The sequence below is a fragment of the Neomonachus schauinslandi genome, chromosome 2 (genome assembly GCF_002201575.2).
Source record: "Neomonachus schauinslandi chromosome 2, ASM220157v2, whole genome shotgun sequence".
Classification (NCBI taxonomy): Eukaryota; Metazoa; Chordata; class Mammalia; order Carnivora; family Phocidae; genus Neomonachus; species Neomonachus schauinslandi.
The window spans coordinates 145,171,008-145,315,186 of record NC_058404.1 but is presented as its reverse complement, the minus strand read 5'-3'; the positions used below and the strand labels follow the sequence as shown (position 1 = coordinate 145,315,186).

At 38.2% G+C, this 144,179-nt stretch overlaps 3 protein-coding genes across 3 annotated transcripts; all 3 read left to right on the top strand.

Moving 5' to 3' along the window:
- The first annotated feature begins 47,810 nt into the window (after positions 1–47,810).
- On the top strand, positions 47,811–64,765 carry ALB (albumin). Its single transcript, XM_021702352.2, has 15 exons — positions 47,811–47,924; positions 48,827–48,884; positions 49,756–49,888; positions 51,401–51,612; positions 52,179–52,311; positions 52,824–52,921; positions 54,282–54,411; positions 55,326–55,540; positions 56,719–56,851; positions 58,226–58,323; positions 59,364–59,502; positions 60,089–60,312; positions 61,747–61,879; positions 62,504–62,570; positions 63,995–64,765. Exons 1-14 carry the CDS (start codon positions 47,846–47,848, stop codon positions 62,543–62,545), a joined length of 1,827 nt encoding a protein of 608 aa, XP_021558027.1. The 5' UTR covers positions 47,811–47,845; the 3' UTR covers positions 62,546–62,570; positions 63,995–64,765.
- A 13,116-nt stretch (positions 64,766–77,881) lies between these two features.
- Positions 77,882–98,609, top strand: LOC110591488 (alpha-fetoprotein). Its single transcript, XM_021702411.1, has 15 exons — positions 77,882–78,064; positions 79,066–79,117; positions 80,257–80,389; positions 82,433–82,644; positions 83,767–83,899; positions 84,809–84,906; positions 87,123–87,252; positions 89,376–89,590; positions 91,187–91,319; positions 91,837–91,934; positions 92,536–92,674; positions 95,068–95,291; positions 96,433–96,565; positions 97,841–97,895; positions 98,457–98,609. Exons 1-14 carry the CDS (start codon positions 77,929–77,931, stop codon positions 97,883–97,885), a joined length of 1,881 nt encoding a protein of 626 aa, XP_021558086.1. The 5' UTR covers positions 77,882–77,928; the 3' UTR covers positions 97,886–97,895; positions 98,457–98,609.
- A 13,587-nt stretch (positions 98,610–112,196) lies between these two features.
- Positions 112,197–137,562, top strand: AFM (afamin). Its single transcript, XM_021702283.2, has 14 exons — positions 112,197–112,407; positions 116,172–116,220; positions 116,529–116,661; positions 117,556–117,767; positions 118,592–118,724; positions 119,315–119,412; positions 120,191–120,320; positions 121,816–122,030; positions 125,971–126,103; positions 128,231–128,328; positions 129,361–129,493; positions 130,466–130,689; positions 131,519–131,651; positions 137,539–137,562. The coding sequence occupies exons 1-14, from the start codon at positions 112,320–112,322 to the stop codon at positions 137,560–137,562; spliced, it is 1,803 nt and encodes a 600-aa protein (XP_021557958.2). The 5' UTR covers positions 112,197–112,319.
- The last annotated feature ends 6,617 nt before the right edge of the window (positions 137,563–144,179 follow it).

The window sequence follows — 144,179 nt, the reverse complement described above, 5'->3', positions numbered from 1 at the left end:
TGTATTAGACATTTAAATAATTGTCTTCAAGAAGCAGCAGCAATTCTCCTGGGCCCTTAGCCCCTATTGAACTGGGTAGCTTTCTTTGTACAAGCCTATATACTAAGCAGCAAAGATGTGTGTAATTAGTTCAGTTTCTTTCCACAAAGGTGATCTCAGCACTTAGAACAGGCCAAAGAGCCTTGCAGACAGGACTGGCATCCATGGGCACGGACTGATGGACAAAGACAGCAGAGTTCACCAGTCTAAACCACCATCAGGTGGTATCAGTTTAGTAAAGGGGAGACATTCTGAGCAAACACAATTTACGAATAATTAATATACACATTTTTTGTTAATTAAAGCTAATGTTTCTGAAAGATTCCATCCTTTTCTTTTGAGCACTCTGTGGTATTTTCCAACTTATTTTCTCCTTCTTATCCCTTCATCGCTAACCATCCTGTTTTTCTCTCAAAACTCTGATTTACATTAAGCTTGTAGAACTCAATTAGGCCTCTTGAGGATGGCTGCTAATCAGACACTTTCCATCATTACCTTTTCAGTCGCCTTTGGATTGTAATTCACAACCAATAATGTTAAAATAACGATAATGTTCTCTAACTTTGTCTGCCTGCTAGCACTCTGATGTGAGAGAGGCCGATAAGCTTTAGGCTTTACAGACGGGGACTGAGGCCCAGATGGGTTAGAAAACTCATGAAATTGCAGAGCATTTGGAGCAGGTCAGAGATCGGAACTCAGGTTCCCTAACTCCCTGTTCAGTCTCCTTTGTATACTCAACAGAATTTTCGCACCATGTGAATAGTAGTACAGAGCCTTTTCACATACCCTCGAGGGCAAATAAGAGATTTAAGTATTTTAAAGTGTTTGGTCTCCCTGTCAAAATATATTTGCATCATTTATCTTTTGAAATTTTTCATGAAGTGTGTTCAATAGAAACAGGAATGCCTTAATTTTGTTGTAAAAAGCCACCTGGAGCTCTTGGTATACATTGCATAACTGGGTAAACATTGGAAATAATTTGTAATTTGGTGAGACATCAGATGAAGTGAAAAACAAAGGGATTAGGGAATTACATCAAGAAAGTCCTTAGAAACTATATTTTTTCTATTTAAAAAATAGTATTTCTCTATAGAAGTGCTATAGCTACATTATAGAATCTATGGAAAATTCAATGGGAGGAAAAATTCTGCCTCAATTCAAGAAATGTTATCACATCACTCTTTTGTCTTCTAGTTTACGCACACTTTTCCTCTATATATCTATTTTTTAAAAAATACAATTATACTCACAGGACACAGAAAATTTCCATTCTGAATTTCCTTTACTTAGTATCATAACATAATGAGCATTATACTTTCCTTTTTTTTTTTTTAAAGATTTTATTTATTTATTTGAGAGAGAGAGAAAGTGAGAGAGAGCACGAGTGGGGTGAGGGGCAGAGAGAGAAGTAGACTCCCCACTGAGCAGGGAGCCCAATGTGGGCCTCGATCACAGGACTCCAGGATCATGACCTGAGCTGAAGGCAGAGCCTTCACTGACTGAGCCACCCAGGCGCCCCGAGCATTATACTTCCAAATGAAAAAATTCAAAAGGGAAAATTATATTTTCAGATAATTTTTGTTTAAGTGTGAGTCAATTACAAATTGGTCACTGAAAGGATGATAAGGCTTTAAATATGAAAGACTTTTAAGTGACACTTGTTAGGTCCAAGTGAGAAAATTATTACAAAATAGTGTTGACTAGTAAAAATGAAATAAAAAGTATTTTTTATGTAAAGCACTTAACAATGAAAACCATGGGTCTTTTGGTGATTCTCCAATTTGCCAGCAAAGTTTTTTCTCTTGCATTTCCATGCTCAAAATTTTTATCCTAGATAGCCCAAAGCACCTAACTGTTATTTTTTGGGACTTTTAATAGAATTTGGACTTATGGAAGGAATGTAAAGGAAAAGAAAATTAATATGATATCTGGAGTTTGTTTCAAATAGCCCAGAAGAAAAAGGTGAGTTATTGGTGAAACATCAGCACAAAATGTTGATAATTTCTGAACCTGGGTGGTGCATACATTTAATACCGCTACATTGGTATACATATATGGCAATTATTCCAAGTCATGTGAAATGGTTTACCAAACAAGTAAACTAGTCTCTAACTTAGCTTCTAGGCCTAGATAACAACTATATTTCAAGCCAATCTTGGGACTGGGTTTGTCTATGTAATGACACCCTGGCCAACGGGATATAAGTAAAATATGACCTATGCCTTTTCTGGGTATGCCTTTAAAATGAAAGGAGCTACTTCCCTTTAGCTCTTTCCCCTCTTCCCACAGCTGGAGAGTGGAAAGATTGGAATGACTACTTTGAGTTCATGTCAAGGATGGCTACCCTATCACTCCCAGACTGCTTATATCTTACAGATTTATCTGTAAGCTTACTTACAGATAAATAAAGTTAATATGTTATTTAAGCCCCTGTATTTTGAGGCCCTTTTGTTACAGAAGATTAGTATTCTAAATAATATTATACATATCTATCTTTTAAAAAAAAAACAAACAGAAGCACACTCTTACACTATTCTATATCTTTAGTTTTTAAATTATTAATACACTTTAAAAATCTTTTCATATTTCTTTTCTATTATTATTCTATCCAGTGTCTCCAGAAAATTCTATACATCCCATTTATTCATCTGATAAATGTTTATTGGGAGCCTATTATGTGTTGCATCCTTAAGTACCTGCTGTGACTGCTTATGAGGACTGTCCAGGTATTCATGTTCCCAGAAACAATCTTCATTCAATGAGGGATAAAGATGATGACAATTCTGAAGTGTTTTACATTCAGTCTCTCAAGGAGTCTCCAGTGAGACTGAGCCTGATGTCCCCACAGTAGCAACCTACCCATCCATATCCTTCATTAGCTTTCCTCTCTTTCTGGTCTTACTTTCCAATTTTCTCACTCTGCCTTCAGAGATCACCTTCCAAATAAACACTTTGCATCCAGTCCTTGTCCCTGAGTCTGTTTGGGGTAAATCAAAGTCAGACAGTGGTCCAGGAGAATTTATTTCTCAGGAGGAGACTTTTGAATAGAAGCCTCATTATTGTGAGCAAGCCTTTGGAGTATCTGAAGGAAGAGGAATGAGCAGACCTAAAAGGCCAGTGGTGGGAACATGCTTGGAAATTTGAAGAATAGCGAGAAGACCATCTGGCTGGAGTGGGGCATGTGAAGGGAGAGTGATAGGAGATGCCTTTGGAGGGTTAGGCTGGTGCTAATCTTTGATAAGGATTTTGGATTTTATTATAAGTGTAATGGGAAGTCTTTGGATAGTGTGAGCTGGGTCATGATGTAATATGATTTAAGTTTCAAGAAGATTATTCTGGATATTCTTGTTATATGTAACATTGAACACACACACTTATCTGTACTCCCCATCAAAATAATAAAAAAAAATAACAAAAACATAAACTTACAAGGCCAAAGAGAACTGAAAAGTAAGTGACAGCACTGAAGAAATATGTAACGAAATTCTGAGATCTGGAAAGTGGACAGAAAAGATGTAACATTTAACTGGAGAAAGCAGAAACCTACGAGACATGGGGAGAGAAGCTGTTATAGGTTGAATTGTGTCCTCCAAAGGAAGACATATTGAAGTCCAAACTTCTATCACCTCAGACTGTGATCTTATTTGGAAATAGCGTCTTTGCAGATTTAACCAAATTAAGATGAATGAGGTCATTAGTATAGGCCTTAATCCAACATGACTGTTGTCCTTATAAAAAAGGGAGATTTGGACACAGAGGCAGGCACACACAAAGGGAAGGAGTTGGGAGAACATACAGGGACAGTGTCATGTGAAGACATGGAATGATACATCTGCAAGCCAAAGAATGCCTGAGGCTACCAGAAACTAGGAGAGAACCGATCTTTCCCTACTGTCTTTGTAGAGAAGCTGGCCCTACTAATACATTGATTTTAGACTTCTGGCTTTATTCTTGAGACAATACATTTCAGTTGTTTTAAGCCACCTAGTTTTTAGTACTTTTTATGACAGCCCTAGAAAACTAATGTAAAGGTCAATGAAAATCAAGTTGATATATGCCACAGAATTTAGGCTATCATTATAAATGGGAGACTACAATGATAGTCTCAGTGGAGTCATGTGGCTATCAGCCTGATTGAAGCATAGAAGAGAGAAGTGGGAAGCAGGGCTGAGGAAGTAGAGGTGGAATAGTAAGTAAAAACAACTTTTTTTTGGTGAATTTTTCTATAAAGGGGAGGAGATAAATGAGGCTGTAGCTGGAAGAAGTCTTGGGCCAAGTGAGTACTTTCAAAGATGGTGGTGACATTTATATTCTGATGGGAATAATCCAAAAGAAAAAGCAAAAACTGATGATACAGGAGAAAGGAGTTAATAAAGAAGAAAATTATTGAATAGACCAGATGACATGGGATCCAACATGCAAGCTGAAGAATAGGCTTTAGACTGGAGCCAGAATAGTTCAATCACTGAACAAGAGAAAGTAAAGTTTAAGGATAGGGGCATGCGGGCTCATAGTTCCTGAGTTGAAAAGATGAGGTAGTTCTGTTCTGATTGTGTCTATATCCTGAGAGAAGTAAGAATCGCAGTCATAGCTTAGAAGTATGTCAACCATGACCCTCAACTTATCAAAACCAACGGCCAAATTTCAGACCTCATTTTCCTCAAACTTTCAAGAGGGTATGGCATGGTGGATCACTTCTTTATCCTTAATCTTTTATAGGATATCACACTCTCCTAATTTTCATCCTACTTCACTGGCCACTTCTCTTTTATTTGGACTCCTCCCTTATATCTGGGCTTGAACTAGTAGTATAAATCCAGAGCTCAGTCCTTGGTCTTCTTCTATTCTGCCCCCTGTCAGCACAGAGCAAAGAGGCAAAAATAACTGCCTCCCAATTTTTCCCTCAAAGAGGTCTGCATACTTCCTTAGCCACTGCATGAGAGTCTGACTTCCAATCAGCCTGTATCTAGTTGACGGCTGAGATCCTCCTGGGATCCTGAAAGAGCATGTGGGCACTATTTCTGCCTTCTCCATCGGCTCACTCCAACAATTAAACCCAGTCACCAGCTTCTTCCTGAAAGGAGTCTGTCCACACATCTACTGTCCCAACTCTATGGCTACCATCAGAGGAAAGGGCTCCAAAATCGTTTAGCTCTGATAGCCAATGCGGCTTCACACTCGTAAGTCCCACAGGACTATAGCAATCAAATAAGCAGTTTTTCAGTGGCATGCAAGCATTTTCTGTGGGAGTGTGTTCATGAATGGGAAGAATTGGTATTGTTAAAATGTCCATATTTCCTAAAGTAATGTACAGATTCAGTGCAATGCTTATCCAAATTTCAATGGTACTTTTCGCAGAAATAGAAAAAACAATCCTAAAATTTGTATGGAACCACAAAAGACCCTGGATAACTAAAGCAATCTGGAACAAGAAGAACAAATCTGGAGGCCTCACACTTCCTGATTTTAAACTATATTACAAGCTGTAATATATGACATTGGCAGAAAAACAGACACACAGATCAATGGAACGGAATAGACAGCCCAGAAATAAACCCACACGTATATGATCAATTAATTTACAATGAAGGAGCTAAGGATATACAATGGGGAAAGGACAGTTTCTTTAATAAATGATGCTGGGAAAATTGGATAACCACATACAGGAAACAGGTTAGACCCCTGTCTTACACAATACACAAAAATTAACTCAGAATGGATTGAAGATGTGAATATAAGACCTGAAACTATAGAATTCTTAGAAGAAAACACAGGGGGTAAGTCTCATGATATTGGTTTTGGCAATGATTTTTTGGATTTGACAACAAAAGCAAAGGGCGAAGGACCTGGATATACATTTTTCCAAGAAAACATACAAATGACCAACGGGTGTGTGAAAAGGTGCTCAAAATCACTAAGCCTGAGGAAAAAGCAAATAAAAACCACAGTGGGATATCACTTCACATGTGTTAGGATAGCTATTATTTAAAAAGATGAGATAAATACTGGCAAGGATGTAGCAAAAAAGGAACACTTGTACACTGTTGGTGGAAATGTAAACTGGTTCAGCCACTAAAGTGTGGATGTTGCTCAAGAAATTAAAGATAGAAATACTGTATGATCCAGCAATCCCACTTCTGGGTATATATCCAAAGGAAATGAAATCTTTATCTTGTATTAACAATAGCCAAACTATGGAAAAAGCCCAAATTTCCATCGACTGACAAATAGATAAAGAAGATGTGGTATATATACACAATGGAATATTACTCAGCCATTGAAAAGAATGAAATCTTGCCATTTGCAATGAGATGAATGGAGATAGAGGATATTATGCTCAGCAAAATAAATCAGTCAGAGAAAGTCAAATACCATATGATCTGACTTGTATGTGGAATTTAAGAAACAAAACAGATGAACATATGAGAAGTTTAAAAAAAAAGAGAGGGAAGAAAATCATAAGAGACTCTTAACAATAGAGAACAAACTGAGGGTTGCTGGAGGGGAGGTGGGTGGGGGGTTGGGCTAAATGGTGATCGGTGTTAAGGAGAGCACTTGTGTTAAGCACTGGGTGTTATATGTAAGTGATGAATCACTGAATTCTACTCCTGAAACCAATATTACACTATATGTTAACTAACTAGAATTTAAATAAAAATTTGAAACAACAACAACAACAAAATGACACATTAAATAAAAAGAAATCATTATCTTGAAGAGATATCTATATTTCAATATTCATTACATCTTTATTTGCAACAGCCAAAACATAGATAAGTATCCACAGATGGATGAATGGATAAAGAAAATGTGATATATATATGTATAAATATATAAAAATATAATGATAATAAAATATACGTATAACATACTATTATTCAGCCTTAAAAAAGAAGAAATTACTACCATTTGTAGTAAAATGGATAAATCTGGAAAGCATTATGTTAAGTGAGATAAGCCAAACAGAGAAAGACAAATACTGCCTGGTATCACTTACAAGTGGAATCTCAAAAAAAAAAAACCCCCCCCAAAAAAACCAAAAACCCCAAAAAACTGAATTCACAGAAACAATGAGAATAGAATAGTGATTGTAAGTAGCAGGTAGGGGTGTGTGTGGGGAAAATGAGGACAGGCTGGTAAAAGAGTACAAACTTTCAGTTATAAGATGAATAAATTTGGAGGATCTACTGTATAGCATGATGATTATAATACTGATGGCAGTTGATAACACTATATTGTATAATTTAAATTTGCTAAGAGAATAAATCTTAGGCATTCTCACCAATAAAAGAAAAAAGGTAACTATATGAGGTGATGGATGTATTAACTTTTTGCAGGAATCTTTCATAATGTACACATATGTCAAATCATCACATTATACATTTTAAATTTATTACCATTTTGCTAATTATACCTTGATAAACCTGGAGAAAAAGAAAAATAGTGGCAAATGGCAATAGTTAAAAATAAAACAAAAAGGGCATACCTGGGTGGCTCAGTCAGTTAAGCCACTTGATTTTGGCTCTGATCACAGCTGTTTAAGATTCGCTCTCTCCCTCTCCCTCTGCCCACCCATCTCTCTCTTTTTCTCTAAAAGAAAATAAGACAAAAGGAAAAATAAAGTTTTCAATTTCAAAGTAAATATCATTAATAAGAAGAGCAATAATTTTATTTCATAGCTATTTCACCAACAATATTTAGTAATCATTTACATTATTTATCATAAATGTCATACAAGAACCAACCAAATTTACAGTGAGTGATAAAACTATGATACTCTCAAAATGCTCCGTGCTAGATGTTCACTGGTCTTTGCACATGTGATTATTACTATTTGAGAGAAGTAGGTAATAGGCCGATATACATAAAGAATGATTGACATTTACTTGGCACGTGCGTTTCTAAGTATTAATTTGTATCTTCTTTCATCCCAAATTTGTCAACCAGGGCTCACAAAATTTTTTCACTCATAACCTAAGGATATTTTCCTTTTTGCTAGTGCACTATTATTGGGGGGAGGGGAGTGAGGTGCAGAATATAGAAAAATTTGGGTAACTGAAGAGTAAACTTCTTTATCTTTAAGAGAAGAAATACAGCTAGAGAAGAGGGAAGAGAAGGAATGATATACACTACCCACTCCCATCAACCAGCCAAAGCAGTGCCCTTTATCACATGTTCCAGCATCAGGAAGCTGCACAGAACTTGGGTAGTTCTATCTTGTTCTTATTAATGTCACATGGTCTGTTCTCCACATTTTCCAGTTTGGAATGACATCCTCTGTACCTTAAGGTTCTGTTCAGCCACCAATCAGATAATCTTCTGCCTGAAAGTGGCCCAGGACACTTGCAAATACACAGTCTCAAAAAAGGTGAAGACTTTAGCCATCTTTGGGAGTGATGCTGGCTTGAAGCCATATCTTCTTCTTGATCCAGGAGGGACTAGATAGAATCAGTTTGAAATTGCTTACTCAGCTGGGAGAGCAGAAGAGCAAAACAAATCCTTTACATAGAATTTTATATACTAGGATATGTTCAGTTCCAAATTTTAGAAAAATACTATTACAGAGTTTCAACCTTCCTAAGCATTGATGTTTTCAAGAAGTTCAAATAGATGCAAAGAGAAGATTTTTCCTTGATTTGTATAAAAATGAGCTGCCTTACCATAAAAGTTAATTTTTCATTGTCTCCCAAGTCTCTAATTTGGATATAAAACATGTTTACATATATATGTTTATATCTGAAATTCTGTATGTGTAAAACTATATATATCTTAAAAGAAGTAAGCCAAATCAAGTATTTGCAAAATGTCTGAAACACCCCAGGGTTCCATAGAACAGAACTTGAAAATTACTGTTCTGGGTACTGGGTAAACTGGGATGAATAAGAGGTGGTAAGTACCTGAGAAAACCATACAGTCCTAGAGGGCTGCTCAATAAAGTGCCCATCCATATAGCCTGAAGGCTAGTTTCCAACTAGAGTGAAAGTGTACATTTTCTGTTTTGTTTTTCCTCACGCTCTTAAACATCATTTTTATCATCCTTCAGTGCTTATAAAATTAAAAAAAAAAATCATGTGCCATGATTGCGATTTAATTGTTGAATTTAATTTCTGAAAGCTGTTCCTGAAGTTTCTCCTACTTCCCAGTCCCTATAACCAGGGTAACAAAAGGACAATGTGTGGACCAAACCCACTGGCAGTTTTTGTCAAAAGTAGGAGACCAGAATTTTTTTCTATCAACCATATGAGAAGCTATCCGAAATATGTGATTTCAGACATCATCCATACTTTCCTAGGACTAATGTGATGGTGGGAGAAAATTTGCCAGTTCTTAAGATTTGTAAGGCTACTTTATGACAAATATTTATTTAATTTTAGTTTCAATCTTTTTTTTTGTCTTAAATATTTGCTCAATTTCAGTTTCAGGTATTTTCAAATGGACAATACATTAATATAATTCAAGTTTTTAGAAAGTCATAAATGAGTATTCAATGAAAAGTATCCATTCCATAGCTGTTCCATAGTCATCTAGCTCCTCCCCAAGGAGTCAGTGTTACCATTTTGTTGCATATCCTTCCACAGATTGCTTTATCATGAACTAGTCAGTATTTGTAAGTCTGTCCCTCCCAACATGCCCCCCCTTTTAACCTAAGTGGTAGAATGTTATACACTGCTCTTATTTTATATATATCTCTCCCCCTTTTTAATATCTGTCCTTATTTCATCATACATATTTTTTTTTCTGAATGATATACCTTAGATATTATTTCATACATTTTAACAAGGATTTTCTTTCTTTGTACAAGGCATGATATTCCACTGAATTGAATAACTATTACCTTTAGATATGGGCAATCATTTTTTTTTTTATTTTACTTTTTAAAATTTTATTATGTTATGTTAGTCACCATACAATACATCATTAGTTTTTGATGTGGCGATCCACGATCCATTGTTTTCGTATAACACCCAGTGCTCCATGCAGTACTTGCCCTCCTTAATACCCATCACCAGGCTAACCAATCCCCCCCCCTTCCCCTCTAAAACCCTGTTTGTTTCTCAGAGTCCATAGTCTCTCATGGTTCATCTCTCCCTCCAATTCCGCTCCCCCTCATTTTTCCCTTCCTTCTCCTAGTGTCCTCCATGCTATTCCTTATGTTCCACAAATAAGTGAAACCATATGATAATTGACTTTCTCTGCTTGACTTATTTCACTTAGCATAATCTCCTCCAGTCCCATCCATGTTGATGTAAAAGTTGGGTATTCATCCTTTCTGATGGCTGAGTAATATTCCATTGTATATATGGACCACATTCTTTATCCATTCATCTGTTGAAGGACATCTCGGCTCCTGCCACAGTTTGGCTATTGCGGACATTGCTGCTATGAATATTGGGGTGCATGTGGCCCTTCTTTTCACTACATCTGTGTCTTTGGGGTAAATACCCAGTAGTGCAATTGCTGGGTCATAGGGTAGCTCTATTTTTAAATTTTTGAGGAAACTCCACACTGATTTCCAGAGTGGCTGTACCAACTTGCATTCCCACCAATGGTGTGAGAGGGTTCCCCTTTCTCCACAACCTCTCCAACATTTGCTGTTTCTTTCCCTATCCATTTTTGCCATTCTAACTGGTGTAAGGTGGTATCTCAATGTGGTTTTGATTTGAATTTCCCTGATGGCTAATGATGATGAAAATTTTTTCATGTGTCTGTTAGCCATTTGTATGTCTTCTTCAGAGAAGTGTCTTTTCATATCTTCTGCCCACTTTTTGACTTGATTATTTGTTTTTTGTGTGTTGAGTTTGAGAAATTCTTTATAGATGTTGGATACCAGCCCTTCATCTGTAGTGTCATTTGCAAATATCTTCTCCTATTCTGGGGGTTGCCTCTTTGTTTTGTTGACTGTTTCCTTTGCTGTGCAGAAGCTTTTTATCTTGATGAAGTCCGAAAAGTTCATTTTTGCTTTTGTTTCACTAGCTTTTGGAGATGTATCTTGAAAGAAGTTGATGTGGGCGATGTCAAAGAGGTTACTGCCTATGTTCTCCTCTAGGATTTTGATGGATTCCTGTCTCACATTGAGGTCTTTCATCCATTTTGAGTTTATCTTTGTGAATGGTGTTAGAGAATGGTCGAGTTTCATTCTTCTGCATGTGGCTGTCCAATTTTCCCAGCACCATTTATTGAAGAGACTGTCTTTTTTCCATTGCATGTTTTTTCCTGCTTTGTCAAAGATTATTTGACCATAGAGTTGAGGGTCCATATCTGGGTTCTCTATTCTGTTCCATTGGTCTATATGTCTGTTTTTGTGCCAGTACCATGCTGTCTTGGTGATCACAGCTTTGTAATATAGCTTGAAATCGGGCAACGTGATGCCCCCAGCTTTGTTTTTCTTTTTCAACCTTTCCTTGGAGATTCGGGGTCTTTTCTGATTCCATACAAATTTTAGGATTGTTTGTTCCAGCACTTTGAAAAATGTCATTGGAATTTTGATCGGGATGGCGTTGAAGGTATAGATTGCTCTGGGTAGCATAGACATTTTAATAATGTTTCTTCTTCCAATCCATGAGCATGGAATGTTTTTCCATCTTTTTGTGTCTTCTTCAGTTTCTTTCATGAGTGTTTTGTAGTTCCTAGAGTATAGATCATTTACCTCATAACCAGGAATAAACCTGGTTAGGTTTATTCCGAGGTATCTTATGGTTTTTGGTGCTATTATAAATGGAATCGTTTCTCTAATTTCTCTTTCTACAGTTGCATTGTTAGTGTATAAGAAAGCAACTGATTTCTGTGCATTGATTTTGTATCCTGCCACATGACTGAATTGCTGTATGAGTTCTAGTAATTTGGGGGTGGAGTCTTTTAGGTTTTCCACATAAAGTATCATGTCATCTGCAAAAAGAGAGAGTTTGACTTCTTCTTTGCCAATTTGAATACCTTTTATTTCTTTTTGTTGTCTGATTGCTGTTGCTAGGACTTCTAGTACTATGTTGAACAATAGTGGCGAGAGTGGGCATCCTTGACGTGTTCCTGATCTTAAGGGAAAGGCTCTCAGCTTTTCCCCATTGAAGATGATATTCGCTGTGGGTTTTTCATAGATGAATTTTATGAACTTGAGGAATGTTCCCTCTATCCCTATACTCTGAAGAGTTTTAATCAGGAAAGAATGTTGTATTTTGTCAAATGCTTTTTCTGCATCAATTGAGAGGACCATATGGTTCTTCTCCCTCCTCTTATTAATGTGTTCTATCACATTGATTGATTTGTGAATGTTGAACCACCCTTGCATCCCGGGGATAAATCCCACTTGGTCGTGGTGGGTGATCCTTTTAATGTATTGTTGGATCCTATTAGCTAGGATTTTGTTGAGGATTTTGGAATCCATATTCATCAGGGATATCCATCTGAAATTCTCCTTTTTGATGGGGTCTTTGCCTGGTTTGGGGATTAAGGTAGTGCTGGCCTCATAGAATGAGTTTGGAAGTTTTCCTTCTGTTTCTGTTTTTTGAAACAACTTCAGTAGAATAGGTATTATTTCTTCTTTGAATGTTTGGTAGAATTCCCCAGGGAATCCATCAGGCCCTGGACTCTGTTTTTTGGGAGGTTTTTGATCACTGCTTCAATCTCGTTACTGGTTATTGGCCTATTCAGGTTGTTAATTTCTTCCTGTTTCAGTCTTGGCAGCTTATAGGTTTCCAGGAAGGCCTCCATTTCATCCAGATTGCTCAGTTTATTGGCATATAGTTGTTGATAATAATTTCTAATAATTGTTTCTATTTCCTTGGTGGTAGTCGTGATCTCTCCCCTTTCATTCATAATTTTATTAATTTGGGTCCTTTCTCTTTTCTTTTGGATAAGTCTGGCCAGCGGTTTATCGATCTTATTAATTCTTTCAAAGAACCAACTTCTAGTTTCGTTGATCTGATCTACTGTTTTTCTGGTTTCTCATTCATTGATCTCTGCTCTAATCTTAATTATTTCTCTTCTAATGCATGGCTTAGGCATCGTTTGTTGCTTTTTCTCTAGTTCTTTAAGGTGTAGAGTTAGTTGGTGAATTCGGGATTTTTCTGAGTGAAGCTTGGATGGCTATGTATTTCCCCCTTAGGACCGCCTTTGCAGTATCCCATAGGTTTTGGACCGATGTGTTTTCATTCTCATTGATTTCCATGAATTGTTTAAGTTCTTCTTTGATTTCCTGGTTGACCCAAACATTCTTGAGCAAAGTGGTCTTTAGCTTCCAAGTGTTTGAAATTCTGCCAAATTTTTTCTTGTGATTGAGTTCCAGTTTTAAAGCATTGTGGTCTGAGAATATGCAGGGAATAATCTCAATCTTTCGGTATCGGTTGAGACCTGATTTGTGACCCAGTATGTGGTCTTTTCTGGAGAAAGTTCCATGTGCGCTCGAGAAGAATGAGTATTCTGTTGTTTTAGGGTGGAATGTTCTGTAAATATCTATGAGGTCCATCTGGTCCAATGTATCATTCAAAGCTCTTGTTTCCTTGTTGATTTTCTGCTTAGATGATCTGTCCATTGCTGAGAGTGGAGTATTGAGGTCTTCTACAATTAACATATTGTTATCAATATGACTTTTTATTTTGGTTAACAGTTGGCTTATGTAGATGGCTGCTCCCATGTTGGGGGCATAGATATTTACAATTGTTAGATCTTCTTGTTGGATAGACCCTTTAAGAATGATATAGTGTCCTTCTGTGTCTCTAATTACAGACTTTAGTTTAAAATCTAATTTGTCTGATATAAGAATTGCTACCCCAGCTTTCTTTTGAGGTCCGCTGGCATGGAAGATGGATCTCCATCCCTTCACTTTCAGTCTGGATGTATCTTTAGGTTCAAAATGAGTCTCTTGTAGGCAGCATATGGATGGGTCCTGTCTTTTTATCCAATCTGAAACCCTGTGCTGTTTTATGGGAGCATTTAGGCCATTCACGTTGAGAGTGATTATTGAAAGATATGAATTGGGGCACCTGGGTGGCTCAGTCGTTAAGCGTCTGCCTTCGGCTCAGGTCATGATCCCAGGGTCCTGGGATCGAGCCCCGCATCGGGCTCCCTGCTCCGTGGGAAGCCTGCTTCTCTCTCTCTCCCACCCCCCCGCTTGTGTTCCCTCTCTCGCTGTGTCTCTCTCTGTCAAATAAATAAATAAAATCTTTAAAAAAAAAAGAAAGATATGAATTAATTGTCATCATGTAGCCTGTGAAGACGTTGTTTTTATAGATTGTCCCTGTAAATTTCTGTTGTATATCACTCTTGGGGTCTTTCTCCTTTTATAGAACCCCCCTTAATATTTCTTGCAGGGCCGGCTTAGTAGTCACATATTCTTTCAGTTTCTGCCGGTCGTGGAAACTCTGCATCTCTCCATCCATTCTAAATGAAAGCCTTGCCGGATAAAGTATTCTTGGCTGCATGTTCTTCTCATTTAGTACCCTGAATATGTCTTGCCAGGCCTTTCTGGCTTGCTAGGTCTCTGTGGACAGGTCTGACGTTATTCTGATGTCCCTCCCTCTGTACGTAAGGAATCTCTTCCCCCTAACTGCCCTTAAGATGATTTCCTTGGTTCTAAGATTTGCAAGTTTTACTATTACATGCCGGGGTGTTGGCCTGTTTTCCTTGATCTTGAGAGGGGTCCTCTCTGCCTCTAGGATACGAATGTTTGTTTCATTCCCCAGATTAGGGAAGTTCTCAGCTACGATTTGCTCAAATACATCTTCTAGTCCTCTCTCTCTCCAATCCCTCCGGGATTCCAATTATTCTGACATTGGAACACTTCATGGTGTCACTTAGTTCTCTGATTCCATTTTCATGGATTCTGAGTTGTTTTTCCCTGGCCTCCTCTTTTCCCTTTTTATCTATTATATTGTCTTCCAGGTCACTTATTCGTTCTTCTGCCTCAGTTACCCTAGCTGTTAGATTATCTAGATTGGATTGGATCTCATTGATAGCATTTTTAAGTTCTGCCAATTCAGCTTTCACTTCTGCCCTTAGAGACTCTATGTTGCCATTAATTGATTTCTCCATTCTAGCCATTGTCTTCACAATTGCTAGCCTGAATTCCATCTCCGACATCTTGGTTATATCTGCATCCATTTGTAAATCTGCAGCATAAGTCATAATCTCTGAGTCTTTTCTGTTTTGGGGGCTCCTCCTCCTAGTCATTCTGTTGATGGGTGTTTGAGGGAATGTATAGAGTCCAAATTATTGACCAGAACCCAAGCAAGATGCACCTGTTTTCTTGGGACCTTAGGGTAGCTGGCCTCTTGTTTTCCCAGCCTGTCTTCTGGGGGAGGGGCCTGCCGTGCTGTTACTTAGGCAACCCTGTTTTGGCAGAGTAGCTCTGCCCCCCTGTGGCGGATGGGCTCAGGGGGAATCAGTTTTGGGGGCTTTTGTTCTCTGGCGCCTTTCCCTGGCAGCTTTCCGCGTCTTTTCCGCGAGTCAGAGCAGAAGAGACCATTTCCAACCCTCTGCCTCAGAGCAGAGAGACCTCAGTCTGTTCTTCAGTGAGCTCTCCAGGCCACACCGTCTCTGTTTCTGTCCGTGCAGCTATAAACTGCAGCGTCCTGGGTTGTGCGCCCCTCCGTAGCGCCCCCAGTCCTGCCTCCAGGTCGGGGCCCATCTCTGCCCTTTGTGCTTCTAAAACCGCCAGCCGCCCCCAGATTGTAGGCGCGACCCCGCTGCTCAGGGTTTCTGCCCTGGGGGCTGCCCTAAAGTCCTTTCCCCGCCGCTACCAGTCTGCAAGTCTGTGCCCTGTCTGCAGCACACGAGGCTGTCGCTCACCGGTGGTGTAGGATCCCCATGGCCAGGCACCCTCCCTCTGCCGATTATCGTCCGATATCTGCCGGCGGAATCACGGCTCCCCACTTGGTACCTCAAAACCAACGGCCTGCGATATTCTGTTTGTAGAGATCCAGATCTTCTTACATCTCAGGTTGGTTTTGTGGGTGCTCGGAGTGGTCTGGTAGATATCCAGCTCAATTCCTGGGACCAGTTGAAATAGGGTCCCCTACTCCTCTGCCATCTTTCCTCTCCTCCTGGGCAATCATTTTAAAATCAGGAATAAATAATTATTAGTGTAGAATATTGCTGGAAAAATATGATTTGCTAAGAGAAGACTTATCACCCCATTGATGATTTTAAGCACGTGAAAAATTGAGACCTATTCCTTAAAATGGTAGTGGGATCACACATGGATTGCTTTAGTTCACTTTTATCTGGTGGCTTGAGAATGGTAAATGCTATTGGTTATTTCCCATTTATATTCTCTCCTGCGTGGCCAGATATTTTAAAATCCCATTGAATACAATTTAGAAGTAAAAAAAAGGTCAGAGAGAGGAAATTCTCTCCATGCAAGTGAGAATAGGAAAAGTTAATTTTTAGTATATTTTTAATATATGAATAAAGTATATTTTACTCATATTAAAAAAAACAAGGAAAGCTAGTAATTCTTGTAGGTTGTCTAGAAGTAAATACCAAAGATCTGTTTAAAATAAAGGAGATATGGCATTTTGTTCAGAGTGATGAGAAAATATTGGCAATAAGAGTGGGAAAAGTAGAAGAAAGAGATGCCTGTCCCAGGTGGTTTTCTTTTTTCTTTTCTTTCCTTTTCTTTCTTTTCTTTGTTTCTTTGTTTCTTTGTTTCTTTCTCTTTCTTTCTTTCTTTGTTTCTTTCTTTGTTTCTTTCTTTCTTCTTTCTTTCTTTCTCTCTCTCTTTCTTTCTTTGTGTTCAGAGCAGGGTGGGAGGGTGGAGGTGAGTGAGCTCTACCTGGAGGTAGTATGTGACCTCTAACCCCGTGGTTAGTATTTCATGACCAGGGTCAACAGGCTATCTGTAGGAGTAGTAAAATTTTGTGGTAGAACACATAGTAGACAAACGTGTGGGTGAGTTCTCTGCAATAAGACACATTGTGAATGTTCTCTATTTTCCATGTGACATTGGACTTAGTGACTAAACTGTTGCCAAAGGGACTATTACTCTCTAGTGGTTTGGGCTACTCTGCTTGAGACCTGCCCAGAACAACATGTTCTTATCACAAGGCAGTTCTAGAAGGTCAGTATTGATGATCAGAATGATGGTGACTGTTCAGAACTTCATTGCTTTTTGATTTGGTACTAACTTAAAGGAATAATTAATTAGGATTTAGCTTCCCAAATGTTATTGCTGTAGACTTCTTTTTAGTCTTTTCTCTAGTATTCCTGAATTTACTTGTCCTATTCCACAAGATTCTACAGTGTGCTGTCCACACAGGGCAAAAAATGCTAAATTCAACCTTATGTACTTAGGATAAAGCTCTGTGAGGGCCATATTTGGCTACATTCAGATACAGTAACAGATGAATTAACCAAATAGGGTTGCCCTACCCCAACTTCAAACCCATGAGATAGGCATATAAGCTTACAGTACATACTTCATTTATTCATGTAAAATGTAATTATAAATTAACAGAACAATGTTGTAGATCACATAAAAAGAACTCTGTCATTATGCTGTTGTGTTAACTTCTGCTCTGCAAGGGCATCCTCATGTTGGCCCAGGTGAACACCCTCTCTCCTAAGAGTTCAAATGGGAAGCAGTAGAAACTGTTTTGGGCTTTCTCCTCAACTTAGCTGTGTTTCTATTTTCATCTTATTACCCTTACTGGGGAAAATAGGTCTCCAAGTGACATTAGTTATGTATTCATCCTAATTCATTCCTTTTGAATTTCCCTTTTGCTCCTTCTCTTCTTCCCCTGGAAAGCGGCTCCACATTTTCTTGCTAGATAGAATGGAATGTCCCTTATTCACACTCAGAGTTCTCTCTATCTAAAGCCTGTAAAGGAAGAAGAAGAAGAAGAAGAAAAAAAGACAATGTAGGTTGAGACCATTCAAGTTTTGCTTTTGATATTTGGATGAACAAAACTAAAGTAAATCTTTTCTCTGAACAAAAATCTCTCAAGATTATTGTGTCACTTGAAAATCTAATAATGATAGATGAATATTAACACTTCTTTCTCTTTGCACCCTTGCTATCACAGTTTTAATCCTCCCCAAGGCATTGAATAGGGATATCATATACAAGGAAGCCAAAAACAAAAATATTTAAAAAAATCATCCTGTTAAATATGTATATATATTAATGATTGTGTCTATTTATCTTGTCTCTGCTTTCTTGCCTTCAGTAAATTGGCTTTATTCCTTAACATTTGCTTCAGAAATAATTGTATGCTCTCACTTGAAGGTTCTCCTCTCCCTGTCTCTGTGAGATACTTGTGGATTACTGTTGAGATCCAGATCTTTATGGATATTACTACTTTTACCTTCATCTAGCTCATGCTGTTTCTAAGTACACTGTTTCCTCTTATCTACCCCCCCCTTTTTTTAATCTGTCACATTGGATCCTCCACCTATCCCAAGCGTATTTCTTATATCTTCTATATACTTTCTTCCCCTAATTGAAACCTGGCTCTCCGGTTCATGGACGAGCATTCATTGAACACCAATTATGTACAATCTTCTCTTTTTGGCATGTTGTATGTCACCAATCCATTGGCTTTCACTGCCTTGAAAGAGGCATTTTTATCCCTGTTGATTGAGTGATTCAGATTCTGAAAGGCTCTCATTTCTGGGCTAAAGAGAAGCAGCTTTTCTTTGTGCACCAAACACAGGGTTCCGTGCATTATTAGTTTGGATTTTATTTTACAGGCAATGGAGAGTCAATACAAATGTTTGAGCCGAGGGAGAGTAATGATAACACATGACATTCTGGGAAGATATTTGTGGGGGCAATGTGCAGAATTCCTTGTGGTTTGAAGTATGTACATCCATTAATACATTACAACAGCAAAACAGAAATGAGAGTGAACAAGAGACTGAAAGCAGAAAGAGCTAAATGATTTCTGACTGATTCAGCAGAAGACAAAGAAGCCCTTGGTTGGAAAATAAAAAGGAGAACTGTTACCATATAAGAAAGAGAACAGTTGGTTCAAGAAGATGAGGAACTAGAATAAATGGTGTTTCATGGGGGTCAACATAATAGAGGCAAATCAAATGCCACTGACTGAGTCCTTTCATTGGTATGAAACACGTAGCAAAAACTTTCCTACTGGAGGTGAACCCTTGGCATGAGATGCAATTTCCCAGCAGTGGTGGAGACAGGAACCACTTGGAGGGAATTAAAGGGGAAATGAGTAGTTGTCATATAGCCATCATTAGCAGATAATTGTGTGTGCAGGATCCATGGCTATGACACACTTTTCTTTTGGTCGGATCTTACTTCAAGTTGAGCTGAAAATTCCTGTTAAGAACTGAGCCCTATGTGTTGATTCATGTGCCTTGAAGGACTTCCCATTTTGATAATCTGTCACCTTTAGGGAAGCCTGCCTCTGCTGCTGTCCAGGCATCTTGTACTCCCAGGATTCCTTTTCCAGAGCAGGAGTGAGGTTTGCAAAGCTCCAGGTGCCCTGAGACTCCCCTTGTTGATTGTGGCTACATATATATATATATATATTTTTAATTGGGGCAATTAAAAAATTATAAATGTTTCTAGATTTTTAAACAATCAATTTCTTCTTACTTGTCACGATAAAGGAGAATCTTCCTGAGGTTGTCTTTGCTCTGATGGAATACGAGTCAGTTTAACATAAGAGTTGGAAAGTCAACTGTCTACCAAGACCAGGCAGATGTGGCCCGAATGTCTGAATTAGGCTAGATGTAAGATTATTGGGATTGGCCATCCAGTAGTAAATTGGATAAGGGAAGCCTCACCCAATGGTGTACAAATTAAAATGCTTTTAAAATACTCTTTACTATAAACAACATGAAAATATAAGCATTTGAACAACATGTTTTAATACTGCTTGTGTTGGATTGAAGTGTAGAGGGAAGGACTTCCCACTGAATTTCTGCTACTGTGACATTATGGGCTAGTTGTAAAATATGCCCTATATGGATATTCAGGTTGGACCTCAGCTTTTTTTTTTTTTAAAGATTTATTTATTTATTTATTTATTTATTTATTTATTTATTTAAGAAAGAGAGAGAGAGAGAGTGAGCAGGGGGAGAGGGGCAGAGGGAAAGGAAGACAAATCCTCAAGCAAACTCCCCACTGAGCATGGAGGCCAACCCAGCCTGATCCCAGGATCCCAAGATCATGACCTGAGCCTAAATGAAGAGTCCGATGCTTAACTGACTGAGCCACCCAGGCTCCCTGTGACTTCAGCTTTTATATCACATCTTAGCTTGTGATTGAGTTAAAAGTTTAGGAAATGAAAAAGCAATAAAAATCATTCATTGAAGTGTCGCTATGATTAGCCACAGTGTTATGCTAGGGCTTGGGATAGGTTAATTTTTACATTGTTAATACTTGAATTCATTCTAACCTCCATCTTTGTCTAGCCTAGTCTGAAGCAGTAGAAAAACCTACACAAAAAGTAAAAGCAAATGTATTTAAAACCTCAATGGAAGACAAAAATATAAATGAATACCGTTAAAGTTTAACATGGCTGTTTATTTTCTCTTTAGTATTTTTATTCCAAGCTGTTGTAATTATAAGCCAATAATGCTATTAACATTCTGAACATTATTGTCAATGTTTATGGGAAATTAATTTCTTTTATTTAATTAAATAATTCAAATTTTATTTGTTATAGAATTAAATGTGGCTTTAGTTTTTCAAGGGGTTATATTTTTTCCTATAAAAATTTGCCTATGATTTTTCATGAAATCCAATAGAAAAATGGAATTACACTACCAGAAGTTTACTTAGGAAACACCTCTGTATTTGAATAAAAGATATTGCAAAGCAAAAATAATGAAGTTTTATGATATTTATGATATTGTAGTAAGATATTTTAACATTAATTTTAAATAGGTATAACTCCAGATCATCCAAGATCATTCTCTTGAAGAATAGCAGAAAGGTAGAGATGTCTTTTCAAATGAAGTGTAGGTGAGAGAAAAGACAGGAAATGTATTTTTTTTTTCTTCAGTTTGGGACTATTACGTTTGGTTTGTACTATTTCATTCAATTCCTTACCAGTGAAATTTTCCATTTGTAGGGGACAATCTCATTAAACAGCATGTGTGTATGTCCAAGGGTTTGTTTAACTTAAGGAGATACAGTATCTACAAGTTTTCCAAACAAAAATGGCCAGTTCAAAGTTCTATGACCAGTGGCATGTAAGCTGAAGCAATCAGTGCAAGACTGGTGATGTTCTGTTAAAATTTCAAAGGTTACTATGCGTGGGCTTTAGAATTTGTTCAGAGAAGCAGTGATAACCTTGACTCTCTTTCAGTGAAAGTACAAATTTATTCATCTGAGACCCATCATCCACAATTTAATCATTAATGTTTACCTCAAGAGTCAGGTAATCATATTCTGCTATGGCTTATGTGGTTCTTAGAGCTGGGTGACTATATTTTGTGTTTGCTTTGTCTCGTGCCCTGCCACTTTAAGTTGTTCTTTTTCAAGTTTAATTTTAATGCCATTTATTCAACTCAATGTCAGGTGGCCTAAAATAGTTAATAGGGGTCTTCAACAGTCTCTGTGCAGACAATAGGATTAGGCTTGCAACGTAATTGCTGAACTCAAGTTTAGGCTTTCTGGTGTTTAGTTTCTTAGTTGCTGAAAGATAAATAAAACTTGATTTTATTCTATAAACTGGATATCTCACTTTTAAATGAAGAGATCTTTTGCTCATTGGTTAACAAAGACTGATCTTTCAATGAAAACATACCAACAATAATTGGTTTGGGTTGAATTTGCCATCAAAACTCATTTAATAGATGCTTAGTATGCAAGCACATTTAGTTACTCATTGAGTACCTCCTAAAGCTCATTCAAGTTTCCCTTTTCCCAGTTTTAATGTGATAGGTTCTGAGTTTTCTTTAAATTTCCCAGAAGAACAAACTTGCCTTTCTACTCTACAATGCATAACCAAACCACAATTATCTTCTGATTTCATCCGTTCACATGACACAAAAATAAATCTTTTTTTTCAAATGTTGCTCTTAAGGTATTTTATTTGACATATATATTTAAAATATATATTTCTTGGATATTTGGATAGTAGTTGGTAAATCTTCCTATTGAAGGGATTCAGAACAAGAATCCCCAAAATGTATGACTCTGGCATGTGAACTATTTTGAGCTGAAGGCTCAATTGAGAGACCCTGTGGGCGCAAGAGAAACTTTTGCCTATCTGTTAACTACATAGAAGCATCTAAACTGGGGATCTTTCTGAGAATAAGAGTTATTACTAGAGAAGTTTTATCTCAGAGGCCCATCTCAGGATTTGGTAGGGCAAACATCTAACTATCAAACATCTCTACTTATTACCCTGTGAATTGCCCTCTTCCCCTTTGAAGGCCCAGGCCCCTGCTCTATTCCTTAGTTCAGGATGCATATATACCTCATTATACCTCTCTATCTTTGAACCTTTCATGTATGTGGGGTTCCATACATAAGAAATTAAATTTTATTTTCTCTTGTTAGTCTGTTTCATGTCAGTTTAATTCCGAGATGAGCCAGAAGAATCTTTAAAAAGTAGAGAAAAAATTTTCCTCCCCAACACTATTCTTTCATAGTTAATCTATTTTAGGTATTTTAAATGAAAACTAGGGTAATGGAAAACTACTAGACCCCAACAAGAAGAACCTAGTGTTTTGTCTTGGCTCTACACCTATTTGCGTTTTAATTTTAAACAAGTTTGTTCTTCTCTCTGGACTATTCTCATTGTCTCCCAGTGTTGTTGGAAGAATTATATTTAAAATTATACAAGAAATTATGTTGCATTGATATATAGCATTATTATAGTCATTATAAGGTCCTGGAATAGAAGACTAGTACCTAGTTAATTAAATTATGTGGATCATATTTTGAACTAAAAATAAATACTCATGGTCTAACAATTTCATTTTTATTTGTGAGTATAAATAGCAAGCTTTAAAATGTATTAAATTAAATCATATTCAGTTATTCTTTTAAGTGAAAACAATATTGAACAGAATAAAATTAAATAAAAATTAATTTGTCTCAGAAAATTCAAGTAATGATTTGCTATACACAGGGACCAAATAATTTGGTTCCAAAAGCAGTAAATTGGTCAATAAAATACTGGAGGTAATACTGATTGCCATTAAATGTAGTTATTTTGTCATAAGAAGAGGGAGCAGAAGAAATTGGTTACTTGTCTAAAAATAATTTTACATGTTTTATATTATTAATTCAACAAACACTTGTTGGACATCTACTCACTCAGTTAACAAATATTTATTAAATGTCCAGTATCATACCCACTGGGGATAGAGTGAGAATCAAGACGGATAAAGTTTCAATTCTCAGGGAGCCTACAGTCAAGAGTGAGAGTTGCTGGGGCGCCTGGGTGGCTCAGTTGGTTAAGCGGCTACCTTCAGCTCAAGTCATGATCCCGGGGTCCTGGGATAGAGCCCTGCATCTGGTGCCCTGCATCTGGCTCCCTGCTCAGCAGAGAGCCTACTTCTCCCTCTCCCTCTGCCTGCCTGCCGCTCTGCCTACTTGTGCTCTCTATCTCTCTGTCAAATAAGTAAATAAAATCTTAAAAAAAAAAAAAAGTAAGAGTTGTTTTATAATTAAGAGGGAGGACAAATCCACTGAAGACCTTTAAAAGGCAGGGTGAAAAGTCAGATGAAATTCAGACTGTAATAAGAAGAATGGCCAAGAGCTGAATTCCTCATGGAACTTTCATTTTTAAAATATAATAGCAAATATCATTATAATGTTGAATGGAATTTCAGGGTTATGATATTTTTACAAGGATAGGTTACTTTTAACAACAGTTAGATCAAATTTGTAACATCAGGAGTTTTGAGGTATTTCCTTCCAGAGTTCTGACAACCCACACATAATCAACCTTGCCCTTTGACCTTGGTTAATATGTAGGGAATCCGGAAGAATTCTATGCATCTTAAATAACCAATTAACTACGTGGATAAAGTCTGTGGGCTCTGCAAATCTTAGGCATATAGCAGAGTGGAGTAATTAAGAGAACTGATTCCTGAAGGCAAACTGACTGGGTTTTCATCCTGGCCCCTCTACTTACTAGTGTACACCCCTGAACAAGCTAAACTACTCAACCTGATGCTTTAAGTTTTTCATCTGTTAAATGAACATAGTAATAGTACCCATCTCAGTTGTCAGGATTAAATTCATGCATATGTGGAAAGTGTTTAGGACAGAGTCTGATCTGTCATAAGTGCTTTTTAATTGTTTCTTCTTAGGAATAAAATCTCATTTCCCCTGCCCGATGCTACCCAGCTTTGACTCTTGGGGACTTACTACTTTTTAGACATGGAGAGAAAATTCTTCACTTTTTAGTAGTTTCAGGGGAATCAAAATTGTGGAAAGAACCTTCTGAATCATCCAGCTCCACCTCTTTTTTTTTTTTTTTTAAAGATTTTATTTATTTATTTGACAGACAGAGACACAGTGAGAGGGGGAACACGGGTAGGGGGAGTGGGAGGGGGAAGCAGGCTTCCCGTGGAGCAGGGAGGCTGATGTGGGGCTCAATCCCAGGACCCTGGGATCATGACCTGAGCCGAAAGCAGACGCTTAATGACTGAGCCACCCAGGCGCCCCCAGCTCTATCTCCTCATTTCATAGATGAGGATATTGTGACTTGAAGAAGTGAATTACTTGTCCAACATCACTTTAAATAAATTCCTGTTAGGCAGGTAAACCTGATATAGCTTTGTTACTGATAGTCATCCTAATCTAGCCGGGATTATAAAATATCCAAATGACTTGCACCCCCTGGATTACAAAAACCCACAAAGTTGAACTGAGATCTAAGAGATTCAATTTACCCAAGGCAACAGAGGAGATAAGAAAACCTAAGCAAAGCTCAGGTTTCCCCAATATGCATTTATCATCCTTCTCTGATTCAAGATGCTCTTTTTGTGCATTTAGATTTTATGTGTGCAGAGAACCTTGTCCATACGTTTTTCAGAATTTCAGATTTCAAAACCCCTACTTTGTGGTGCTTCTCCAGGTCAACTCTGACTTTTGTTTTCTGGTATTTCTGGTGGGTCACGTGAGTCCTAAGATGAGAACCTTTGTTTAGATGGAGCAGTGTAAAGCTACGGATGCTGAAGACAGATAAGCTAAATGAAATACTTCTACTTATCTTTGATAAAAAACCAAAAACCAAAAAACAAGAGGGATTGGTGGATTATGAAAATCACAGAACACTGAGGATAAAGCAGTAGTTGTCTAAGACATTTTATATAAGGCATTTACTTTATCAATATGTTAATTTATAGCAAGATCAAGAAAAATCTATAGTAAAAAATATCCTCACTGTATTAGATAAAACAGGAAAAGTAACTTCATTGCAATGCTTGTGTCAGCATGAAAACTTTTAAGTGTGAATTAACTAAATTCAATTTGATTCAATTGACCATGTGAAATCTTGCCTGCCATACTGGCTGGAGCACCCATGAAGAGAGAGGCAGTAACAGTGGCGTTGTATTAAAGGACAGCTATTATTTATAAGGAGCATTTCCAGAAAAGTATTTTTCCCCTAAAATTTTGATATCTGTTAGTTCTTTGTTGGAGTCAGTTGAGTCTCTGGACCCTCAATCTTACTTTTATGTCATTCTCTGGAGTTCAATACATATCTGTGATGGTGGATCTCTAGAAATTGCAGATTTAACATTCACAGTTTTAACTATTTTCAAGCAACTCCAAAGGTCCTTTGCATATACAGGTTTATCACTGCCCCGAGGCATACATTTTAATTAAGGATGTTGGTATGTGGAGTGAGTCACTCACTTTCTTATTCACTGAACAAGGTTTTGTTGTGCATTTACTATATGCCGACCAATCACCTAAGAGGTCTAGCCAGCCCCACATATACTTCAATATTGCTTTGTGTGTTTCTAGTTTTCATGGCTTTGTCCAGTGACTCGTGAGTGTGGTATTAGCAAATTCATCGATGGGGAGGTAATTTTAAGATCGACTGTACATTCTCTCATATAGTTCAGTCTTTAAAAGGATATTTAATATGGAAGAGTCATTGTGACTAGGTCTGATGAATTGGGTTTGATACACTATTTCTGTTGCTTGATTCTCTAATTATTTGAATGGCACCACATACCTCTTGGTTTATTTTTTCCTAGCACCCGGAATCCCATCTTTTGTGTTAAATTGAATCAAACTGAATTAAATTGTTAAAATGTCCTGAACTCATTAGCTCTATAATTTCTCTGTTGGTATAGCAAGTTTACTATGGGGTGTTCTTATAAACATAAGGTTTGCTACAATTTATTCTAAAATTTTAAAAAATTATGGGGCTCCTGTGTGACTCAATTGGTTAAGCCTCTGGCTCTTGGTTAGGGCTCTAGGCCTGCGTAGGGCTCCACACTGGGTGCAGAGTCTGTTTCAGATTCCTTCTCTCTCCCCCTCTGCTCCTCCCCACTCACATTCTCTCTCTCTCGCTCTCCCTCAAGTAAATAAGTAAATAAAATCTTTAAAATTTTTCAAAATTGAGACCAGAATATCAGATACTACAATGATCTATGAATTTGATGTATACTCAAAATTGATAAGAGTATACGAGAGGGTATGTGTGATTTCTTAGGTATTAGAATCAGCTGAGCAATTCTGATGGCAATGGATAAGTTCAAAAAGATTTGTGATTTGAAGCACTGAAGCTTCCTGTTTTGCTAGATTTTTCCCTGAGGAAAGTTAAGTCTATTAACTTTTAAGGAACAGGGTCATTTAGATTTATATTCTCTGCACTCAACTGAACAGTACAAATAATCCTCTTGGATGGAAGTAAAATACTGACTTCAAAAGATGGCCTTTAAAATACCATAGTTCCCTAATCTAAGATGTGCATTTGTTTTATTGTTGTAACATTTCTAAAATTTGGAAGTATCAGTTGATTTGTGTTTTTAATTTTATTTTTTTGATGTGTTTTTTAGTGCTTTCTTTTTCTCTTCTTTCCTCCCCTCCTAAAGGTTACTATTAAATTAAATTATTATTAAATTATTAAATTAAGTCTATAACTGATGTCATAGTAAAATGGAAGAATAACGTAAATAAAATGGAATATGAGATGATCAGTTTTCATTTCATTTTAAATTCATGAACTATATGTAGATCAAAAGACAAATTGAACAGTTATTTCTATGGATTTTTCAAATAAATGGCATTTCATTAGCATTTCCAATTTCCCACAATTTTAGCAAATTACAGAATTCTGGCAGTTAATCTCACGTTGCTATAATCTTTACGTATACACTGGATTTTATGAAAACATATTAAAAACTTCATGTTGAAAATATTTACTGTTAACTTTATTTATTCAACAGTTGTGTGTTGGGAAGAAAGCATTTTACTTACTTTACTGTGCAAGCCCTCAGTAAATATTTGGGAGATAATTAACTAAAACAGTGAATCTTTACTATATTTCAAATGAACTAAAGATTTCTCTAAAACCTTGACTAAGAGTATATGATTAAATTCTATAAATACACTTAGTAAAATAAAAAAGAAAGATGTAGCAAATTTAGGTTGTCAGATTGAATCAGAAATCTGATTCTCATTGTTTAAAGATAATAACTAGTAGAAACTTGAAAAATTTTATGTGTAGTCATTGAATATGTGCAAATATATGTAGTTTTGTGACTATATATTCAAAAGGTTGATTTGAAGATACTAATGTAATCAAAATGAAGGAGCTTTTGAAAATGGCACTTACATCTGGTTTCTTCTGAAAATGTTTGAATATTATGTATTTTCACAAAATTATATAATTTATAAATAATAGAAAAAAATGAATCTGAATAATTATTTAAGTGATTTTTTTCATTATATGTGATATCTTGGTTCTTACATGTATCACGCAAAAACCTTGGAGTTTGCTAAAAATTGGGGGTGACATAGATCAATTTTCAAAGTAAAATTAGTTTTAATTTACTTAAATATATGTAGGTGTGTGTATATGTGTGTGTCTATGTGTGTGTTTTGTAAATAAAGTAGCTGTGTAAGAATGTAACTTTTTAAAATTTTTTGTAGCTCAAATTCATTTCAATTTTGAACCTGCCAAAGTGGAGAAAGTTTCATCTTCATCAATTTAAAATTGCTTAAGACACACCACACAGTTATTTCTTCTAAGTTCTTGTACCCTCCCAAAGCCCTTCCTGGGGTAGAACACAGGGCCCCCCTCTCTCTCAAGATACTAATTTTTTCTTTACCTTTCCTCTGCTCTTAAAGAAAAAGAGAGTCTCTCAGGCAAGCCTTTCTTTCCATCCTCCAGGGACCATATCCATATTCTTGCACTTCCCTCTCCCCAGCCTGATAGGTTATTTTTAGTATCTTCCCATGTCCTTCGCTCTTCCTCAAGTATTTCTCCCAAGCATTTTGTCTACTTCAGGAATACTTTCAGCTCCTCTAAGAGCTTAAGTTTTAAAAGCCAACATCAAAAGGAATTCTGTCCATGTTTTTCATCATGTAACATCCCTCTTCCTAAGCGTTCAGAACAGAGTAGCCTATGTATGACAAAAAAAAAAAAAAAAAATCAACATTTTTTGGGGGAAAGGAAGAAAATTTACCAGATCAAATGTTATTCTACTGCATAGGTACTGGTATTTCATTTTGTGGGGATAGGTCATCTTCAGTTTCAATTTCTATTTCTATTTAGTGAATACCCAGTGATTGTAGCATCAACCCCAAAGATTTTGGGAGTCCCCATATAAAATAAGGGGATCCTGAGTCATTCTTTATTGTCACATGAGGATAGAAGGTAAGAATCTTTAGAGAAATGATCTCTCCTATGATGATTGGAAGAATGATAAAATAGGACTGTCTAACAGTGAGCCTTAGTTTATTTAAAAAAATTTAAATAATGCTGAACACCAGAGGAAACTTATGAATAATACACAGTAACTATTATCCCTTGCATTTGTTGCTGTAATGTTGAGTCAGAGAAGTAATTCACTCCAAGGTCACAGCCTGTTAATGGCAGTCAGAAGTGTTTTAACACTCATCTTATATTAGGATTCTGCTAGGTATCTGGCACTATTCTAGGCACTTAGCATGTATATAGAAAACAAAACAAAACAAAACAAAAAGATTTTCTAGGTTTTTTTTTAATTACCCCCCCTTAGGGATTCCAGATTAATTTTGGCTGCTTCTTTTAAATTGAAGTATAGTTGACATACAGTGTTATATAAGTTTCAGGTGTACAACATACTAATTCAACAATTCTATACCTTACTCAATGCTCACCATGATAAGTGTAGTCATCATGCAATGTTATTACATTTTTGTCTATATTTCCTATGCTATGCTTTTCATCTCTGTGACTTATATATTTATAATTGTAAGTTTGTACCTCTTAATCCCTTTTATCTATTTTGCTCATCCCCCCACCCAGCTCCCCTCTGACAACCACCAATTCTCTATATTTAGGAGTCTGGCTTTTTGTTTATCTGGCTGCTTTTAAATGTATCATTCTAAGACTTTGAAATGGAAAATGTAAAGGTTCTTTACAAGCAGTATGTAGGTTAACCTTGGAAATATTTCCTAGAGTTACTCTCCACATAGTAGTAATGAAGAACAGGATGTATGTGAGTGGGCCTATGTATTTTCTCCTCTTTCTCCCTCTTGCCAGTTAAAGTATATTCTGCTTGCTAAACATCTTGGACTCTTTGTTCTCATTTGTTTGCTTGTTTTTTTTTAGACACCAAAATATCCACATCCACATGTACTTGTGTGCAGACAATGTGTAACAATAATAATAGATGTAATAATAATGGAGTTTATTAGGTTACTTGCTATGTGCCTGGTACTTTCTAGGCACTTTACATGCATTAAATCACTGAATCCTTTCAAACTAATACATATCTCCAACTTACAGCTGAGGAGACTGAAGCATACAGAAGTTAAGTAACTTGTCCAATGTCAAAAGCTACCAAGTGGCAGAGGCAGGATCATATCCAGACAGTCCCTGTGCTTAGTCACTTCCCTATCTGAATATAGAAGTGGCAAAGTAAGATCTACGTGTTCTCCTTGTAACACATCATGGGTTTTTGACAGCAGATTAGAGGGAGAAAGAACTTCTACAAGCTAAGTTTAATGTCTCTGTAATTGTTTCTCTAATTTGGGTGTACTATGGCCACCCTTTGCAATATTTAAAAAAATTTCACATTGGAAAAGGTAGAGCGATCTTCCCAGGTAGAGAAAACTAATATGAGAATCCCTGGTTTTACTTACCACATTGTCCCTTACAAATGTCTTTCCACTGATGTTTAAAATGTGCTTAGCAGAACTTGTGAGACATAACGAATATTTCTTAGTATTTCTGCAAATTAGGTCCCTATCATATTTAAGTCAGTGATTGTTTTATTGTATTTATCATTTGTGCTTTTCAGAGTTAGCTGTCACCCACATTATAGAATGTTGGGACTCATTTGTTGAATCTCTGCCCATAAGATCTCCCCTACTGATAATACAAATACTGAACTCAGCATTTCTCCCCCTTCCCCCCAAAGCTAGGCTACTCCCTGAGGGTCATTATTTTGTGTGGACTTTCTGTAATTCATTTGCCCAGAGTATACTTTTCAATGAACATAGTTCACTCTTTGTTGATTAGAGTTGTAAAGTATTTGCTGTCCACCTGAGTTTTGCAAATTATCTGTGGTAAAGGTTTAAGTATAAACATCAGGTCATTGACCCTCAATGCAATGGATGGTCTGATATTATAGTTTAAAAATCTTTAAGTGAATTCATTCTTTAATACATTGTAGGATTTCTTCAGGATACTTTGTTGTGTGCAAAAGGAATTAGGAAAAAGTTCAGATGTGATTCTAAAGCTTAAGTGGTTGACTATTTCTATATATTAAAATTTTAAGGCACCATGAACGAGCAAAAGTGCATATTATTTGTATCTCTATTTAGCATTCATAGCCTAATGTTTTGTATTATAGATTTTGTTTGGCCCATCTTTGTTTTTTAAATTTGTAAAATTGTTAGGAGAAATTGCTGTGCATATTCATATTTTTGTGCATTTCAAAAAGGCCCCCAATTGATTTTAATATAGTGTATATTCTCAAGAAAGATTTTGAATTAATTATTTGTCCAAGTCAAACATAACTATAAATCAATCTCATTTTTTTACATAAGGTTATTTAAATCTTAGGGTCAAGATATACAGGCCTGGTCACCAATTACATCACTATATCAGAGAGTGTGATGTGACTAATCAATAATTAATAATTGTTCACAAAGATAACCAAATGAGATTACACAGAGATATCCATTTGCAATTCAGGAGAACTACAGATAAGTAAAAATAGAAATTTATTATCTTTCCTATCAAGGTAAACTTGGTTTTGATTGTGTCACATATATGTATAATCAATCAACAATTACTTAGTGAGTTATCACCATATATTTCACCATATATTTAGCTCTGTAGTGCTGTTGGTGATGCAGAAATAAGAGAAGTAGAGACTTAAGGCCTCCGCTGTCTTCAAGGTACTTACAAAGTAACAATAGCTGTCCTAACTGCCAGTAACCAGCAACATTACTTTGCATAAGTGTCTGGGTCTTCGTTTCTAGACTGCTACATCAAAGACACTCTGGAGTTTTCCTCTTACTCCATAGCCACTAATGAGTGTTCCTCCTCCACCCTCAGACCTCTACATCTTATAGTACTGAGGGTTCTGTCCTCAGCACCCATCTCTTCTCTGTCCACATTCTCCTCCTGGGTGATCAGATAATCTCACTTAAATCCATGCCTTTGGACACATCTCTGTATTATTTTTTCAGATTTTTATCTATAGCCAGGACTTCTCCCTTGATTCCAGATTCACATATTGAACAATACGATATTTCTACCATGATGTCTAACAGGTATTTTAAACTTAACAGGGCCAAATGGCGCTATCAATTATCTTCCTTAAACCTGGTGTATCTTCTCCCACCTTTCCATCTCCATCCCTTCCCTAAACCTTTTCCCTCCCCATAAATGGTTCCAGTATTCTTTCATTTGTTTAGGTCAAAATCTAAGATTCATTACCAAATGTTTCTTTTTCCTCACACCTCACATCCAGTTTGTCAGTAGGAGCTGACAGCTCTATTCCTAACATATATTCAGAATCTGCCCACTGATCACCATTTCCTCTGCTAGAATCCTTGTCTAAACCACCACCATCTCTCTTCTGGGTTAGTGCCATGGCGTGCTGGTTTCCTCACATCCACTCTTGCCCACTGTGTTCTAGGACATCTAGACGGAGGTCTCTCTAAAGCTTAAATTAGATCTTGCCATGGTGTTGCTTAGAGATTGACCTATGACTTTGCCCAACTGCCAGAATTAAGTTCAGCCTCTTTACTGAGGTCTAGAGAACCTAACTTGTGCCTTCCTCTGGACCTCATCTCCTACTCTCCTCTTGTTCACTGTACTTCAGTCATGCTACCTCCTTTCCAGCCCCTCTAGAATCTTCTCTCTTACTATATTTTTTCCTTTGAACATCCCTTGCCTCCTGCCCCAATCTCACCATGACTGTCTCTTTTTCATCATTTAGACTCAAGTGAAATGTCACCTCCTCAGGCAGGCCTTGTCTGATACCACTTTGTAAAGCTGTAGCCCTTCACTGGTCAGATTCTCTCTCAGTACCTGATTTTATGACCTTCAGCTTATCAGTACTTGAAATTAGCTCTTTACTCATTTATTTACTTGTTTGTTGTCTTTCTCGCTGGAATATAATCTCTTTGAGGTCAAGGAATATGTATGTTTTACTCAATGCTCAATCTCTAGCACCTAGACTAAAAGCTGGTGGTGGTAGGCCATCAAAAAAATAGTTGTTGATGGGCTGGCTAACTGGTCTTTATAGTCTTACCTTATTTATTTATTTTTTTATTTATTTATTTTTTTCAGTGCTATATTCTTACCTTTAAAACAGAGGGCCTGGAACCAATTATCTCTAAGGACATTTCCAGTCCCAAGATTTTGCTCCAATCTGAATGAAAATGAGAGAGAAAAATATGCAGTAGCAGTTCTATGAAGTTCTATGAAGTGCCTATATATCTCACTCAGAAACTCCTAGAGAATTATTATGAAAAAGATGCTCATTACCAAGAGTACCTTGTTTTTTTTCTGGTGTCTGCCTTTGCTGTGGCTTACATTTGTATTTATCATTCCAGTCCACTCTGCTTCTGCTTAATCCAGCATTTTTGTATCTGAGCACCCATCTGTCTTCAAACAAATTCCACAGATGTCTCATCTAGCCTACTCAGCTTAAAAGGCAATCATCAGTACAGCTAAACTGAAAATAAACTCAAACCTAATCTCCTAGAGGACCAGGTCTTTGTGTGGGTTAGAAGACTTTGCTTTTAGAGTTATGGAAGAGTGTTCTTTCTACATCTACTTCTTCTAGAAGTGGGAAAGCAATAACTGAAGAGAATATTGGTTAAGATATTTTTAAAATAAAGCTTTGCAGGACTGTTTTAAAAAGAGTAGAATAAAACAATTTGAAGTAGTAGATTCCAGCTTTAACGTGATGTCAGATTACCTGAAATTTGAAATACTCATGGATATTTTAGTGCTGAATGCCCAACATGGTAGCTGGTGCCTGTCTTCCTCTCTGGCTTACAGTGTCACCTCTACCAGCTATCTATCTTGCTGCTGTAGCCACTGGGATTATAAAAAGCAAGGCCTGTGTGACATTTGGAGACCTTATTTTAGGGGAATGAAGAATAAAGCATAAAACAAATATATCCTCATGCTCAGACCCAAGGAAAACATATTTCAGCTGTCAGTGCCAAGGGATGTAGCTTTGTGAAAAGAATGAAAGTTTTTAGGGACTATCAGTAGAGAATAACTGCCCAAGTTGGAAAGACATCATAGATTAGATCTATACCTAGATTAAATCTATACATAGATTAGATCTATACCCTCCTGTCCCAAGACTGCGTGAGTTCATAATCCTTGCTTTGTTGCTCACTAACTTTTGACCTTGAGCAAGTTACTTAATCTCAGTTTCTTTACTTTAGCCTCAGTTTCCTCATTTGCAAAATAGAGATAATAACAGTGCTGCCTTCATAAGTTTGTTCTGAAGAGTAAATGAGCTAATGCTGAGCACTGCTGAGAATAAGGACTGGCACATTGTAGGCACTTTATAAATGTGGAATAAATAGCTGTCATTTTCCTTCTGACATATTTAGCACTGCTTTAGCAGAGTTGATATAGTTTGTTTGTTTAAGTAGGCTCCATGCCCAGCGTGGAGCCCAACACGGGGCTTGAATTCACAATGCTGAGATCAAGACCTGAGCTGAGATCAAGAGTCAGGCGCTTATAACCAACTGAGCCACCCAGGCACCCCAGAGTTGATATGGTTTTAACCTAATGTAAAGTAACTTGAGATTTTTGCATTTGCACCCCTACCATGAATAAACATAAAATTTCTATTACCATTATTTGCAATTTTGACAATAAGCTCATGAACTTTTATTATGCTTTCATGGATATCAAGGAGTTGATGGACCCTAGACTGGAAACCATTCATTCATGCAACAAATAATTGTGGATCACCTACTACATGCCAGGAGTATATGTGATTATTTACATGAATCTTAAGTTTGCTAGAGATGGATACTCAATTACCTTCCTCAGTGTTTTCCACAATATAATAACTTGGCAAATTTTTACTCATTTGATTTAATTCATGGGTTTAACAACTATCTACTAAGTATCTAATACTAAACTGAGATTTTGCCGAGAATATAATGAATTGAAAAAAATCCTTATTCTCATAAAATAATTAACTTTTAATAAAATCATAAAAATACAAAATATATGACTAAGAACTAAAAAAGTAATAGAGATTATCAGAAGAGAGTGAAAAGAATGAGACCAGGGAAAGAAGGTTCTGAGGTATGTTCTGAAGAGGAGGAGGATTTCTATAAATAGAAAGCAGGGGCCAGCCATCATGGTGGAAGACAACCTAACACGCAGACACTTTGGTCTGGAAATGAACTTGGCATTCTAGGAAGCCATGGGGATGACTTCTCAGCACCTTACACAGCCTTCTCACCTATAGTGTTGCATACTTTGTGTAGGCTTGCAAAAATGTTACAGTGAATATCACTGACTTAATGAGGGAACTGACATGTGACAGAGAAAAAAAAGATACGCTACAGAGACTGTTTCTTCACTTATTTGTTCATTCATTTCCTCATCCATTCAACAAATATTATTGAACACATAATATCACTGGGAATATTGCAGTGATGGGGCAAGATAGAGCCTCTGCTTTTATGGATATTATAAACTAACCAGATTCTTGAATATTTTGAATACTAGGGAAAGGAGCCTGGAATTTATTTAAAATAAACATTTCAAGACTTTAGGGAGAGGAAAATTTTAGGATTAATCAGAGTCTATAGGGACTCGAGGTATGAACATTAACTAATGTTGATTATAATAACTCAGGCATGATTTGGTGAGAGCCTGAACCAAAGGTGTGTCAGTGTCCTGGGATAAGGATAAATGTGAGATTTTGGAGGATGGATCAGAACTATTTAGGGACAGATTGGATACTTGAGGTTATGGAGAAAGAGGTGTTGAAATTACTATCAGGGAATAAAATGAGTGACATGGAGAATTATGGTATAATAAACCACATGGATAAATTTGGAGAAGAATTAGATTGAGGGTCATGGTGGGAAAATGCCAAATTGATTTTGAGCTTATTTGAAATAGATTTTAAAGGTAGGAAATGATCTCTAAGTGTTTTGATGGTGACCATAGTAAGAAATACATTTTACATGGTGACCTAATATGGATGTATATAGCAAAAATTTCACAAAACAATATTTACCCTACTATATGTAATGTGCTCTGATCCATTCTATTCATTTTATTTTACTAAAAAATATTGACCATGATACTCTAAATTTATTTCATGACTTTGTTTGAAGAACTGTTCTAAAGATAGTTGAAAACCAGTATCTTATTGTAATTGATGGATTGCAGAGATTTTTGGCAATAAGGAATAAGCTAATATAGATTTAGGATTGTGATATAGGGCATCAGGAAATAAATAAAAGTGCACAGGGTGTAGAAATTCTTCCTAGATGATCATGGCTACAAATAGACTCCAACATATGAATAAGTTAGTTACACACACCACGGAGTGTGGATAACAAATAATATTAAAAATGCAATATGATACTTTTTCCCTATAAAAACATGTTTGAGTTTAAAAAGAAGAGTGTCTGTGTTAATGTCTGATTGCACCAGATTTTTCTTACTGAGTAAAGGACTGATCCTCATATCCTCCCCTCCCCATCCTGGTAGACACATTTCATATTTTATATTTCCCAGGATAGTGCTTAGAATTTTAAGGTATAGTTAGAACGAACCGAAGAATAACTTGTACATGGATTGATTTAGGTTAACTTAGCTGTCCATTTCATTTGGCTAATGAAGAAGCAGTAGCACTCATGTGGTCAGTGGCCCAGACAGTTTCTCTACAGATGGCCTTGCTTCACAGGGTGGTTGAGTCGTTGGAAAGATTTTCATATGTGAACTCCGTATTTGAACTTTGCTTACTCACCTACACTGAATACAGAAGAATATAAATGTGAATTAGTGTTGGCTTTGGACATGGTTGGATATGGATGGAGATGGCAAAGAAATGTCAGCTGTATGGCATATGCTGAGAATTGAGCAACATTCTGGGCAATGAATGTGGCTCCTGGGCCAACAGGGTATATCACTGAGCTATTTAAATAGACCTGGTATGCCTACTGGACAGAATGTTTTTAGTTTCTTAAATTGTTCAAGATCAAAGTAAGTCAACTTCTGCTAGCCTGTTTACCTTGATTTTCTCTCTCCAACTAAACAAATTCCCAGGTTGAAGTTCAACGAGAATGAAGAGTATGGGAGGACATACAGTAGGAATATCAGATTACTCAAGGCCTCTTATCATATGGGTGCAGTTGCCTCTTGATTAGTCAAATTAAACTGACATTCAGTGAAAGTTTTGGATGGCTCCTATAACCAAGGAATGCTTGGATCCAGTGTTAGATATGGTGAGCAGAAGACATGGTTTATGCCTTCAAGGACCTTGTTATGTTGGGGATGTAGGACATAAATTGCAGCATTTCATCTGTAAAGAAACATTGACCTAACAACCTTAATGGTCAAATGAGAGAGAGAGAAAAAGAGAGAGAGAAGTTTCTGAACAACCAAATAGAGATTCCAAAGTACAAACACCTGTTCAGGCCCCAGTGGTATTTATAAGGTCAGTGAATATTCTGTCTTAGTAGGTTAGGACCTACCTGGTGAGATTTGAAGAACCATGGGACCACTGCCTCAGGTTCTTTCCTTCACTTTGTTAACTCTCTGAGATTCAATCCACTAGGAATGCACTGACAGAACAGCAGTCCCTTCTAAAATGGCTCTATTTCTAGGAAAGTTAGGTGTGGTTTTGTGGAGGAAACACAGTGTTGAGAAGATTGAGAGCATGGGCCTGAGATAAGGAGAGGCTCTTAGATTTTGTGGATTTAGTTTCATACGATTGTTGATCTTTAACACCTACCTGACTTTGTCTGTAAATTCAGACATGACAGGTTCGGCATGGTGTGTCCATTAGAGCAGGGGCACATGGAACTTGGAGGCAGGGTACCAGTGGAGGCTTGAGGTACCTAGAAGAAGAGTAGTGCTGGGGTGAGTCTAAGCCATATGTTTGAGGTTTGCAGAGGGCAGTGGAATGTGGGAAAGGGATTATTATGAGCCCCAATGAGGGGTCAGAAAGGAAGATGAGAGCCATGATGAACTTTTCTTACTTTTCAATTTAGCCCAAGGCAGTAAGTCTCTGCTCAGTGCACACCCTCATTTCTTCTGACTACAGATTTCTCCATTTCCCCCAAATATTCAACTCTAAGCCCTTTATTAATTTTTTTTTGTTTGTTTTTGCTTTTTGAGCATAGTTGACACCCAAACACTTCATTCTTAACAATCACTCTTTTACAGAGAAAATAAAGTCACAATCAGTGGAACCCTTCTCACTGGCTTCTAAATGATCACAAGTAATCATTGTCATTGACTCTCAACCCTATTTCCTTGCCCCCCTTCACATCCAAATTTCTTGGAAGAGTTATGTATACTGCAGATTTTATCCTCACCTCCTATTTACTTCTCTAGCAATTCCAATCTGGTTTTCAGTCTCATCATTCTACCAAACACAGCTCTATTTAGGACATTAGTAACCCCCATGTAACAGATGCCTTTTTTTCAATTCTTGTCTACTGTCCCTGTCAGTAATATTTGTAACTCTTTACCTATTCCACTTTAAATACCCTCCTCCCTTACATTCCCTGGTATAACATTGCTTTGATTTTTTTCCCCCCTCTTCTTTGGCTACCTGTTCTTTGTTTTGATCTTTGGTCTTTCTCAAGACTCCATAATGGGCCTCTCCTTGTTTCATGCTACACTCTCCCCAGGCTATCTCAATCTTGTACTGCTTAATGACTCACAAATAATATTCCAAGCTTAGGCCTCACCACTGACCTCTAGACTCTATAGCCATCTACTTGACATCTCTTCTTAGATGTCTCAGAGATGCCTGAAATCAAACATGTTTAAATCATACTAATGATCTTTCTACATAGCTCTGGTCTTTGTCCAATGTGCCATAGACCAGTGAGTCATACCACAATCATTGAATTATACAAGGCAGAAAGCTAGAAATCATTATGACACCTCAATTTTTCTCACAGCTTATTTTCAATCCATCAAATCCTGCTAATTTTATCTTCTTGGAGTTTTGTGCTGGGAAGAACAAGCCCCAACCTCTGGCCCATCTCTCCTTTCTGCCTACCTCTGGCTTCATTCTGCACTATGAAGAGGTCTCAGGTATGTACATGTGGAAATGCCTCCTCATATGTCCCAGCTCTATCCACACCTCCTCCAAACAGTTGTCTCTTGGCCACTTCTCAGGCCTAAGAGTAAATACATCAGTGACATGGTCTGCCTTTGGGAAGATATAATCAAGTTAGAGGCCCTCTCAGGCTCTCAAAAAATTTCAGGGTTGTTTAGACAGGGAGTTTTAGAGTCTGGGTGCTGTATCATGGTTCGGGAAAGGAGGAAGACAGGTTTGGGTGGGCACATACCCTTGGTTTTACTGACTCTATGCCCTCTGAGGCAGAACATAGCCAGAGGAGGCCTTCTAAAATCACGGATTTTAGAGAAGAGGATTTCTTGCTTGGGTCCAAGGCCAGTGCCACCCCTAAACATCTCTTCAATCTGTCCACCTGTCTTTGTTTCTACATCATTGATGTAACTCAAGATGTAACCATATGTTGCTAGGACTACTGCATTAGTCCCCTGACTAGTCTTCCTAAATATATACTTGCGCTCTCTAGTCTCTTCCCTATGCTGCTGCCAAGTTAATCTTTCTGAAACATAAATAAGATTATATCATTGAACTAATAAAATCATTCAACTTCTTCTCATTGCTTTCAGAATAAAACAAAAATATTGTAGCCAGGATGGCATACAAAGGCATCTAGTCTTATATCTCATCGCACACAGTGCTTCCCTCCAACTCTGCCTAGTTTCTCAGTTTCTTTCATGTTCTCTCTTGCCTCAAGCATTTGCACATGATGTCCCCTGTGCCTGGAAGGCTATTTTCTTCCCTCATTCTTCATGTCCATTTAAAAAAATTCTCAGTTTAAAGTTAGATCCCTAGAAAAGCCCTCTCTGACTTCTAGGCACATAGTATTGTTAAATAAATAGGTCTTGAATCAGGAATAATTTTTCATCACTAAATATTTGGGTGTTCTACAACTTTGTCAATCATCTTAGATAAACTATTTTCCCATGGACGTTTTGTAACTCTCCATAAAAACGATTTTTATTGTGTGTGCTTGTAATATTAAAATGGCCAATCTTATCCTTAGCTTTACCTGGAAATCCAAATAATTGCAAATTCTGCTTTTCTTTTCTGCCTGCTAGTCTGCCTTTCTTTTCTTTCTTACCTCCTGCAAGAATTTCCATCATCTAAATTGGGGCCTAACTCTTTGTTTTCTGCATTTTGGCCTTTTATCAAACATTTAGAAATTACATATGTTCATACACTCCTTATTTCCCTTAGTCCTATACCTACTCATTCCGTTTCTTTGGGAAGAGTTAATTCATAAGCAAAAATGAACTCAGGGGGCGCCTGGGTGGCTCAGATGGTTAAGCGTCTGCCTTCGGCTCAGGTCATGATCTCAGGGTCCTGGGATCGAGTCCCGCATCGGGTTCCCTGCTCAGTGCAGAGCCTGCTTCTCCCTCTCCCTCTGCCACTCCCTCTGCTTGTGCTCTTCTGTCTATCTCTCTGTCAAATAAATAAATAAAATCTTTAAAAAAAAAATGAACTCAGAGAATGCAAATTTGAAGCTTTATAGTCTGTTGAGTTATAGTTAGTTAAGAGGTTAAGAGCCCACACATCTTATTTACGCATGAGATTGCCTTTGTGTTTAGACCTTCTCTACTACTACTTTACTACCCCAGGATAACGTATTTTGTATCCTACATGCACAGTGATTTACAATGTTGCATTATAATGATCTTTCTATGTGTCTGTCTCCTTTATTAGATTGTGGGCTCCTTGAAGTCAGCAACTGTCTTATTAATCTTTTGTATCTTCATAACCTAGCAAATACTTGACCTTCAGTGGTCAATCCATTTTTAGCATGAATGAAAGATTAGATTGTGCTACTTAAAATAAGTATAAAGAATTATTTTCTGGATTGTGCCCTGTCAGCAAGAACACTGGTGTTCTTAAATAAATACTGGGTTTGTTGATGCCAGGACAATGTTTGCTTTAGATACCATCTTTCTTGATGTGCCTTTTTTTGCCAACTTTTCATGTAACCACAAAGAGAGATTAGACTCATCAATAACAGTCATTTGCCTTTAAGACATTAAATGCCGTGAGATTAATTCATGTAATTTTAATGAATGAATATTTAGTGTGAATATACAATTAAAATTAAATTAAAATAGTAATTGTATGTATTTTGTCTAATAATTTAAGCTATTGATGTGTTTTGGAAAGAGAGTGCCATTATCCACATCATATGTTACTGAAATTATTTCTTTATACTATTTGAATGTATATTTTTGTTGCAATAAATTATTAAATGAACTATATTTACATACAAAAAATTTAGTCCTGTAAATATTATTTTAATAAGAGTTTTTTCTTTTCAATGTCTATATAATGAAAAACTAATTTTGAAAAATTCAAAATATGCAATAATTATATTTATTTATTGATTGATTGATTTTTAAAGATTTTATTTATTTATTTGACAGTGAGAGAGACACAGCAAGAGAGGGAACACAAGCAGGGGAGTGGGAGAGGGAGAAACAGGCTTCCCGCGGAGCAGGGAGCCCCATGTGGGGCTCGATCCCAGCACCCTGGGATCATGACCTGAGCCGAAGGCAGACGCTTAACGACTGAGCCACCCAGGCACCCCATTATATTTAAAAATATAATTTTGAAAACATTTACATTATACAGTTTATTATAATTATGCTACAAATGAATTTCTCTTTAAAAGAGAACTAGGTCGATTATTTATTTAATGTATTTCTTAAGAGTTACAAGTTTTTTTGGATCAAATAATTCACTTCTTAATGTTAGCCCATACACAGATGCTTGAAAATTTGATGAGAATTTCAAGACTTAATTTCCAAGGCTTAGCTGGGTAGTGGGCCAGAGAACTTTTAGTTAGAGGCTGGCACTGGGAGATTACAAAACATCTACCAAATTCTAAGCTTTAGAACACATCAAGAAAAAAAATCATACTTTAATGAAAACTTTCTAAACTTGATCCACTGAAGTTTTTTTGTTGTTGTTAGTTTTTTTTTTATTTTTTTTAAGATTTTATTTATTTGACACAGAGAGAGAGAGAGCACAAGCAGGGGGAGTGGCAGGCAGAGGGAGAGGGAGAAGTAGGTTCCCCGCTGAGCAGGGACCCTGATGCGGCACTCGATCCCAGGACCCTGGGATCATGACCTGAGCCGAAGGCAGACGCTTAACCATCTGAGCCACCCAGGCACCCTGTTGTTGTTAGTTTTTGTTAGTTTTTTAAATTAAGTTTCTTATTTTAATTCCAGTGTAGTTAACATACAGTGTTATATTAGTTTCAGGAGTACAATACAGTAATTCAACAATTCTATATAGTACATAGAGCTTATCAAGATAAGTGTACTCTTAATCCCCATCACCTATTTCACCCATCCCCCACCCATCTTCCTTCTGGTAACCATCAGTTTGTTCTCTAGAGCCTGTTTCTCAGTTTCTTTCTCTCACTCTCTCTTTTTTTCTCTTTGCTTGTTTGTTTTGCTTCTTAAATTCTACATATGAGTGAGATCGTATGGTATTTGTGTTTCTCTGACTGGCTTATTTTGCTTAGCATTATGCTCTCTAGCTCCATCCGTGTCATTGCAAATGGCAAGATTTCATTCTTTTTTATGGCTGAATAATATTTCATTATAAATATACATATATGTGTGCACACACACACATATATATCACAGATTATTTATCCATTCATTTATTGTGTTAGTTTTTTAAATTTGAGTATAGTTGACATGCAATGTTATATTAGTTTCAGGTGTATGATCCGCTGAAGTTTTAGCACAGGAATATTTTAGCTACCTAACCTTTGTTGTTTTGCAAGAGATTTTAAGAAGTCCAATTTTGTAACTTTAAATTAACCTCTTTTTATGTAGTAAGTCTCTTGAATTATGTTTGGAAAAAAATATAGACTATGAGTAGACTAAGCACATTTACACTCTCAGTAGCGTATTCATTTATTTGATTTCCATTTGTAGCTATTATTATGAGAGAAGAATCACTAGCATCAACTTCAATTTATATGTTTATAGATTCTATTGGTTGTTAACGTATATGAAGAATGAATAAGCATGGCTTTCAGACATTAGCTATATTTTTCTTGGAATGGAAAAAATGATAAAAAGATATGGGAAAGTGTCATTTTACTTATACAAGGCAAGTTTAAAGGATCTTTTTATTTCTTAAAAATGACAACTTGAACTAGATAGAGAGTAATCCCCGAGGAGCCATTGGGCAGGTCAGCAATGAATAAATTCTCAACTTTGGATCTCAATTCCCTAACTTGATATATTAATTCTACCTTCTACCAGTGAGTCCGTTTTGTCATTCTATAAGACTGTTACATTGGAAATATGGAATCAGAAAATGCTCAAGGTGAAGAGTTCTTAAAGATAATTTCATCCAACTTGACCCATACGGCATGGAGGTCTATATGGATCTGTGTGTTCGAGTTCGGAGCTAGAAACTGACATTGAGCTGAATTAAACTGCATAGTAAAAAGTTGTGAAATTTGAAGTATATTCCACAGGCCCATTGTACCATGAGGAAAGGCAGAAAAAGGGATCCTTCTGTCATGGGAGCTTTGGAGAGAGATACTTAAGAGATGGAACAAACCAAAGATGGTTATCTAGTGTGGTTTTTATAATGTAAGTGTTCTTCCTTCCTTCCATTGTCTTCTGTGATATCTCCAGCAAATTCTACATTTCTCATTAATGCAAGAGGGTATTTTGGGGAACACTGGCTTATGGAGGAAGATAAGGGGACAACTGATATTTGGATTACATTATAATTTTTTAATTTGCGTTAGAAACATCTATGAAAGTCTATACATCTTGGACAATTTATTTTCTTGTTTTTTAATGGGAAATGTACCTTCACAAGTGAATAAGAAATTAAACTGCTTAAGTGTTTCAACTGGTTAGTTTGATGCTTCATGGTCTTTCACTGGTCTCCTTTCTGTATTCCTTACATAGCAGTCCAGGTCCTTCATGATAGCAAGGATCTGCATGTGTCCATAGGATAGTAGGAAGAAAGCTAAGGAAAGATTTTCCTGTCACTGATTATCTTTCCAAATGGATCCAAATTTCTTGTATTTTGGAGTGACTTTGGGTTAAGCGGTTGTTTCTAGAAAGTCTTTGTTAAAATACTGAGACTGTTATTAGACTTTTTTTTTCCCACATTTTTATGCATGTTCCATTTTATTTCCAGGAGAAGGTAATTGAGAAGTAGTAATCTATTTCAGAGGGAGATAGCATTAAGGACTGGACTAAGAAGATGGCCAGCTAGAGGGAAACCTGGTTTGAATGACTTGCTGAGAACCTTCTGGGATCCAGAAGGTAGTAGAAAGGCATAGGTTTAAGGTTATGATTAAGGTGACAAGGAAGTGAGGGACTAGTCCAAGGAGATGTTTCATATGCTTGAAAACTGTGCCTTTTCTATCCTGTCAAAAAACAAAACAAAACAAAACACAGGACAAAAGGGATTAAGACTCAGATTTAATTTCCAGTTATATTTCAATTGAGCTATTTTTTTCTCTTCTAAATGATCAGTATATTATTATTTTTTCCATATGAAGTAATTTTCTTAACCACTCACTCTTTTTAAACTTCTCCCACTAAAATGGAAAAATGTTTAAAAGTCATTGGAGCTAGTTCCCTATTTACTTAGAAACTAGATTCTGTAGGCCATATTTATAACTCCTGGTTTAAACATTTACATTTACTCGCATGCCAGAGTCCTTTGATGACTAACTTTGATGACATAAGAGTTTAAAAGCTTGAAGAACAGAAGATTTAGAAATAATTAACAATTTTGTGGCTTTATTTCTTTATGTACGTGCAGAACTAATAGAAGATAAATATAGGAACTCTTACTTTGGGAATCCACAAAATGTAAATGTTCAAGGTTTCTTATTAATTAAGATGGATTTTCAGCATGCAGATAATGTTATGAATTAAATGTTTTAATTTCTCAACCATCTATTAATCTCTAATAAGGATACATCCATGGAAACTCCTTATTGACACTGTAAGGGAAAATTCTTTCAAGTGTTTTCAATTTTATATTTGAGATTATGAGATTGAAAACTATGGGATCTTCATTAAATATAGGAAGATCAATTCTAAGTTTCTAGAACAATGATGAATTTGATTTTTTTTGGTGTTCTATATTTAGCATTGTATTAGAGTATAGTATTGCTGTACAAAGTAGATGGAGAGACTAATATTATTTTCATTTGTTAAATGAAAGAACATGCACAAAGTATATGTGTGCATGACAAAGGCCTGGTTTTGTGAATAAGCAATACAATTACGTTCAGTGATAAGGACAGCATGTTTGATCAGGGCTTCCCCAAGGATTTATATAAAGAAAAAGCTAGGGTTGGACACTGACTTCAAATAAAAGATGCCTACTCTTTCTCAGAAGCCAAAAAAATTAAATATAATTTACCAAAAAAATTTTTTTTCTATTTACAAAGTTAGAAAGCTAGGATAGGATCCTTCTTTTCTTTTCTTTTTTTTTTTTTTTTAAAGATTTTATTTATTTGACAGAGAAAGACACAGCGAGAGAGGGAACACAAGCAGGGGGAGTGGGAGAAGGAGAAGCAGGCTTCCCGCGGAGCAGGGAGCCCGATGTGGGGCTCGATCCCAGGACCCTGGGATCATGACCTGAGCTGAAGGCAGACGCTTAACGAACTGAGCCACCCAGGCGCCCCCTTTTTTTCTTTTCTAATATAGGCTTTCAGACTTAAATAAAATAGTTTTCTCCAATGGGAATAATTCTGCAGGCAGACATTCTTTTATTTCTGTTCATCTGTGGCATAAAAGATAAGTCGGAGTCCATTATTAGGACTCCCTTGTGCTGTTTAGGAAAAGGCCATCTATCTTCATCTATCTATCTATCTATCTATCTATCTATCTATCTATCTATCTATCATCATCTATCACCTATCTATCTACCATCTATTACCTATTATCTCCTATCTTCTATGTATCTACAGTCTCTTCTGTGTTTATTTAATTAGCACCCATACCTGAAAATGACATAAAATAAAATATGATCATAGAAAGTATATTTCTTCCATCATGTGACTGAAAAAAAGTAATGCTTCTCTTCAGTATTTGTTAGTCTCTGTGCCTCTGTGCCATAGGGCACTTGGCTGACAGTTTTGACTGACTCAGTTATTTAATTAAGTGCAATGACTGGCTTGAAACTAATTATTGTTTTGTAGTATCAGAGAAAGTCAATTTTCCTACTGGTTGAAATGTGTGGTTCTTTATCTTTAAAGCAAAAGGGCAGAGATAGAGTAGCCCTTCATAGGTAAAGATCAGAATCTTGGGTGGGGAGAGTAAGGGAAGCAGTTTGAAAAAATGTTTTTGATAATCATCTTTGCTTCGCTTTGTTTTCAGACACAATGTTAAATTTATTTTGAAATAAAAAAGTAACATTAAAGAAGAACATGTGACGTTTTCATTAAAAAGGAGAAAGGAAAAAAGTGTGAAGGAGGGATGGAAAGAATATGGTAACTGGTGAAGATTTAAGATTCTTACAACCTCTAGAGGTGTAATCAAGGCTCAACCTACATTTTTTTTAAGTAAGCTCCATGCCCAGTGTGGAGCCCAACATGGTGCTTGAACTCACGACCCTGAGATAAAAATCCAAGCTGAGATCAAGGGTCAGACACTTAACTGATTGAACCACCAGGACGCTCCTATCCTATATATATATATATATTTTTTAAAGATTTATTTATTTATTTGAGAGAGCGAGAATGAGAGAGAGAGAGTACATGAGAGGGGGGAGCGTTAGAGGGAGAAGCAGGCTCCTTGCTGAGCAGGGAGCCCGATGCGGGACTCGATCCAGGGACTCCAGGATCATGACCTGAGCCAAAGGCAGTCGCTTAACCAACTGAGCCACCCAGGCGCCCCCCTATATATATTTTTATGGCAAAGATTGTCATTACTGTCATTGCATCCATTTTCTTTTTTTTTTTTTTAAAGATTTTATTTTATTTATTTATTCATGAGAGACAGAGAGAGAGAGAGGCAGAGGGAGAAGCAGACTCCCCGCTGAGCAGGGAGCCTGATGCGGGACTCAATCCCAGGACCCTGGGATCATGACCTGAACCGAAGGCAGATGCTTAACCATCTGAGCCACCCAGGCGCCCCCATTTTCTTCCCCATGTCTCCTTAACTGAAAATTCCACGAGATATGCCTACGTTACATCTAAGTATCCTACCAGAGGACCTGAATCACATGTGGGCCAGAGCTGGGATGGGAGCATAGAACTTCTGAACATCCATTTTCGTTGTTATTGTTCCTGTGGCTTTTTCTTAGTTTGCATTTGAGGCAACATCAGCTTTTTTTAGACAGAACAATTTTAGGAGAGTGAAAAAGACATGGGAGCCTTCATGTGTGTGTGTGCGTGTGTGTGTGTGTGTGTGTGAATTTTTCATTACTTATTGACAAAAGCATACCTGGAGTTAATAATAGATACAGTTCAAACCTTAGCTCTTTTAGTAAGTCTTATTTTCAAGCTAAATCATTGGTTTAGTTAGAATTTTGCAAATATTAAAAACTAAAATGGTCAAATGGTAAATCACAGATAAAGAACATGGTAATGAATAATAGGGACAAATTGTTTAAACTCTTATGTAAAATTTGATAAGGTGTTTTACATAACTAATGAATTGACAAGGTCTTGTGGAGAAAACAGGTCCAGATGGCAAACATACGCAACGGATTTAGTCAAACAATTTTTTTGGCAAGAATAATATGAATTTTGTAATCAGTCGGGGGCCAATGAAATACAAAGATGAGTCTGGTTAATAATCTACAATTATTGGTTAAAGAAGTATATTAGTGCAAATTTCCCTCTGTTCGTCCTACCTGTTCTCTTGTATCAACCCCACAAGCCTTTGGCACAATGAAGTGGGTAACTTTTATTTCCCTACTCTTTCTCTTTAGCTCTGCTTATTCCAGGGGCGTGATTCGTCGAGAAGCACGTAAGAATTCTATTTTCCTATTGTTCAGCTTTTACTTTATTTTCCTAGTGAGAGAAAATTTTAGAAAACCTTGCATCTTTAAAGAAGTGTTTTCTTTTAGCATTTATTTCTAGGTGGTGATGATATTTTGTATTTGTGATCCCTCAGGAAGTTATTTTTTTTTTAAAAAAGATTTTATTTATTTATTTGAGAGAGAGAGAGAGCAGAGAGAGAGCACCAGTGGGGGATAGGCAGAGGGAGAGGGAGAAACAGACTTCCTGCTGAGCAGCCCAGGACCCTGAGATCATGACCTGAGCTGGTGGCAGAGGCTTAACCAACTGAGCCACCCAGGCGCCCAGGAAGTTATCTTATTAATACATTTCTAACATCCTAGGTGAAAAAAAATGGTGAGAATTGATTTAGTAGCTGTAACTTCCTTCTGCACCTGAAAGAACTTAGAGTGACTTAAACTTCACAGAATATAGTTGATGTTAGAATTCATAGCTCCACATTCCCAAAGGCTATTGCACCTTGATTTATAAAAAACAAAAACCTGTGCTGTTCATCTTATAAACAGAACTTGTATTTATATTTTTCATTTCAGACTGTCCTCCCAGAAGCTGTTAGTAGACACCACAAGAGCATTAGATCTTATCCAAGTCTGAATATAAAACTAAAAGTATTTAATGATTTTAATGATTTTTCAAATAGTATCATCAGTGATTGAATAACTCATCTGTTTAAATGCAGAACAAATAGTTCATCATCATCTCAAGATATTCTGTAGGGATCTGAGGTCAATATTTTGGAGCAAATGAATACCTAAGTCACATGGAGAGAAACACAAAAAGTAACACCATAACTAAGTTGTTTTCTTCAGAATGTAAACAAATCTGTTTTGTTTTTTCTTTTTTCCTCTCCAGAACAGAGTGAGATTGCTCATCGGTACAATGATTTGGGAGAAGAACATTTCAGAGGCCTGTAAGTTAAAATACTGAACAGTCAAATTTAATGTTTCTAATAGTGTTGGTTATTACTCTGAAGTTCTTATATTCCCTTGTCATCAGAGTCCAGCTTCTAGGACCATCCTATCCAATAGAATTTTCTGCATTGATGGAAATATTCTATATCAGTGCTGTTCGGTAAGATAGCCACTGGTCACATGTGGCTAGTGAATACTTTAAATGTGGCAAGTGCAACTGAGGGTCAGAAATTAAAGTTGCATTTAATTTTGATTTATTTAAATCTATGCAGCCACGTGTGGCTACTGGCTACCGTATTGGACAGTATAGCTCCAGAATGCTTCCATAACCTGATGGTAAGAAAGACTTTAATATATGGTTCCTTTTGCAGCTCACTTACTAAATTCCTTTACCTAGTAAATAGGTCTGTGGTTTCTTGAGAGCATTTTAATATTTTTTATTAACACACGCGCACACATGTGTTTAAACATGGTGTAAATACATGTCCTCTTTGCTCAGGAAGCCACATATGCCTGTTTAGGCTTCAGATAACAGCTGATCTGAATAGACTTTCTGGCTAATAGTGAGGTGTATAAAATATAGAACATATACAGACAGTTTGTTGTCCAGCGTAGCAAGCTACTTTATATTAACATTTCACCATGTTACATTTTTCTTTTTTAAAAAAGATTTATTTATTTGAGAGAGAGAACACAAGTGGAAGGGAGGGGTAGAGGGAGAGGGAGAAGCAGGCTTCCTGCTGAGGAAGGAGCCCAATGTGGGGCTCGATCCCAGGACTCTGAGATCATGATCTGAGCTGAAGGCAGAAGCTTAACCGACTGAGCCACCCAGGTGCCCCATGTTACGTTTTTCTATGTCCTTTGTTTTAGGGTGCTGGTTGCCTTTTCTCAGTATCTCCAGCAGTGCCCATTTGAAGATCATGTGAAATTAGCGAAGGAAGTGACTGAGTTTGCAAAAGGTTGTGCTGCTGACCAGTCAGGGGCCGACTGTGGCAAATCCCTTGTAAGTACATTCTGATTTTGAGTGTTATTTCTTCTTTTTGTAAGTAGTCCTGATTATTTCAAAGGAAGAGCAATCCCACTTTTGTTTCCTCAATTATTAATTTGTAAGCAACTCTCGAAAGTGAGGGTAGCCATTATTTCTTCTATGACAGAGATGTTCTAGCTATACCCACAGTTTTAAAGACATTTCTTTATGAAGACCACACACAACAGTAACAGTGCCTTTAAATGGAAATTTGTGATTTGTAAAAGTCTCTTTTTAGAATTTGAAGTTTGATTTCTTTTCATTGAGGCTAACAGTGAGAGTGTGGTTTTTATCTTCCGGAGACACTCATCTGATTTCTGTGTTGATTTTGTTTCTTAGGTAAAATAATAGTACAGTTATATAGTCCTCATTTTAGGGATAGTTATATTTTTACATAGAATAAAAAATCAGGGCATTTATTCACTTTGAAGGACTTTGAAATTTTGGTATTTCCAGTAGGTGTTCAATTCAGGGAGAGGTTTATGTTTCTCTCACCACTCAGACCTGTATATACCTTTCCAGGGCAAGGCCAGGGTTTATGTATCACTGAAATCTTTCCCCCTCTTATTTCTTTCTCTCTATGTATCTCTCCCTCAAGGTAGAATCAGTACTTTAACTTGGTATTTTTAACACAGAGTTAGCGCTATAAATATGAATTTTAAAAAATATTTTTTGGGGGAAAATTAATAAATTCCATCATCAGCAGTATATTTTCCTGAAGATCCAATTACTTTCATAATAAAAATTAATGGGGACAGGAAGAATACATTTAATGGAATGTTTTGAGGCAAATGTTTCTAGACTAAAAAAGATCTATATTTTAACATAATAAATAATATACAGTAAATTGTGTTACTCAGTTTTTGAATGGTACCTCCTTAAAAGTTGGACCTTTCGGAAAGAAGCAGATCAAATGAGAAACTATCTGAATACTTTCTTCCCTAATGTGAATTCACCTGCAACTTAGAGGATTATTTTCCCTTGATTTTTTTTTTAAAGATTTTATTTATTTATTTGACTGATGGAGACACAGCGAGAGAGGGAACACAAGCAGGGGGAGTGGGAGAGGGAGAAGCAGGCTTTCCGCGGAGCAGGGAGCCTGACGCGGGGCTTGATCCCAGGACCCTGGGACCATGACCCGAGCGGAAGGCAGACGCTTAAGGACTGAGCCACCCAAGCGCTCCGATTTTTTTTTTTTTTTTTATCAGCTCTCCTAGCCTGTAGCGTGAGGTAGAAATAGGAGCCGTGTTCATGGCTTCGCGCTGCCGTTCTGTTGTACCCACCCTAAGGAATCGGGTGACGGTCAGTTCTTACGAAAATCCCATGGATGGTCAAATCAAGGGAAACTCTAAACCTGAGAAAAAAGTGTACGTGTACATGAGTTCCCAACCAAGGCTTACCGATGCTTTCAATTTTTTATACTGTTCTTTGGGTACAAAGGAAATAAAATACCCCCCGGTGACTCGAAGCCTGCTCTCTTCCACCTAGCACACGCTCTTCGGAGACAAACTGTGTACAGTCGCCTCTCTTCGCGAAAAGTATGGCGAGCTGGCTGACTGCTGTGAGAAACAGGATCCTGAAAGAAATGAGTGCTTCCTGACTCACAAAGACGATAACCCCGGCTTCCCTCCCCTGGTGACCCCGGCGCCGGACGCCATGTGCGCCGCCTTTCAGGAAAGTGAACAGAAGTTTCTGGGAAAGTAAGTCCTCAGATCTTTACGCTTCAAAATGAAAAATTACGACAAAGGTCGAGACTTATTATAGGCAGTACTACAATAAAAAAATATTCTGGATATTAAGGCTTAGAAGCTTTTGTTCTAATGACAGTTTTCAAAGCAGTAATATTTGATGCCACAAAATTCTCCATGGTGAAAAGAATTGGATCCAAGATCTTTTGGAGTTCACTGAAACAGGACATGATCTGTGTAAGAAAAACAGAGATTGGCCTGTGTTAAAATATTATGAAGATATGTATTTATTCTCAGAATTGATTTCATTTTAGTCAAAAACATTGCATTACCAAAGTTTATTTTATATCTATGTGTGTGTATATGTGTGTACATATATATAAAACATATATATGTATGTACACAATTTATATATAGAAGTTCAACCTTTCACTGACTTCTAGAATGACAAAGGCAAGGTCATCATGTGCAAATTGAGAGTAACTGGTAAATTAGATGAGAAGGTTGATTACAATGGTTCCCATACCACTGTTCGCTATAGAAAAGTGACTGCCTGTTCTTCTTTTTTGAAAATGTAGATACCTGTATGAAGTTGCCAGAAGACATCCTTACTTTTATGCCCCAGAACTCCTTTACTATGCTCAGCAATATAAACAAGTTTTTGCAGAATGCTGCCAAGCTGCTGATAAGGCTGCCTGCCTGACACCCAAGGTATTCCCCAGAAGAATAGGAGGAGCAATTCATCATCAAACCTCAGACTTTGAGCATCTTATGGCTAGATTTAGGGAATTCGTGTCTCTGATACAAAGTCCTTTACATGGTCAAAAAAAAACCTTCCTCCCTCTTCTAGGGAGTTTAATGATGTTGGGAGAGTTGGTGGAGGAGGGGTGGAGATAGATTATATGCAAAATTAAGAAGTCAGCAAAGTTATATTTTCTGGGATGTTAGTGGACTCTGTTCTTCCACATTTCCTGTCAGCTCCCTTTTCCTTGGCAATGTCTCCACTCCGGTTCTTAACTACCTAGGGGCTTCCCCTAGGACCAGGCTGATTTTGCTCCCCCTGCATTGCAAAGTAATTATTTGCCAATAGTGGGCACTTGGGAATTTAGGTGTAAATTATCTCTTTAAATTTTAATTTGGCACAGTCTCATCTGAACTAATGAAGGGGTGTTTTGTATAGAATTTTCCTTTTCTAATTTTTCCAAAATAATTTCTTTTTGCAGATTGATGCTTTGAGGGAAAAAGTACTGGTTTCATCTGCCAAAGAAAGATTCAAGTGTGCCAGCCTCCAGAAATTCGGAGATAGAGCCTTCAAAGCATGGTATTTTAAACTTAGTTTGAATCTTTATAATGATGTAAATGGTTATGGTTCAGTTGACAAAAATGTACATTTATATGGCATTTTATGTGGTGCTTTTGCATACATCTTTCTGGTTGTTTTGAAGGTAGAAATTTAACAGTGGTGAAAATCAGAGCATCAGTGACAATTCCTTATTGTTTTTTATCATATTTCTTCTAGGTAGTCACAGAATTTATAGGGTATTTTTTTGTCATTCTAGAACGGGGATTTAAACTCCCACTTATTTAGAAAGACTAGGGACCTTATTCTAATGATCCACTCTTTTTATAGAGCAGTCATCAGGGTCTTCTTAATTTTATCCCCCCAAACAACACCAATTATCTGGAAATGTTTGTTCTTTTATGTTCTGATAATTAAATTTAGCCATCAGGGTTAGTTCTCCTTTTCTCATAGCTCTAGCTCTGTGGTTAATCCCTTGGTTTTGTCTGGGTCTCTGTTTTTATATTACTTAGCTGGTTCTAGGAGCATTCTTCAATTTCTAAGCCAAGAAAAATCCCCTCCCCCACCACTCACCTGCTAGTCAACAATGAATCCACAGCAACAGGAGATAAAATGAAAATAATAGACATCCTGTAAACTCTCTAGAAACCATAGTTTGAGCTATCTTTGCCTGCCATCCCTACCCCCTACACAACCACCAAGATCAACTACCTAAATCAGTAAACAAAACAACCCCAACATGAAATGATATGCGATTAAACAGGCTGTGATTGGTTTGGAGGAAGAAGCAGCTTTGATCCGATTAGGAGACGCTGACATGATTTGGGAAAGCATGTGGATTTTAGCCTTTTCCATGTTGTCAGAAGGCTTAGATGCTGTGCTGGATCAATGTCTTGGTTCCAGTTTATAAAAGGCTTTCATATGGATTAACTAATTTAATCCTCACATCAGTCCTGCAGTTTAGCATGCTGTTGTGACCAAGTAGAGGCTGAGGGTCAGAAAGGCTACGTAACTTGCCTAGTGTCCCAATGCTAATGAGTGATAAAGCCAGATCTAGAAGCCAGGTCTGGGTTCTAAACCTGATGGCTCTCCACATGTTGCCTCTTTTTGAATCTCTCTTTGATTTCCACTTTTATGAATCGCTGGCCTTCTATCCACCACACACACTCTTATAATGGCTAATTTGCCCTAAGGAAACATTTTGCCCTCAGATAACCATGTGGTTCAGAACTAGCAGTAAAGTAAGGACAAATGGATTTCACAAATTATATCTATATGCTATTTTGTCCTGAAATTTCGTGTTATAAGTACTATTTTCCTAATGCTTTGACATAAAATATTGCGTGTTAATCACGTTTTCATGGCGGAATTTTCTTTTTAGGTCGATAGCTCGCATGAGCCAGAAATTCCCCAAAGCTGACTTTGCAGAAGTTTCCAAGTTGGTGACAGATCTTACCAAAATCCACAAGGAATGCTGCCACGGTGACCTGCTTGAATGTGCAGATGACAGGGTAAAGAATCTGCAGTATGCTCTGTAGTAACTGACATGCTTCAGTTGGTAGGATGAATTTGCTTAGTATTATCCTCGAAGCCGACAGTGGGTTGAGATTGTATTCTATGCCCAATCTGCTCACTTCTTTCCCTGCTTTGTGGTACTTTTTTTTTCTTAACCTGGCTTCCCATTCACTAAATGATCTGACAAACACATTCACTAATTTGTAACCCTTTCAGTCATATTGTGAGAACAAAGGCTTACACTGAAGTAGGATGGCTGCTACAAAGGGAGATTTCTAAGAAGACATTTTTGGGAGGTGGGTGGAGTTGGAGAAGGGCTACTACCTGAAGAGGTCTTGGGAAATTATGTAGTTCGCCGCCCCCTTTATATTCTCTCTCAGTTAACCATCTGTGTTAACTAGACACATATTTAGCATGATATCACATTTCTCCAAACTTAAAAATATGGCCAAATACCAGCATCTTAATCTCTCAGGATACTTTCTGGAAAATTTAAGGCAAAGATTTTACATGTGTAAGTAGGGCCTGTGACTATGGTCTTGACTAATTATCCAAAGATGGCTCACATTTTATTTAGTTATTTGGTTTCAAAATGCCTGAAGGGACTATTTGGAAAAATAGTACTGAATTTTAATTTAGAAACTTAAGTGCCTTGACAGTCGAGATATAAAATTAATAATAACCGAGATGGGTCCCTGTTACTGACCATTTTTTGTAATTAAGTGGAAATATTTTAATAGTTCTGAGTCTCTAGGCTTAGGAACATGGACTGAAAGTATTTATAGAAGTCATGTTTTATGTGTATGGTCTTAGAATATAATAAACATGTTTTGCCAACAGAATAAAGGTCTGGGGAGAAAGTGCAGTGATGCCAATTTACATTGAAAAAATTTTATCAACTTGCTTATAGGCGGATCTGGCCAAGTATATGTGTGAGAATCAGGATTCAATCTCTAGTAAAATGAAGGAATGCTGCGATAAGCCTTTGTTGGAAAAATCTCACTGCCTCACTGAGGTGGAAAGAGATGAGTTGCCCGGTGACCTGTCCCCGATAGCTGCTGACTTTGTTGAAGATAAGGAGGTTTGCAAAAACTATCAGGAGGCAAAAGATGTGTTCCTGGGCACGTAAGTGGATAAAGAATAATCCCTCCATAGCTTTTATATGGCCTCAGGATTCAGGAAGATAAACTAGGCTTTCCTTTGACATTGCTACAATTTCCATGTTGTCTACATGCTTCTTTATCCTTCCCTCTCCTAGCTTTTAAATTTTGGGGGAAAAATTAATTAGTTTAAAAAATTATTATAAACTAATTCATGCTTATGGCAAAAACTCAATCAGTAGAGAAGAGAATAGAGAAGGGAAGAGAAGAAATAAAAGTTTCTATCTTTATTCCTACCCCATTCATTTTCTCCTTAGGGATATTCCTGGAAATACCTCTAGGAACATTTTGTGTATACATAAATTATAGACATATTATTTCTTCATTTATTCATTCAAAGAATGAATTTACTACAATAGATATGTGTGAATATACGTAATACATCTTTACATCTCTGTATTTCTGGATCTATTTACCTGCCATTTATCTATCTATATAAGGAAGTATAAGAGGAAGTATGCAGTCTGCTACCAGGTGCTTTATATTTGGTTGAACAGACCAGGAGTACCGTAGCATGGCAGGGCAGCATGAAATTAAGTGACAAAATAAATGATTATATATAGTCAGTAAGTGTGGTGATAAACTTTGCATTTTTATTTTGGGATTATAATAGTGTAATGTGCCCTAATATATTTTACATAATTGTATACCCTTCAAGATTTCACTCCTACAAAGAGGTGAAAGAATAATTCAAGAATTCATCTCTATTTATCTATCAGAACCCTTTTGAGGTATAGTCCAAATTATAAAAATATACATAATAATAACAGGTGTCACTCATCAAACATTTAATATGTGCCAGACAGGGTGTGCTTTGCATAGATTACATCATGTATTTCCCCACAAACCACCTTATGAGATCGGTACTGTTATTATCCACGTGCTACAGAGAAGGCAACTAAGGCTGTGATGGTTTTAATAAGTTGCTTAAGGTGATATAGTAAACTAAGTGGCAGAGGCAGGATTTGAATGCAGGATTTGAATAGCTTTAATTCTGAACTGCAACCCTTTAGCCACTAATCTTCCCTGCATGGGGTCTAGTCAAATTCAGACCTGTGGGAGATGAGTTACTCTTGAGGTGAGTTATGTGATCTTTCTTGCTCCTTTACCCAGCGAAATCTATTTTATTTTCATCTGAATTAGGTTTTTGTATGAATACTCAAGAAGGCATCCTGAGTACGCTATCTCTTTGCTGTTGAGACTTGCCAAGGAATATGAAGCCACTCTGGAGAAGTGTTGTGCCACCGATGATCCTCCTACTTGCTATGGCAAAGTGGTAGGTTTCTTAAAGGGAAACAGTGTAGCGCTCCGGCGGATGATCCATTTTTTTTTTTTAATTTTATTTTATTATGTTATGTTAGTCACCATACAATACATCATTAGTTTTTGATGTTGTGTTCCACGATTCACATTTTGAGTATAACACCCAGTGCTCCATGCAGTACGTGCCCTCTTTAATACCCATCACCGGGCTAACCCATCCCCGCAACTCCCTCCCCTCTAGAACCCTCAGTTTTAATCATGAGAAAGAAAAGTAACCCAAGAATGTGAATTGCTACATAGTGCAATTTAGATCTTTTCTTGACATGGTTTCAATCCTGTGCTCTTAAACCTTACAGGAAAAAATAGCTTTAAATGGAATGGTTAATAAGACCTAGAAGAGTCTAGGAAGGAAAGATCTGAAGGGAGCAATCTAATTTCATAAAATCTTGACCATGCTTTTTCTCTTTTTTACACTCCTGAGGACAAAATAATTGATAAATTGAAATGTTAGTTAAAAGACTTAACTTAGATATAAAGTTAACCAGGTTCCAAGATTTATCAAATATCAAGAATTAGCATCTTAAAGAAGATTGTGAAATCTATTCATTTAGAATATTTTCAAATTTCGGGGAAAAAGTGTAGGAATTGCTTTACAAGTCATTAAGGAGAGGAAACCTTGAGGATTTTTGCCATATTTAGCTATGCTTTAAGAGGATTTTAACATGTTTAAGATATTTAGCACTCCTGGCATATGTAGTGGTTTCCAAACTTCAGAATCACAGGAAAGTAATTCTTTCCTCTATCAAGAACCTACTATATGCCAGGCACCAGACTAGAGCCGATGACCAAGGTAAAATCTCTTATCTCAGGGAGCTCAGAATCCAACTGGAGAGAGGGCTTAATAATAATGATACAGTCATAGTCATCATTTATTAAGCTTTTATTATCTGCCAGGCACTGTTTTAATTTCATTAGCTCAGGTGGTTTGTAGAACAATTTTCGAGGTGAGTACCATCTTTATGCCCATTTTCTTTCTTTCTTTTTCTTTTTCTCCCTTCTTTTTTGTTAATCTCCATTTTACTGGTGAGGGTTCTGCAGCTTGGAGATAGGAGGTATATTTACACAATTAGAAAATGAGTCGGATGGCCTGGCTTGAACACCAGCAGTCGCACTCCACAGCCTGAGTAGTCTTAATCTCTTATACTATACACCCTTGCCAAATAAAATAAACAATTTGGACATATTATGATAGATTTGGCATCAAAGATCTAATTACATGACTTTGGGCAGAAAGGAGGGAGGATCTCATTCTGCCTAGAGTGGTGAAAAAGAACCTGCATGTGGTCCTCGGTTGGAATTCTGTCAACACAATTCTTTTATCTTTCAGCTTGATGAATTTAAACCTCTTGTGGAAGAGCCTCAGAATTTAGTCAAAACAAACTGTGAACTTTTTGAAAAACTTGGAGAGTATGGCTTCCAAAATGCGTAAGTATTTTTGTTTATCAGCTGATTTTTTTTCTTGATCAACTTGTAATTATTTAAGACTTAATATATATACCATCTATGATAGAAATTTTAATCATAAAAATACAGTATATACTTCTAATCTCTTTCCATCAAGAAAGACTAGAGAGGGAGAAATAAAATGGTTAGTGGGATGGAGAGGCTTATATTTGAGTGCAGTTTAAAAAGTTGGCCTCTTGAGATCAGGAAGGAAAATAGCAAATCGTGGAATGTAGGAACTGAGGATGCCCCTTGAAGGTTAAGGAATAGCTTGTGGGCAAACAAAATGCAGCAATGCTTTACAAAGGAGGAAGTGGTAGCCTTTGAATAATAGTAGCTCAAGAAGTAATATATAAGCTGAGAGACTAATGTCCTGATCCACACAGAGTCTTATCTATGGAGGTAAAGATAAGAGACACATCAGTCAGTAGATATTTATTGTTTGGTTTAAATATTTTACCACTCTTCAAACTATGGGTGCTAGGGATAACAACAGTGAACCAGATATCATCTTTTCCCTCGAGTAGATTGTAGTCACACATGACTTTCAGTGGTGATTAGAATTCTTAGTATGTGATTATTACGTGCTAGATACCATGGGTTGTATTGCATACTTTATTTTAATTTAATACTTGTACCATCCCTATGAGTCAGATATACTTTTTCCTGTTTTATAGATGAAAAAACTTACACATACCTTTCAAATTTAGCATGGTGTTGATATATATTAAGACCTCAGTAGGTTTTATGGAAAGAAAGAAGCAATAAATAAATATATTAATGTCACTGAATTATAATAAGTCACTTTCCTAAGATGATACAGCACAGCTGGAAACAATGATAAGCTTAACTAGTTACTCAGGACAAGGTCTTCCCCCATACCATTCAACCAACCTGGAGACAAAGGTAATTTTATGGATGGAAAGTCATTTTAGTTAATTTTGCCTAAGTGTTCGCTGCTTGACCTACTATGTTAGAGAAAGACATGCCTGGCTGAAAACACATGAACTATTTTGTTACAGGCTCTTAGTTCGTTACACCAAGAAAGTACCCCAAGTGTCAACTCCAACTCTCGTGGAGGTCTCAAGAAAACTAGGAAAAGTGGGCACCAGGTGTTGTAAGAAACCTGACGCAGAAAGAATGCCCTGTGCTGAAGACTATGTGAGTCATTTAAGTATAATAAGTGAATAATGATGAATTTTTGCCTTTAGGTAAGGACAAAGCTAACTTTCAGAAACAGGGGTGAATTAACATGTGTGTGCATGCACGTGTGTGTGTATTTGGTAGTGGCAGCCAGGACTTGGTCACCTATATTATCTTGAATGAGGATTTGTATAAGATCCCCAAAATGATAAATTGACAAAAATTCCATGAGTTTTCAATGTTTCATCCTGCCATTTAAAAAACCTTTCATATTCTTTGGGGTCTTTTAAAAATATGTATCCATATAAGACTGTTTCATTCCCACTCCAATACATATCTCAGGACTCACGTCAAATTATTTCAATCAATTATTTTCTCAAGGGAACTATTATTAAAATGTAGACATAAAGAGAAAATACTTTAAAAAGTCCCTCATTATCTGTAGTTCTAAAGTGAAGCAAATAACTTCCTCAAATCAACCTTGGATTCAATATTGCTAGTTAAAATATAACACATCTTTTGGTCCATTGGAAAGTAGGAGTTCATGGAAAACTTTTATTATCCTTCTTTTGAATGAATGTCTGGTCTCCCACCTGTCCTTTAGCTGTCCGTGGTCCTGAACCGGTTGTGCGTGTTGCACGAGAAGACCCCAGTGAGTGAGAGAGTCACCAAATGCTGCACAGAATCCTTGGTGAACAGACGACCATGCTTTTCTGCCCTGGAAATTGATGAGGCATATGTTCCCAAAGAGTTTAACGCTGAAACATTCACCTTCCATGCAGACTTATGCACACTTCCTGAGGCTGAGAAACAAGTCAAGAAACAATCGTGAGTACTATTTCATTATTGTAAGCATTTAGAGTCTTGAGAGTGAGAATTTTAAGTTGAAATGGGTAACTTTTTCTGAAGTAGTGATTATATTCTTTAGAAAATAGTATTTAAGTACTGGTGTTAGTAAGCTGATAAAAATGTCAAGAATAAAATGGATAACTTTTTGTTTTCTTAGCAAAAAACCTCTATAATATAACCTTGCCTACCAATCATTCAGAATAATCTTGTGGATAAAAGCTACAGTGGAATAATGTCTTAACATAAATCCAGTAGAAAAATATGAACGATTAACTGATGCATTTGTGCAAATAGCAAATTAGTTAGTAGAAATCATAGGAGAATTTATTTCTAGGCATGAATGGTTATTTTAAGTTTGTTCTATGGCAACCCACAGGCAAGGCAAATCCTCAACATATAACTTTTGAGAATGGAACTTGGGTGAAGAACATCTAGAAAAATGAGTTCTGAGGCTCAACACCCTATTTCTGTCACAGGGGTTAGAAATGCATGAAATTTAGCACCATAAATTTATCATCTCAGAGATTTTAATCATAGCCATAGACTTGTGAGTAATATTGCAAAAACCCCCTCTCCCTCTAGCACTATTATCTCTGTGAATGTCAATGAAAGAAAACCACCAGCTCCCATAAGTTTGGATAGTTTTATTACCTATGGCCTCCCCAGTATTAACTGAATGGGGTAAATTTCACAGACCAAATATAAAGACTCTCAGGTTAGAAATTTTTTAATGGAGTCCAACAAGATAGTTAAGCTTTTAAGGATCAGTTTTAGCTCTTAAATCACTAAAAGTTCAATTCGATGTGGTATAACTCTTTTTTTTCTTTTTAATATGGCATAATTTCTAAAATCTGAATAATGTGTAAATACAATGACATCCTTTCCAGAGACTTACCGAAAAGAGATCTATTGATTTATTGAGACTTATTGGTACTAGAGATGTTAAGCAATTTACATTGATTATCTCATTTGATTCTTCCACCAACCCTATGAAGGTGACTTTTATTGTCCTCATTATGCAGATGAGAATATTAAAGCTTATAGTGGTAAGCCTGGGCCTCAAGCTCAGAGTCGCCTGGCCAAGATTCATAATCTTCAACAATACTGCTACTGCCTTTACCATCTCCACTTTTCTTTTTCCTTTTTTTAAAAAGATTGAAGTGTATTTGACACGCAATGTTAAATTAGTTTCAGGTGTACAACATAGTGGTTTGACAAGTCTATACATTATGCTGTGCTCACCACAAGTTTAGCTGCCATCCGTCACCATACAATATGATTACAGTACCACTGACTATATTCCCTATGCTGTGCCTTTTAATCCCGAGATTTACTCATTCCATTACTTTCTTTATGTAAGTAAACTTTTTTTCTGATTTTTGTTGTTGTTGTTTTGTTTTCATTCAAATGCAGTGCACTTGTTGAGCTGTTGAAACACAAGCCCAAAGCAACTGAGGAACAACTGAAAACTGTTATGGGGGATTTTGGAGCCTTTGTAGAGAAGTGCTGTGCAGCTGAAAACAAAGAGACCTGCTTTGCCGAGGAGGTACTGGAGTCTCTTCATTGCAATATGGCTAATTTCCTTTCTTGTCACATTTGATCTGACCAGGGCTTAGGGGTTTATATATCTGAAGGACACTCTGTACATTCCGGACCAGAATCTTATTCCACATACAAAATTATCTGACAAAATTACTTAAATAGCTCTCATTTTTTTTTTTAATCTCCTGCTGCACTGGAGTATATTAGTAAATCTTCATAGTATTTGCTCTGTTTCCAAAGTTGTGATGTTTATGAATATAGATAGAAATATTTGTAAGGCTCAAGTCTTTGAGTCAAACATTAATTTATTGAAACATGTTCTTGAAAAATGCTGGTTTGTGATTTGGTTGAATCTGAGTTTGATTTTATAGGTTAACGAAGGAAGTTTATATTTAAATGTCTGAATCATTTATTATTCCCTCTATGACTTGAGGGTAATGTTTTTATTCCTTTGGGAACAATGGGTGTCAGTAAGCTTCCTTGTAGAGATTCTAGTACTAAACTGGAATTAAAGAATGTGATTCATGTAAAATTAGTTTGTAATTACAAATGGCTGTATAAGTATCAACTTTTCATCTTAATAGTAATGCTAATATTTTCCCCAAATCTGTCATTTCTTGGTATTCAGGGTCCAAAACTTGTTGCCGCAGCTCAAGCTGCCTTAGCCTAAAAGAACACCATCACAAGCATCTCAGGTAACTATACTTTGGATTTTTGTTTTAAAAAAGTAATTATAATAGTTACTATTAAAATAGCAAAGGTTGACCAATCATTTACCAAGAGCCATATAGACCAGTGCCAATCACTGTTCTAAGATCTTTATATGTATTAACTTACTTAATTCTCAAAATAGTTGCCTAAGGGCGCCTGGGTGGCTCAGTTGGTTAAGCGACTGCCTTCGGCTCAGGTCATGATCCTGGAGTCCCGGGATCGAGTCCCGCATCAGACTCCCTGCTCAGCGGGGAGTCTGCTTCTCCCTCTGACCCTCCTCCCTCTCATGCTCTCTGTCTTTCATTCTCTCTCTCTCAAATAAATAAATAAAATCTTTAAAAAAAAAAAAATAGTTGCCTAAGTTGAGTGTCATTATTTTTCCCATTTTTCAGATGAGAACATGAAGGCACAGATAGACATGGGTTCCATAATTTACCCAAGGACCACCCAGCTCGTGAGGGGTGGAGCCACAATTCAAAATTCAAACCAAAGCTTGAGAGTTAACCAGTGTCCTGTTCTGATCTAATGTGACACAGTAGACAGAATCATTCAACTGAGCAATGGCTTAGCAGTGGGGTTTCTAGGTATTAGGCTGGACCATATGAAAGTGCATTTTTTAAGGTAAAAAATAGTTGAATAGCAACGATTTCACATGGTTCAATCCAACAGCCCAGTAACAGATTAATTTCGTTGGAGAGTATGACAGATCTACCTTATGTGAACTTGCACTTTATAGTGAATAACTTGCTACTGAGGCCCACTTTAAAATTTAAATGTTTGAACATAAACATGTTTCACCCATTTTGGTTGTAATATTTTGTGGGAAATTAAAACAGATAGTATCAACTCTCTTTTTTAAAACAAATTGTCCGACTATTTTCTAGCATGAATTATTTTCATATTTTCCAAACTCTGAGGTCTGTTCCCACTATGAAGTTTTCACTTACTCTTTGCCCACCTGAGAATACCTACATATTGTGCATTCAAGTGAGGAAGCAACTTCATATCTCCTGTAAATTTGATCTTTTCAAAATGTGATTTGTTCTCATCCTAAATGGCAAGATTTTCTTCTGAAAGGTCTTTGAGAGACACTTGTTTTATTGGTAATTAATTTAGGTAAGAAGTAGGTGTTAAGCAAGTGACTCTGAGGAGTGATAATGAACAGCTTGGGACTTTGAAACCTGAGGAGCTGATGACATCAGTGACAAAGAGAGGACTTTACAATATTATTGGTGTGTCCTCTCCCCCACCCCAACAGAAGAATTCAGAGTCCAGGACAGGCTGAATGATTTTCTTTGGTGGAAATTGCAGGAAGACAATCTAAGCAATTCAACATTCATTTGAATAGATTTCAAAAACTCATACCATTTTACAAACAGTACTTATATTTTGTCTTTTTGTCTTTCAGCCTGCCCTGAGAATAAGAGAAAGAAAGAGAAATGAAGACCTAGAGCTTATTCATCTGTTTTTCTTTTCTGTTGGTGTAAAACCAACCCTCTGTCTAAAGAACACAAATTTCTTTAAACGTTTTGCCTCTTTTCTCTGTGCTGTAATTAATAAAAAATGAAAAGAATCTAACATTATTGTCCAGGACTGTTATTTTTCACAGATGTATTGCCATCCTGGAAATTTTGTAGGTTTTGTGAATGTCCCACTGTTCTCTCTTTTCCCACTTCAGTCTAGTTCTTTAGGGACTGGCTGATTAAAAGAAACATTAATGATCTTCTGAGTTATGGATCATAAACATGCAAAGGAATATTTTAACATTATCATAATTCTGATAAAAGAATGAAAACTGGTATAGGCTTTTCCTTACTAAGGACTAAGAAATGTGAGGGACAAAGAAGATAGAGATGATTGCAAGGATGGTTAATTGAACTGGAAAAAAAACACTGAGCCTCAAAAAAATGTAAGGAAGTTTAGGATGGCAATACATGAACAGTGTAAGAAGCTTAACCAGGTTGGAGAAGCCTTGTTGGAGGAGGGAATCAGGAGATCTGGACGAAGGTACAATAGAGAGTGAGAAAGATGTAGAAGACTGAGGGAGCTCAAGAGTTGGCACGTAAAATGTTCTTGTAAGAACTGAGATGTTACACTCAAAACTGAGCCTCTTGTCCCTGTTCCCAGAGGTAACCACTGATATCAGACAATTATCTATGTATTTACATACCTAAAGTCATTTATAGCCTTATTAATTTGTGTACTTTAGAAATTTTTATAAAATTGGTTTCATATGTACCTGCCACTGACAACCTGCTTATTTTGCCCTAATAATGATGCTTTATAGTTTCATTTTAAGTATGATGCTTGCAAAAGGTTTTGGTACCAAGTTAAAAAAGTCTCCTTCCATTTTTGGAATGTTGCATCCCCCAGCCCCCCAACTCCCTAACCCTACCCATTCCCACCCGCCACCCATTTTAACCTCACTGCTGACTATATCGGGTACTTTTCCACATTGGATGCAATCATCACAAAGGTGGGAGGGAGCCCGGAAGGGGAGAAGTGGAGATGGTAGGCACTTCATCAAAGACCCTGGAGACAGATCTAGAAAATTTTGAGTAAGATGTTTTCACAGAACTGGACCCACACAGGACCAGGTCTGGGTGCCCTGTCTGGATGGCATTGTCCCTCAGCCAGCGAAGGGGGACTTAAAACTTTTGGAGAAAGATGCTCCAAAACATAGAACTCTCAGAGTTCAGCTTCCCTGCTTCCTGAGGGGTCAGATTCCCCTGGGGAGCTCAGACATTTGAGTCTGAGTGGTCTAGGAGCCCAAGGCCTGCTCTACATCTGACAGGGCAGCCTGGCAAGCACATTATTCTGGCTGGGTGGCTGTTGCAGTATGCCTTTGCTTCACAGTGCAGAAATTTGGGCCACCAGAATGGTGCAGACACACTAATGTGTGAGAGTGTGTGTCTGTGTGTGTGTGTGTGTGAGAGAAATGCTCTTCTCTTCCTTTCATATGAAGGAGCACATGATATTCATATGATTTATTGCCAGGGATGTTAGGATTGAGCACGTGGTTAAGGTAGTGTTTGCCAGGTTTTTCTACTCTAAAGTTACTATTTTTCCCTTTCCATACTCTATTTTTGGAAGGCAGTCACTAAATCTAGCCTACACTCAAACTGAGAGAGGGAGAGGATGAAGTTCCTCGAAGGGGGAGTGTTGACATATATTATTTAGAATCCTTCTGTAGGAAAGATTTGTCACTTCACTCCATTTATTTATTTATTCACTGTATATTAGTCTGAATTCATGTATATTTACTTTGTACTTTGGGTTATAATTCAATGCTACATAAGGTATTTTTTTGCTCAAATTATTTCAGCTTTGGCCTTTGTGAGTGCTTTTAGTTTGGCTTCTGTGTCCCTCTGACTGGCCCCCCATATTTTGTTTCTTGAGCACTTCTTTACTTTCTGGCACTTTGAGATGATCCAAGTTCATCTTGTTATTTTCGCTTCCCCAGACCTGGAAACAGCCATTTCTTCAAGTTCTGGTTCTATCGACTAGATAATGGTGTTTAAACAATAATCTGAGCACTGGTTGTACTTGTTAATGAGGTCTCACCACTTCTAGACTCTTTCAGGGAAGAGAGCTAAGAAATGTGGGTTTGTGTACTAACCCATGTACACACACATACCTGTAATTATTCTGTATCTATCTGTCTATCTTTCTATCATCTATCATCTATCTATCATCTATCTATCATCATTTATCTATCTATCTACATATGAGTTCATACTGATGTCTCTGACTATTCCCAGAACCACAAAGTTCATCCAAGCCTTCCTTCCTTTCTTTTTTTTTTTTTAAGATTTTATTTATTTATTTGACAGAGAGAGACACAGCGAGAGAGGGAACACAAGCAGAGGGAGTGGGAGAGGGAGAAGCAGGCTTCCCGCGGAGCAGGGAGCCCAATGTGGGGCTCGATCCCAGGACCCCGGGATCATGACCTGAGCCGAAAGCAGACGCTTAACAACTGAGTCACCCAGGCATCCCTCAAGCCTTCCTTTCTTGTATATTTATTACTTCCCTTTTTGATAGTGAGAAACTTGGCTCCCATTACCTACTATGCATGTACTTATTTGTTCAACCCCAGATACAAAATTATTGACCCATACCTCCATATAAAACAATTTACCAACTAGAGTACAGTGTCTATATGCCTTATAACTTCCAGTCAAAACCTTATTTTTCAAAGTTACTTAATTCCATTTTTCTCCTACCTTCTTCAGTGAGGTTGTGACTGGTGAGTTTTGGGTGACTCACTCACTCACACTGGACACAAGACGAATATAGGGCCTGGGAGGTTGACTGACTTTTGGCTTGAGCTGCATGCATGGGCTTACCTAGCAGATTTTTCCTGTATGTGTTCCAATAGGATAGGCTCTGTCTACTATACGCAAAGGTGGTAGGTGGTGACAGGAGTCCTTTATGTACTCCCTTCCCCTGGCACCCAGGATGGTCACTCCAGTCCCTCCACAAACTTCACATCAAGTGTCATGTAGTCTTCAGGAGTGGACATAGCTATTTCTTCCAAGGGCTTTGGAGACAATTGCTCTGCAATGCCACTGGGCCTTTCCAGTTGATGTCCTCTCTTGCCTCTGTCAGTTTGGTTATAGCATGCTCCCCTGCCAAATATCTTAAACTCTGCCAAATATCCCTTATAGGAATGGAATCACTCTTCTTGCTTCACCACAGGGCCCTCACCTATCATCCCTGTTGGTGGCTGTGTGTGGAAACCAGGAGTGCAGTTAACATTGAAAGAGATTGCATTCCTAGAAATGCAGTGATTATGATCTAAGAGTTCAGTAGAAAATATGGGTGGAAGATGTGCTGATCTATGTTTATGCTAAGAAAGTCATAATGATAAATTTAAGGTGACCAGAGACGTGCATTTGTGGTTATCATCAATGAAGCACAATGATAACATTCAAGGGAATCACTGGAAGCCAGAATTCATGGTGACATGATGAATGATGCATCATTGTGAATAATGATGTAACCAATACTGCATTAAATAGACGATAGTTGAGAACTACAGAGGCAAGGAGGGAGATTTATTTGTTTCAATACAAATAGGCTCAAAAGGGCCATCACATCATGAATAGTAACAGCATTGCCACCTTTTTCTTGAGATGGCAGATAGAAAATTAGCCAGGAATGAAATGCATTTGAATAAAGAAGATATACCAACAAAGATATGGTATCTGGACCTGAACAGGAAGATATGCTCTCTGGACATTAGGAAGAATCTTCTTGTGCACTGACTGGACAATAAACAAGCATGTAAGTATCACTTCTCTCTCTATTCACTATTTTACATCTTAAATAATAAATTAATATAATCACATGGGCTCAATGTGATGAGCACTGTTTTATACCGGATGTGTGGGCTATGTGGACATTACACATGGAATCACACAGTTTCCACCCTTGCTTCTCACCTGACAACTCTCTTTGCTCCTCTTCAGGCACCTTATAAAGTGATTATCGTCCCCATCTCTTTTTTCACCTTCCCTTCAAGATTCTAAGCAGTTTGAACTTCATGCTATTCCTTAACACACCATGCTTTTTTATGGATGCTTTCTCCTTCTACCTGAGATGTCTTTCTCTCTCTACTTTATCTGCTTAATTAAACTCAAAGGTCACCTTCTTTGAGGAAATTTCCCTGCATTAGGTTAGCCACTTCCTTCCCTGATGCCCCTTCACTTTTTGAACTTGAATTATTATAGCATTCGCACTTTATTATAATTATGGTAGATTTTATATTTATTTTTTAAAATTTTAATAGTATCTTTTATTTAACACAGTATACTACTTTAAACATGTAAAATCTGAGACCCAGACTTGGAATTTGAACACACATGGTGCTGACTCTTGAGAGCAAGCCCATTTAATGGTATCAGTTCACTTCTATATCTCTCTTCAACTACATAGTGTTTCTCACCAGAAGGGACATGAATTGGAAGTTCATGTGTCTCTCTTGGCACTTAACATAACCTGGTACATAATGCATATTCAATAAAAATTAGAGGAATAAACTGATTTATGCTAAGGGCTATAAATATTCTAAACTACAAATTATGGAATCTGGGTTACAATAATTTCTTGAACTTCCAAAACAGTAGATATAGTAAAATGAATTTTATGCGAATTTGAATCATGCAAGTTTGTGCTTTAAGATAATAATAATGATACATTTTACTTAAAAATGTGAAATAAGGGGCACCTGGATGGCTCAGTTGGTTAAGCAGCTGCCTTCAGCTCAGGTCATGATCCCAGGGTCCTGGGATCGAGCCCTGCATCAGGCTCCCTGCTCAGCGGGGAGCCTGCTTCTCCCTCTCCCTCTGCCTGCTGCTCTGCCTACTTGTGCTCTCTCTCTGTCTGTCTCTCTGTCAAATAAATAAAATCTTTAAAAAAATGTGAAATAATGAAGATTACCCCAAGTTATGATACCTCAAGAACTGAAAGTTCTAGTAATGTCCCATATGATGGTGTCAGTTTTGCATCAGCTCAATTGATCTAAAATTATCCAAGTTATCTCTCAGGTGAGTAACTGACAGATAAGTACATGAATACTTGTATGACACCAAAGAAAGTGCTTTAGCATTTTGAGATATGTCTTTTGGGAAAGGTAGAATATTTTTTCTGACTAATAAATTTGTTTTTGTTTATAAAATGTTACATATGATGGTTGACCTATAGATAGATGTATTTTGTCCACTTAGTTCATGTGAACCTCGAGTAATTTCTTTAGCACTGGACTATTAGCAGTTACGAGGACAACATCTGAAAAGTACCTCATGCAAATGAACAGATTCTTTTTCCATATTTACTTTTTGTCTCCACTCAGGTCTTAGTTCTGTCTGTTGCATATTTCTTCCTTTATTCACTTAGTCAATTGATACCTGCACCCTAAGGGCTGGTTCCTTAAAGAGCTGGTCTTAAGAATCTCAAGGGAGGAATTGAATTAAAGACAGTGTCACTGGAAACTAAGGAGCAGTATCCCCGGGGGTGTAGTAAGTGGCAGAGAGAGGAAGTCCATACTGTTTGGGTGGATGAAGGCTCTTACCCACTTCCGGTAAAGTAATTAGTTTGGTGATGTGAGGAGCCACACAGCTGAGTATCAGTAGTCACAAGCACTTCCAGTGATGGAAGGGGACATCAACAAGGCAGAAGAACACTCTGAAGTTTCAGATATGACTAACCCATGCCTTTGGGCTTGGTCCTTGGGCACAAGAGTAGAGGCCATGAGGGAGCAGCATGCAGAGTTAGCTCCAGTGGCTATCAAGCAGAATGTGTGCCAAAATTAAGATGACTCTGCATTACTGGAAAGACGATCCCTTGATTTCTGTTTTTTAAAATTGCAATAAGAAAAAAATGTAGATCATCACCAAAAATACCCAGATATTGGATCCACTGCTTTCTTTCTTTTTTTTTTTTTTAAAAGATTTTATTTATTTATTTGAGAGAGAGAGCACATGAGAGGGGGGAGGGTCGGGAGGGTCAGAGGGAGAAGCAGACTCCCTGCCGAGCAGGGAGCCCGATGCGGGACTGGAGCCCGATGCAGGACTCGATCCTGGGACTCCAGGATCATGACCTGAGCCGAAGGCAGTCGTTCAACCAACTGAGCCACCCAGGCGCCCCTGTTTTCTTTTAATGCTGAAAGATTAGCTCTTCTATATTCCGAACAGTCTTGGATAAGAGAGCTGACCTCTCTAACTTTGTGATGGGGTCGACTACAGAGTCATTGCTTGAGACAAAACTGACTCAATGCAAGGATGATTGTGAGATACTGAGGAGGGAAATGCAGGTCTGCTTTGGCCCGTTTTATTACCTTTCTCATGACAGAAATTGTGAGGCCACAATGCAATCTGCTCACAAACTTCTTATCTCCTACACAATACTGGAAACACTTTTGTTCTTATTCTTTTTTAGGAACATCAAAATCAAGCAGCATTGCCTTAAATAAAGAGGACTTGTTTAGAAATACAAAGTCTATTTTCTGGGAAGCAGTGTGATTTGCTTAAGAACAATAGATAATAATTCTAGGTTTTTTATTCCATATATTTTCTATGAGAAGAATGTATATTTACAGGGATGTGTGTGTGTGTGTGTGTGTGTGTGTGTGTTAGTCTGCTCAGGTTGCCACACAAAATACCATAGCCTGGGTGGCTTAACCTGAAATTTATTTTCCTGTAGTTTTGGAAAGTCCAAGATTCAGTTTCCGGTGGGCACTCACTTCCTGGCTTGCAGATGGCTGTCTTCTTTTTTTTTTTTTTTTTTTTTAAAGATTTTATTTATTTATTTGACAGAGAGAGACAGCGAGAGCAGGAATACAAGCAGGGGGAGTGGGAGAGGGAGAAGCAGGCCTCCCGCTGAGCAGGGAGCCCGATGTGGGACTCGATCCCAGGACCCTGGGATCATGACCTGAGCCGAAGGCAGACGCTTAACGACTGAGCCACCCAGGCGCCCAGATGGCTGTCTTCTTGCAATGTCCTCACATGGCGAGAGAGAGAGAGAGCTCTCTTGTATCTATTCTTATAAGTACACTCATCCCATGATGAATATCCTACCCTCATTACCTTGTCTAAACCTAATTACCTCCCCATCTTCAAATATCATCACTGGGGTATAGGGCTTCAACATATGAATTTTGAGAGGGCACAAACATTCAGTCGATAACAGTTATATGAAATCTCTGGATCACGTAGATGATTTTTCTACATTTCCTATGACAATGAGCCTTTTCTCAACCTTGCTATGGAAAGGAAGTATCTAACAATTACCCTGATGATGGCAGAAGGCCAAAGACTCCCTTTGCTTTTACTCATAATGTGCCATGGCTACAGCAGGTAGGAAGAGAGGGGCCGTAAGTATTTCCTCATCAGAGAAAGTATATGCCATTGCCAAAAAGTACATAGAAAGTGCTTTTTCTGTACTAGTTATTGTGCTGGGACTTTTGGGAGATGGTCTCAAAGTATGATGGTTTCCCTCCAGTAGTTTATCATCTGTTTGAGTATGTGGGCCAGCTCAGCTGTTTCAAGGACCCATGACTAGCCTAGCAGGAGCAGCAGACCCATATAAGGAGAGATGCTTTTAATGGAACATAGGTTTTTGTGAAATGTATTTCCAATTGACCCTTAACTGACTTTGCTCTATCTCTGCTTGACTCACACTGATGTCTTACTTCACCTTGCTGAACTTGTGACACTGTGATCCTTTCAAGTTGGGCAGGCAGATTGCCAGCTTTTTCTGACTCTGACCCTCTCACTTTGTTTTTGGTCTAGGAGGGAAGGAAAACATGTTTTCTCCCTGAAAACCAGAGGCAAAATCCCTTTGATGAAGGAATGAAGGAAAATACTTTGATAGCTTCATGGGGCGTGTGCGGGCAGAGGGAAAGCAAATGTGAAAGGTGGCCTCCTCCTTCCAAAGCATGATTTAGACAGGCTCAAATGAAACAAAGGGAGAGATGATATGCTCTGCCTGAAGATAGTAATAAGAAGGGGAGTAGGAGGCAGAGCTAGATGAGAAAAGATAAGAAAAGAGCAGGGGAGAGAGCACAAGAAGAGAGGAGGTTGGTCAGGGCTCTACGAGGAGTCAGGTGGTGTTGATATAGCTGAAAAGTCCTTTTCATGTTTGATTTCAAGTTCTTTGATACAAACTTGTGTTGGGGGCTCTTTGAAAAAGCGACTGGGGGATATGCAATATGGGGTGCAGGACAGGGAAGAGACAGCACGTATAGGAGAGAAGATAAAGCACAGAGAAAGAGAATTTAGCAGCACCAGGGAATAAGAACCAGAGGTTTCAAGGATAAATGCAAGCAGTCCTCCCCTACTCTTGGATTCTTAGAAAACTGGAGAGGGTGATGGTGGCAATTCTGGTTGCTCGCTATAGGTGGGATAGCATGGGGCTAAATGTAATTAAATCTGAAGGGACAGGAGGACCCAATTGGACTAGAGGTCTTCGAAGACATTCATCCTACTGGAACGTGGGTTATGTCTGCTCTGTGGAGTTTACTTTAAGCTACGGGACTTGCAGCTAGACTCATCAGCTTCCTCCCGAGACCCTAGGTATTGTCCTCTTCTTAGATCTGTCCCAGGGCCTCTAGACTCTAAATATCAGAGAAAATATAAATGCCAACATGAGAAGGGTATTTGAGTCAAATGAATGAATGAGGGCAGTTAGTACATAAATCCTGGCTGCAACAATCTAATTCAGTGCCATGCATTTTCTACTTAAAAGGTCTGCTTTGTGCCAGACAGTGTCCTAAGCAACGTAGGAGTGACCAAGAGGAGTCCTTGAATCCAAGAAGTCAACTATTTAGGAAGAATCGCATAAGCTTACAAACATGATAGAAGTTCAAAGAAGTCCCATGTGAAAACGATCTAAAGGTGAGAGGGTTTTTTTTTTTTTTAAGATTTTATTTATTTATTTAAGACAGAATGAGAGGGAGCACGAGGAGGGGGTGGGAGGAGGGGCAGAAGGAGAAGCAGACTTCCCGCTGAGCAGGGGCTCGACCCAGGGTCCTAGGATCATGACCTGAGCTGAAGGCAGACGCTTAACCACTTAACCGACTGAGCCACCCAAGTGCCCCGAGAGGGTTCTTTTCTAGTTAGGGAGTAATCAAATATACATTCATGGAAAATTATTTGATACAGATCTTAAAGGATGGATAAAGTTTTTACAAGCATTGATGAGGACGGGAAGTGACATAAAATTTAAAAGATGAAAACCAAACTTTCAAACAACTACCCACTCAAACCCACAAAGATCAAAATAGATCCCAGAAGAATAAGTCGTCTGGTATTGTCTGAGGGGAAGGCATTTTTCTAGTAACCACACGTACAGCTTAACTGCTTGGAAGAAGAGTACATCTAATACTTACCACTGATAGCAATGATAATCATGATAATAATTATGGTTATTGAAAAAATGTCTTTAGGTATCAGATACTTTAAAAACATTATTTCATCTATATATAAAAAAATTCAAGGGAAATATTATAATTTCATTATAAAGAAAATTAAGAATCAGAAATTATTTGCCTAATGTTATATGACTAATAATTGGCACAGCTGAGATTAGAATCTGTCTGATACCAACATCCAGTTTACCATGCTATGTTGCTTTGGAGCATTTTCATAGATTTATGAAAAAGTAAACAGAATCAGCAATGGAAAAGCGTTTGACCTGAACTGTGTACTCAGGGCTACACTTTGAGCAATGACACATATAGATCAAGGGTTGTTTGCAGTTAGTAGGCAAACTGTGGTTCAAAGCTCTTCTTTTTCGTTGTCTCTTAAAAGAGAGGGTACCTCTCTTCACGATGATCTCTTTTTCTCTTCCAATCACATGCCTACAAAGACCCTCTATAAGTTGATGATTCCTGAATCTCCATCTCCAGCCTTGATCTTGTCCCAAAGGACAAGGAACACTATTCAACTGCCCATCAACTTCTCCACCTGGAGGTCTTAAAGATACCTCCACATGCAAAACCAAGGTGTTCGGCTTAATAATTACACTAAGTCAATAGGCTAAAACCCTGACTTTTTGAGTAAACTGGCCACTCTCTCTTAAGCTCAGTAAGCTCATCCCAAACTGAATGTGTGTTCAGTAAGTCCCTGCGGTTTTGTCTCACTCATATCACTTGACTCTACCAACAACTGACATTTTCCATTAGTACTACTCTCATCCAGGCTGCTTCCTGGACCACTTTATTGCAAAAACTTCCTAAGTGGTCTCCTTCATAGTCTTGTTCCCTTTTATAACAAGAGAGATGGTTTCAAAACACAAATGTGATTTTTATCAGTTCCCTCTTTAGTCTGCCATTCTCTTAGGATGAGGTGTAAACTTGATATAAAAGGTCTTTGAGATGGGACCCTGCAAACCGTGCCAGAAATTCCCTTTGCAGAGTAAATTTCGCCATCTTTAAACCTTTGTGTTTCATTGGAATTGCATTTTGGGACGTCTGGGTGGCTCAGTCGGTTAAACGTCTGCCTTTGGCTCAGGTCATGATCCCAGAGTCCTGGGATCGAGTCCCACATCAGGCTCCCTGCTCAGTGGGGAGCCTGCTTCTCCCTCTGCCTGCGGCTCCCCCTGCTTGTGCTCTCTCTCTCTCTGACAAATAAATAAATAAAATATTAAAAAAAAAGAAATTGCATTTCTTCCAGTTCCTTAAATACGCCATGCTCCTACCTCTGGGCCTTTGCATTGCTCTCTACATTTGTCCAGGACATTCTTCACTCTCTTTATTTGGCCCACCTCCATTTCTTCCTCCTGGTCTCCACTGAGAGGTTACTTATTCTTTGAAGCCTTCCCTAAGCCCCCTGAAAAATATCAGGTGTTCCTCTTTTCACTCCTCTTCTCACTGTATCCATCATCATGTTGTGATTGCCGACATAACTGTCTGTCTCTCCTATTAGGTGTAGTTCAGTGAGAGCGGTGATGGCACCTGTTACTTGTCAAGTAAACTTCCCATTCATTTGATGGTTTCCGTTCATTTTCTGTTCCCCATGGCCACCCTAGGTTTCATCTCCTAAGGAACAGGCTAACAGAAACAGTCCTTGCTCTTTACTCCCCACTGAGAGGTTTTGCTGATTATTCCCATCAAAGAACAGTGTCTAGTATGCAGACTTCAACTTTTGAATGAATACATAAAACTTCCATTTATTAAGTGCTACTCGGGGCAAGACGCTATTCTGAGTCATTTACATTCATTATTTAATCATTCAGTCACGAAGGAGGCATTATCACTACCTTCATTTTATGGATGATGAAAATAAAACTCAGAAGGATTAAATAACTCACTCGAAGTCATGCTGGGCTAAGGGGTAGGGCAAAAATTCAAACCGGGTGCCTGAGCTCGCTTGTCTAACAGTGACGCTGTACTGCCTTTCTGATCACAGGGCAGGGAAGAGCAAAGACCTGCTCCGCAAGAGAGAACGTGGAAGGAGATCAAAGGACGGCACCAAACCAGCTCATTATCACAAGAAAGATTCAAATAGGACCTGGACTGATGGTGAGTTGTTAGTCCTGGTTTAGTCTTGTCAGTCCTGATGAGTCAGTGGCTGACAGAATATGCCTCAGCTTGATGTGCACCTATTATTTGTAGCTATGTGTCTATTTATTATATTGAAATAACCACGTTTAGTAAATGCCTACTACTTGCCAGGCATTTTGCATATGACCCTCTAATCTCTTGATGAAAGGATGGGATTAGATTGTCCAGCCTTGCAGATTTTATATATATATAATATATAATATCAGATAATAATATAATAATAATCAGATTATATATATAATATATATATACACATTAGCATAAAACTTGAAATATGGTTTGTCAAGTCACAAAGATATCAGAGCTTATAGAATCTGAGATTTGCCAGATGCACTCTCATCCTCTACCTTCAATTCCTGTCTTTGAACAAATACATTCAGCATTCATTCAGTAAATGTTATTAAGGGTGAATTATGGACCAGGCACTGTGAAAGGCTTTGGGATATTTTGCCCCTGCCTAGCAACACTGTTTACAGTTTGTTCCATAAAATGCGTTCAGTTCTTCATAATCAATGCTGTTTCTTTCATATATTTGAGTAAAGAGCCCTCTTCAGGATAGTAGGAGAGTGGTGACCCACTCATACTCAAATGGGCAGACAAGGTCAGCCATGCCTCTCACTACGGAGGAAGGAACAAGGTTTGTGCCCGTCAGCGTGTTCCTTAGGAGACAAAACCTAGGGGGGGCCACATGTAGCAGAAAATAAACAAAAATTATCAAACAAATGGGACTTTTACTTGACCAGCAATGAAGAACTTATCTTGCTATGCTAAATCTTTGTATCTCCTGCCTCCCACCCACCTCCCCTATGGTGACCATCAGTTTGCTCTCTAGAGTTAAGAGTCAGTTTTTTGGTTTGCCTCTCTCTCTCCTTTTCCCTTTGCTTTTTGTTTTGTTTCTTAAATTCCATGTATGAGAGAAATCATATGGTATTCATCTTTCTCTGACTTATGCAATATAACTTATTTTTTTTAAATACATTCAATTTTTTAAACTTTATTTTTAAATTATATAATCAACCTTTCATTGAACAAGTTTTGAAAGAGAAAAAGAGTGAGGAAGAGAAATTCACTTGTAATTCTACCATTTAGAGAAACCCAGTGTTAAAACTTTGTGATCTTCTACACTGTTGTTTTTTTTTTTTGGAGCAGGGGGAAAGACAGGAGAATTACAAAAAATGGGATTATTTGATATCTTTTTCCCTGTTTCTTACTTAGTGACATACTATGAGCCTATTTCCATATCATTAAATATTCTTCCACAAAATTATTTTGATGGCTGTGTATTACTGTACTCAATGAAGCCACCATATTATTTATTTTTACCTGTAGTTCATTATTTTTTTAATCTTAACTTTGGAAGAGTGAATAATCTGTGAAGTTTTAGAAAATACTGACGTGTAGGTCTCACCTCCAAAGGTTCTGATTTAATTGGTGTGGGGTGCAGTCTAGGCAATGGGGATTTTAAAAGTTCCTCTAGTGATTTAAATGTGCAGCTAAGATAGAGAGCCCCTGACAGACAGGGCAGATAGGAGCGGAACCGCTCCTGGAGTGAGGCAGGCGTTCGTAAGTTCTTCTTAGTATTAACATAATCATTTGAGTTGCTGAATGAACAGTGCAACTGATCCACTTCAGTTTGAATATACATGCAAAATTATTTTGTAACAAATAAAATTATTATAGGGCTTCGTTCACCAGAGTGTGTGCTCAAAGTTTTCTGTTAAGCCATACACAGTATAGATTACTTAAAAATGGACCTTATTGACATAAAATCAGGTGAAAAGGATTTTTGAGCTAAACAATGTAATAATCAAGCAATGTATTCTTCAATGAAATCTGAGTTGGTCAAATATGGTGTCCAGTGCCTGGCATATGATAGGCATTCAATTAATATTTTTAAAATGAATGATTGCATTTAGTTGAATTTCATAAGAAGCCTGGGGATTTTATCTTTATGGCTCCATTAACTTTTTAATTTGAAAGGAATTAATTATTGTGCAATTTAGGAAAAAAAGATTTCTTTAAACATGCTGTAGATTGAGAAGAGTATTTGTTATATTTGCAAAATGGGATGAACTTGCAAGTTTTTTCCCCTTTTTTTTCCCCTCCCAAAAGAAGTCTGTGTCCTTGAACATAAAATGCAAATAATCCCTGTGCTGTTAATTATCGACAAGTTGTCCCATTTGCAACCTAAGGAAATAAAGTAACAGATATCCCCATACACTAACAAAAGATTACTAATTAACAGGCATTGCTTGAGAAAGGTATAAAAGAATTACAGCATGATTTTCAATATTCTCCCCCCCACCATTGCCAACAACAAAATAGCAACCATGAAGTGGGTGGTATCAATTTCTTTAATTTTCCTACTAAATTTTTCTGAATCCAGAACAATGCATAGAAATGCATATGGAATAGGTAAGATATTTTGTGTTTTCTTCTTTGTCTTTTCTCTATATCAAAGTTCTTAAATTTGCATTTATTCATTTGTCCTGATTTATTTATATTTTCTGTTGCACACCGACGAAAAATATTTAATGGTGAATATCTTTAAATGAATGATAAACTTGTGACTTTACAAGAGGTTTACAAAATCATGGGGTGCTTAACATTATCTATGAATGGCTTATATAGTTAACATTGAATTAATGTTTTGTATATTATTTATTTAATTAGTATACATATTAACTTTGAAATATGTGTATCTATATTATATCTCTATCTAGCTCTATATATGTGTCTATAATCCTGGTTCCTTTACCTACAAAACCCCCTCAGACTGGTAAAATAAGTAACATCTTTGTTCTTTACTTCCGAAAAATGGACCATTATTTGACTAAAGAAGAAACTGTGTGACTGGGATATAAATAGGCAAGCGAACTGTGGTGTAATCATGTTCAAAAGGAGGACTGAAATGTATTTTTGTTTTAAAGATTTTATTTATTTGACAGAGAGAGACACAGTGAGAGAGGGAACACAAGCAGGGCAAGAGGGAGAGGGAGAAGCAGACTTTCCGCTGAGCAGGGAGCCCGATGTGGGACTCGATCCCAGGACCCTGGGATCATGACCTGAGCCGAAGGCAGACGCTTAACGACTGAGCCACCCAGGCGCCCCTGAAATGTATTTTTAATCCTCTGATTTCCAAGCTAATTAGAACGTCGCAGTACAGGGGGAAACCAAACAATTGGATTTTAGTGCTAGCTCTACCATAAATTATTCTTGTTAACTTAGCTATTCCTTAGTCTCCTAGTTTTCTCAAATACAAAATTAAGGTATTTGGATAGATGCTCCTTAATGTCTTCTCAGTTGTATGGTTCCAAAATTGTATAGTTCTAACTTAAACACAAACATTTCTGTGTAACAATGTTCATTTTCCTGGTGCAGTTGCCATTTCTCATGGAGTTTATTTTGCTTTTCAGCTTCCATTTTGGATTCTTCCCAATGTCCTACAGAGATGAATTTAGTTGACCTGTAAGTTTTGCTCATATAAATGCACTTCAAATATGAAGCAATGATAATTTTAGTGGGGTAATTAAATGAAGTTGGATAGCCCTATGAGTTCTGGAAAGTACAAAAGTGAATTGAAGACCTTTCTTATATTGGATATCAAATTGATATTGAAGAGGTTGAGCTGTTGGCCCATGCCTTAGATATTAACCTCTAGATTCCTTGAAACTCCATGGGAAAAACCAAATCAGATTTTAGAAACTCAAAATTAGTATCAAATCAGTGGTGACCACCATCTATAAAGGTAGGAATTTCCCACATCAATACTGATAGATTGATATTACAATATGCTCTATTCTGAATACTATGTAAATCCTAGTAGCAGATAATAGAAGTAAAACATTCTACTTTCTGTTACTTGTAGAGAGTGTTTTCCTTTTGAGTGCTGTCCATTCCACACTCCTGAAGTTTTTAATAAGGAATTTAAAGTAGTATGTTACTGCTACTACTTGCACCCAGAAACCTGTTAAAACAATTCTTTGGGTCAATCCATGAGCACTGTCTTGGATCAGATCTTGATCACGCTGGGAGTCAATACAGATAGAGGTTTAATGACCAATTCTTTGCTTAAATTTAAAAGGAACTATAGAATATAGACACCCTCAGTTATAGCTACACTGCAGTGGGCAGGTGACCACAAAAGCAGGAACCACTCTTATGGGAAATCCACTTTGATTTTTTAATAGATATATGTATATTTTAGGGGGAGGGGCAAAAAGACTGACATTTCTTTCTGGATGACTAGAACCTAATTTCACATACATTTTTAGCAAAAGTCACCCCTTAAACAGGTCACGTAACAGAAAACCAAAACAAACAAAAACTACTCTTTTTTTTTTTTTTTTTAAAGATTTTATTTATTTATTTGAGACAGAGAGAATGAGAGAGAGCATGAGAGGGAGGAGGGTCAGAGGGAGAAGCAGACTCCCTGCCGAGCAGGGAGCCCGATGCGGGACTCGATCCCGGGACTCCAGGATCATGACCTGAGCTGAAGGCAGTCGCTCAACCAACTGAGCCACCCAGGCGCCCCACAAAAACTACTCTTGAGCAAAAGCAGTTTGACATGTCTGTTCCTTAAGCATTCATATGTATTTTTGTTTCAGAGCTACCATATTTTTTGCTCAGTTTGTTCAAGAAGCCACTTACAAAGAAGTAAGCAAAATGGTGAAAGATACACTGACTGTAATTGAAAAATCCACTGGCAGTGTGCATCCTGTAGAGTGTTTAGAAAACCAGGTGAGTGAATGATGATAATAACAATAATAATAATAATAATAATAATAATAATAATAATATCCCACTGTGATATTTGACCAAAGTTTAGCAGGCAGAAGAGCAGACACAGGGAAGGCATGAGAAATACATTTAAATATTTGAAGAGCTGTTGCATGAAAGAGGAACTGGGTTAACTCTGAATTGCTGAGGAGGGCGGAAAAGAGTGGGTGCCTGTTGTAAAGAGACAATATAAGCATGGTGACTAAGAGCTAAGGTTCTGAAATTCGAGTATCTGGGTGACCATGAACGTGTTACTTAACTTCTCTGAGATTTAGTTGCCTTATCTATAAAATAAGGAATAATAATAGCTTCCATTTCAGGGTTGTCATTAAGATAGATATAATAATAGTAATAGAAGGTACTTTTTATTAATCACACAATGTGACAGGCATTATTCTAGAGAGTGTTACATACCCATTGATAATAAAAATATTTTATGACCTAGAGCTTAGCACTGATGAATCAGGTGGATGTCCAGTGAACCAGGAGACCCTTGCTGGGCTCACTGGTAGAATATCCGCTTTGCCTACAAATACAAATTTATTAAATATTTACAATAATCCTAGCAGATAAATGCTATTCTTCCAGTTGAGGAAGCTGAGGCACAGAGAGGTAACTTTTTTAAGGGAGCCCAGAATCAGGATTTAAACTAGGCCATCAGGCTCCAAAAGTACCACCTTAAGCGGCTTTGCTACACTCTACACGATAGTGAATGTGAGGAACACAGCACGTACTGAGGTTTGCCAGGATTAGCAAACAAGCCATAACCAACTATGAAACTCACTTAAATTTGAATTTCAGTTAAACAATGAATAGTTTTTTTAGTATGTCTTAATGTAGAAGGTCAAGAAATCATTTATTGTTTATTTTATCTCAATGGAGAAAACTAGGAACTTTATAATGATTAGAGTGACCCAGTTATGGAATGAAAGGCCCAAAGAATCGTCTGTCATGGTGGAATTGATGAATGGCCAAAAGTCATTATATCTGGAATATTGTAGAGGAGATGCCCTTTTAAAGATATAAAATATTTTCCAACTCTGAAATTGATGATTTAATTAAACTCCCTGTTTGGCATCTTTATTTTTGGCTTGTCTTGCTAATCTAAAAGCATGTATAAAAGAAGCAAAATACATTCTGTATTGCAATTTTATGTTCAATGCGAGGTTCATGATAATGTTATAGGTTGATGATTTATCACTGTAAACTTAAAGACATGATTTTTATGTGGATTGGGATTTGAAAGTCTTACTTAAAATTTCTAGGGTTTCCTAAATTTTAGCAGTTATACAAGCTAAATAAAACTTTCCTGAGAAAAATGAAGCCTGTATTTCTCAGAGGCATTCTTTAGGCTACTGGTGTAATCATCTGATTTTGGTAAAATTAAGGCAACAAAAAAAGTGGTTTATGTATTTTTTAAATAGCTTCTAGACATCATGGAGCCAAACTGCTGATAATATAAAAGGGAAAAATAAAATATTTCAAATATTTTTGGGGGGAAATAAAATATTGCATGGCCTTTTTCTTTTTAAGATAAAGTAATTTTGTCTAACAGTCACGTGTATTTCTCAAGGTTGGAAACCAAAATTCCATTTCCAAAAAGGCATGAAAGAAAGCTCTCATAGGCTGAAATTAAATATATTGGGATTTGTATAGGGAATTGTTTTTTAATCTGTAGTTCTGATTTTGGATATTAGAAAACTTCTCATGTGTTTTACAGAATTTCAAAGTAAACTTAGTTGTCTTTCATTAAAAGCAAATCTTTCTTGGGGCGCCTGGGTGGCTCAGTGGGTTAAGCGTCTGCCTTCAGCTCAGGTCATGATCCCAGGGTCCTTTGATGGAGCCTGCTTGGGCTCCCTGCTCAGTGGGGAACCTGCTTCTCCCTCTCCCTAGGCTCCTCCCCCAAGTCACGCTCTCTCTCTCTCACTCGCCCACTCTCTCCCAAATGAATACATTTAAAAAACATACAAACAAACAATCAAAAAATCCAAATCTTTCTTATAGCTATCTATCTTTCTGGAAGAAATTTGCCATGAGAAGGAAATTTCTGAAAAGTACGGACTTTCAGATTGCTGCAGCCAAAGCGAAGAGGAAAGACATAACTGTTTACTAGCACACAAAAAGGCTGCTCCAGCATCGATCCCACCCTTCCAAGTTCCAGAACCTGTCACCAGTTGTAAAGCATATGAAGAAAACAGGGATATGTTCATGAACAGGTAAAGATCCAATTTAAAGGTAAATTAAAACTCCCGTAGGAGAGCAGTATCAAGCAGAATCTAGTATTACTGCAATTTAGGGATATACTCTAAAATATGGAGAAGTGGCAATAATGTTGCACCTGCTGAGGTCCTGCCCTGGGAAATTAGGTGAGCCATTTTGAGTGCAACTTTGTTTCCACAGCATGAGTGGTAGATGTGGTACAGACCACACACCAGACCCACCAGTTTTTCCCTTAGTCTCCTGAGAGGTACATTTCCCTCCCCTTTTAATCTTTCCATTTTAGCTTGCCTAAGAATATTTTAGTACCACACAAAGTGATTCCTTCTGGAGTCAAATATTTGATGTTTCATGTTCACCAAAATGCCTGGAAATAAAAAAATTTTAGAGCTCCAGGAAGGTTTAAGGCTAGCAATTACCAAGCACTTAGGATGTTGTAGGACCATGTGTTCTTGCACGTCTGCTTGGGTTAATGCTCATGACCTGCCTTTGAAGTCTATTGTCCTTTTTCCTGTCATTCTTCCTCCCATTTTGCAGATGTCCTCATCTGAGGTTTAGAAGGTTAAGATAATTCACACTGCGGACTGAGGGCACAGCGCTAGTACATTCCCAAGCAGGGACTTGAACTCAGGTTCTCCGTTGGGGAATCCTATATCTGACTCTCCATCACGTCTGTCTTGCACACTGCTCTCTTGCACGCCTGAGCCAGAGAAATAGAGAGCCTGCCCTTAGACCATCTCTGCTATGGAGGCTGTCAAGGAGGATGATTCCATTCTGTACTGATGAAGAAAAAAAAAAAAACAACTCCACCTTCCTGTCTTACTTAGTGGAGGTCTGGATTTACTGACCCCCCAAGCATGTCTGAATGTGCTTATTGAAAAGGACACCTTGATAAGAATCATATTCAGCATTTCTGCCTATTTGGTTCTCATAATAAAATATGGTATTGGTTGTCAGATTGTCTCTCCCCCTGGGGATCTCTAGTAAGCAAAATTTTTCTCGGCATGTGGAAAAAAAATGTGGCTGTTTTCTGACTCTTTAAGCAAATTCCAGAGTCCAGTTCTAGTAGTAGTCCTATTTTTATATGTTTGCAAATCTTACAGCTCCTTTTCATTTCATAGGTACATCTATGAGATAGCAAGAAGGCACCCTTTTCTGTATGCACCCACGATTCTTTCTTTGGCTGCCCACTATAGCAAAATAATTCCACATTGCTGCAAAGCTGAAAATGCAGTTGAATGCTTCCAAACAAAGGTATTCTATTTGTATAGATATCTGAACTAATACTTTAATCTAGCTATGACTCATTAAAATCAAACAAAGTTAAAAATGGAAATATGCTTTGCATGCAGAATACCACGTTCAGAATTGAGCATATTTCAGCAGTCTGATATTCTTTGGGCTAAAACAGCCAGACTTGCTGCTTTGTATTCATTCCTTTGGTCAATAATTATTATAAGACTAAGGACGGGAGATTGGGGGGGGGAGATGAAAGAAGACAGGGTATGGGTGATAACATAAGCGTAAGAGAGGGGACTAAGAGGTGAAAGAAGATGGGGTAGAAGGAGCAGGAGGAGAAAAGGAGGTACATAAGGAGAGAGAGGAGAAAAAGAAAACAAACACTTTAAGCTCATTATTTCTTTTGGTCTTTAGAACAAATTTGAGGTGTAAACATCATCATCTAACAAAAGGAAACTTCGGTTTAGAGAAGTGAGTAGCTTTCTTAGGTTTGGAGAGCTAGAATAACATCCACAAGTAGTCACTTGCCACCAGAAGTCCTACAAGAAAAACTTCCTAAGAACTGTGACTATTCCCAGAATGTCAGGCTGTGACATTCTTTTTTTTGCGATAAAGCAAACGTTTAAGAAATTATCAGGTTTCAATTTGTTTAAAAGTACAGTTGTTTACTCATTATCCCAAGTAAGAAAGTTATAACGTTCTTGTTTTGAGGTATTTTAAATAAATCTGTCTGGCTTCGATGTATATAAACTAATCTAAAAGAAAGAAAGAATGGATAAAGTTCTGTACAAATGTATCACATCTATAATTTTAGTAACATTTTTTATGGTTTGATGTTTTACCTGTATTGATTGTTTTTCTAAATATTAGCGCCTGTAAAGGAAAATACATCCTTTCCTGACAACTTGTTTCTTCTGTATCTAGACAGCATTGATTATAAAAGAATTAAGAGACAGCAGTTTGTTAAATCAACATATATGTGCAGTAATGAAAAATTTTGGACCCCGAACCTTCCGAGCCATGTAAGTTTAAGCTGTATCTAGGGAAGAAGGTGAGATCTGCAAAACTACCATTTTGCCGTTTGAGCTCATTTTTCTCATTGTCACTGTTGTAGAGAATGAAGGTTCCTTTGATGAGAGCTAATGCGATTAGGATCATGAAATCCCAGGATTGGAAGGAAGCTAACTGATAGTCTGCTGCTTAACACTTTTTAAAGCCTACTTAATTTACCTCCGTCTCACATTCTATCTTTGTTGTTAGGATAAAGAGGAATACAAAAAACCCCCAGACAGTTAATCATCTAGCTCAACCTCTTCATTTTTACATGTGAATAAACTGAGACCCAGAGAGATGAAAGCCATTTATGCAGGACCACACTGCGCGTCAGCAGAGCCCAGTTTTCTAGGTCCTGATCAGGATTTATTTTCCTTACTGTCTGCTAGGTCAGTGATCTTGAATTGTCTGTCTCCTGACAGCTGAGACTTGGACATGAGATGTAAAAATCAGACTTACCAGTGGTTGAAGGCTGCGCTACACGGCATGGCTGCCGCTAGCCCCGTGCAGCTCCTGAGCGTTTGAAATCTGCCTGATGTGAATGAGGAACCGTGCTCCAGATGGAAAAGACATACCAGATTTTACAGACTTAGTATGAAAAAAGAGAACGTGTAATATCTTCTTAATAGGTTTTTATGTTAATTGCATATTGAAATAACTTTTTTAAAGAATTTTTTAATTCGCCTATAGTTGACACACAAAGTTACCCTAGTGTCAGGTGCACAACGTAGTGATTCAACTTCTCTCTATCTTACGCTATGCTCACCACAAATGTAGCTACCATCTGTCACCACACAACACTATTACACTATCGTTGACTATACTCCCTATACTGTGCCTTTTATTCCCATGACTTATTCATTCCCTAAGTGGAAGCCTGTATCTCCCACTCCCCTTCCCCTATGCTGCTCAGGTTCATGCTCATACCCCTTTTCTCTGGCAACCATCAGTTTGTTCTCTGTGTTTATAGGTCTGATTCTGTTTTCTGTTGGGCTACTCATTTGTTTTATTTTTTAGCTTCCACAGAAGAAGGAAATCATAGTTGAAATGGTATTATTTTTGATATATTGGGATCAACAAATATTATTAAGATGGATTTAACTGTTTCTTTTTTACCTTTTGATGTGGCTACTAGAAAATTTGAAACTACATCACTGGTTTGAAGTGCTCTTCAACTTTTATGATGAGATGTTTCTAGTCGAGGAAAGTATCTGAGATGCTAATGGAAGACTATTAAGTCCATGCATTCACAGTTTATTTATTTGTTTGCTTGGTAAATTACACATTTAAACATACTATACCCAGTGGAGATCTAGGATAAGGTTTGTAGTTATGGAGTTAGTTCCAAGACTGCCTGAAATTTTTTTCTTGGAATAGGTCAGATGTTGCTTTAACTACCTTCCAACTCTACTGGAAACGTAGATGGACTCATGAATTACTAACAAAATATGAATTAAAATATTATTATAATGACTGTATTTATCATTTACTATCCATAAGTGATTACACTTAAATGTTATACATTCATAAAGAAAATCTACCCTTATCAGAAGCAGCAACACCACCAGTTGCTCTAGGGAGTAGAGCCTTCATCTAGACATCTCTTAAAATTTAAGGAAATATGTAGAAGTCACACGACTTTTTCCTTCTTACTTCCCTTTTGGGCCACACACTATGTGACTTGGCGTGCTGACACGTCTGGATGTTTAGTCTGCTCTACTCTCTTGTCTCACTTCATTGATTCGCACAGACACCCCTTCCTGTAGTCCCACAAGTGTTTTTTTTCTCCCAAGTAAAAAATGATTGTTATTCTCATGGAATTTTCTCTTTCTTAATTGTGTGTCCTTTTAATTTTTTCCTGTCCACTCACTAAGGTGATTCCAAACACCCAGCATCATAGATGAGCAGTGAAAAGACAGATTTCATCCCAATTCACAGGAAAGCTGTTAAAGACAAATAAATCATGTCCAAACTACTTGTGGGGACAGGTCAATTTAGAAAGCCACTGCGTTGAAAGATTGGGCTGGAACATACTGGACTTAGAATGCTTTTCCTTTTCTTTTGGGACAGCAGGAACACTTCATTCAGTTCTTTCTCTTTGGAGCAGCAACTACACTAATACTCTAAGTATTATTTAATGTGGGTAGATAACCAGGATTGACTTCTATTTCTTTCCCTCCTTTAGAACGGTTACAAAACTGAGTCAGAAGTTTTCCAAAGCTAATTTTACTGAAATTCAGAAACTGGTCCTGGATGTGGCCCACATACATGAGGAATGTTGTAGAGGAAATGTGCTGGAATGTCTGCAGGATGGGGTAAAGAGTCTTGCCTCCTGACATAATTCCACTAACTTCTCTTTCTTTTGCTCTCATTCTAAACGGGAGAAGGCTGTTTGAGTTGGTCACAGGGTAGGGTAACTAGCTGGCTGAGGAAAGTCACAGACTTCTTGATAGTGAAACTGAAACCATCTTCTGTTGATCCTGCCTTTCACTTAAGAGATGTTCTCCTCTCATGAGACTAGTGCCCCGTTCATTCATTCTTTCTTTTGAAGGAGATTGTAAATTCCACATAGGATCTTGGTGGGGGAGGGACAGACTGTTTTAACAAATTTGTTTTTCCATCCATTTATTTTTCTTTTCTTTTTTTTTTTAAAGATTTTATTTATTTGACAGAGAGAGATACAGCGAGAGAGGGGACACAAGCAGCGGGAGTGGGAGAGGGAGAAGCAGGCTTCCCGCGGAGCAGGGAGCCCGATGCGGGGCTCGATCCCTGAACCCTGGGATCATGACCCGAGCCGAAGGCAGACGCTTAACGACTGAGCCACCCAGGCGCCCCTCCATTTATTTTTCATTTGACAAATATATATTGAATACTTTCTGTGTGCTAGACACTGTGAAGGACACTTGTTATGAAGGCACAAGCTAAGCTCAGGGAATTTATAGTCTGATAGAGATGAGACGCTTGGGGACTGTCTTCTGTTTACTGTTAATCTCCAAAGGCTGACAGCAGGATGCCTGGCACACAGAAGGGGCTCTATTATATCTATCATATAGAGATATCTATTATATGAATACAGCAAAATAGCACAAGAGACAACAAAAATAACACAAGAAACTGTTCTACAAGGTACAAAGCTAACCGCGCCAAAGAGAGGTATGGATATTGGGCTCTAGGAGAATTAAAAACCAAAACCCCCAAACCCCCAACACAGAATCCTCGAGCATGCCATAGTTGGTCACCATTTAAGCAGCGTGGCATTGGTCTCTTTTGGGCCAACCTTAGGCTTCTTTGATACTGTACCAGAGGCCCGTCTATCCCCAAATTACTCCCTCTCCAGTCCCTGATGAGACACCTTCTTCTCCAAGAAGGTTTAAAATTATTGCTCTTAGATATTCAAATGGCTCGAAAATCTGGGCTTGAACATGGTTTCCAAAAGATCGAACATGAGGATAAAATGCTTATTTCAGCAGGTCCCTCCGCAGTTTGGCTGAAAGAGTCCTGGAAGGCAGCCGGAAGCTGAGGCTGGAAGAGGCCTGAGCGGCAGGGTCTCTGAGCACCGGCAGAGATCCTGGTGCGAGGAGCCTGGGAAGATTCCCAAAGACAGATTTCCGATTTCATCTATTTTTCCTTTTAAAAGTTTTTACCTGCATAGTAGGCACCATAATAAGAACTATTTTTTTTTTGAAGTTAGTTTTCTTGGTTTTAATTGACAATTTTACTAATTTCTATAGGCACTTAAAAATTATTTTTCCATTTTTGGAGCTCATAACCACCCTTTTCCTTTAAAATGGCAAAATTAATTTCAGTATGGTATGTAAATTGATTTTAATGGCTGAATAATGCTTTCTAATTGCCCCTATTGAGAATGCATAGAATTTTTGGTCCCGTGACAGTGATATGTAAGCTTGGCTTCATTCTGGCCACTTAGATGAGCTGCCATTTCATTATCTATAGCCTGCCCTCTGGAGGTCACAGTGGGTCACTGCAGATTGTTCTGTTAACAATGGAGCAGAAAGTTTGCTCTCCGTATTAGGACGTCAACAGCAAACGTCCAGCAGCAAATTTCAGTAGTAATAGAAAGATATATACCAATGTGCATGTCATTTGGTTTGGAGCGTATATTTCTCTCTTGTTTTAAAAATCTTCCCAATACAATAAAATAGGTTTTAGTTGACAGCTATGAAAGGAAGAATTGAACAAACAGGGGTCGGTGAAAAGGAGTGAGGAAAGGCAGACTAGGGAGAAAGCACTAAAATGGGAGACAAAGTAAAATGCCTTCTTTCTATTCCTTCCTTAGTTCTTTGCTCCCCCCCCCTTCTACCCTTCCTCCCACCCTTCAATCCTCCCTCCCTCCCTCCCTTCCTTCCTAGAATTGGCCCTGAGGTCCCGCGTTAAAGAATAAACCTTTAAAACTTATACTTCATTTTTCCTATTACAGGAAAAAATTATGTCTTACATATGTTCTCAACAAGATATTCTGTCAAGCAAAATAGCAGAATGCTGCAAATTGCCCATACTTGAACTGGGTCAATGCATAATTCATGCAGAAAATGATGACAAACCTGAAGGCTTATCTCCAAATCTAAATAGGTTTTTAGGAGAAAGAGATTTCAACCAATTTTCTTCAAGGGAAAAAGATCTTTTCATGGCAAGGTAACACACTCGGTAAATGTATGTTCACATAAGTAAAGATTAGGATGTAGCTGACAGCTTTGTGTGGCTGACATGGGGAATGATAGCTATGGTTTTTGAGCTCAGCATGTGAGGGTGATACTAGAATGTAGAGTCAAAATATATTAAGCAGGTGAGTAGGGAATAAGGAAATGGGATCTATCTTACACTGAGGGGACTTCCACTATATTAACTGAGGTTATATTTTATTTTGTGTCAATTTCTCTGGGATCAGAAGCATTGTCATCTTTGCATGGATTACTCATATAAAGACCACCACTGAGCTTCCAAATAAGATCCGAGTATTTTGTGATAAGAAGGGCTCATGGTTAAGAACGTGCTTTTTCATTGTGCATGTTTTAAGAACTTTCTCCCAAGTATAACTCAATAGATAATGGTAGATAGAAGAGCTTTTATTAGAACAGTTTATTTGCTATTTATTTAATATATGTTTTATTTTTGTAAGAAAATCAAAACATATGTTGAGACACTTGCAGTATAGTAGTTAATTGTATCGATATAATTGATAGCACATGTTCTCATTCTATTTGCCTTTAAGGGAAGCAAGCAGTCAAGTTAATACATTGCCCTTTATTGTACAGTGTTCTATGGACACCATCAGAGGAGAGATTTTTGCAACTCTTAGGATATTATGCCTAATGATCTCCAAGAGTCTTTATAAATTTAAGAGTCTGGTTCTAATGTAAGAATGAAAATAATGGCCCGGTTTTCTTTTTAATATTCCCTAAGGATATCACTTTATCATTGCTTTCAGATTGGACATTCACACATCATTTGCTAAATAAAATTACGCACACAAGAACAAAGTCCAGATTGAAAAAACCTGCATTGACAATTTATTGGTGGCAGAACTAAATATGACTTACTTCTATAACTTGGAAATACAATTAGTAAATCCAAGAATTATCTTTAAATTCACCCACCCACACATCCAACGCTAATTGCTTAACAGTAACAGTTCTTCACTTAGAAAGGTTCTTGGCAGTAGAAATTTTCTCAGCTGAGAATGGTCTTCCCCCAGATCTTTATGTAGCTTCCTTCACCCAGGTTCTGTTCCAAAAGAGCAGTCCAAAGAGACATTTCTTAACCAATGCTGTCAATCAGGAGTCACTTTTCCCCTTCTGTTGTATCTTCTCTTCATTGATTTATCACCACCTGAATTTGATGACCTATTTCTCGCTTATTCAATTCTGTATGCTTTATTTATTCAATAATGTATGCTTTTGAGAGGTCAGGCATTTTATCTTATACATTATTGAATCCTTACTGCTTAGAGAAATGCTTGCATAGAGTCGGCACTGGAAAAACATTTGTTGAATGAATGACTGTGAAGCTCATAATTGAAAAACCCAGGTGAAGAGTGCAGAAGAAAACAAAATACCATTTAAAACAGTTGGAGGGATTGTTATTTGTATTAGTTTTACCATGCATATAGTTCAAGTCGTAATTTGATTTCCAGGTTTATGTATTTGAATTTTAACTTTTTCATGCCATATAACCCAGGAATAAATTGTGTCTTAATTCCAATAACATGATATTTTTTCACACATATTCCAGATTTACTTATGAATATTCGAGAAGACATACGAAACTTGCTGTCCCAGTTGTTCTAAGAGTCTCTAAAGGATACCAGGAGTTATTGGAGAAGTGCTCCCAGTCTGAAAACCGTCTTGAATGCCAGGATAAAGGGGTAATTTGCTCTAGCTTTAGGGAGAGTCTGAAAACCTGCATGGATATCACCCATTAAAAATACTGTGTTTTTTTTTGAGAGCATCTAGTTATTAACCAGTAGCTAATGAGTTATATCTATTGAGTAGTCATCTAGATATTAAGTAGTTATTAACTAGTAGTCAACAACTAGTGGTCTACTTTAGAAGTAAAAATGTTAACCAAAAGTTCCTTGACACACAGAATAAAAATAATATTCATTGTTGAACAGTTCCAGAAAAGCAGGAATTTATACAGAAAGAACTGTAGTCCTTTATCCAAAGATTGAATTCTGTGTGATTCACAAAATTTTAATCTCCTCAAAGTCCATTTGTTTTAATTCTCACAATTCACACCTTATTATCCTTAGTATTAAAAAACCTCTAAAATTGTTTTTTCTAAGATTGGTGTCATAATAGAATAACATATTATTGATCAATTTTTACAAAGTTTTGTGTTCAGGAAGAGAAAAAAGTATGTAATAATACTTGTATTTTCAGGAAGAGGAATTAGAGAAATACATCCAAGAAAGCCAAGCATTGGCAAAACGAAGCTGTGGCCTCTTCCAGAAGCTAGGAGAATATTACTTACAAAATGCGTATGTTTTTTGTTTTTTGCGTATGTTTTTTTGAACAGTATTTTTAGTGATTTAAAATGATGAAATGGTGAGGGGAAATAGCAACCTAAATTAGTCACCCAACACTACTCTAATTTCAGCCCCTATTTCAGATTGGAAATCAGTGTAATCTGATCACCCAGTTTCCCTTGGGAGAAGGTGGGGATCCCCATTTCCCTCTTTTAGGGAGGAGGAAGAATGATTTGTGAAGGTCTGATCTTTGGCACTGGCTTTGGCTTCCCCAAATTGTGCAGATTTTTGCAGAAAAGCTATTTATTCTGTTGCAGTCTGTCATCGTCAAAACATGAAATAGATCAAAATTACAATCAGTGAAGCTTTGAGGTTGGGAATAGAAGTCAGCCTATCATCCAGCGTTTGTTTTCCCATTGTGATATGTTGATAGAATAGAAGTACAGGGGGTGGTTGTTAGAGTAAATGCATCTCGAAAGGTGGTCCCAGTGCCATGTGGATAAAGCAAATGAGCTGACTTCATGGCTTCTGATACCAAAAGAGGGTCTTTGAGGAGTGAGGAGTCCCAAAACTCACAAATAACTCAGGATTTGGTGAAAAATGCTTCTTCCAGGTTTCTTGTTGCATACACAAAGAAGGCCCCTCAGCTGACCCCACCTGAGCTGATGGCCTTCACCAGGAAAATGGCAACCGCAGCAGCTACTTGTTGCCAACTCAGTGAGGACAAACAGTTGGCCTGTGGCGAGGGAGCGGTGAGTGTTTTGTTTAGTCCCATTGTTTCTGCCCCATGTGGCTTGAAATAGTCTCATGATTCCCACCAAGGGCAAATGGTAAAAACCACTGTGGAGATGGCTTTACCAGGCTTGTTCAACTCGTTACAGTTGGAGAGGGCATGAACTCAGCTCTGAACAGTTGGCATGTGGCTAGGCCGCCTGTCCTTCTAGAATGGCTGGTGGGAGTGCGGCCGGTGTATCCAGCACTGTCTGAGCAAGGTTTATGGACGGGAAAGATATAACAACCAACAAGTCGTTCAATTCAAGATTTCTTCTTTTTGTTCACTATATACTTTATTGTTAAAAAGAAGAAGAAAAAGAAAACCAAGGAGTGAGCCTACTGGACTTCAAACTCCCCTACACCTTGAGGCCCTGCTTCTCACCAGCCACCTTTCCTAAACCAACATGGAGACCATCACTTCACCCTAATAACAACATAGCAATTCTTCAGGATTATTCTAAAGACCCACACTGCACTTCTTTTAACAGATGTATTCTCTCATTTAACGATTATACTACTCCCTTTTGAAATGCCCCATTATCATCTTCATTTTATAGATAGAGAAAATGAAGCTCAAAGAAGTTATGTTAGGACCAATGTCTCCCAGGTAGGAAATGGTGGGGCTGATATTTGAATGCATATGCACCTCTTCCTGGAGCCCAAACTCCAGCACTCAAGGCCATACCTTTTTCAGAATTTCCTTGCTTGTCTCACACACCTCCACGCTGCTATTATCCCCCTGCATCTAGTTCACCCATGTATCTGAGTTACACCATTGTGCACCCATGAGCACTGGCTTTGGTCTAATGGATGCAGTGAAAAAAATGTGAATTGAGTTAATAAAATAGAAAGCTTCACTTCTGAGAGATGAAAATTAGTCATTTTATTTTCAGCCATACTTACATATTTGCCTTTTGTAGTATAGTCTTATTATATTAGGGACATTTTCCCCCTTTAACAAGGTAAAGAGTATAGAGCAGGCTAAGTCCTTCTGAATAATAACATGACTTTCTAGTTAGCAATGCCAGTCATCTTTATTTTCTAATGTCACTAGCATCACACGTAAGATTACAGTCTGAATTTTCGTTCATTATTTTTCCCCTTAAAATCACAATTGTGAACAAAGTTGTACATTTATTGTTGCCCTTATCCTCTTTTTCCTTTTTCTGATGCTGAGGACTTACTTGCTAGCTAGTCATCGTGTCTTGGAATTTTCCACCAAAAGTTAGGAGTGAAAGGATTCCTGTGATTCAGAATCGTCTTCATCATTTATTGAATTCCACACATTGAGAGGCTGCAGGGACACAGGACTTCGTAACAGATCAGAAGTGTATGTTCTGGAAGCCTCCTGCCCACATCCTCATCCCACTTTCACCACTTGTTAGTAGCGTCACTCTGGAAAGCGAGTTATTTCTCTAGGCTTCAGCTTTTTCATCTGACATTTGGGAATAAGAATTGTTACCACCCACACTGTCTTAAATGAGGTAATCCTTGTAACTCATTCAGCACTGGCCTGATACACAATATACACACAAAACATGTTGACCCTTATTACAAGTTATTGCTAGGTGTTTAAGAAATATCTCTGACATGTGGAAGGTAGGAGGATTCTACATTAGGAAAGCCTTAAAAGACACCCCCCCACACACACACATTTTGGCCTTCTTTCTTTTCTTTTTTATTTTTAAGGTTTATTTATTTATTTTAGGGGGTGGGGAGGCACAGAGGGAGAGAAAATCTCCAGCAGACTCTGAGCTGAGCACAGAGCCGCAGATGGGCTGATCCCAGACTCTAAGGTCATAACCTGAGCCGAAATCAAGAGTCAGACACTTAACCGACTGAACCACCCAGTGCCCCAGCCTTATTTCTTTTCAATTAGGATTATATATTAGCTGTATGCATGCATGTGTGCATGTATGTATGTATATGAATGGGTTAGGCTTGTGCTATTCTTACCTTCAGAAAGCGATTCTCTGGATCTGCAAAATAAAATAGAAAGCTCAGCTAGGTATACGTAAGAAATTTAAGCCATGTATTGATTTCCTAGGTCAGGGCAGATAATTTTTTCCCCTTTGGAAGTAGGTGTGTAAGTGGAAGTGTATTTCAAATAGCTGACAGAACTAGCTGAAAGGACTATCTTCAACATTACCTATGGAAAATCTGCCACTAAATGGTGAGGTTTATCCCAAACAAATGGGTAAAAAAGAATCTGCAATGTGGCAACACATGACCCTACACAGGTAGCAAATTTTTCTGTAATATTTATAAATTACTGGGCATTAAAAATCGCAACGATTCTCTGGAAACCTGAATCAACTTAGTGGCTAATGCTGAGTTGCTTTGCTGTCTTCTTTCTCATTTTCTTAACCAGGCTGACCTTATTATTGGACAATTATGCATCAGGCACGAGGAGACTCCTGTAAACCCTGGTGTTGGTCAGTGCTGCACTTCTTCATACGCCAACAGGAGGCCGTGTTTCAGCAGCTTAGTGGTGGATGAAACATACACCCCTTCACCCTTCTCTTCTGACAAGTTCATCTTCCATAAGGATCTGTGCCAAGCTCAGGGTGTAGCACTGCAAAGAATGAAGCAACAGTAAGAAATTGTTATTTGCTAGCATGGAGAAGACCAACAACAATAAATAGTAGTTGAGATTTCTGCCTTACACACCCAACAATCTTGGGCTCATTAGGAGAAATTATTGCCCCAAAGCACTGAAAGTGGCTTTTAAAATAGTTTTGTCTCAGTGTCTTCACAGCCTCCTTGGAACATAGGTCTGGAAAAATTCACAAGGGCAGACGATTTTTTGTTTGTAAAAATAGTCTCCATTGTAACTATTGTTGTGATATGTGTTGGGACTGAGGGAAAGTGGGCAATCTATTTTGGAGAATTGGGATATGTCTTGGCAGTAAGTTTGGGTATTTCCATTCCAAAACACTGGAAAAACACCATTGAACCTTTTTTCACACTGTTTACTTTTTGAAGAGAATAACCATAATATTTGATTCAACGATGAAGTATGGGTGTTATGAGATAGAATGCACATTTCATTTCATTGTATGAGGCATCCTGTAATGGGGTGATGGTAATCCAAGTCAATGGAACTTATGTTCTCCAAATTCCCATGCATTTTAATACCCACTTGCTTTGGAAATGGTCTTCCTTCATTTCGGACAACCTGTTCTTCCCTTTTCCATTGTCACAATCTGTGTCATGTCCTGAGGTACAGTAAGAATGCTGCCTCCTCTGCCAAGTCTTCTTCCCTATTCCCCGGTCAACATCAATTCCCATATGAAAGTGTTGCTAACTGAGTAGCACAGATGATTGGTGGAGCCAGTGCTCAGGTAAGGGTGTGATAATTATGGACGGCAGGAGTTTGGAAATCTGGGCCTTTGAGTATGGATAGGATGTACTCTAGAGTGGAGAACTGGAAAGGATATTCCAGGTAAGTAAGAAAAAGACCGTGTCTTACTACATGTAAGCACGGTGGAACTATAAAATCATGTTTCAGCTATAATCTGCACAAATCCAGACCAGTAGAACACCTGTCTATTTCTAGCCTCAGTCTTTCTGATGAAGGCATTGGACAGAGTAGGGGTTGTAAGTCTGGTGATGGGTTGATGGAGTAAGGTTTGGGGGCAGAGGGTTGAGAGGGCCCTAAAAATTCTCCACTAGGAAGGCTTTAGAAAAATACCTTTGCATAACAGATTTCTCTTTTATTTTGTTTAAATTATAGGTTTCTCATTAACCTTGTGAAGCAAAAGCCACAAATAACAGAAGAACAACTTGAGGCTGTCATTGCAGATTTCTCTGGTCTACTGGAAAAGTGCTGCCAAGGCCAACAGCAGGAAGCCTGCTTTGAGGAAGAGGTACGTGCAGCTCATTTTCACATTCGAAATCCTTGGGAGGGCATTTTCTGTAATGCATAATGAAAAGAATATTCCACTAATCTATAACTTGAAAATAATGCCAGAGAGATTTAAATTTATTTAGAAATAGATTAAGGGATTTTATGATATTTAAGAAATAATCCCAATTTTCTCACTAAATATTAGGAAGAAGCATAATTTTCAAATATGTTAAGAGAATTAGTAAGTTTGATTTATTTCCTGGTAGAGTAAACTATAAAGTGAATATGTAATTAATTGAAGATAATTTAGACAGTTTCTGGCCTAAAAACTGATCAATTCAGCTAACTAGATTAAGAGGATTTAATAGCAAATTAATTGTGCAAACAAGATATTGGGGGAATATTTATAAAAAATATTTTTAAACTCATTTAGGAGCATACCTTGGTATTCCAACAGACTAGTAATTAGGAATTATCTTAATCTTATTATTTAGCAATTTTAACTGGATTTATAATTGGCTACATTTAGTAAGCCTTTAGTCTATGTTACTAGATATATTTGAATATAGCATCATTATAATTTTGTTTATTTTTAAAAATATTTTATTTATTTATTTGAGAGAGAGAGAGAGCACAAGCAAAGGGAGTGGCAGAGGGAGAAGCAGGCTCCCCACGAGCAGGGAGCCCGATGTGGGGCTCGATCCCAGGACCCTGAGATCATGACCCGAACCGAAGGCAGACGCTTAACTGACTGAGCCACCCAGGCGCCACGCATCATTATAATTTTAAAAGATATCCTGTAATTCTGCCTTTTTGTCAAGTGTACACTTACCAGTATATGTCTGTGTTTTTAGTAGAAGAGGGTGGGACACCAATAACCAAATCAGATAAAACAAAACTGATAACATAGGTTTGATGCAAACCATTTCTGATATATAAGCTACAAAAAGAAAAATGTCCCTTGATGAGAGAAGACATTCATTTAGATATAGAGACCATTAGCACACAGTGGTTATACTTTCTCTGCAAACCTTCCAGTTGCTATGACTGACATGTGGAGGAAGGTGAGGGGTGTGGTGACGATTGGTCACAACCTGGAAATTGGCATAGGAAGAACACACTATCTATACTGTAGGGGTGAGTGGATTTTTTTTTTCTCTGACTTCCATTGTCCCAGCTTGTTGGCATCAGAGATGTACTTGAATTCACCCCTAGATAGTGGAGAGTTCACTGTGTAACTGACACAGTCATCCATGTCTTCGTCGGCTGATTCTTATTTGTTTATATTTTTCAGGGTCCAAAACTGATTGCAAAGACTCGTGCTGCTTTGGGAGTTTAAATTACTTCAGGTAACAAAAAATTCAGACAAGGATAAATATAATGATCATTCTCCCAAAGTACTGATCCATAGTGAAATATGTCCTGAGACCTACCATTAAATTCTTTCTTTTCTTAAGATTTTATTTTTATTTAGTTGACATAGAGAGAGGGAACACAAGCAGGGGGAGTGGGAGAGGTAGAAGCAGGCTCCCCGCAGAGCAGGGAGCCCGATGCGGGGCTCAATCCCAGGACACTGGGATCATGACCTGAGCTGAAGGCAGACACTTAACCAACTGAGCCACCCAGGTGCCCCCATTAAATTCTTTTCTTAAAAAATAAATGCAATGCAGCAGAAAGTTTATTTTAAAAACACTGGAACAAAGTTGTGTCCACCATGGTAAATCAGTGACTCAACAACCTCAAAATTCTCTTAGGTTATTTCTTTTTAGGTTATTTCTAAGGTTTCAGCAAATGCCATCAGAAGACCTTCCCTTCTACTTAGTATTTCCCTGATGTAAAATAATAGAACCAGTTACCTTCTGCACCCATTCATTGAATCGGTACTTAGTATATTTTTGTTCTTATTACAGGGGGAAGAAAAGAAGACAAAATAAGTCTTTATGGTTTGGTGTGAATCTTTTCCTTTAATTGTAACCGAGATAGTGCTTTTTGTGAATTAATGAAATGATGAAGACTTTAATGTGAGATTTCTCTATCATATAAATAAAGTATCTCCAATTTTTTCCTTTTTACCTAGCCTGCTTATTTATGAAAGTTTATAGATGACCTTTAAAAATAGTTATGTATACCATTGTCTGAAGCAGATTCTGATAAAAAAAACATTGGGTCTTGGTTGTTATAGGAGATTAAAGCCACTCAAGGATGGATTTACAACCCTAAAGGCTAGATGCCTTGGTGCACTAAAAAGATGTTCAAGTTAAGCACTGTGATGCCAGGGCACTTTGCTCATTAAATGACCACTTATGTATTCGAACAGATACACTGGAGATGAAAAAAGAAATTATTATGCTTTTATGGGATCCATCAAGAATGATACTACTCAAAATATAACATCTTTTTTTTCTCCATCTTGTTCAGTTCTTTATTCACAGACATTTTAAAATATAAGTAAGGGTTTATTGTAGTTGTTTTGATTAAATATTAATATATTTAGCCATTGATTTTTCTTAGTTCACAAGTGTTTATTGAGCACTCACTGGGTACAAGTTCCCATTCTGGGTGTGGTCACTGTCCTCCCGGTGCTCCAGTAGAGAAGAAAGCAACTAATAGCAATGCAACGAGATTATGGTCACCATAGAGGTGGCAACAAATTGTGGAGCAAATCAATGGGTAGATGAAGCCAGTTCTGCCTGGGGAAAGGTTCACACTGAAAGAGACAGACTTTTAAGAAGAACCTTGGAAGATGAGTGGGCATTTGTCAGTTCACGTAAAGGAGAAGTCCAATTCATTAGAGAGGAAAACATAGCCTATGACAAAACACAATAAATTGTTTTAGGGCAGTACTAGGTGGGTAGGAAGGATATAGATCTAGAAGATGAAGCAAGATACATCAACTGTAGGATTGAGAAGATTCTCATGAGTTTGATTCCAAAGGGTTTGGACAATATCTTATAAGTAACAGGGATCAAAGTGATATCTAAGCAGAGAAGAGTGACCATGGTTAGTTTTTAGGAAGATAACTCATGAGATATGGAGGATGGGGAGTATGTGCGGGGGCGGGGGGGGGAAGAAGAGGGCCAAGGTCAGCAAGTGGTGCAAAAAGATTAGCCCATCAATAGGGAGGCTGTTTATCATATTAGTTCTAAATAGAAATCTAAAAATTACATTCATGCTTTGGCCTCTGCTCCAGGAGAAAACAATTGCTCCAGACCAACAAAATGAGCTTTCAGATCTAACTCAATTGCTTAGTACTTGATATTCTTCTTTCAGTTCTATTGTCACATCTGTGGACCTTGTCTGATTTTGGTGTAGTTCTAAAAGGTATTAACTCAGAGATCACAATAAGGCAAGGTAGAATTCAGTATAAAAGCTTTAAACAGGAAAATTTTTTTTTATTATTAAGAGGAAAGTTCAATGAAGATAAAACTGTTAGGAAAATTTATGAGCCAAATGACATCTCACTGACATATATAAAGAAAGAAAATGATTGGAAACACGAGGACAAAGTATCACAAACACAAGAGTAAACTGGAAATTTTAGAGCATTTCTACTTCTTTGGAAAAACAAGTTGGGTAAACCATAAAGTAGAAAAGTGCATAGTAAAGGTTATGATGATTTCCATGCTGCAAAATGCAGTGGTCAATTCTCAGTCCTTACCTGATTTCTTGCAGCACAATTTGACACATTTGATCACTCCTTTCTCCTTGAAACATTTACCTACTTGGCATCTGCATTTTCTTCCAATCTTATTGGCTGTGTCTACTCGGTCTTCACTGCATTTTCGGCAACTCTTTGACCTATAAATGTTGGAGTGTCCCAGAGCAACTATTCCTGAATCTAAACTCGCTCCCTAGGCGATCTCATCTAGACTTAGTGTATTAATACCATCTAAATGTTGACAACACATATTTTTATCTCCACCCTGGATTTCTTCCTTTCTTTCCAGGCTCCTGTGTCACTTTCTCCCTGACATCTTCATGTTGATAATGCAGAGACAACTCAAACATAACACATTCCAAACTGGACACCATCCTGTCCCAAACTTGTGTCTCCCTTTGTCTTGTCCATCTTTTTTTTTGCTCAAGCCAGAAGTCTTAGAGTCATCTATGATTTCTTTTTCCATATCGCCCCTACATTCAACCTATGAGCGAAGCCTGTTGGTTCTACCTTCAGAGTATATCTGGAATTTGACTCTTTCCCGATACCCTTAGTACCAGTCACAATAATACCACACATGGATTCTTGCAATATCTTCCTAATTGGTCTCCCCTCAAGTACCCTTGACCAACCCCCAGCTCTGGTCTCAACATGGTAATTGAAATGATCCTTTACACCTAGGTACATTATACCACTTTTCCGCTTAAAACCTCTAATGTTTCCCATCTCACTCAGAGTAAAATGAAAAGTCTGTCCACTGACCCTACATGATGATACCTTTCTGTCCTCTTCTCTTTCCCCTTTTCCATTGGGTCTTTTTGCTCAGGTACAATGGCCTGCTTCTTTGCTGTTCTTCAAGTTACCAATTCATTTCCTGCTGAGTTTTGCCCTTGTGATTCTTCTCACTTGGAAAACTGCCCTCAGATATATGGGGCTCACTCCAACACCTCCTCGGGCTTCAACTCATTATCATCTGCAGGATGATGTCTTCCTTGACTGACCTATTTTAAGTTGTACCCTTTTACCTACCTTCCACACCACTTATCACCATCTGACATACACTTGATTTTACTTGTTTATTTATTTTCTGTCTATCCACACTAGTGTAAGGCCCTGAGGAGAGCAAATTTTGTCTGTTTTGTTCACTTCTATTATCCTCAGCATACAGAACATCTCCTGGAACATAATAAACATTCCATAAATATTTGTTGGATATGTGGGTGAATCGCACATGCCATGGCCTGTATTTTTTTTTTTTATAACATGGTGAACTAGAGGGGTTACTAAGTCCATCTTCTTTTTTATTTTAAATTTAATTTAATTTTATTATGTTACATTAGTCACCATACAAAACATCATTAGTTTTTGATGTAGTGATCCATGATCATTGTTTTCATATAATACCCAGTGCTGCATGCGGTACGTGCCCTCCTTAATACCCATCACCGGGCTAACCCATCCCCCCACACCCTGTCCCTCTAAAACCCTCAGTTTGTTACTGGGAGTCCATAGTCTCTCATGGTTTGTCTCTCCTGCCGATTTCCCCCCCTTCATTTTTCCCTTCCTTCTCCTAATGTCCTCCATGCTATTTATGTTCTGCAAATAAGTGAAACCATATGATAATTGACTTTCTGTGCTTGACTTATTTCACTTAGCATAATCTCCTCCAGTCCCATCCATGTTGATGTAAAAGTTGGGTATTCATCCTTTCTGATCGCTGAGTAATATTCCATTGTATATACGGACCACATCTTTTTTATCCATTCATCTATTGAAGGGCATCTCAGCTCTTTCCACAGTTTGGCTATTGAAGACATTGCTGCTATGCTGCTATGAACATTGGGGTGCATATGGCCCTTCTTTTCACTACATCTGTGTCTTTGGGGTAAATACCCAGTAGTGCAATTGCATCAGTTGGGTCATAGGGTAGCTCTATTTTTAATTTTTTAAGGAACCTTCACACTGTTTTCCAAAGTGGCTGTACCAACTTGCATTCCCACCAACAGTGTAAGAGGGTTCCCCTTTCTCCATAACTTCTCCAACATTTGTTGTTTCTTGCCTTGTCAATTTTTGCCATTCTAACTGGTGTAAGGTGGTATCTCAATGTGGTTTTGATTTGAATTTCCCTGATGGCTAATGATGATGAACATTTTTTCATGTATTTGTTAGCCATTTGTATGTCTTCTTTGGAGAAGTGTCTATTCATGTTTTCTGCCCATTTTTTGACTTGATTATTTGTTTTTTGGGTGTTTGAGAAGTTCTTTATAGATCTCGGAAATCAGCGCTTTGTCTGTAGTGTCATTTGCAAATATCTTCTCCTATTCTGGGGGTTGCCTCTTTGTTTTGTTGACTGTTTCCTTTGCTGTGCAGAAGCTTTTTATCTTGATGAAGTCCCAAAAGTTCATTTTTGCTTTTGTCTTCACTAGCCTTTGGAGACGTATATTGAAAGAAGTTACTGTGGCCGATGTCGAAGAGGTTAGTACCTATGTTCTCCTCTAGGATTTTGATGGATTCCTGTCTCACATTGAGGTCTTTCATCCATTTTGAGTTTATCTTTGTGTATGGTGTTAGAGAATGGTCAAGTTTCATTCTTCTGCGTGTGGCTGTCCAATTTTCCCAGCATCATTTATTGAAGAGACTGTCTTTTTTCCATTGCATGTTTTTTCCTGCTTTGTCAAAGATTATTTGACCATAGAGTTGAGGGTCCATATCTGGGTTCTCTATCCTGTTCCATTGGTCTATATGTCTGTTTTTGTGCCAGTATCATGCTGTCTTGGTGATCACTGCTTTGTAATATAGCTTGAAATCAGGCAATGTGATGCCCCCAGCTTTGTTTTTCTTTTCCAACATTTCCTTGGTGATTTGGGGTCTTTTCTGATTGCATACAAATTTTAGGATTGTTTGTTTCATCACTTTGAAAAGTGTCATTGGAATTTTGATCGGGATGGCATTGAATGTATAGATTGCTCTGGGTAGCATAGACATTTTAACAATGTTTATTCTTCCAATCCATGAGCATGGAATGTTTTTCCATCTTTCTGTGTCTTCTTCAATTTCTTTCATGAGTGTTCTGTAGTTCCAAGAGTATAGATCCTTTACCTCTTTGGTTAGGTTTATTCCGAGGTATCTTATGTTTTTTGGTGCTATTGTAAATGGAATTGTTTCCCTAATTTCTCTTTCTACAGTTGCATTGTTAGTGTATAAGAAAGCAACTGATTTCTGTGCATTGATTTTGTATCCTGCCACATTGCTGAATTGCTGTATGAGTTCTAGTAATTTGGGGGTGGAGTCTTTGGGATTTTCCACATAAAGTATCATGTCATCTGCAAAGAGAGAGTTTGACTTCTTCTTTGCCAATTTGAATACCTTTTACTTCTTTTTGTTGTCTGATTGCTGTTGGTAGGACTTCTAGTACTATGTTGAACAATAGTGGCGAGAGTGGGCATCCTTGACGTGTTCCTGATCTTAAGGGAAAGGCTCTCAGCTTTTCCCCATTGAGGATGAGATTCGCTGTGGGTTTTTCATAGATGGATTTTTATGAACTTGAGGAATTTTCCCTCTATCCCTATACTCTGAAGAATTTTAATCAGGAAAGGATGCTGTATTTTGTCAAATGCTTTTTCTGTGTTAATTGAGAGGACCATATGGTTCTTCTCCCTCCTCTTATTAATGTGTTCTATCACATTGATTGATTTGTGAATGTTGAACCACGCATCCTGGGGATAAATCCCACTTGGTCGTGGTGGGTGATCCTTTTAATGTATTGTTGGATCCTATTAGCTAGGATTTTGTTGAGAATTTTGGAATCCATATTCATCAGGGATATTCATCTGAAATTCCCTTTTTTGATGGGGTCTTTGCTTGGTTTGGAGGTTAAGGTAATGCTGGCCTCATAGAATGAGTCTGGAAGCTTTCCTTCTGTTTCTATTTTTTGAAACATCTTCAGGAGAATAGGTATTATTTCTTCTTTGAATGTTTGGTAGAATTCCCCAGGGAATTCATCAGGCCCTGGACTCTGTTTTTTGGGAGGTTTTTGATCACTGCTTCAAATCTCCTTACTGGTTATTGGTCAATTCAGGTTGTCAATTTTTTCCTGTTTCAGTCTTGGCAGTTTATAGGTTTTCAGGAAGGCATCCATTTCTTCCAGGTTGCTTAATTTATTGGCATGTTGGTAATAATTTCTAATAATTGTTTCTATTTCCTTGGTGTTAGTCGTGATCTCTCCCCTTTCATTCATAATTTTATTAACTTGGGTCCTTTCTCTTTTCTTTTGGATAAGTTTGGCCAGTGGTTTATCAGTCTTATTAAAATTCTTTCAAAGAACCAGCTTCTAGTTTCGTTGATCTGATCTACTGTGTTTCTGCTTTCTAATTCATTGATCTCTGCTCTAATCTTAATTATTTCTCTTCTAATGTGTGGCTTAGGCATCGTTTGTTGCTTTTTCTCTAGTTCTTTAAGGTGTAAAGTTATTTGGTGAATTCGGGATTTTTCTATTTTTTTTGAGTGAGGCTTGGATGGTTATGTATTTCCCCCTTTGGACAGCTTTGTAGCATCCCATAGGTTTTGGACCGATGTGTTTTCATTCTCATTGGTTTCCATAAATTGTTTAAGTTCTTCTTTGATTTCCTGGTTGACCCAAACATTCTTGAGCAGAGTGGTCTTTAGCTTCCAAGTGTTTGAATTTCTTCCAAATTTTTTCTTGTGACTGAGTTCCAGTTTTAAAGCATTATGATCTGAGAATATACAGGGAATAATCTCAATCTTTTGGTATTGGTTGAGACCTGATTTGTGACCCAGTATGTGGTCTATTCTGGAGAAAGTTCCATGTGTGCTTGAGAAGAATGAATATTCTGGTGTTTTAGGGTGGAATGTTCTGTATATATCTATGAGGTCCATCTGGGCCAGTGTGTCATTCAAAGCTCTTGTTTCTTTGTTGATTTTCTGCTTAGATGATCTGTCTATTGCTGAGAATGGAGTATTGAGGTCTCCTACAATTAATGTATTGTTATCAATATGACTCTTTATTTTGGTTAACAGTGGCTTATGCAGATGGCTGCTCCTGTGCTGGGGGAGTAGATATTTACAACTGTTAGATCTTCTTGTTGGATAGACCCTTTAAGAATGATATAGTGTCCTTCTGTGTCTCTAACTACAGTCTTTAGTTTAAAATCTAATTTGTCTGATATAAGAATTGTTACCCCAGCTTTCTTTTGAGGTTCGCTGGCATGGAAGATGGACCTCCATCCCTTCACTTTCAGTCTGAATGTATCTTTAGGTTCAAAATGAGTCTCTTGTAGACAGCATATGGATGGGTCCTGTCTTTTTATCCAATCTGCAACCCTGTGCCATTTTATGGGAGCATTTAGGCCGTTTACATTGAGAGTGATTATTGAAAGATGTGAATTTATTGTCATCATGTTGTCCTTGAAGTCCTTGTTTCTATAGATTGTCTCTGTAAATTTCTGTTGTATATCACTCTTGGGGTCTTTCTCCTTTTATAGAACCTCCCTTAATATTTCTTGCAGGGCCAGCTTAGTGGTCACATATTCTTTCAGTTCTGCCAGTCTTGAAGCTCTGCATCTCTCCATCCATTCTAAATTACAGCCTTGCCAGATAAAATATTCTTGGCTGCATGTTCTTCTCAGTTAGTACCCTGAATATGTCTCGCCAACCCTTTCTGGTTTGCCAGGTCTCTGTGGATAGGTCTGAGGTTATTCTGATGTTCGTCCCTCTGTACATAAGGAATCTCTTCCCCCCAACTGCCCTTAAGATGGTCTCCTTGGTTCTAAGATTTGCGAGTTTCACTATTACATGCCAGGGCGTTGGCCTGTTTTCCTTGATCTTGGGAGGGGTCCTCTCTGCCTCTGAGACACGAATGTTTGTTTCATTCCCCAGATTAGAGAAGTTCTCAGCTTCAATTTGCTCAAATATATCTTCTAGTCCTCTCTCTCTGTCCACCCCCTCAGGGATCCCAATAATTCTGACACTGGAACGTTTCATGGTATCACTTATTTCTCTGATTCTGTTTTCATGGACTTTGAGTTGTTTCTCCCTGGCCTTCTCTTTATCCTTCTTTTCTATCAGTTGGTCTTCTAGATCACTAATTCATTCTTCTGCCTCACTTACCCTAGCTGTTAGATTATCTAGATTAGATTGGATCTCATTGATAGCATTTTTAAGTTCTGCTGGTTCAGTTTTCATTTCTGCCCTTAGAGACTCTATGTTGCCATTAATCAATTTCTCCATTCTAGCTATTGTCTTCACAACTGCTACCCCAAATTCCATCTCTGACATCTTGGTTATATCTGTATCCATTTGTAAATCTGTGACAGAGGTCACAGTCTCTGAGTCTTTCCTATTTTGGGGGTTCCTCCTCCTAGTCATTCTGTTGAGGGGTGGTTGAGGGAATGTACGGATGCCAAATTATTGACCACAACCCAAGGAAGATGCACCTGTTTTATAGGGACCTTAGGGTTGTCGGCCTCTTGTTCCCCCAGCCTGTCTTCTGGGGGAGAGGCCTGCCATGCTGTTACTCAGGCAACCCTGTTTGGGCAGAGTTGCCCCGTCCCCTGTGGTGGGGGATGGGCTTAGTGAAAACCGGTTTTGGGGTGCTTTTGTTCTCTGGTGCCTTACCCTGGCGGCTTTCCACATCTCTTCCAAAAGTCAGAGCAGAAGAGATCGTTTCCAACCCTCTGCCTCAGAGCAGAGAGATCACAGTGTATTCTTCAGTGAGGTCTCCAGGCCACACTACCTCCATTTCTGTCTGTGCTGCTATAAATTTCAGCGTCCTGGGTTGTGAGCCCCTCAGCAGCACTCCCAGTCCTTGCCTCCAGGTCGGGGCACATCTCTGCCCTTTCTGCTTCTAAAACCGCTAGCCATCCCCAGTTCACACACTCAGCCCACTGCTCTGGGTTTTAGTCCAATGGGCTGCCCTAACATCCTTTCCCCACTGCTACCGGTCTGCTAGTCTGTGCCCTGTCCCCAGAGCAGGAGGCTTGTGCTCACCAGGGGTGCAGGATCCCCATGGCTCCCTCCCCCTTCCGTTTATTTTTGGATATTTGCCCGTGGAATCACAGCTCACTGCTTCATACCTTGAAGCCAACTGCCTCCAATATTCTGTTTTTAGAGATCCAAATGTATCTTCTTACCTCTCAGGCTGATTTTGTGGGTGTTCAGAGTGGTCTGGTAGATACCCAGCTCAGTTCTGGGGGACTGGTTAAATAGGATCCCCTACTCCTCCACCATCTTTTCCTCTTTTGCTAGGTCCATCTTCTAATGGTCACACCAGGAAGAAGGAGAAACATAGGTCTAAGAAATTAATATAAAAACGTGAGAAACCACTGAGGAAGTTAAAGTCTCTTAAGATCTGATGTGTGTAGCAGTCTAGGGCAGCTGGCTTCAAAGACGGTGGATAGGTGATGGGGGGAGGGGTGGATTTTATTTATTTATTTATTTCTCACATTTTTATTTACATTCCAGTTAGTTAACATACAGTATAATATTAGTTTCAGGTGTAGAATTTAGTGACTGAAAACTTCCATACAACACCTGGTACTCATCACAACAAGTGCCCTCCTTAATCCCCATCACCTATTTCACCCCTGCCCCCACCTACCTCCCCTCTGGTGACCATCAGTTTCTTCTCTAGAGTTAAGACTCTGTTTCTCCGTCCCCCCCATGTTCATTTGTTTTGTTTCTTAAATTCCACATATGAGGGAAACCATATGGTATTTGTCTTTCTCTGACTGACTTATTTCACTTAGCATTATACTCTTTAGCTCTATCCATGTCATTGCAGATGGCAAGATTTCATTCTTTTTTATGGCTGAGTAATTTTTCATTATATATATATCCATTGTATGTGTATGTGTGTGTGTGCGTGTGTGTACAGCTTTTTCCATTCATCAGTTGATGGACATTTGGGCTCTTTCCATAATTGGCTATTGTTGATATTGCTGCTATAAACGTCGGGGTGTATGTACCCTTTCAAATCAGTATTTTGTATCCTTTAGGTAAATGCCCAGTAGTGCAATTGCTGGGTCATGGTGTAGCTCTATTTTTAACTTTTTGAGGAACTTCCATATTATTTTCCAGAATGGCTGCACCAGTTTGCATTCCCACCAACAGTGTAAGAGGGTTTGGGGAGGGGATAGATTTTAACTTGTGCTCTTGTCTGTATGCTAAATTGCAAAGGAGACTGTCACTTGTCCCATTGCCATAAATCAGAAGCAGTAGCCCAGATTGCCTGGTGTCCACAGCATAATATCAGGATAGGACTAAACTGTTGGGATGACAAATTATTGAAACTGGTGGATATAGACCAGCCTGAATTAGCTCTTCCAATTCTTCCCTGCCACTCCCCAGTTCCCCAGCACTGGTGGATTTCCATGTAATGAATTTGTCTTCTCCCTGTGATGCTGCTTTCAAAGAGTTAAGAGAGATTCCAGAGAATTGCTTGATAGTATGGAATTAAATTGATAAAGAGTAATAGTAAGATCTCTGGAAATCCCCAAATGCTCATAAACTAAGTAATACACTTCTAAAGAACTCATGAATCAAAGGGAAAATAAAAAGGACATTTAAAAATATTTTGAACTGAATGAAAATAAGCAACATATCAGAATTTGTGGGATGCCAGTAAAACAGTGCTTAAAGGAAATTTATAGCACATATATTAGAAAAAAAGGAAGATCTCAAACTGTGAACCCAGTTTCCACCTTCAGAAACTAAAAAAAAAAAAAAAAAAAGCAAATTAAAACAAAGTAAGTTGAAAGTTGAAGAAAGGAAATAATAAAGATCAAAAGAGAAATCAACAAAATAGAAAACACACACAAAAAAACAGATAAAGATAAATGAAACCTCATGCTGGTTCTTTGAGAAGATCAATAATATTGATAAACTTCTCACCAGATTTACCAAGGGAAACAAAAGAGAAGAGATAAATTACCAATATCAGGAATGAGAGAGGAGACATCACCTTAGAAGTTACAGGCGCCTGGGTGGCTCAGTTGGTTAAGCGACTGCCTTCGGCTCAGGTCATGATCCTGGAGTCCATGGATCGAGTCCCGCATCGGGCTCCCTGCTCGGCAGGGAGCCTGCTTCTGCCTCTGACCCTCCCCTCTTTCATGTGCTCTCTCTCTCTCATTCTCTCTGTCTTAAATAAATAAAATCTTTTAAAAAAAAAGTTAAAATGATAAGGGACTAGTTTGAAAAATATTTTGCCAATAAATTCGACAACTTAGAGAAAATGAGCAAGTGCCCAAACTAACAAAGCTCAGTCAAGAAAAACTAGATAATCTGCTTATTGCTCTATCTATTAAAGCAATGGAAATGTAGTTAAGGTCATTCCCACAAAGAAAACTTCAGGCTTCACTGGTGAATTTTACTAAACATTTCAGGAAGAAATATTACTAATTCTACACACTTCCAGAAAATTAAGAAAAGAGAATATTTTCCAATTCAGTCCATGAGGCCAGCGTTACCCTGATACCCTTTTTCTGTCATATGAGGATACCAGCAGAAGTCAGCAGTCTGCAGCCTGCAAGAGGCTCTCGCCTGAACCCCACCCCACTGGTGCCGTGTTGTAGACCCCAGCCTCCAGAACTCAGAGAAATAAAATTCCGTTGTTTATAAGCCACCCAGTTTATGATATTTCATTATAATAGTCCGAACTGACTTAGACATTCCTTCTACCCTAGTCTCCCTTTTCCTCTTTCTCATACAGATAACAGCTTTTCTTAATTCTTAGTTTAATCATTCTGTTCTTTATTTTTAATATCTAAGCAAGTATGTATATAAATATATTCCTATGGCACCATCTATCTTTATTACATGAGACATTGCATATTCCTTATATTGTTCTATACCTTGCCTTTTTCACTTAAAAACATAATCTTGGTGATCACTCCATATGATGCATAAGGTTTTTTCTTCAGTGCTTTTAAAAAATTTCATAGAATTTCTTTGTGTGTATATGCTATAGTTCATTAACTGACCTTCTATTGACGGGCATTTGAATTATTTCCAATCTTTTGCAATTACAAATAATGCCATGATGAATAACCTAGTGCTTCAGTCATTTAGAAATATTGGCAGTGTATTTTTAGGATAGGTACCTACTAGAAAATTTGTTGGCTCAGGGGATAAATGCACATATTTTTAGATACCACCAAATTCTCCTCCATAGATCCTTGCCACCATTTTGCATTCCCACCAGCAATGGATGACAGGAACTACTTCCCTGCAGTTTTATCCTCACAGAATGTTGCCAAATTTTTGGATTTTTGCCAACCATATAGGTAAGACATGCTGCTGTGGTGTTGTTTAGATGTGCATTTCTCTTATTAGGAGAAATTTTTTTATGTTTAGAACCCATTAGTTTTTTCTTCTTCTTGTGTACTATTTGCTTAGATCATTTTACTATTTTTCTATCAGATTGTTGGTCTTTTCTTGTCTCCTCAAATTTCCAGAGCTCTTTGTATGATATAGATCACAGCTATCTTTTGTTGTTTTTTTCCCTGTTTTTGACTTTGCCTACAGTATTTTTCCATGTAAAGTCTTTAAATTTCTTTTTATGTATTTGAACTTATTATTGTTTCTGGATTTTGCATCATAGGTAGAAAAAATGTTCCCACTTCACTTGTGTTTCTTCTAATACTTTTATGTTTGCTTGTTTTTCCTTTTTATGTCTGGATGTCTGATCTATTTGGACTTAACCTAGTGTATAGATAGCTATTTGAAACTGTTGTATCTTTCTCTCTCTTGATTGCCCGTAACATACTCTGCCTTCTCTTTCTGTCTCTCTCTCTCCAGTTTCTCTCTCTTTCTCCCTTTCTTTTGGTTTCTTTTGGTTCCTATTTGGTAATGTGTTCACATTACCATTTTCTACACATAACATAAACAATTTTAGAGTCTACTCTTTTTCCAAATATTATGTAGCAAATATTTCTGCTGTTATTAATATTCTTTATATTCATTAGTTATAAAGACCAATAGTAACCCACAGAGTGACTATACCACAGTTTAGTGTACAGTATGGTGTTACAAACTGTGATGCTTTGATTCTAACTACATTTATTAGTTGCCATTCTTCCGTGGAGAAGAGCTTTTCCTTTCCCTACTTTTGTTTTAATTTTGATTGGGTATAGATCCAAAAACTCTTTTTCAAAAACATAATGGGTTATAATGCATTCCTGTCATTATTTATGATGTCAAATTATCCCATTGGCTTTTACTTTTTTTGCATATGACCCCATCAATTTTTGAGCACTTCCTTAGTTTCTGGCACCATGTTCTCAGCTCATCTTCTATTTTTCATGTCCCATATCTGGAATTATTCATTTCTCTAAGAAGTTCAGGATCCCAGAGAAGAGTGTTTAGAACCCAAAATGTGGGCACGAAATATGCTCCTTACTACTTGGTTGCTATTGTTTTCAGGCCCTTTTACTGGGCATAACTAAAAAAATAGATTTCCTGTTTATCATGTACTTCCAAATATTTCCATGTTTAGGATCATGTTCTTAGTGTAGATTTCCAGAATTTGAGTGATTGGCTCGAATAATATGAATATTTTCAAGATTATTGATCCTTAATATAAACTGGTTTTCCAAAAGCTTTGATTATATGAGACTTGTCTTACTATATGTTTTCCAGAATTGGACATCTTAATTATTTTCTTTTTTCTAATTCTGTCAGGTATAAAAAAATTATACTTTTTAAAACTTAACTTCCTTTGATTTCTAATGAAACTTAGCATCTTTCTAGTTGTGCTTCCTCTTTGGTGAATTATTTATTCTAGTCCCTTTTTCTTTAACATTTGCAATGTTTTAAGATTTTTTTTTTCCGGTTGTCTATTTGATTAGGTATTGTGCATACTTAACCTGTGGACTTTTTTTCTAACCCAATAGATTTTTCCAGTAAAACACAGAGATAATTTTTTTCCTAGTTAATAATTAACAAAAAAATCTGCAGTGTGATCAAATAAAAATCAAACGTGAGGTATATGAGAAATAGGTTAAACAGGTTACTTTTTTACTAATAGTGTCAAAGATAATATAAAAACTTGATCTTCCTCAGTTACATTACTTTCTTTTGTGAATGTGATTTCTAAAAAAAAATGAAACAGTTAAAACTTACAGGTTTTGTTATTTTCCTGTTCTTTGTGCCTGAATCCCTAACCCTGCCCACACAGCCTCAAGATGTAGGTAAGCAATTTACTTGTATATTAGCTAAGGAATGACTAGGTTGGGATAATTTCTAATTTTTTAACCTTGTTTTATTTCCATTTAATTTTTCACTCCCCTCCTCATGGGGGGAGGGGAGTGAATATATATATATATATATATACTGGTCACATATCTTGAACTAACCTTCCCAGATTTTGTATTTTCATGGTCACGTTACCCAATCTATAGACAGAGATAGTAGTTATCACACCCAGCAAATGGTCACCAGCTTTATAGCAGTATAGAAAGTGTTGCTGGGATATAGAATTTGGATTTAAAAATACTAGTATTTCTTGCAAGTGTATATAGTGTATGGTAACAGTGAAATATGAGCTGTGAGTTGGGATTTTTCTTTAATCTATGGTTGTTCAACATATCTCCCAACTAGGTGGTAAACACCTTTAGGGTACGCAGGACCCTGCTTCTTCCAACTGCACAGTTTATAAATATTCTCAGGTTTGTACTCATTAATCTGGCCAAGGCAGTGTCAGCCTGGGGAGAAAGGGTGACATATATTTTTTCTTCCCAAAGGGGGAACATTTTGAACTTCATTTGTTTAGAGGAGGTGTCTTTTTGTAATCCCTCTGGCATGGATGAAGGACTTTTTTGTAACTTGCACTAAGTTCCATAAGCATTGCAGTGGCTTTGGAGATGTGGACTGTATCTGACTTAATTTCATACTCCCCACAGTGCCTCTAGTTTAGTCTAGTGAGACCAGTCACAGGCTTGAAGAATGGGCATTTTTGAGTTCTTCTACTTTGCCCCTTGTAATGACGTCTTCAAAAATCCTGTTGATTTTTGTCTCTTCAATATATTGTGCATCTGTGCTTTCCTTTACATTTCCATTACTCCTAACAAAATTCATGTCTTGCTGATTTCTCAATAGAACAATTACAAATGTCACCTAATGGGCTTCTTGCTTTTTTTTCTATCCATCCATTCATTCACCCACCCATCTATTCGGCAAATAGTTCTTGTCACTTTCTCTTTGTCAGGCACTGTGTCTATTTCTAATTCCCTGCATATTAGATATACCACTACCTGGCTGATATTTCTTAGCATATAGAAATAATCATATTAGGTGATACCTCATTGTGCTTTTGATTTGTGTTTCCCTGATGATTAATGATTAATGATGTCTGTTGGGCCACTTGTATGTCTTCTTTGGAAAAATGTCTATTCAGATTCTCTGCCCATTTTTTTACTTGGATTGCTTGGGGGTATTTTGGTATTGAGTTGTATAAGCTCTGTATAGATTTTGGATATTAACTCCTCACTGAATATATCATTTGCAAATATCTTCTCCCATTCAGTAGGTTGCCTTCTAATCTTGTTGATGGTTTACTTCTCTGTGTAAAGCTTTTTATTTTGACATAGTCTCAATAGTTTATTTTTGCTTTTGCTTCCCTTGCCTTCAGAGACACAGCTAGAAAAATGTTGCTAAGCCTGATGTCAAAGAGATTACTGCCTATGTTTTCTTCTAGGGAATTTATAGTTTCACATTTAGGTCTTTAATCCATTTGAGTTTATTTTTGTGTATGGTGTTAGAAAGTGGTCCAGTTTCATTCTTTTGCATGTAGCTGTCCAGTTATCCCAACACCATTTATTGAAGAGACTGTCTTTTCCCTATCGTATATTTTGTCTTATTTGTACATATTATATGTGACCATAGAAACGTGGGTTTATTTTTGGGACTTCAATTCTATTCCATTGATCTATATGTCTAGTTTTGTGCCAGTACCATACTATTTTGATTACCACAACTTTGTAGTATATCTTGAAATCTGGGATTGTGATACGTCCAGTTGTTCTTCTTTCTCAAGATTGCTTTGGCTATTCAGGGTCTTTTGTAGTTGCATATAAATTAGACAAGAAATAATAAGTGTTGGTGAGGATGTGGAGAAACATGAACACTCATACATTATCAGTGGGAATGTAAATTGGTGAAGCCACTGTGGAAAACAGTATGGAGATTCCTTGAAAAATTAAAAATACCATATGATCCAGTAATGCCGCTACTGGATATTTAACCAAAGAAAATGAAAACACGAATCTGAAGAGATATATGTACCCTACGTTTATTGCAGCATTATTTGCAATAGCCAAAATATAAAAGCAACCCAAGTGTCCATTAATAGATGAATGGATAAAGAAGATGTGGTGTATATATACAATGGAGTATTACTCAGCCATAAAAAAGAATGAGCTCTTGCCATTTGTGACAACATGGATGGACCTTGAGAATATTATGCTAAGTGAAATTAGTCAGACTGAGAAAGACAAATACCATATGATTTCACTTTAATGTAGAATCTAAAATACAAAACAAACAAACAAAATACCCAGACTCTTAAATATAGAGAACAAAGTTGCCAAAGGGAAGGTGGGTGAAGGAATAGGTGAAATAAATACATGTGATTAAGAGGTACAAACTTCCAGTCATAAAATAAATAAATAAGTCATGGAGATGAAAAGCACAGAATAGGAATATAGTCAATAATATGGTAATAATGTTGCATGGGTAACTGATAGTGACTATATTTATTGTGGTGAGCACTGAGTAATATATAGAATTGTTGGATCAATAAGTTGTATCCTGAAACTAATATAACACTGTCTGTTAATTATATTTCAATTAAAAAAAGAAATAATCATATTACTATTCTATATAAACATTTTCAGTGGCTTTTCATAGCTTCTAATTGAAGCCCAAACTCCTAGGCTTAAATGCAAGACACCCAAAATATGGATCCAAGTCCTTTCTATCCTAGTTTCCATTTTTCTTTATGACCCACTCTTTCATGAAAGTGGATTAATTGACTTTCTCCGAATACATCCCAAGATTTCTTACTTTTGTAATTTCCCTCACATTATTCCCTCCACACAGAGAGATGAGCCTCTTTATTTCTCTGCTAGCTGAAATCTTGTATGTTTTTTCAGATTCAACTCATACACCACTCTTGCTATAATCCTTTTCTGGTTTCTCACCCAAGGATCATAAAGCATTCCTATCATAAGCTTACCTATATTATTTTAGAATGTCATGTACATTCTAAATTGGATTATAGTCATGTTCATAAGTCACTTGCACTATGAGAGTACTTAGAAACCTGAGGTCCAGGGGAGATGTCTTAATTATCACTGATTGCCTCATATTGTCCAGCACAATACCTTGCAAAAGTAAGGACTCCATGAAAGTAGTCTATGTGGACAAATGTAAGTGTGCTCTGATTAACATATGCTCCTTGGGAGAGAATCAGTGACTTTAGACTAGTCCAGGTATCATCTAAATATCTGTGTCTGGCTAGCATTATAAACTATACTGACTACTGGCACACTATGGCATCTCTTGTTGGGCCCTGTAGTAGCAATACATCACGTATCAGTTAATCTTCATATTGCTTTCCTAGTCATACATGATAAATACTTAGCATGAAAATGGTGCTTGGATTGGACATTTGTGGCTGGGGAGACATCAATGGCAAATCTGAAGTCTGGTCAGTTTGAAACTAATTCAAGTCAATTCAACTTAATGAATATCTCTTGAGTACATAGTAAGCTGTGATTAAGTTCTCAAATTTGGTTCATATGACTTTTCTCCTTCTTGTTAAGTATGCCAAATTACTTTCTACAGTGAGTTTTCTATTTTATACTTTGTAAATGTAGATGTCATGTATGGTTATTTGGTGGGAAAATGTTAAAATACCAGGATACATAATAACCTATATATCTTTGCTTTTCAGATGATGTCAGTATCACCCAGAAATTTATAGAGGAGAATGTTGGATATATGTGAGTTTCTCTAAACTATTTTTTATGATGATGGTGTTTATATGATCTTATCTGATATATTCCAGAAATGTTAATGCTTCTCAAAAGTAATTCAATTAAATAGAAGCTGTATTTAAAAAGTAAATACAGTATTATTCATAAAATTCAGATAAGGCAATTGAATTGTCAAGAAATTGTAAAATTTATAGCCCTCACACTTCGATAATTTCCTGAGACTAATCAGTAAGTGAATGTTTCTATGAGTTTTTGTTGGACAGAAGTGGAAATTCTACAGGTGATCATTGTGTACTCTCTGTGGACTGTTGCAGCACAATCATCGCATTTGCTCAGTATATTCAGGAGGTCTCCTTTGAAGAAGTAGAAGTGTTGGTAAAAGCCATGACAGAATATAGAGATAAATGCTTGGGTGGCATGACACTCCCAATGTGTTCCAAATTAGCTGTAAGTAAATTGTTTGCATTTTTAAACAAATAACGCTTATTTGTTAAACAGAGAATTTTTGGCTTGAAATATAAAAAAAGAGATGCTCCATGCCCCCTCATTTTTTATTTTGCCTGACTTTGGAATTTAGGATAAGGTACTTTCCTTGGAGAGATGCAATTCTGTATTACGGTGCATAGGAGGAATTGGCTACGAGATTGCAGTCCATGCCATATGTATACAGACAGGGAGGCAGCCAATAGTTGGACAATGTGCACAGAAGTACAGAGGTAACCTCCTTAGCTGCCTCTCTCAATATATGCTCTATTGTCATACCCCCTTTTCTGGGCCTCTGCCAAATAGAGTCACCATCTGCATTTCTATTTCTTTAAAGATTTTATTTGAGAGAGAGAGAGCAGGAGGAGGTAGAGGGAGAAGTAGACTCTCTGCTGAGCAGGCAGCCCAACATGGGGCTGGATCCCGGGACTCCATAATCCCGGGATCATGACCTGAGCCGAAGGCAGATGCTTAACAGACTGAGCCATTGAGGCACCTCACCATCTGCATTTCTAGAAGACTATTACGAAACACTACTGCTAATACTTTACCAACACATTCACACTCTGACCTCATCACCTTGAGAGAAAAGGAAAAAAGCTGTTATATAAGAGAAATGTAAGTAGCAAAGAAGGAGTAAGAGGTTAAAGGGTCCCAAGGTAGGGTAGAAAAAGTTTCCCAAAGTGTGGGATGGTTGTCACAGGTGTGGGTAACAATGCTTTATTGGTAATACTGGGGAAATTGGAATCTCTTTCCCGAAGGGTGACACTCATCACTCATTGTATTCATTGTGTCATCTCAGAAGGTTGAAAAACTTTACAATGAATAAAATATGTCTTTTACTTTTCTGTTGTCCAGAATGATGTTTTACTGGAAAATATATGTGCTCTGGAAGGACTGCCACAAAAGCATAATTTTTTACACTGCTGTGGTAAGGTCGACTTGGAAAGAAAACTTTGTTTCTTCCATAATAAGAAAGCTGATGTAGGATTTCTGCCTCCTCTTCCTACCCTGGATCCTGAAGAGAAATGCCAGACTTATAAAAATAACAGAGAATCTTTTCTAAACAAGTAAGTTTTCTTTTAGCAGAAGGATTACCTAACTGAGGAATTATTCTTAGGCTGAGTCCAGTATCTATTCCAAAGGAACATAGCTAGTTTCATTGATGGATTAATTCATTCAACATGTATTGTGGGTCACATTCTGTGTTCAGCATTGAGGATATAAATATGAATAAGATATGAAACCTACTTTCAAGATCCTTTCAATAAAGATACATGTTTTTCTAATGTGGTAAGCCCTAGAAAAGAGTGCGTGCATGGTGCCAAATTGCTACTGGAGGGAATAATCTAGTTTTCCCAAAAGGAAGGTGGAGCTTTTACTGAGGGTAAACATTAAATCAATGGATGTTTACCAAAAATTTGTTTGCAGTAGTGCAGTAATTACAGAAGCAGAGATTTTTTTTTCTGGAAAGGGGGTGTGCTCATTGAAACTTAAATTACAAGTGGATTTGAACAGAAGTAAATAAAATCCCTGGATCTCAGAGGGAGTGTGCACAGGTAGCTGTTCTTTGAATGTGGAAGGGAGAGCTGCTGACCATCTGGAAGCAGCCATAGTTCAGTGTTCAGGATGAAAACTGTAATCATCACTCTGATTTGGGAGTTGGCAACTTAATTGATAAAACTTTTATTAGAGACTGGATAATGTTGTCTTATATTGAAGGCTTCCATAATGGGAAGTCCTTCCTCTTTCAGTTTTGAAACTTGATCTTCTTGTCTTTTTCTATCTTTCCTTTCCCTTCCCCTTTCTTCCCATCCCTTGTCTACCATTTTTTAAAAAATTTCTTTCCTGCTTTTAACCCCTTTCCTTCCTTTCCTCTTTTTTTCTTTTATAGTTATATATATGAAGTTTCCAGAAGGAACCCCTTTGTTTTTGCCCCTACACTTCTAACTGTTGCTGCTCGTTTTGAGGAGATGACTAAAACATGTTGTGAAGAACAAGACAAAGCTAACTGCTTTCGGACAAAGGTGAGTTTTGCATTTATTTCATGAAAATAAGTAGTCACCCCACACTGCAGATCTTTACTGAAAGTTAACTTTAGAAAAGGGTTGTTTACCATTTATCAGCCATTTTCTTGCCACTTTCGATGTTTTTTTTCAAACCTTTGTCCACCTGCTGCTGATCTAAATTTCTTACTACTTGAGACCCTTGAAAGACAATTGCCTATTTCCAGGGTCTTTCTTCTAGCATTGTCTTCCTTGTAAATTGGAGGAAAGCCTTAGTGAGTGAATATCTAGGGTAAAAATGGCATTTATCTTTTATTCTGGGTCAAACCCTCTTTTGGCTACCCATAAAATTTAATCATCCCATTAGAGATGGACAAGCTCACAACACACCTTCTCACCAAGCATAATTCAGTCATCAGGAAGACTGGCCTAACTTTTATAATGTGCCACAAATACATGTTTCTTTTGATATATAAACTTATTAAGATAAAAATCCCATAGATTTTCTGTTTCTGAGCAAAGTTTGGAAAATTTTGTTAGATGTAGTTAAGAAATAAGAGAATAATAGGATTTTGCTCTTGCTTCAATAGAATTTTCTTTTTCTCCTTCAGGCAGAACCTGTCATACAATATTTAAAAGCATCATCTTCTTTTCAAAAAAATGTCTGTGGGGCACTTATGAAGTTTGGACTGCAAGTCTTAGAATCGATGTGAGTTTTAATATGAATCCTGTCTTTGCTTATATTTTCTCCTCTGTGTCCCATTTTTATTAAATTGTTGATGGCTTTTTATTTTTATTCTTCTCCAGGGTTGATGAGGTGGTTCTCAGTCCACATGGATAGCTCAGAACCAGGACATTAGGTCAGAATGAGAGAAGACCTGGGAAGTGGGGAGACCCTAGAGAGAAAGATGGTTACTTCTGAGATATTCTTTGGTTAGTTGGGAATCTGAATTGGTCTGGAAGTTACCAACCAGGGTTTTAAAACCTCCAAGTGCTTTAGATGGGATGGATCCATCCGTCTTTGACTTTAATGACTAGCAGACAGCTTTATAAGGATAATTTTTATCTCTAGTGCTCATCCTGACTAATTAGTAAGGGTGCTATTGCAATGTCTTGAGAAAAATTCCGAGATTTTAACTAGATCAGCAGGAAAGAGTTCTGGGATGGATTATCTATCCCTGCATGGGCTCAAAGCAGGAGGCTGTGGTCCTGACAAAAAGGGTTTTGCTATAAAAATTATGGAAGCGAGCCTATATCTCAGGCCTTTTTATCCTGCTCCTGGTCCAGGACTCAAAATATCAACCTAAGAGCTGCTGAGTGATCCTGTAGGCTGTGCCCCATATAAACAGCTATTTGGTAAAGATATTTGTGAATAAAACAAGGGTTCCCATTCCTATTGCAGCTATTTATACTTTATCAGCAAAGAAGTCCCCCTTGTCTTACTTGCTGTTCAAGTTGTTTTAGTGGCTTATCAATTCTTTTTCCAGAAATATTGCTATACTTAGTCAGAAATTTCCCAAGATTGAATTTAAGGAACTTACCTCCCTCCTAAAAGATGTTTCTTCCAAGTATGATGGATGCTGTGAAGGGGATGCTGTGCAGTGCATCCGTGACAGGGTAAATATTCTCTAAAACCAAGTAAAAATAGTGATTTGGAGCAGCCATTTTTTTTATTCTGAAGTTTCCTCATATGTGGCTACTTTATTTACCACATGAAATAAGAATGCTATTAAGGGGCGCCTGGGTGGCTCAGTCAGTTAAGCCGCTGACTCTTGGTTCTGGCTCAGGTCATGATCTCAGGGTCCTGGGATCGAGCTCCGCATCAGGCTCCGAGCTCAGCAGGGAGTCAGCGTGAAGATTCTCTTTCCCTCTTTCTTTGTCCCTCCTCCCCTGCTCTCTCTCAAATAAATACACCTTAAAAAATAATGTTAATGAATTGCTAAATAATAACATAAAATAAATAAAATAAAAAAATAAAATGTTAACAAATAAGCTCAAATAAAACTTTGGGGTTTTTTACACATGGGATTGTTATTAGATTACTCAACAGATTCTATTTTACACAGCTAAATGTCCATGACATAAAACTTTAGGAATTTAGAATCATTTAAGGCATATTGATGTTTTCTTTAATATGGCACATCTTCTTTTAGAGATATTAGAAATTAAATAGTAAAGCTCAGAGAATGATTTTTACCATTATATCTTTAAGAACTGCTTTCTCTGAGTTTCCTCCAGCTATTTAGGAGCAGTCTTGTCAAATAAGTGGAGTTGTTAATTTAAAATAACTCTTACGTTATTCTTTAAAGTGATTTTCTAAGGGCATATACTGGTAAATATATTATTGACTTACTTTAAGTTGTTAATGCACACAAAAGTAACACAATTTCATTAAAAATATCTCACCTTCTGGGGTGCTTGGGTGGCTCAGTCAGTTAAGTGTCCAACTCTTGATTTTGGCTCAGGTCACAATCTCAGGGTCCTGGGATCGAGCCCTGCTCCAGGCTCCCCACTCAGCAGGGAGTCTGCTTGTCTCCCTCTCCCTTTGCCCCTCCTCCTGCTCTCTCTCTCCCTCTCTGTCTCTGTTAAATAAATAAACAAATCTTTAGACAAAAAGAAAAAAAATCTTGCCTTCTTAGTTGAAATGAGGCTTTTTTAGTGACTTTTAATCAGTTTTACTTTCTAAAATTCACAGCAAAACTGTATGTTAATTAACTTGATTTTTAGAATATGAAGATATATACATTTTATTTCAAGCAGTGGACAACAGATATCCCCAAGAATTATTTTGTCCTTAATCGGTCTCCAATTAAAAGCAATATCACTCACTATTTTTTTATTGTTTGATTATGGAAATGTGGGTTTTATAATAATTTCAAAATTTTCATAATTTTAGCATTTGAAATCAGAAATAAAACTTGCCTTCATGTGAAAACTTCATGTGTATTACATTAAGACAAAATTTAAATATTGTGATCAAATTATCTGATGAAGCAATTCCAGATGTGAGGAACATGGTTGGTTGTGTATACACAACCATTTCATTATGAAGGAAAACCCAGCCCTGAAGAAATGATGAAAATAAAGTAATTTTCATTCTTCTGTCCTACAGAGCAAGGTTATGAGCCATATTTGTTCCAAACAAGATTCCATCTCTAGCAAAATCAAAGAGTGCTGTGAAAAGAAAATGCCAGAGCGTGGCGAGTGCATCATTTCCTCGAATAAAGATGACAGACCAAAGGACTTAGCTCTAAGAGAAGTGAAATTTACTGAGAGAGAAAATGTGTGTGAAGAACGAGATGCTAATCAAACGATCTTCATGGCTGAGTAACATAAGTCTATACTGAAATTTATAAGGCAAACAGAAACTTATGATTTGACCTATTTTGGCTAATTTGGGTAGAAAGAATGGGAACCATTTAAATCATTGGGAATCACATAATTTAAAAAAATCATGGCTACCGATCATGGTGTTTTCACCTGATTTTAAGAAGATGCAACCATGTGACTCTGGGGATGGCTAACAGTTATTGAGTACTTGATACGTGCCAGACAGTGGACCCAATACTTGGTGTAGATGATCTGCTTTAATTCTGACAACAGTCGTGAACCAGCACGATTCCCCCCACTGTTTCAGATCAGTAAATGGAGGTACAGAGCAGCTAAATCACTTGTTGAAGGTTCACAGCTAAAAGCTGGCTGAGTGAGGATTGGACCGGAGGAGGTCTGGCCTAGGAAGTTGTGGGCTGGATTGCCATGCACTGCCACCCCACAGCTGTTCAAGGGAATCTAGTGGACTTGGAGCCAAAGGGACTAGATTGGAGTCCCGGCTGGGTCACTAGAACAAGTTAACCTCTCTGTGTTTCACATCATCATACATAAAATTCATATAAGAATATCCATTCATTCCAAGTTTATTGGTAATGAAACACAATCCAGGCACTATGAGAGGTTAGACAGAGCTCTTACCCGCAGTAAGCTTTCATCAGCAGGGAATGCCACGGGGCAAGAGACAGACTTATCGATAAATGAATGCACAGCAGAGCTTTTACCCGCAGTAAGCTTTCATCAACAGGGAGTGCCACGGGGCAAGAGACAGACTTGTCAATAAATGAATGCACAGCATGTTCTTTTATTTCCGATAGCACTATGGAATCCATAATGTAGAGACAGAGGAGGAAGTGGCCAACTGTACTTGGGAAACTTGGAAAGGCTTGACAGGGAAGAGGTAGTTAAAGACATTTTGGTAATCTAGACAGAAGAGGTAGATCACGGATGGAAGTATAAAACCCCCTGGTGTGTTTGTGGCTTTGTGTAGGGTATTCTCAGTGAGAGACGGTAGTGAGAAGTATATGCGGTCAGATCACGCAGACATGCTAAGTAACGAGATGCCACTGAAGGGCTTTCACTGAAGAATAAGGAAGGACAAAATCACTTTTGTTTTTTAGAAACTTCATCTGGAATGAATCCCAGTTTGGGGCTTAGGTGGTTGGGTAAGTAGCTTTCAGATTCAATGAGATGGGAAGTATGGGTTGAAGGTTTTGTGGGAAAGAGAATATGTTTGGATCTGACCACACTGACTTTGAGGTACACATGAAGTAACAATTGGGAAGGTCATAAGATAGTTTTTTTTTTTTTTTTTTTGAGTATAGTTGACACACAATGTTACATTAGTTTCAGGTGCAAAACATAATGATTTGACAAGTTTATACATTATACTAGGCTCATCACCAAGTGTAGCTGCCATTTGATCCCATATGTCACTACTACAATACCATTCACTATATTCCCTACGCTGTGCCTTTTATTCTCATGACTTATTCATTCCAGAACTGGAAGCCTGTATTTCCCACTCCCCTTCACCCATTTTGCCCATCCCCCAACTCCAGCAGCCATCAGTTTGTTCTGTGTATTTATAGGTCTAATTCTGCTTCTTGCTTATTCATTTGTTTGTAGTCTTTTTTTTTTTTTTTTTTTTTTTTAGATTCCACTTATGAGTGGAATCGTATGGTATTTGTCTTTCTCAGTGTGACTTATTTCATTTGGCCTAATACGCTCCAGGTCCATCCATGTGGTCTCAAGTATCATGAGACAACTTTGTATGTGAACCCGGAGCTCTGGAAGACAGAGAGATTAGTGAAAACTTACCAAATGTTAAGTGCTTCTCATCTACTAACCAATTTAGTTTTCAAAACAGCCCTCTAAGGTTAGGGGACGGAAGCACAGAAGTTAAGTAACTTGTTCCCAAGTCACACAGATGATATGTGGTGGAGCCAGGATTCAAACGAGAGCTGTCAGGCACCAGACTCTTGCTCTTAGAGCCAAACCACTGTGTTTTGTTGCTTCTTATGAGTTGTGGGTATTAACTCAAATTAAACTGAACAAAATGTTAGAGGTAGTGTGTTTCACTTCTACCTGACACATGTGCTCGTCAAATGGAAGCAATTTTTATCATCATCATCATCATGTTACAACATAGTGTTTGAGGAGAAACCACAGAGCAACACTGAGCATGCTGAGTCAGAAACGGAGTTTTAAGGTTCGGTCTTTCCAGGTGTGAACATTTGACACAAGATCTCAATAGATCTTCCAGGCTAGGGTAGGCTTCTAGGAATTTTTGTTTGCAGCTTTTTGGTGGGGTGTGTGTTTTTTTTTTTTTAGGTGTGATTTTATTCCTGTAGAAAGGTCCATGGCTTACATCAGATATTAAAAGCCCTTGATTCTCTGAAGGGTAAATGCAGTTGCATTAGGGTCTGGGAATATATCCCACAAATAGGATTGAGAAGGCAGGTGGAGAAGCAGGAGAGACAATGTCAAAAAACCCCCCCCAAGAATCAAAGACTTCGAACCAAAAAGGGATGCAGAGTTCCCTGGAATTGAGAAACTTTTGTGAGGTGTTGCTCCCGCCAAACATAGAAGGCCACTTTAACTTATTTTGAATGGATAGATAAGATTTTTTTTTAAAGATTTTATTATTTATTTGAGAGAGAAAATGAGATAGAGAGAGAGCATGAGAGGAGGGAGGGTCAGAGGGAGAAGCAGGCTCCCCGCTGAGCAGGGAGCCCGATGGGGGACTCGATCCCGGGACTCCAGGATCATGACCTGAGCTGAAGGCAGTCGCTTAACCAACTGAGCCACACAGGCGCCCCGATAAGATTTTTTTTAAAAGATTTTAGTTATTTATTTGAGAGAGAGAGAGAGCATGAGAGGAGGGAGGGGCAGAGGCAGAGGAAGAAACAGTCTCCCAGCTGAGAAGGGAGCCCCACGTGGGGCTCGATCCCAGGACTGGGATCATGACCTGAGCCGAGGGCAGACGCTCAACTGACTGAGCCACCCAGGTGCCCCAATAAGATTTTATTATGAAAACGATTGTAAAGAGCACAGCTGGGTGCTTAGAGGAGACACTACTCTCCTGCAAAGAGAGTCAACTTGGTTTAGAAAAGAATGAATTAGGCATCCTACCAGACCAGGGTTCTCATGTTACACTTCCATTAATATAGCAAGGCGCTTCCCTGGTCTGAGACTTCCTTTCTTCAGCTGTAGAGTAGCACTGATCTTGAGGACTAAGTGAAGTTAAACGAGAAAAGTGTTTCCAGAGGCTAGGAAGCATTTCTTTATCTCTTACGCCCAGAGCTTGATCCAGTGCTAGCACCTACTAAGGGCTTAATAAGTGTTAGCCTCTTCCCTCTCACTTTCCCATTTCTCCCCATATCACTCCGCCTGTACCCTTGGAGCCTCTCACCGAGGCCGTAGAAACCACTGCCAATGACTTAGAGCTCCAGGGGTGGGAACTCCTATATTTGACAAGTGATGGGATGACGTCATGGGCTTCCCAGTCTCTCACCAAGATGGTCCTGGAGCGGGGAGCAAGCCATATTTCCACCATCTCCAGTTGGAGGTTTGAATGCCGTTTCCAACAGAATTAGATTCACTATGTATTTTCTAAAGTATTGGTGGCATGATATACTATTTCTGATGTTTTACGCATCAAATCATCCTAATAATTAACTCGGAATTACTAATCATTCTATCCTCTCAAGTAAAAGCACTGTTGGTTTAAAACATACTACGGAAGAGAACCTTTGTAAAATGATGTCCTGTAGTCAAAATATCCTCTGAAATCACTCCCTGAGCAAAACTGGAGGAGGAAGTTAGCATCTGAAAGCAGAGTCAGTGTTACAAGATCTGACTAGCTTAAGAGATAGCAGGATTTGATATTTTGTTCTTTCTCTAAGGTCTAATATATGAAACATTTTACACATCACAGGTTTCTGTATGAACACTCAAGGAGACATCCGGAACTCTCTATACCGGAGCTTTTAAGAATTGCTGGAGTGTATGAAGATCTTCTGAAAGAGTGTTGCCACGCAGAAAACCCTCCAGACTGTTACCGCCATGCAGTAGGTTCCAGTGTTCCGGGCTCACAGAACTGGCCAAAACAAAGCCTAACAACAAACCTTTCATAGCTGACATCAAAGTTTTACTCTAGTCTAGGGAGTAGGAAATGTGATTGACCCATCTGAGTGTACTTAAATTCGGTGTGGGCTAATCATTGGGAAGACTGATACTATGTTAGGTTTCTGTACAATGTTTTGAACTACTAATTCTGTGTGTTGATGCAGAAAAAAAAATCTTCCCATTCAATATTTTACATTTAGATCTTTATTTATGTATTCTGCATTTTATTGAGCTGTATAGGATTTTTTATGATTGTAAAAGTAATAAATGATTATAAAAGATGATTAGGAAAGTACCAAAAGTTATAAAGATAAAAATGAAAGCTTGATACTATCACTGAGAAATAGCTATAATTAACATTTTCTTTCATCTTTTCTATGCATATATGAGTGTTTAAAAATAAGATTGGAATAATACTTTCTTAAGAAATTTTTGATATATTTTTAAAAAGATTTTATTTATTTATTTTAGAGAGAGAGAGAGAGAGAGACAGAGACAGAGAGCAGAGGGAGAGAAAGAATCCTCAAGCAGACTCCCCACTGAGCTGGGAGCTTGACGTGGGACTTGATCCCAGGACCCTGCGATCATGACTTGAGCTGAAATTCAGAGCCAGCTGCTTAACTGACTGAGCCACCCAGGATACCCCTGGGTCTATTTTTTAGTTACTATCATAGAAAACTTTTTATGTCATTAAACAGACTTCAAAACACTTTATTTTAAATGATGGGATCTCATCATCATGATTTATTTAACTGTTCTACCATGTGTTGGACATTGTGAACATTTAGTTAGGTTTTAAATTTTATAAGCAACCCTGAAGTGAGTATCTCATTTCATTCATCTCTATTAATATTTATGACTATTTTCCTAAGATATATTATCTGAAGAGAAATTATTAGGTCAAAGTATATAGACTTAAAAAAAAAAACACAACACTTGATACAAAATGCCCAAGTTACTTTCTAGAAAGTTTTATCAGCATACAGTCCTATAACAGTGCTTGAAAATACTCGCTTCACCCCTGCCTTTGCCGTCATTGTGCATGGAAATTAACTACTAGATTTATATGTAAAAAATAGCGACTGTGTTTTAAGCATTTATTTGATTTTTAGGTGAAGTTAGGCTTTTCCCATATGATTTTAGCTATTGTAATTATAAATTTCTTGTGAATAAGTTGTTTATGCCCATTATTCATTTTCCTGTCAATTCATATGCATTCCTTATGTAGTAGGGAAATTAATTATTTGGCATTTCTGATTTGTTTCTCATTCATTTGATATGTGGTGCCTTGGCTTTATCTAAAAAATTGCTTCCACTTACCATAAAAGCCAGTTTATACCCATTCATATTTGATCAATGAAGTCAGAGGATTTGACTTTCAAATTCTGCCACACTCTGTTCCTGACCCTTAAATGAATCATAGTGCTAGAAAATTCTTTCTTCATATGGAGGCACAGTATGTCCCACACATCCATTCACTGGTGTGTAGTTTTATCTCTGATGACCACTCAGTAGATAGCTATCCAATTTTATGCTGAGGAGATAGAGTTTGTCAAATATTTGTAGACACTTGTTGGACGTTTTAAGTTCCAATTCTAAATGATGAAAAATAAGACATAAAATAAAAATAAATGTGATTGAAAAGGTACTGTAGCAATACTGACTAGCGGGGTCATTCTAGCAAGTCATTTGACTTCATAAGACTGATTTCCTTTATGTAAAAATGAAAGACTACTCTGGCCTCATGAAAGTGATAAGCAAATATGATCATTGTCAACATAAGATTTGAATTATTCTTTGTAAGCTGGAAAGCTCTAAAAAATGTACAGGATGATAATGAAAAATTTGGACTTTCAAATTTTAGTAAAAGCCATCTCTATATTTATAGCTGAAAAGATTTAAATTCTTACACACTCATATAAAGAAAGCTACTCTCAACTTAGTGAGAAATATATGGTAATGATAGTTTCAAAATACTATACAAATAAAAGCTACTTGACAAGTTGACATGAAGCTTATGATTAAATTTTAGATAAAATGTTCATAAATATGATTGTTCTTATTTTTAGGAATACAAATTCAATGAAACAACTGAGAAAAGCCTCAAGATAGTACAACGAGAATGTGAACATTTCCAGAATTTGGGGAAAGATGACTTGAAATACTAGTAAGTTGCTTGCACAAGTTGGTTAACACTTGTGACTGGGATAAGTAAGATAAAGAGTGCCACATAGTGTCAAAAATTCAGCTCAGTCTTTCAGTTATGGCAAATCCATAAACTGGGAAAGAATAAAAACACAAAAGTCAAGAATGCGCATTAAGCTGTCGTATTAAGCTTTTACCAGGAATGAGGCTAGAAATGAAAGAAATACAGGATTCCAGAAAATTGATTCTCTAATGCTTTAGTTTTCACTTGGACTTGCTTTTGTCAATCCCTGAAGCCAGAATCTCTGGATTCTGCCTTTGAGAAGGCAGGGGATAGAACAAACTTCAGGTTGTTGCAATTTCTCAAGGAAAAGATAGTTTGCCCAGATTTTGAACCACTCTTACCGAGTTTATAGAAATAATTTTGGATTTAATACTTTAATATTTATTTTTTAGTGCTCTTGCAAACATTCATGAATAATACACAGTTTATTCTGGATTTTCTTAATTAATTACCAGGGTAATGTAGTGTGTGTTTAAACCAAACGTCTTTAAATCAAAACACAGTTTTAAAAATATGATTTCACTGTTTCTGCAACCTGGCTATTGGCTGAGAACTCAAATTCAGCCCATTAAAGATACTAGTTCTTTTCATCTCAGATTATCCTTTTCCAACATGTATCTATTAATTAAATTCTCCCTTTAAAATATTTATTAACTGCAAGGGATTTCAAGCAGGATTTTACATACTAGCCAAAGTATTTGCTGCTGGGGAGTTCCTATACCCCCAGGTAAGACAGGCTGAGCAAATCTGAGAATTTCTGAGATTACCATGAAATTAGGAGGAGGCCAAAAATGCAGAATCTAGGAGGCAGGGTGTGGGAAAAATAGGGAGTGAAGAGATAGTTCTCTATCATTTTATGAGAAAGGCGAGGTTCACATTGTCCTTACCTTGGTTGTCCCTAGCCTGGAAGAGTTAGGGTTTCAAGCAGTTAGACAAGGGAAAATGGGTATCTGTTTTTGTTTAGAACCAAACAGACAAATGTTCTTTCAGCTACCTTATCAAACTCACAAAGATAGCCCCCCAGGTCTCCACTGAAGAACTGACGTTTCTTGGCAAGGAAATGGTGACAGCTTTGGCCACCTGTTGCACACTGAGTGAAGAGTTTGCCTGCGTTGATAATTTGGTGAGCATGGCCCACGTACCTAACTAGTCCTAAAAAAAAAAAAAAAAAAAAAAGACATCTGCTGTACTCATTGATCTACAGCAATAAGGCAGTTATATGCCTTTCTTCATTGTTTTCAACATTGTTAAGGAATGTCAAAGTTTCTGGGGGGGCTCACTGCATCACAATCCTAAGAAGCAAAAGAGAATGTCTTAAATATTTTCTTGGTGTTTTCCAAATCATCCTTCTTACTTTCTTTTTTTTTTTTTTTTGAGAGGGGGAGAGAGAGAGAGAGAGAGAGAGAGAGCGATCTGGAGGAGGAGCAAAAGGAGAGGGAGAAGCAGATTGAGCATGGAACCTGATGCAGGGCTTTATCTTATGACCCTGAGGTCATGACCTGAGCCGAAATCAAGAGTGGGACGTTCAATCGACTGAGCCACCCAGGCTCCCCTCTTATTTCTTATTACTAATTTGTTATTTGTAAATTGTTAGGGCAAATGGCAGGAATAAGGATATTGTTTCAGAATGATATAAGAAACTTTGTAATTTCAAGTAAAGTTACAAATTCAATCTTGCCCCACCAGGTCAGTAAGAGAATTGATGCTTCCTGCCCAATCACAACTTGGATGTATCTTTTTAGGACTGGGGTGGAGATTATCCTGGAGGACACCCCAGGAAGGGAATAAATCAGAGGGCCGCAGTGTTTGGCTGCCACTTTCAGTTGGCTGTTTTGCAGCTCTCTGCTCACAATTACAGATTTGTATATACGCTAACAAGAAATTAACCTATAGGCATTTGAATCGCAATGGCTTGAAATTTTGTTATAATGCAAGCTTCTACTTTGCTTTGCAAGTAGTATCATGTTTACAAGTGCATGGGTTTTTCTGAGTACAGTTAACAGTCATCTTAGAACAATCTGTTTCTCTAACCATATTTCAAAAACTCTATTCAAGTTTTAAAGTCATATCTGCATTCCAACTTTCATTGGGACAGATGGATTTAGTTCTTGGAGAGTTGTGTGGAATAAATGAAAATCGGGACATCAACCCAGATGTGGACCACTGTTGTAAAACCAACTTTGCCTTCAGAAGGCCCTGCTTTGAGGGCTTGGAAGCTGACAAAACGTATGTGCCTCCATCTACACCTCAAGATCTATTTACCTTTCACACAGACTTATGTCAGGCTCATAATGAGGAGCTCCAAAAAAAGAAAGACAGGTATAAACATTCTCTTCCATTCATCTTTTTCTTCAGCCCAAAGGCACATAATTAATGAGAAGGTGTATCGTGATGCATATGTGATTTTGGTGTTCTAATCCTGTTAACTTCCATCAAATTGTCCAGTCTCTCCAATCCAGAAAAACACTGGGGCCTACTTATTGCTGTTGCTTATAAGTCAAAACCTAGCCAGTCTTTTCTTTTGCTAGGCGTGGATTGTCTAGTACACTGTGATTTGGAAAGGTGACTTAGGGCAGCTAGCAAAAAGGCTCACAGGCAGGTTCATAATGAACTGGACTTTCCTGAGGGAATGTCCTAGATATTTGCCCTGAGGATCTTGCTTAATGTTTGAAAAAATAAGAGGCCTAAAAGGGACAAGAATTTTACTTTTGTCTTCTCAGGCAATGTTATAAAGGCTAAAGAATAAGACTTTTTGGGGGGCACTTAGGTAGTGTCTATGTCAAGTGGAGTGGAAACAGCATTCAGCTACTAAGAAAAAGGAAACAGAGGTTGTTTTGAAAATGAATTTTCTAGAAAGACCAAAAGAAATCTACAATAATCTACAGTACTACACACGAGGAAGACCTAATATATGTTCACATTTTTTTATATCATTTTTGTTTTTAACTACATAACTCTCTGTGAAATCCATCCCACAAGTTGAACAGGAAAGCTTCGGGAGACCCCTTCAAAGTGGAATATTTTAACTTTGTATACTTTCCCCAACCAAGTGCCCCCCAAGACATGTGATACTGTGACAAGCATTTTGGAGAAGAGGAGCTTAAGGAAGAAGTTTTAATTAATTCTATTTGGCATCTCTGGGTCACAGGTTTCTTGTCAATCTGGTGAAGCAAAGGCCTGAACTTACAGATGAGGCGCTGAAGTCATTGCTTACAGACTTCACGGACGTGGTGGTGAAGTGTTGCAAAGCTGAGGGGCCTGAAGCCTGCTTTAATGAAGAGGTAGTTCTATTTCTTTTCCGCTGAAAATTCAGCTGGTATTCCTGGTCACACAAAATATAACAGAACTCCCAGTAGGACCCTGCTTCCTCCCCATAATGTCTCTGAGGCCTCTGAGAGCCCCATGAGCTGGATGTCACCAGCAGATGTCTCTGTGGAAGGACCTAGGCACTGTCTCCTTAGTAACAACACGGTGTAAGAAAAAGATGTCAGGAGAACCCGGGTTCTAATTCCAGTCTTGTTGGTCATATAACTTAAACTGAACTGTACTACACCATCAGTAAATGAGGATGGCGATACTTATCCTTGATATATACTTTTGGTCCATACTCTCCTGGTTTAATCCCTCATTAGTTTAATAAAACAAATAGCCAAACTGATTTGCAAAGGAAATCATAATCAGCTCCAAAGGGAGGGGAGCAGGAAGGGTATTAGTCTGTGAAGTCTCTCAGGGGGTGGCTGTCTCACCTTCATGGCCTTGTAGCAGCATGTGTGTGTGAAGTGAGGAGTTGGCCGGGGGAGGGGGGTGCGTGTAGTGTGGGGGAAGAGAGGACACGTGCTCCCTGAGTGTTCTCACTCCACAGTGACTGGATTCTCTCGCCAGCTTGTGGTGGTCCAGGTACGTGTGAACGCCAGCCTCAATGGATGGCTGCTTGGAAGTGCTCTTCACTGATTTCCAGCTTCCTTTCTTACCATTTCTTTCCCAGCAACTCTCACTCCACCCCAGACTCACACTTAGCGCACACACACAAACTTGTGCCTCTCATATCCTTCCTGCCTGGTCACAGACATGCACACTCACACACAGCCTTCATTCTGGTTGACAGCCCTCTACTTTTTCCAAGGGAGTGCTTAGTCGGTGGGAGTGCACAGCAGTGTGTGTGTGTGTGTGTGGTTCAAATTATTAGCTTTTACAACATATATTTAAAGTAATTCGAGGGGCGCCAGGGTGGCTCAGTCGTTAAGTGTCTGCCTTCGGCTCAGGTCATGATCCCAGAGTCCTGGGATCGAGCCCGGCATCGGGCTCCCTGCTCGGCGGGAAGCCTGCTTCTCCCTCTCCCATTCCCCCTACTTGTGTTCCCTCTCTCGCTGTGCCTGTCAAATAAATAAATGCAATATTTTAAAAAATAAAGTAATTTGAGGTTATTAACCCATATCTAGCATTTCCCTGAGTGAGTGTGTACATTGAGGCCATGGAAAGGGAAGGATGAAGTCACTGGCAGTTCATAAAAGGCACTTGAAGAAAGGATGTTCATGGTCTTCCTGTACAAGATGGGACTGCTGTAATTTTTCTTCCCAAAATTCAAGGCAACATGCGTCTCCAAATTTAAATAATCATGTCTTAAAGTTTTCTATGTGTTTTTCTTTCTTTTTTTCCCCTCTCAGGGCCCCAAAGTGACAGCCAAAAGCCAGGCAGCTTGAGAAATATAAAGTAAAACCCACCAAAGGTAATCCCTGCTATCTGAGCCAAATGCCAAATGTATGTGTAGCTTGTGTGGTCACCTGGCTTTTTCCCTTCTGCTGCTTCAGTGTCTGTTTCTGGTTCATTTCACGTGCCTTGTACCCCACAGGTCCATCTTGGTCCTCTCACGTCTCTCTGGGTCTCTACCACTCTGTGTGGCGTGTTTGTGGTAGCACTTCTCTGCTGTTCAAGCAGCTTTCTGGGGAGCCGGAAGGTACCCAGTCCTCTGCCTCTTTGCTACCGCCTTCAGCTGTCTGGACCAGAATGGAGAGGCAATGGAAGTCTGTGAATATTGATGGGGAGATGGGCAGACAGGCCTGTCCTAAGAGTCTTGCCACAGCAGCATGTTCATAAATGAAAAGCTATATGTTTGTGATTTCACAAAGCTGCATAAAGGATGCTCTCTCCTCCGCAGTTTAGGTAAGACACACAAACTTTAGGAACAAAATGATGTTCAGCATCTGGGAAGAGAGGCCTGGACTGCCACAGGGAGTAGGTTTGGATCTACAAGAAGCACCACATCCTTACCACTCACAGTTTTCTATATATGTGACTTCCCATCACCCATGTTATACGATTTCACAATCTTGTGTTGCATAAGATACTATTTTTTTCTTCCCAGGTTGTGGGGAAAAGAGAGGAACACCAGCTTACCTGCTTCCTATCTGGCCTGTGGTGGATTTTATTTTCTGAGAAGAACGCAGTGAAAAGAGTCTTCTGTAAACTTTACCTGAAACCGTGTTATTGTAGAGAACAATAAACAAGATCATAAAGTTATTTCTCAAGGACTGATGTCATGTGTCAACTTGATAACAAAATCGATCAATCAGGATGCATTCATTCCATCAGCATCGTCAGCTCCTTGGAAAATGTACACCGCTCCAGGGAGGGCAGGGCTCTGAAGCAGCAATGGCGTGGGCAGAATCCTCACAGATGCTTGTTCTTGCTGCTACTGGAAAGGACATGGGGAGCTGAGGCCAGGCAGCCCTCCTGCTACTACAGGTCCTAGCATTACCTGCTGCCACTCAATGTTTTCAATGTACGAAACATCGTCTGAAGGACTTTCGTGCATTATCTCATGGAACCCTAACAGCTCTAAAAGTAGATACCTTATCTTAAAAAGATTTATTTATTTCTTAGAGAGAGAGAGAGAGAGAGAGAATGAGCACAAGTGGGAGGGGAAGAGGGAGAGGGAGAAAGAGAATCCTCAAGCAGACTCCTCACTGAGCACAGAGCCCAACGTGGGGCTTGACCCCCTGACCCTGAGATCACAGCCTGAGTCAAAACCAAGAGTCGGATGCTTAGCTGACTGCACCACCCGGGCACCCTTGAAGTAGATATCATTTTAATTCCCATTTTGCAAGCAGGGAACTTGAGTCTTGGGGAAATAAAGTCATCTGTTCAATGTCATACAACTGGTAATTGGCAGAACCAAGGTTTGCATTTGAGTCCTCTAATCCCAGAACAGTATTCTTGACTTCTGTACACCCTACTTCCTAGGTGTGGCCATATTGGATGACTTATAAAATCTGTCATTCATAGAGTGGGAGGGGCATCAGAGACAATGGCTCCTTTCTCTTACTATTCCAAGCTGTAATTGCTGTTAATGTTGGAGATGTAAGTGCTTGTCAGTGATGGCTAAGGAGAGGGAGTTGGGGGGAGGGGGGGACCTGGGAAGCCAGGAAATGAAGGTTGGTCATGGGCTCATGGCCTGATTATCCTGTTTTCTAAACTTTTAAAGTTCTTAGCGTTTCAATGTCTGAAATGGAAGATGATGGCCATTTAGGAGATGATACATGAGAATAGTCACAGAGTTCTGTTGGCATAGCATTTACGGTGTAGTTTTGGGGATTTTTATTTATTTCATCAACAAATATTTATTATTAGGCTCCTACTGTGTGTCAGACATTGTGCATCCAAACATGAGCCGATTGGAGATGGTTCCCCATGGCAGGAGAGGAGGAGAGTAAACAAGCATATGATGTCATAGGGTTAGAAAAACAAGCATATGGTTAGAAAACCAAGCATATGATGTCATAGGGTTAGAAAAACAAGCATATGATGTCATAGGGTTAGAAAAAGTTCCGCTGCTATGGGAGCACATTGAACAGGCACTCAATCTAAGCTGAAGATGTAGGGGGAATCGTGGCGGGGCGGGGGAGGGCATCAAATTCTTGCTGCCATTAACTTGCTGTATGGCCTCAGACAAATTCCCTACAATCCAAGACCTCCATTTCTTTGTATAACATGAGAGAATAATCTCCACATCACAAAGGCTTTAGAGAAATGTGTTAAATTACTATATAAAGTACCCAATACCATGGCCAACAGATAATAGATGTTGATTTCATGAAGTTATTTTGTCCTTTTGCCATTTTCCAAACACTTCCATTTATTAATGAGGAGAACAGGAAGAAAGTTTCACTTATATAATGGGTAATAAGTTCAGCAAACAGAAGTGAATCAGAGCCCAGTTAGCTAATTCAGTTTGGTACCTAATAGTGGATTCTGCTATGTGTCCAATACTGTGCTAGACACAGCAGATATGAAACCAGAGATCCAGGAACCTGCTGGGTTAAAATTAAAGCAGTCCCATATTGTACAGGGAGACAATGAACACCTTTTTATTTTTTTTAAGATTTTATTTATTTACTTGAAAAGTGCAAGAGAGCACGCGCGCGCGAGAGAGAGCACAGAGAGTGAGGGAGAAGCAGCCTCCCTGCTGAACAGGGAGCCTAATGCGGCGTTCGATCCCAGGACCCTGAGATCATGGCCTGAGCTGTAGGCAGATGCTTAACTGACTGAACCACCCAGGCACCCAACACCCTTTCTTCAAGTGCCTTTTATGAACTGCCAGTGACTTCATCCCTCCCTTTCCACGGCCTCAATGTACACATTCACTCAGGTAAATGCTAGATATTGATGAATAGCCTCTAATCACAAGACTCTATAATCACAGAGGAAATTGCCATACAACTCTCTACTGATGTGCCATACTAATAAAAAACAGGTAACCAGTGTGATGTGAGGAAAGGAGGGGGAGGAATGGTTTATTAAAAAGATTTATTTTGCCTAGGGAAGAGAGGATTTGGAATGAGGGCACATCACACATACTCTGTATTGCTCAGACAGAACTCAAACCAATGACTAGAACATACCAGAATTTAGTGGATGAAGAATTTTCTAGTACCAGCGATGATTCTAAGTGGGGTAGGCCTCATGGTACAATAATGTGTGCCAAGACTGCACATGCATGAGCAATCCCCACCTGGGTTTTCTGTGGGATCTAGGGATCCAGTCCTGGTCTTTCTAAGGTTCCTTCAAACTCTGTTTCTATGACTCAGATAGGAATTAGGTGTGTGGTGAAATAATATTTATTAAAAATCATCACTGTGTCTTATACATCTTCCATTTTTTATCTTAAAGGTCAGTGTAAACATCTCACTCTCACAGGGAACAAATTCTGTGCTGTCTTTTGAGTCTTATCAGAAAACTCAACCCCTTGCCTTTGTTTAAATAATCCTCACTACTTGTTTTTCCTCTGGTCTGAAACTCCACCTTTAGTCACTGATAAAGGACTTAACATCCTTTTATGTTTTCAAGAATCTCTTACTCTGGGATGAGAGTTCAAATAGGATGTAAATTTTGTCCATTTTTTTTTAAATAAAAAAGAGGAATTAGTTTAGCACACGTGCAATGGCTGTTTTTGTTTTTTTTTTTAAGTGTCAGCTCCAATCAATTAATAGTGGCTCTCATGTGGCCTTGAGTGGGGAATGATTGTAAGGCTGAGTCAAAGTTCAGAGAGGAAGAGGGTAGTGATCACTTAGTCATGTCTGCAGTGGGTGACAGTCTGGCAGCTCTCATCCAAAGGACGGGCCATCCCTAAAATAATAGGTCCGGTTCTAATTGTTCCGGGAGGCTCAGAGTAAGATCTCAGGGACACAGCTCTAAGAATGCACAAGAGAAGAGGTGCTGAGCATTAGCACTGTTTAGAGGATCCTGAAAATGATGATGAAAAGCTGCCAAAGATGATTTTTCCTTTGTTGGTCCTAGTTTTCCATCACACCTCATCCATATTCTTTATCATTAGCCAATGTGTCCCAAAACTAAATAAGAACAGAATTGTCATTATTTTTCAGGAAGATATATCTTTCTCACTAGTAATATAAATATAAATATATATATAAATATATATATATATATTTTTTTCCTAGGAAACCAGAAATAAGAATATATGCATAGCACAATCAAGTGATGGACTGCCAGCCTTAAATATTACCTGGTGCAAATCCTCCATATAGAAATAAGGAAACTCCGGATGCGAATTGTTAAAGTAGTAACCAGTGATCTCCCATTCCCAAAACTTTTGGACTTTACAATTTTCTTAGACTTTTTATTTAATCAGTAAGTACCTCTTTCCTCCCTTAGACCCCCAAACTGGGTGTTAGGTAAAGGTGACAATAGCTCAAGAATGTTGACACCTCAGTCTTCAGTACTAGCTCTTGGGTGGTGTGGGCTCCAAAGTCAGACAAACCTGAATTTCTACCTGTGAGTCCATGAACAAATTCTATGATCCTGAGTCTGTAGTTGTTATTGAGCATTTTTTAATTAAGTTTTTTATTTTAATTCCAGTATAGGTAACATACAGTATTAGTTTCAGGTATACAATACAGTGATTCAACAATTCCATACATCACCCAGTGCTCATCATGAAAGTGTACTCTTAATCCCCTTCACTTATTTCACCCATCTCCCACCCACCTCACCTCTGGTAACTATCAGTTTGTTCTCTAGAACCTGTTTCTTGGTTTGTCTCTCTCTCTTTTTTTTCCCTTTGTTTGTTTTGTTTCTTAAATTCCACATGAGTGAAATCATACAGTATTTGTATTTCTCTGACTGACTTACTTTGCTTAGCATTATACTCTCTAGCTCCATCCATATAGCAAAATTTCATTCTTTTTTTATGGCTGAATAATATTCTATTGTATATATACACCATTTTTCTTTTTTCTTTTTTTTTTTTAAAGATTTTATTTATTTATTCATTAGAGACAGAGAGAGAGGCAGAGGGAGAAGCAGGCTCCCAAGGAGCAGGGAGCCCGATGCGGGACTCGACCCCAGGACCCCGAGATCATGACCTGAGCCGAAGGCAGACGCTTAACCATCTGAGCCACCCAGGCGCCCTATACGCCATTTTTCTTTATCCATTCCTCAGTTGATGGACACTCAGGCATAATTTGGCTATTGTAAATAATGCTGCAATAAACAGATGCATTTATCCCCCTGAATTAGTGTTTCTGTATTTTTTGGATAAACACCCAGTTGTGTGATTACTGGATCACAGTGTAGTTCTATTTTTAATTTTTTGAGGAACCTCCATACCATTGTCTACAGTGGTTGTACCAGTTTGCATTCCCACCAACAGTGTATGAGTTTGTTTTTCTCCACATTCTCACCAATACATGTTGTTTCTTGTGTTTTTGACTTTAGCCATTCTGACATGTGTGAGATGAGATCTCATTGTAGTTTTGATTTTCATTTCCCTGACGATAAGTGATATTGTGCATCATTACATGTGTCTGTTGGCCAGATGTCTTCTTTAGAGAAATGTCTGTTTATGTCTTCTGCCTACTTTTTAATCGGACTATTTGTTTTTTGGGTTGTTGAGTTGTATCAGTTCTTTATATATTTTGGATACTAACCCTTTCTCAGATATGTCATTTGCAAATGTCTTCTCCCATTCAGTATGTTTCCTTTCAGTTTTGTTGATTGTTTTCTTCACTGTGCAGAAGCTTTTTATTTTGGTGTAGTCCCAGTAGTTTATTTTTGCTTTTATTTCCCTTGCCTCAGGAGACATATCTAGAAAAATGTTGCTATGGCCAATGTCAGAGAACTTACTGCCTGTGCTCTTTTCTAGGATTTTTATGGTTTCAGATCTCACTTTTAGGTCTTTAATCCATTTTGAGTTTATTTTTGTGTATAGTGTAAGAGAGTGGTCTAGTTTCATTCTTTTGCATGTAGCTGTCCAGTTTTCCCAACACCATTTGTTGAAGAGACTCCTTTTCCCATTGCATATGCTTTCCTCCTTTGTAGAAGATCAACAGACCGCATAATTGTGGGTTTATTTCTGGGTTTTCTATTATGTTTCATTGATCTATGTGTCTATTTTTGTGCCAGTTCCATACTGTCTTGATTACTACAGCTTTGTAGTATAGCTTGAAATCAGGACTTGTGATACCTCCAGTTTTGTTTTTCTTTTTCAAGATTGGTTTGACTATTCAGGGTCTTTTAAGGTTTCATACAAATTTTAGGCTTGTTTGTTCTAGTTCTGTGAAAAAGGCTGTTTAATAGGGATTGAATTAAATATATAGATTGCTTTGGGTAGTATAGACATTTTAACAATATTTGCTCTTCTAATCCATGAGCATGGAACGTCTTTCCACTTCTTTGTGTCATCTTCCATTTGTTTCATCAATGTTTTATAGTTTTCAGAGTACAGGTCTTTTACCTCGTTGGTTAAGTTTACTCTAGGCATTTTATTATTTTTGGTGCAGTTGTAAATAAGATTGTTTTCTTAATTTATCTTTCTTCTGTTTCATTATTAATGTACAGAAATTCAATAGAATTCTATACATTGATTTTGCATCCTGTGACTTTATGGAATTCATTTGTCAGTTCTATAGTTTTTTGGTATAGTCTTTAGGGTTTTCTATATATAGTAGCATGTCATCTGCAAATAGTGAAAATTTAACTTCTTTCTTACCAATTTGGGACAAGGTCCTCACCTGCCAAGTTTCCTCCAGTCTGGTGGGAACAGTGGAATGGGGCCAGCCCTAGGCGACCAGGGTGGGAGACTGCTGAAAATTACGCAGGGCGCGCCTTCTCTGTTATGATCCCTCCTTCCGTCACCACCCCTCCGTTGCCCCCAAACCGGTGGCAACAATGGGCCAGTGCGGTTGGGTTTCCCGATCAGGGAACCAAATGTTATGGGACCTGGACTGGATCGCCCGACAGAAGAAACAAGCGGCACTCGGAGATCTTGGAGGATAGGAAGTTTATTTAACACCCGTGGGCTCAGAAAAAAGTGATCTCCAAAGGTCTGAGCCCTAAGCACAAACAAAGGGGGCAATTTATACACTTCTCCTTCTGCACACTGGCACTTTTGGCGCGTTGGTGTGTGCGCGAAGTGGAGCAGGGAGAAGAACCCAGATTGGTGCACGCGGGAAGCAGAGCAGAGAGAAGAACCCAGAAGAGCCCCAGGGCAAGGACTGGGACTCTCTCTTGCTGGCTTGGTTGGCCATCTTAGGACACAGATTTTCCTTATCAATACCAAAACCAGAGAAAGACACCACAAAAAAAGAGAACTATAGGCCAATATCTCCGATGAACATAGATACCAAAATCATCAACAAAATACTAGCAAACCAAATCAAACAATACATTTAAAAAATCATACACCACAATCAAGTGGGATTTATTCCCAGGACACCAGAGTGGTTCAATATTTGCAAATCAATCAACATGATACATCACATTAACAAGAGAAAGGATAAAAACCATATGATCATTTCAATAGATGCAGAAAAAGCCTTTGACAAAGTACAGGATACATTCATGATAAAATCCCTCAACAAAGTAGGTTTATAGGGAACATACCTCATTATAATAAAGGCCTTATATGAAAAACCCACAGTGAACACAATATTCAATGGGGAAAAACTGAGAGCTTTTCCCCTAAGGTCAGGGACAAGACAAGGATGTCCACTCTCACCACTTTTATTCAACACAGTACTGGAAGTCCTAGCCACAGGCATCAGATAACAAAAAGAAATCCGATGTCGGATTCCAGTAAGGCCTGGGACCCCAGGACCCAGACAGGCCCACCCCCATTGGGGTGGAAGGGGAGCCTGATCACCTCCCAGAGACCTCTTAGAGTTCTCACAGGTAGGGATTCCCAGGGAGGGAACATAATAACTTCTGGAGTGTGAATGTGTGCATGGATGTGCAGTCCGACCTGGCTTGCTCAAGCTGACTGATTCTGTGACTCCACGGGCGGGCACCCTTAAGATCTCCAGAAGCCTACAGAGTCTGAGTGGGCCCGTCTGTGATTCCATGGTGAACGGCATACGGTATATGGCAGCATCAGAATAGTTTCCAATTGTAAGTCACAACGCTGAGACCGCTACGGCTAAGCCTCACCTAAGCTCCTTCAGGACATGGCCAGATGGGTATCTGATTGGTCCCCTCATATCAGGAGGCACCCCCCCCCTCCCTGGTCTATCTCCATGCCACCACACACAGGGACATCACCATGGGGTCAGGGCAGAGTAAACCTACAGTTCTAGAGACCATGATCAAAAATTTCAAGAAGGGGTTTTTGGGAGACTATCGAGTCAGGATGAACCCTGGCAAGTTGAGAACCCTATGTGAATTGGAATGGCCCACCTTTGATGTCGGGTGGCCTTCAGAAGGGACATTGGATGGATCGAGTATGGCGAGTTGTTAACAGGAGAACCAGGACGCCCTGACCAGTTTCCATACATTGACTTCTGGCTAGGAATTGCTCAGACCCTTCCCCCAGGGTGCGATTCACTTGCAAATAGGCAGGGACAGGCCAGGGTCTTAATCACCTCATCCAAGTGACCTAAAGAAAATCAACAAAAGCCCCAGTCTCCACAAATTCTAGCCGGAGATCCTGAGGACAAACCGAACTTGCCCCCACCATACATACCCTCAAGATCGTCTATACCAGGCCCTTTAGCTCCAGGCCCTCCGCCGTCCTAGGTTTCACTGGCACTCCCAGCCTCAAAGGATCCACTTTCTCCAGGACCAGCAGCCAGGCTGCGCCCCAGGCCAGGGGCAAGTGCCCTCCAAATGCTGGTAGGAGATACGCGGGAACCGGAGGGGCACGATGAAGATGGGTCAGTCCAACCCAGCCGTTTCCATAATATATTATCAACCCTTCTCCACCACTGAACTCCTCAACCGTAAACATAACACCCCATCCTACTCTGAGAAACCACAGGCCATGGTAGACAGGATATACACTCCATTTGACCCCGAGGCACAGGAAAGCCAACAGATGGTAAACACCTCCTTCATGGCTCAGGCTGCTCCAGACATCAGAAAAAAACTTCAGAAACTAGAGGGTTTTGCCAGGGTGAACATCATCCAACTAATAGAGATGGCCAATAAGGTCTACATGAACAGGGAGGTTGCAGCCGAACAGGAAGCTGACAAAAAGATGAAAAAGCAAGTCAGCCTCCTTGCCGCTGCCCTGAAAGAAAAGGACAACACAAAGATGGGGAGACCCCAACCACCAAAAGGGGGGGAAACCCAGAGCCCCTTGGCAAAGGATCAATGTGCCTACTGTAAAGAGAAAGGGCATTGGAAAAACAAATGTCCAGCCGCTACAAGGAAGAACCCCGAGAGGAGGACCTCATAGGCCTTGCGGGAATGGACTCAGACTGAGAGGAACTGGGCTCTTTTCTCGTTGGCCCCCATGAGCCCACGGTCAGAATGAAGGTGGGGGTCAACCAGTGACTTTTATGGTTGAGCACTCTGTTGTCACCTCCCCAGTGGCCCCTTTCAGCAAAAGGATTGAGACCATCCTTAGGGCCACTGGGACGCGAGCGATACAACAGCCCTTTTGCCAGGCTCGCCAGTGTGAACTCGGGGTCCACAAGGTCTGACATGAATTCCTTTATCTGTCTGATTTCCCCATCCCTCTCGAGAGCTGGGCCGAGACATACTCTCCAAGCTTAGGGCTCAGATAACCTTTGAGCCCACTGGACACACTAGCCTCCGATTGAACGCAAGGCAAGAGGAGATGGGGTCTCTGAACAGGTCTGGCCAAATTGCCTAAGCCCAGTCATGTGTGAAATGCTTCAGAACACTTGATGGAGACAAAGCGGAGCAACCAAAATTGAGATCATGAGACAGGCCTGAGGGTCTGGAATTTGTGGAGGTCATAGGACCTGGGGGTCAAGTCGGCCTTCTCCAACAAGGCAAGATCTCCTGCTGTTTAGGTTCTTAAGCTTTACAGAGCACCTTTCCCTGTCATCTCTGGGTGGTGGGAGGTTGGGGCGAGCATTCCCCAGGGATGGGACAGGTCTCCAGTAGGGAGAGGCAGGGGACACTGGCTCTTCTGGAGAGGACTGGGGCAAGGAAGTCAAGGAAGAAACCCTACTAAAATGAAAACAGAGAAGAGGTCAGATCAAAAACCAAGCTACTACACTGTACAAAGGCAGATTCCAGTTGTCTGTCTGGGGTAGGGTTGTCATTGGCAATTTAAACAAGATACCCCAGGCGATACAGATCCTGCTGGTCCACTGGCTGCACTCTGAACAGCAAGGCTTAGACATTGTTTCCAAACCTCCTTTATAAGAGTCACCTGGGAGGACCTTGTTAAAAAGGCAACTATTTGGGGGATGGGGTAGCCAGGTGATGGGTATTACAGAGGGCACGTGTTGTGATGAGCACTGGGTGTAATACTATCCGGCCTATGCAAACCCACTGAATCAAAATGGGTGGGATGAGGGGAATATCCCAGAAGCTGTGTGTTTAAAAAGCAACCCCCAGGGGCACCTAAATGGCTCAGGAAAAAAAAAAGTGTGAATGACCTCCTCCTCACCAGTGACACCCAAGAAGACTGCACCAAAGGCACCAAGGCCCTCCTACAGCTCCTGTCAGACTCGGGATACCAGGCCTCATGGAAGAAGGCAGAAATCTGCCAGCAACAGGTCCGATACCTTGGTTTTCTCCTCACCCAAGGGAAAAGAGAACTAGGGCCATAGAGGAAAAGGATCATCATCTCCGTGCCACAGCCCCAGACAAAAAGGGGCCTACGAGAATTCCTGGGGGCTGCAGGATTCTGCAGCATCTGGATCCCTGGGTTCTCGGCAATAGCAAGACCCCTTTATGATCTCTTAGAGGGACCAGATCGAGAACCCCCTGCCTGGACTGAAAAGGAAAAAATAGCTCTCAGGGTACTCACCCAGACTGTTGGACCCTGGCAACAGCCAGTTGCTTACCTGTCAAAGAAGCTGGACCCCATGGCAGCGGGATGG

Coding starts and splice junctions, on each gene's coding strand:
- ALB (XM_021702352.2), top strand. CDS start 47,846: ATGAAGTGGGTAACTTTTATTTCCCTACTCTTTCTCTTTAGCTCTGCT. Junction 58,324..59,363: donor GAGTATGGCTTCCAAAATGC/GTAAGTATTTTT, acceptor ATTTTGTTACAG/GCTCTTAGTTCGTTACACCA. Junction 59,503..60,088: donor TGCCCTGTGCTGAAGACTAT/GTGAGTCATTTA, acceptor CCTGTCCTTTAG/CTGTCCGTGGTCCTGAACCG.
- LOC110591488 (XM_021702411.1), top strand. CDS start 77,929: ATGATTTTCAATATTCTCCCCCCCACCATTGCCAACAACAAAATAGCA. Junction 82,645..83,766: donor AGGGATATGTTCATGAACAG/GTAAAGATCCAA, acceptor TTCATTTCATAG/GTACATCTATGAGATAGCAA. Junction 91,935..92,535: donor GAATATTACTTACAAAATGC/GTATGTTTTTTG, acceptor TGCTTCTTCCAG/GTTTCTTGTTGCATACACAA.
- AFM (XM_021702283.2), top strand. CDS start 112,320: ATGAAACAGTTAAAACTTACAGGTTTTGTTATTTTCCTGTTCTTTGTG. Junction 117,768..118,591: donor AGAGAATCTTTTCTAAACAA/GTAAGTTTTCTT, acceptor TTTCTTTTATAG/TTATATATATGAAGTTTCCA. Junction 126,104..128,230: donor CAGACTGTTACCGCCATGCA/GTAGGTTCCAGT, acceptor TCTTATTTTTAG/GAATACAAATTCAATGAAAC.